Here is a 144,179-nt window from a genome sequence, read left to right on the forward strand (position 1 = left end):
AAATATCATAATTATTATTATTATTCATTCATTCATTCAATCGTATTCATTGAGCACTTACTGTGTGCAGAGCACTGTACTAAGCACTTGGGAAGTACAAGTTGGCAACATATAGAGACGGTCCCTACCCAACAGCAGGCTCACAGTCTAGAAGGGGGAGACAGACAACAAAACAAATTAACAAAATAAAATAAATAGAATAAATATGTGCAAATAAATAAATGGAGTAATAAATATGTACAAACATATATATACATATACATATTATTATCATTATTACAGGGGAGAGACTCGGGGAGTCCCAGGGGGAAGATGGAATGTTGGAAAGCATTAAAAAGAAGAGAGGAATGGAGCCCCAGGGGGAAGGGTAAAGATGGAAAACCCCAGGGGGAGAAGGGAAGGTGGTAAACCCTATAATAATAGCAATAATAATAATTGTAGCATTTTTTAAGCGCTTAGTGGGAGACAGGCACTGTACCAAGCGCTGCGGTGGATACAAGCAAATCGGGTTGTAACAGTCCCTGTTCCACGTGGACTCTCAGTCTCAATCCCCAAAGTCTAATCCTTTCAGCCTCTCCACACCCTGGAGGCCTAATGACACTTTAGAGGGGTGAAAAACCCCCCAAATTTGAGTCAGTTGTTTCCAGGAGGGCTCATCTCATGTCCCATGATCTCTCTCTCTGCTTCCAGACAGGGCTGCTTCAAGCTATGTCCCAACTACTTCCGGTAAAGTGATCCAATGTCTGGCAAACTTGGTCCTTTCCAGCTTCTTCCTGGTGTTTAATCAGACTGATAGTACTAATAATAGACTAACGGTGGTCTCGGCAGAGCGCTTATTACATTCCAACACTGCACCAAGCACTGGAGTAGAGAAAAGATCATCAGGTCTGACAGTCCCTGTCCCACATGGTCCTCAGATTCTGAGGGGGTGGGAGAATGGGTCATTCAATAATTTCTATTGAGCACTTACTGTGCACAGAGCACTGTACTAAGCGCTTGGGAGAGTACAATATAAGAATAAATGGATACATTCCCTGACCACTTAGTTTGCAGTCTAGAAGGGCTTGTAATTCCCATTTTGCAGATGGGGAGACTGAGGTGGAGAGGAGTAAAGTGACTTGTTCAAGGTCTTCCAGCATCTTAGGGTTACCTCTTGCTGTGGCCTCAGGGAACGTGATAGATGGCTCTTATCCAGCCCAGAGATTCATTGATTGTGAGTCCTTCTATTTTTTCTGTTTTTTAAAATGGTATTTGTTGAGTGCTTAACCATGTGCCAGCCCTTTGCTAAGCACTGGGTTAGATACAGGAAATCAGGGTGGTCGCAGTCCATGTCCCACATGGGGGCTCACGGTCTTAATGCCCGGTTTACAGATGAGGGAACTTGTGAGTTGTCCAAGGTCACACAGCAAGCAATTGGCAGAGATAGGATTAGAACCCAGGCCCTCTGACTCCCAAGTCTGTGCTCTATCCCCTAGGCCATGCGAGACACCTTGGCCTCAGGCGAAGAGATCCTAGTGGTTTCTTTCCAAGTCACCACCCTCTCCCAACATGTGTGGCCGGGTGTGGTGAGAGGAGTCGGAGATAGAAACAGCGAGTGTGTATCCGACCGGTCCAGGAGAAGCTCTGTGTGAGGGCGGAATCGGGGTCTGACGGACAGGTCGATGGACTGTGGCCGTTCTGTCTGGTTCGGCTGCCTGCACTATGGCAACGGGCTTTACAAAAACAACCTTGCGGAACAGGAGGAGATGCCCTGCCCAAGAGGTGGCTGCATTATCCTGTGGGCCAAGTGACTCAGGGCACGGAGGAGGAGCATAAACAGCCGATGATGCGATTTGCTAGGAAGAGCCATAATGTCCTATGGACTGTGTGTTTCCAGATAATCACTCCACTTCTTGGGTGACTTTTAATCCTCACCCCCTCCACCCCCCTCCCGCATCTCTTTCCCGTCCAGAGGCTGGTCTGGATTGGCAAGAAGCTGGTGAGCATTTATTCATTCAATTTAATCATTTTTCTTGAGTGCTTACTGTGTGCGGAGCACTGTACTAAGCACTTGGGAGATTCCAAAAGGACAATAAGCAGACATATTCCCTGACCACAATTAGTTTACAGTCTAGAGTAGGGTTGGTACTTCTTTCTCTTCCCCATCCCCTACATTTTGTGACCCTCTCCTCTCCACTGGTACCCTCAAGGACAGTTCCAGACCATTTGGGAGGGAGGGTGGGCTAAGCGTAGGCTTGCTTATTTATTTGGGTTATTTCACTTTTTTTTTTTTTTTTTTTTTTTTTTTTACAAGAGATGGGTAACATTTCACTCAGGCAGGTATTAAAATGCCAAAGAGTGGATGTGGTTGCTTGACAATGGGGTTTGGCCCTGATGTGGTTTTTACTGGATTATTGTGGAACAACCCAATGTGTGTGTGTGTGTGTGTGTGTGTGTGTGTGTGTGTGTGTGTGTGTGTCAAGGGCTAGGGGAAGGAGGTGCGCCCTTGTGGAATTTCATTTGATCATATATATTGAGCACCTACTGTGTGCAAAGTTCTGTACTAAGTGCTAGGGAGACTACAGTAGAACAATAAACAGACAAATTCCCTGTCCACAGTGAGCTTACAGTCTAGAGGGAAATACCACCTTACAACTCTGAAAGTTGGGTATGAGAAGGTAAGGGGATGGAGGCAGTGGAACAAGGGGAAAGGACCAGGAGTAGCAAGGCCTCTAGTGGAAAGAGCACTGGCCTGGGAATCAGAAGACCTGGTTTCTAATCCTGCCTCTTGCACAGAGCGGCTGTGAGATCCGAGCAAATCACTTCACTTCTCTATGCCTTAGTTTCCTCAGGTGCAAAATGATATTGAAATCCCTGTTCGCCCTCCTATTTAAACTGTGAGCCCCATGCGGGACAGGGATCATGTCCAACCTCTTTATCCTCTATCTGTCTCAGTGCTTAGAATAGTGTTTGACAGAGTAGGCACCTCACAAATACCATAAAAAAGCCAACAGGATTGATTGAAGGGGAAAAGACCCAGAAATTCACAGGCTCTGCATTCGGTTCATCCTGACTTCCATCCAGATCTCTCTCCTCAGTGGGCGACGGCTCGATGGAAACCAGTTGCTTAGAGGTGAAGCGACCAGGCCTCAGATTAACTCTTGCCTTGTTTCCCCACAGATTTCTGAAGCAGAGAAAGCAAGTGCTCATAGAGACAGTTGCTTCTTAGCTGCAGCCTGAGACCTGAAGCTGGAGGAGACCGCTTCTGGAGGTGGAACGGGATCCGTGGATGGCGATGGAGCCCAAGGGTGCAGTGCATTCTTGGTAGAATACCACTGGGGCCGACAGTGCATTGGCGAGAACTTATCATCCAGATCGGAGGGGCTGTGTCACTATACCATTCCCCGGCTGCTCTCTTTCCCGTACCGGGGTCCTCCGCTAAAGTCTCTTTCCCTTTGAAGACCAAAAGTCTGGCCACCCAAAGCCCAACCCCTCTGCCCCCTTCCTGGCTTCTGGCTGGGCCTACTGGACTGAGCCGCTCTCAGTTCACTCGGTTATCTACCAGCCGGATACAGGGGTGAATAGTTAACGAGTTTCGGGTCAAACGGGAGCTCAATTTCTTCCTGCTCTTTCTGGAGGGCCCGGTGTTTACTCATCGCCCTGGAAGCCCCTGTGGAATTTTATTTTCCTTCCCCTCCTGATGGGCTTGGATGAAGGGCCTCACCGGCACTAAGAGGACGGATTGGGGAACGGCATCAGCCAGACGTCTGGAGCCGGGGGATGTGGAGAGAGAAGAGGGAAGGAGATCCAGCTTTCTGGAGCCGGGGGTTATGGAGAAAGAGGAGGGAAAGAGAACCCTCGTGATCCTTGCATGATCCGGGATCACGGTTGGAGTGCGTGAGGCGTGTGGGAGCCGTGGAGAACTCTAGCCTTGCTGCTGGGACTATTGATGCCTCAGAGGATCGCGGATTCAGCCCTTGGATGGTTTAAGGAACCGTGTGTGTGTCTGTCTAGGTCATCCAAGTACACAGAGGTCTCTTTCACACCCGTCTGATCAGCAGGAATTTGCCTGGAATCGAACACTCCTAACGAGGGAGTGAAGGGCCAAGGTTTTTCCTCAGCCTCACCCCATCTCCAGATGTAACCCTGCCTAGGGGAAAGAGCCCAGGCTCGGGAGGCAGAGGACCTGGGTTCTAATTCCGGTGCCACCGCTTGCCTGCTGGGTAACTTTGGGCACTGAGAAACAGAGAAGTTGAGGGGCTTATCTGAGATCACCCAGCGTGTGAGTGACAGAGCTGGAATTAGCAGCCTAGTCTCCTGATTTCTGGTTCTGGGTTCTTCCCATAACCTTGAGGGGGTCTACAAGCTGTATTGTATCCTCTAAAGGGTATAGCACAAAGTGAGCACTCAATAAATACTATTGATCTATTGATTCCCACCCAGCTATCCTGTTTGTTGTGATGTTTCCTCTTTATTATCCTTGATGCATATGTCAGCATTTGGTAGAATCAGCCAGCTCATTGTAAGTGCGCCATGGGCAGGGAATATATCTACCCACTCTGTTGTATTGGACTCTCTCTAGCACTCAGTACAGTATGTTGCTCTCAGTAAATAAAACTGATTGATTTTTGTCCTTCCCCTGTTTCTTTTATGGTATTTGATATGTGCTTACTCTGTGTCAAATACTGTTTTAAGTGCTGGGGTAGGTATAAATTAATTAGGTCAGACACAGATCCTGCCCCGCATGGAGGCTCACCATATTAAGAGGAAGAACAGATATTGAATCCCCATTTTATAGATGAGATGACTGAGGCCCAGAGAAGTGAAGTGACTTGCCCAAGGTCACACAACAGGTATGTGGCAGAGCCAGGATTAGAACCCAGATCTTCCGAATCCCTGGCCAATGCTCTGTCCATTGGGCTATCCTGCCCCCGTTAGAAGAGACTGTCATGTAGGATCTCACGGGCACAGACCGAAAATGGCTAAGTTTCTGACCTTGGCCTGCTTTCTGACCATCGGCATTTGGGCATTGCTTCTCTTCGCCCCTTTAGATTCCAGAGAGTTTTATCAGGTGGATTTCTCCCCTGGGTTATGTTGCACAGCCAATACTCAGGCTGATGAGAGACAAAAGCTTTCCTAAGTCCTGTAACCCCTAAAATAGTGGCAGTAAAATTGGACATCCCCTAGTAGGATGTTTACTCTTCTCTTTATGTGCATATGGTTGTGTAGGAGTGTGATTGTGTGGTGCGGGTTGGTGGGCACTAAAAAGGGGAAGGACGGTGTTTACCAACTCTATTGTATTGTCATCTCCCAAGTGCTCAGTACAGTGCTCTGCACACAGTGAGGGCTCAATAAATACTTTTAATGAAGGATGGCAAAAAGGGTTGAAAGGCGGTGGGGTGTTCACAATCTTGTGGTGTTTTTTGTTGTTTTTTCCAGTGGTATTTGTTAAGCACTTATTATGAGCCAAGCACTGTAATAAGCACCGGGGCAGATACAAGATCATCAGGCCCCACATGGGGCCGATAGTCTAAGTAGGAAGGAGAACAGGTAGTAGAGTGAAAGAATAATTATAATAATAATTGTGGTATTTGTTAAGTGCTTTTTACAATGTACCAGGTGCTGTACTACGTGCTGGGATGGATACAAGCAAATTGGGTTGGACACAGTCCCTGTCCCTCATGGGGCTCACAGTCTTAATTCCCATTTTACAGCTGAGGGAACTGAGGCACAGAGAAGTTAAATGACTAGCTCAAGGTCACACAGCATACAAGTGTCAGAGCCGGGATTATAACCCAGGTCTTTCTGATTCCCAGGCCTGTGCTCTGTCCACTACGCCATGCTGCTTTGTCACTGGGGGTGTTATCTAAGTACCAAAAGCTTTCTGATAGCCTTTCTGGAGCCAGGAGATACAAACCAAACCACTTCTAGTTCTCTGAATCGAATCTGTCAAGAGCAAACACCTCTTTGGAGAGTTTTTCTTTTTTATTGTTTTTGTTAAGTGCTTACTATGTGTGAAACGCTGCTCTAAGCTCTGGGATAGGTACATGTTAATTAGGTTGGACACAGTCCTTGTCCCGCATGGGGCTCACAGTCTATGTAGGACAGAGGACAGGTATAGAGTCTACATTTTAGGGTTGAGGAAACTGAGCCATGGGAGAATAATGATATTAATAATAATTGTGGTGTTTGTTAAGCGCTTACTATGTGCCAGGCACCACACTAAGTGCTAGGGTGGATACTAGCAAACCGGGTTGGACAAGGTCTCTGCCCCACATGGGACTCACCATTAACCTGGCTCAGTGGAAAACAGCACGGGCTTTGGAGTCAGAGGTCATGAGTTCAAATCCCGGCTCCGCCAACTGTCAGCTGTGTGACTTTGGGCAAGTCACTTAACTTCTCTGGGCCTCCGTTACCTCATCTGTAAAATGGGGGTTAAGACTGTGAGCCCCCCCATGGGACAACCTGATCACCTTGTAACCTCCCCAGCACTTAGAACAGTGCTTGGCACATAGTAAGCACTTAATAAATGTTGTTATTATTATTACTATTAATCCCCATTTTATAGATGAGGTAACTGAAGGCCAGAGAAGTGAAGTGACTTGCCCATAGTCACACAGCAAGCAGTTGGTAGAGCAGGGATTAGAACCCAGGTATTCTGACTCCCAGTCCAGGGCTCTTTCCACTAGGCTGCATGACCTCAAGCCTTCTCCTCCCTGGTCCCTTGGCTGGCAGAGAAACGTGTGGATTTGCATCTTCATCGTGTGACTGCAGGTAACAGTTCCCAGGAGGGAGGATCCCTTGCCTACCTAATCCTCTGGCTTTCCCCACAAAGGCTGACCTTTAACCCTGGAGAAGCCTGGGTGATCTATGGATCTGAACGCACGACAGGTCGGAACACTCTGAAGGCAAATTATAGGTTCTTTGGCCGCTGAGTCAAAGCTGGATTTGGGGGATTGCTTTGAGTCTGTTGCTTTGTCGCTGCTAGAGGATTCAGGATAAATTATCCGGTGAAAAATATTGTCTCAACCATTTGCAGGGAGAGATGGCAACCCAATCTGGGAAACTAATCCTGCCATTTAACAGCATGGCTGTTGGGCAATAATTACACGCTTCAAGACAAATCTGCGTGGAAATACCTAAACCCAGCTGATCTTTCTTTATACCTGGAGCAGAGTCTAATAACCTTGAGGAATGGATACATGGATTGTCTTCTGTGGCTAACCTCCCTCTCTGTTGGTTCTTTCTCGATGATAATTCATGAATCCACCCTTCCGCCTCGGTAGATGACATTACCTGACCTCTCACTCTGTACAGAGCACCATATTGAGAGCTTGGAAGAGTACCATGGAAGCAGAATAGGAAAGAGCACGGACCTCGACGTCGGAGGACCTGGATTCTAATTCCAGCTCTGCCATTTGTCCACTCTGTGGCCTGGGGCAAGTCACTTCTTTTTGGCTCTGTTTCCTTAACTGTAAAATGGGGATTAAGTACCTGTTCTCCCTCTTATGAAGACTGCAAGCCCACTGTAGGCTTGGGGTGTGTCCAACCTGAATAACTTGTATCTACTTTAGTGCTTAGAGCAGTCCTTGACACATGTGCTTAACAAATACCATAATGATGATAATTTTACAGTACCCTTGATCCACCATTGAGGATCTTCCACTGTAGCAGGTGAGACATAAAAATCATTTCGGGGATATGGGGGAAGACACAGAATTTGAAGATTTGTATATGTTAACAGTGGGGAAGGGGCTGAGGGGAGGGGGGACCAAGTGCATTCAGGTGAGACAGTATTGGGGGGTGGCAGAACTAGGGTAGGGGATGAGAGGGTCTCAGATTCTGACAGGGGAATATCCATCAGTCGATGAAGAAGCAGTGTGGCCTACTGGATAGAGCATGTGTCTGGGAGACAGAAGGACTTGCATTGTATTTCTAACTCTGCCTCTTCTGGGTGACCTCGGGCAAGTCAGTTAACTTCACTGTGCAGCAGTTTCCTTATCTGAAAAACAGGGGTAAAGATTGTGAGCCTCATTAGGACACGGACTGGGTTCCAATCCACTTTGCTGTATCCACCCCAGAGTTTAACACAGTTCTGGGATCATAGTAAGTACTTAACAAATGCCATTAAAGAAAATCATATTTCTTAAGGGCTTATTGTGTGCGGAGAACTGTACTAAGTGCTTGGGAGGGGACAATATTATAGAGTCCCTTCACTTTCTAAGCCCTTTCTCTAGTTCTCTTATCCTCACCTGTCTTGTTCACTCCAAAGTAAGAAGGATCATAGCAGGTCCCTTTCTTAATACCACATTCAGGGTTATGATGTGTGATCCTGTAAGGTCACCGTGGGCAGGGAACGTGTCTATCAACTCTCCCAACCTCTTAGTACAGTGCTCTGCACACAGTAAGTGCTCAATAAATACCACTGATGGGTTGATCCAGAACATAGGTGGGTTGGAAAAAGAAAACAAACAGCCATACCTCTGAGCAATACAAATGTATGATTTTAAGTTAGCCTTATAAACAGTCCCTGATCATTGTGAATCTCTATTAAAGAAGGAAAGTACAAAATAATATTGATTATTTTATTCTCAGGTGCCTTTTCATGCAAGAGCCTAGCTAGCAAAAATACACGAATGAATTAGATGCCAGTGCCTCTTACGTTTGCCTACAAGTTTACTTAAAATTATGGCATTGAAATCAGTCAATCAATCAGTGGTATTTATTGAGTGCTTAATATTTGCAGAGCACTGTTCTAAGGACATGGGAGAGTATAATGCAAAAGAATTAAAAGACATGTTCCCTGCTCGTAATTAGCTTCCAGTCTAGAAGGGGAGACCCAGGTTGCTCTTTAACTAATGATAATAATAACAATAATAATAATGATAATAGTAGTATCTGTTAAGCACATGTGAAGCGCCAAGTATTGGGGTAGAGATGAGATAGGTTGGACATAGTTCCCCCAAACACATGAGGTTCACAGTCTAAATGAGAGGGAATTAATTGAATCCCCATTTTATGGATGAGGGAACTGAGGCTTAGAGAAGTTCAGTGAATTGCCTAATTTCAATCGGCAGGCAAGCGGCGGAGCAGGGATTAGAACCCAGATCTTCGGACTCCCAGCCTTGTGATACTTCCATTAGGCTACACTGTTTCTCATTTGTTTTTTTTATTAATGGTATTTGTTAAGCACTTACTTTGTGCCAGGCATTGTACCAAGCCCTGGGGTAGATCAATCAATCAATCAATCATATTGAGCGCTTACTGTGTGCAGAGCAGTGTACTAAGCGCTTGGGAAGTACAAGTTGGCAACATATAGAGACACTCCCTACCCAACAGTGGGCTCACAGTCTAGAAGGGGGAGACAGAGAACAAAACCAAACATATTAACAAAATAAAATAAATAGAATAGATATGTACAAGTAAAATAAATAAATAGAGTAATAAATATGTACAAACATATATACATATATACAGGTGCTGTATATTACATTAGATACAAGCTCATCAGTTTGGACACAGTCCTCATCCCATATGGGGCTCACTTTCTTAATCCCCATTTTTCAGGTGAGGTCACCGAGGCTCAGAGAAGTGAAGCGACTTGCCCAAGGTCACAAAGCAGACAAGTGGAAGAACTGGGATTAGAACCCAGGTCCTTCTAACTCCCAGGCCCTTTCTCCAGCCACTAACCCAATATTGCTTTTCTGCTCTTTTTCTCTTTGTTTCCCCTCTGCCTGGATGCTTTGAAGCACAGCGCTTTCCTTTCAAGAAATCCACCTTCAAAGGTGTTTGTTCTCCGTGATGGGGGGCGGGTGGAGAGAGCTGGTTTGTCGAGGGAGCGGGCAAATAGACAGATGGGAGGCTGACAGGAGGGTGTGGAATGAGGGTCCCGTTCTTTACCTCAGGGCCATCAGGAGCCAGACCGGCCTGCGCTTCTGGCCCATAAATAAAAGCTGGGAGTGCAGTGTGGACAAATCCTCATGGGGATTTATTGGTTTACTTAATGAAAAGGCAAATATTAAGTCTTGAGGTGACCAGTCCCCCGGTCGACGTTTTGACTTTTGTGTGCCGCCTGGCGCCTGGTGGAGTACCCTGAGACCGAGTCTCATTCAAGGGGTTGCTGTGAATGGTCTCCTCCCCCTCTTCCTCTCTCCCTCGCAGTTTCTTTATTTCTTTATGGTATTTGTTAAGTCCTTATAATGTGCCAGGCACTGTAGTAAGCATTGAGGTAGATACAAGGTTGGACACAGTCCCTGTCCCACATGGGGAACACAGTCTTATTCCCCACTTTAGAGATGAGGTAACTGAGGCCCAGAGAATAATAATAATAATTTTGGTATTTGTTAAGCGTTTACTAAGTGCAAAGCACTGTTCTAAGTGCTGGGGAGGTTACAAGGTGATCAGGTTGTCCCATGTGGGGCTCACAATCTTAATCCTCATTTTACAGATGAGGTAACTGAGGCCCAGAGAAGTTGTGACCTGCCCAAAGTCACACAGCTGACAAGCGGTGGAGCCGGGATTTGAACCCACGACCTCTGACTCCCAAGCCCGGGCTCTTTCCACTGAGCCACGCTGCTAGAGAAGTGAAGTGACTTGCCCAAGATCACACCGCAGTAAAGTGACAGAGCTGGGATTAGAACCCAGGTCCTCTGGTGTACTTGACCCTTGCTTTATCCACTAGGCCATGCTCCGCCACTTGTCTGTTGTGCGACCTTGGGGAAGTCACTTAACTTCTCTGGGCCTCAGTTCCTTCACCTCTAAAATGGGGATTAAGACTGTGAGCCCCACGTGGGACAACCTGATTACCTTGTATTTACCCCAGAGCTTAGAACAGTGCTTGGCACATCGTAAGTGCTTAACAAATACCATTATTATTATTATTGTTATTATTATCTTACCTTCCAGTCTAACTCCCGAAGCATAAATGGCCCCAGGATTTCAGACAGACAATTTGAACTGTGGATTATCTGACCTCCCAGTTCTCTCTTTAGCCATTCTCTTCTTGTGGGCCAAGACGCAGCAGGACAGCACACAAATCAGGGAGTCAGAAGGATCTGGGTTCTAATTCCAGCTCTTCTATTTGTCTATTGTGAGACCTCGAGCAAGTCACTTATCTTCCCTGGGCTTCAGTTACTTCATTTGTGAAATGTGAGCCCTATGACGGATATGGATGGAATCCAACCTGATTAGCTTGTATCTAAGTGCAGTGCCTGATACATAGTAAGGGCATAACAAATACCATTGAAAAAACAAAAATAAAAACAGCACCTACTGCCCAGGTAACGTAAAATCAAGAAACAGCAAGATTGACAACACAATTTCAAATGCTTTATTCCTGTTCCATTTTTATGTCTTTCCCCTTCCTTTCCATTCCATAGCCTTACTAGATCTGGGGAGTTTCCTTCAGCTTCCTCTGGGACTGATTTTCAATTTTCATGGAATGATTCTCCTCCCTTTTCAATTCTTCTGTTATTCATTTCTCCGCCTCTCCTAACCCCTCTCCAAACCTCCCGTTCTGAATTGGTACCCTCAGACATGTCCACAATACATTCACCAGTTTTCTCTTGATGTCAGTACTTGACAAAGTCATTACTATCACCACCTTTAGACATCATCCTTCAACTTCACCTATGACCTTCGTATTTTGGGAAACGGTGTTGGCTTCGTCTTGGATGGAAGCTGACGGCTAGAGCGGGAACAGCAGGGGAAATGGAGGCAGGCAGGTCAAGTTGGAGAATGTTTCAAATACAAGCTGGAGGAAGATGAGAAGGAAGACAGGGGAGGTGTGCGTATGTGTGTGTAAAAAGCCTTCTGATCTCACGTTTCCCTGACCCCAGCATGTAGCTTATTATAAAACAGTTCACCAGGAGGAAGAAAAACTACCCTCTTTCAGCATTTTTCATTTTGCTTTGAGCTGGATTCAACAGAGGGAAAAGAAAATAGGAGTTGTGACTTCTCTTTCAGTTCAGAAACACATGTACGTGGGGGGAAAAGTTTAAAGAGCCAGTCGATTAAAAATAAGGCTTTTTCTTTATTACTAAGTGCCGTACTTTTTATAAGGACCTCTTGCTGTCTTTTAAAAACCACCCTTGGCAGTGTTGGGTTAGTGGATAGAGAAAGGGCCTAGGAGTCAGAAGGACCTGGGTTCTAATCCCCAGTTCTTCCACTTGTCTGCTGTGTGACCTTGGGCAAGTTGCTTCACTTCTCTGTATCTTGTATCTACCTCAGATTTTAAAGGATTTCTTAACTGGCATTCCTTATCCTTTATCCCTTCACCATCCTCTGCTCTTTTCATTTAAGTAGGTTCCTCCTGAATTAGACCAAGGCCTGTATGTTCAGTTGCATTTTCAGTTGTGAACTAGTTGCTCTTTCTAAACCTCTACCTTTCTCCTTGTTGGGAATTTGTCAGGGTGTCAGTCTAAGTTAAAAGTCAAGGAAGCAGGGTGACTCAATGGAAAGAGCACGGGCCTGGGAGTAAGAGGACCTGAGTTCTAATTCTGGCTCTGCCCCTTTCCTGCTGTATGACTTGGCCAAGTTACTTAACTTCACTGTGTCTCACTTTCCTCAGCTTTAAAATGGGGATTCAGTATCTGTTCTCCCTCCTACTGAGGCTATGAGCACCATGTGGGACAGGGACTTTGACCAACCAGTTAAACGTATATCTGCCCCAGAGCTTAGAACGGTGCCTGGCACATAGCAAGCACTTAAATAGCATAGAAAAAGTAAATGTTTTCCTCCTATGTAGACTGTGAGCCCCATGTGGGACATGGACTGTATCCACCCTGATTAACTTGTCTGTACCCAGTGCTTAGCACAGCACTTAATACCATAAAAAATGCCTGTTCTTCTACCTTACACTGTGAGAACCATCTTGGAAATTGACTCTGACCAGCCTGGTAAACATGTATCTGTCCCAACACGTGGAACAGTGCTTAACACATAGTAGGCACTTAACAAATACATTTTTTTTTTTGAAAAAAAGAAAGTGTGAAAATATTTCAACTCATGGTAATGAAAATAAAATAAAAATCTTTCCTTCTGCATTTCCCAGATCCGCCTTTCATTCTCCATCCAAATGGACCAGGGAGACATGACTACATCAGCTTCGCCCTCTTGAAGTCCATAATTTGCTGCTCACATCACTTTCTGAAGCATTATTCTGCATGTGTCTCCCATGCCTTAAAAGAATCTCCTGTGATTCCCTGTTCCTTGTTACATCCAAGAAGCCACTGACTATTGGCTTCAAAGTACTCTGCCAATTCTCTCCCTTATCGATCGACTCTCTCCTCCCACTACACTCCAACTTGCACTCTTTGCTCCTTGCAAGCTAGCCTTTGTCTTAGTCTCATCTCTCCCCTCTCTGATGACACCTTCTTCACATCCTACCTCCTGCTTGGACCTCCATTGCCCTAGAAGTCTGCCAGACATGAGCTTGATGTGGGGCTAGGACTGCTTGCCATGTGACGTAATGTCTGTCTGCTAGTTCTGGATTAGCAAAGGGGTGACCAGTATCTGTGAGATGCATCAGTGTCCAGCAGGATCTTCCACATGATCTCCAAAGATCTCTTCCAGTTTTACATTTCTTTACTTCTACTTTCCAATAAACAATTACCCTCCCCTACTTCAAAGCCTTGTTGAAGGCACATCACCTCCAAGAGGCCTTCCATTCATTCATTTAATCATATTTATTGAGTGCTTACTGTGTGCAAAGCACTGTACTAAGTTCTTGAGAAAGTAAGTATAATAATAGACACATTTCATACCCTTAACAAGCTTCCCTGACTAAGCCCTCCTTTCCTCTTCTCCCACTCCCTTCTGTGTCACCCTGACTTGCTCCCTTTATTCATCCCCACTCCCAGCCCCTCAAACTAATATCCATAGCTGTAATTCATTCATTTATATTCCTGTCTGTTTCCCCCTCTAGACTGTAAGTTCCCTGTGGGAAAGGAACGTGTTTGTTTATTGTTAGATTATACTCTCCCAATTGCTTATTACAATTCTCAGCACACAGTAAGTGCTCATAAATATGATTGACTAATTGTCAATAAATTGTTGGTGTATATTGAATGATTACTATGTGCACTCTTCTCCCAACTTCTTAGTACTATCCTTTGGACAGAGTAAGTTCTCCAGAGATACCATTAATGATGATTGTTGATGAAGCAAAGCACTGAACAAAGTGTTTGGGAGAGTACAGTTCAGCTGAGTTGGAAGTATATGTTCCCTACCCACAAGGAATTTACAATCTAGGGAGTTAGATCCTCCAGCCTATTCTGCTAAACTGCGAACTCGTTGACTGTATCTACTGAACTCTTAGCACAGTGCTCTGCACACAAAAAGTACTCCATAAATACTACTGGTTGATTGTTTTTCTGTTGCCTAGTCAGCTGTGAATTTTGCATTGGACAGCTTTTTTTTAAATAGTACACGTTGAGCACTTAATATGATACAAGAGGCACAATCCCTGTCCCACATGGGGCTCACAGCCTAAGTAGGAGGGAGAAAAGATATCAAATCCCCATTTTGCAGATGAAGAAACTGAGGCACAGAGAAGTTGAGGGATTGGCCCAAGTTCCCACAGCAAGACAAGCGGCAGAAGTGCGATTAGAACTCAGATCGTCTGACACCCAGGGCCAAGCTCTTTCCACTAGGGAACCCTGCTTCTCTGAATTTCCTTCATTCATTCCCTCTAATTTACAAACGAATCTCAATAGTGATATTTTCTGAAGGCTTTCCAGATTTTTTAAAGGATTTCTTACCTGGCATTCCTTACGTAACATTCCCTTCCCCAAGGTTTGTATTCAATTGTCTCAGCTAACCTGATCCCAGAATTCCAAACTGATAGGACAGAGATTTCTAACTCTTGCTTCATGTCAAAAAAGAATGATCATAGAGTTGTTCTGATTTCATTATTTGGGACAATATCATCATTTTTATTATCAGCATTCGTTTGGAGCAAATCTCATTTTATTTACAATCTGTTATTCTTTTTAAACACATTTCTCCTTATCTAACCAGGAGTCCCTAACTGCAGCACTGTCATTTGCGGTGTTTAGTTTTGGCTTATGTGTTTATTTTTGAAATGTGCTTTTCTTTTCTCTCCTCCTCCCCTTATTACGCATGGGCCAGCCGAGCGGAGTTTCTAGGAATGTAATCTGGTCTCTCACCCTTCTTTGTTGTTTATAAACAGCCTGAGATCAGCCATACAGGGTTAGTCTTCAGAATGGGTTTCTCCAGTCACCGGGAGTGATTTAATGCTCTTTAAAACCTGTTATGACTAAAGCTCTGAAATTTCCACATCTGTTTTGTAAATCGCTCCTGTGGCAACGCTGACAGGGGAAGGACTTTAGAAAGAAGGCAGTGAATTACTTGAAGTTAGAGACCCTGTCTCAGAGTGGACAGAGCACGGGCCTGGATTCTGGATCTGGGTTCTAACCCCAGCTCTGTCGCTTGTCTGCTGTGTGACCTTGAGCAAGTCACTTCACTTCTCTGGACTTCGTTTCTCTCTGGGCCTCATTTCTCTGGTATAAAATGGGGATTCAATACCCATACTAGCTCCAACTTATACCATGAGCCCCATGTGTGGAACAGTGACTGTGTCCAACCTGCTTATGTTATACCTACTACAGTGCTTGACACAAAGTGCTTAAAAGATACCACCATTATTATTCCTATTTATGAATAATATTATTATAATAATATTTATGAGAGCCTCTCAGCTTCTAACATAGTGCTTCACCCCCAGGGGGAGATCAACAGAGGCTCCTCAATGATTGATTCATCTTTTTCCACAAACAATGTGGCCTAGTGGAAAGAACCCAGGCCTGAGAGTGAGAGGACCATGTATTGAACTAAACATTGGGTTAAGTCATGAGACAAAACAGTCCCTGTTCTGTAGGTTAAGAAGGAGAGAGAAGAGGTATTTAATCCCCAATTTACAGATGAGGGAACTAGGCAGAGAGAGGTTATGTGACTCGCTGACAAGTGGCAGGTGAGATTAGAACCCAGGCCCTCTGACTCTAAGGTCTGGGCTCTCCCCACAAGGCTACACCATCTTTCTGGATGCATGAGTGTGGGAACTCAAGTGCTTAAGTGAGGTGAAAGCAGTTCAGCAGAGGAGGAGGAGGTGAAGTAGGAATAGTGGGTCTATGGGAGACTGAGCGGAGAAGGCTTCCTGGAGGAAATGGGATTTCAGAAGTGTCTTGAAGATGGAGAGAGCAGCTCTCTGCCGGTTGGGAAGGGGGAGCAAGTTTCAGGAAGGAGGAGGCTGCGGACAAGGAATTGGTGGTGAGAGAGAAGAAAGCAAGGCACAGGTTGATTTGAGAGAAGTGAGATGGGCGAGCCGGGGTGCAGTGGGACAGGAGTGTGCTGATCAATTTTTCTAGGGTGGTAGCCATTTGGTGGAGAAGAAAGGGGATGGATCTTTTCTGAAGAGCCTCTTAGGAGAAGGTTGGGCTAGTAAGACTTTGTCTATCGGGTCTAGGTGGTCTAAGAGGTGGCCACCTTAATGCCAACTTTTTGGCATTAATTGCCAGAAATGTGTGAATGTGTTGTGTGTTTATTGGATGAGTGGGGTGTGTGTGTGTCAGGGGACTGTAGGAGTGTCAGAGCTCAAGAATGACAGGGAAACTTTTTAACCCTACCCAAAGAGAAGCAGCATGGCCTAATGGGTAGAACAAGGCCCAGAGTCAGAATGATCTGGGTTCTAATCCCAGATCTGCCATTTGTCTGCTAGTTCTTGGGCAAGTGACCGGACTTCTCTGGGCCTTAGTTATCTCATCTGTAAAATGGGGATTAAAATTGTGAGCCCCGTGTTGGACAGGGACTATGTCCAACATGTTTAGCTGGTTTCTACCCCAGCACTTAGTACAGTGCCTGGCATGTAGTAGCAATTTATAAACTCCATTAAAAACACGAAGAAAAGTCTAGGAGCTGAGCTGATCCATGGCCTCAGGCCTGCTAGATAACTGTTTCTCTGACTCAATAGCTGTACCTGGAAAATGGGATAATTGTATTGCTTGCTTGTTTAGTACTTCAGATGAACAGCCAGACAACATCAGAGCCATTACTCAAATTGTTGGAAAGAGTGATTTGAAATTAATCGTGCAATTGTCTTAATGAGACCATGACTAATTAGGAAACCTTGTAAATTATATGATAACCCCCAACACACTCAAGAGAAGCGATGACTTATTCAGATGTCAGTGACCATCCCGGGAGAGTTAGACTATGTCCAGTGAAATGAGTACTTTGCCGGGCTGGGCTGGACCGGTTCTGAGTTCAAATTCCTCCCCTACCTTAGGCTTGTCTGGGAAATTTTGGATCAGCGCCTCTAAAATGCTGCCGCCCTCTTGCAAAAAGTGCCTGTGGTGGTTGACTCAAAATTAATAGATGCTAATTTGCCTTTTAATAGACCTGTTATTTACCTAATGTCAAAAGGCCCTGAAATGTCTCCCCCACCCTCAATTCCCCGCCTGCTGAGGGAATCTCTGTCTCCCAGATTCCCAGTTTGTTCCACCCTCAGCCCTCAGAGTGTCCTCCTTTGCCAGTGGGTGGTTTCAGGGGTGCCGGGGAGCTTGACCTCTGACCTTGGCAGTATTTGTGGGGAGAAGGAAAGATTAGCTCTTCCAGACCCCCGAAGGGATGGCTAATGGAATTGAAGATGTTTAGCCCAAGAGAAGGGAAGACCAAAGGGAGATTTAATTACTGTTTTTAAGCGTAATAAAAGGCAGAACCAGCCAGAACTTGTTGTGGGCCAAGGGTGACTCCCCAAAGCCATGGAGAAGAGCAGGCACCCTGGAACTGGGTAATCACAATTGAGGTACTTGTTAAGCATCTACTATGTGCCAAATGCTGTACTAAATGCAAGATAATCAGGTGATATCCAACCCTTGCCCACATAGGGCTCACAGTCTGAGTGGGAGGGAGATCGGGAATTTAACACACATTTTAAAGATGAAGAAACTGAGGCTCAGAGAGGTTAAATGACTTGCCCAAGGTCCCATAGCAGGCTTGTGATAGAGGGAGCGTTGGAACCCATGCCTGGGGCTTTTTTTTAATTTGCTATTTGTTTAGCACTTACTATGTGACAAGCACTGTTCCAAGCACTGGAGTAGATACAAGCTAATCAGGTTGGACCCGCTTCCTGTCTCACCTGGGGCTCACAGTCTTAATCCCCATTCTAGATGAGGTCACTGAGGCCAAGAAAAGTGAAGTGACTTGCCCAAGTCCACACAGCAGGCAAGCAGAGGAGCTGGGATTAGAACCCAGGTCCTTCTGACTCCCAGGCCTACTAGGGCACTCTGCTTCTCCATATGCAGCTGGGGGAGGAGACACCAGCATCACTGGCTGCCCAGTATTTATTGAGTGCTTACTGTGTGCAGACTGTAGACTCCACATAGACTGTGTCCTATACGTTTGTATTATCCACAACCCAGTGCTTAGCACAGCACTTGGTACATAATAAAGGCTTAACCCAGCCTACTGGGTTATAATATTATCATTATTATCACAGTACAGAGCAGGCGGGAGGGCACACAGGCAGGCCCTTCCAGCTTTAATGCTTACCTGTGAGTTTTTGTTTCATTTTAATGGTATTTGTAACGTGCTTACTATGAGCCAGGCACTGTACTAAGCACTGGGGTTGGACACAGTCTCTGTCCCACATGGGACTCACAATATTCATCTCCATTTCACAGAGGCATAGAGAAGTGAGGTGACTCTGCTAAGGTCACACAGAAGACAAGTGGTGCAGCAGGAATTAGGACCCAGGTCCTCTGAATCCCAGGCCCAAGTTCTTTCCACTAGACCTCATTGCTTCAAACACAAGCATCAGGCAATTGCTCCAATGTCTTTTTTGCTGGGAGGAGAGTGAACAACTCTGGAGATCTGGCCCCTGGTTCGAGGTCACTGTTGCCAATGACTTGGTGTCTCTGAAATTAGCACTTTCTCCTCAGCACCTTTCACTGGGGATTTCGAAGCCCTCCACAGGCACTAATTTGCTAATCTCCACAAGGCCCCTGATAAGCCTGTGGCACCTGGAATCATCCCCACTTCACAGTTGGTGAAACTGAGGCAGAGGAGGATGGAGAGAGAGGCTGGAGGCATCTCCAGGTGCTCTGATCCTGACTTGGTGAATTTGCCCATGACCACCCTCTGTCCCCTCCTTCCTCCTGCTCTTCCAGAGCTGCGGAGAAAAGCAAGGGGGGCCTCTCCTTGGCTGTCAGTCAGACGTGTTCGGCTTTGCCAGAAACTTGTTGGGCGGAGACACAACATGAGAATTAGTGGGCTAATTATTGTTTTCTCTGTTTCAGGCAACACAGCTGGGCCAAGCTGGGATTCCCATTTATTAGAGTCCTAATCCTGTGCAGTTTACCTGGAGAGATCCCACATAAAATCTCACCCCTCTCTTCTTCCAAGGACCTAATTCCATACAGAACATCTCCTAATGGGAGCCTGACACTCCTCCACTCTCTCTTCCCCCGGCCTCATGTTTGTTCTGGTATTTGTTAAATGCTTACTTTGTGTGTCTTCTAGACTGTAAAGTCCTCCAGTCAGGGAAAGTATCTGCCAACACTGTTGTACTGTACTCTCCAAAGTGCTTAGTACAGTCCTCTGCACACAGTAAGCGTTCGATAAATACCATTCATCATGATGATGATGCCAAGCCCTGGGGTCAACACAAGACACAATCCCTGGCCCTAATGAGATGCACCATCTAAGTGGGAGGGAGAATAGGTATTGAATCCCTGTTTTACTGATGAGGAAGATGGAGCCCAGATAAGGAAAGTGACTTTCCCGAGGTCACATAGATGGCTAAGTGGTGGAGCTGGGATTAGAACCCAGGTAGCAATAATAATTGTTGAGTTTAAGTGCTGACTATATGCCAAGCGCTGTACGAAGCACTGGGGTAGATGCAAGATTAGCAGGTCCCACATTATTATTAGATTATTATTTAGATTATTACAGTCTAAATAGGAGGGCAGACAGGAATTGAATTCCTGTTTTACAGATGAGGGAACTGAGGCACAGAGAAGGTAAGTGATTTGCCCAAAGGTAACACAGCAGACAAGTGACGGAGACAGGATTAGAGCCCAGGTCTCCAGACTCCCAAGTCGATGCTCTTTCCACTAGGCCATGTCACTTCTCTCCTCCATCTCTCCCCCACCTTTCACCTGCAACACCTATGTTCTCTCCGTGTCAACTGGAGGAGAACTCATCTGGATCCTCCTCAGGGGAAAGGGGTGTATATCCTTGGGTGGGTTTTCTGCTTAGAAACTGGGCCCTGTTCACACCAGAGGCTGGCCAGAGGTGCTTCAGGATGGAAGAAGAAGCAGTGTGGCCTAGTGGATAAAGCCTGGGAGTCAGAAGCACCTGGGTTCTAATCTGGGCTCTGCCGTTTCCCTGCTGTGTGACCCTGGGCAAGTTGCCTAACTTCTCTATGCCTCAGTTCCCTCATCTGTAAAATGGGGATTAAGACTGTGAGCCCGGGACTGTGTCCAGCCCGATTTGCTTGTAATACCCTAGCACTCAGTTCAGTGCCTGGCACATAGTAAATGCTAAGCAAATACCATAATTATTGTTATTAGGAGAGTGAGAGAGGGGAGTGAGGACAGAAAGCACAAAATCCTCCCCCTTGCCTTTGCAAAGGCCCAACTTTTCCTTGCACTGCCCTCTTGCTCCCTTTGAAATAATCATAGGGTAGACCCGAGCTGGCTCTGTTGCCGTGGTGACCACTCTAATTTCTTTTAATCCCAGCGTTCCTTCCCAAGGAGACGTCTCCCCCTCCCTCACGGCTCCCCGTCCCCGTCGGCCTATAATGTGTTTTAATTGTAATAACTACTAGGTTTTAAAGAGGTAACGACCGAGCGCTGGGAACCGGGTTGGCTGGGCTCCAGGGTCGGAGCTGCCTCTCTCGGTGGCGCCAGGCCCGTCTCTGTGCCTCAGGGCCAGGCTGGGGGCTGTGGGGAGCTGAGGGGAGGCCGAGGGGCTGGGGGGTACTGAGGGGTGGCTGGGGGGCTGTAGGGAACTGGGGGGAGACTGGCGGGGTTTTAGGGTGCTGAGGGGAGGCTGGGAGGCTGTGGAGAGCGGAGGCTGGAGAGCCGGGGGGCTGTGGGGTGCTGAGGCTTTGGGAGTTGAGGTGACATCAGGGGGTTGCGGGGAACTGAAGGGAGGCTGGGGGGCTGTGGGGAGCTGAGGGGAGGCCAGGAGGCTGTGGAGAGCTGAGGGGAGGCTGGGGAGATTGGGGTTAAGGGGAGCTGAAGGGAGGCTCGAGAGCTTCTAGACTTCTTCTAGGCCATGAGCCCACTGTGAGCAATGGCCCACTGTGATTGTCTCCATTTGTTGCTGAATTGTACTTTCCAAGAGCTTACTATAGTGCTCTGCACATGGTAAGCACTCAATAATTAGGATTGAATGCATGAATGAGCCTGGAATCTGGGGGGGCATGAGGAGACTGGGGAGCCTGGAGAGCAATGAAGGAGAGGGTACTGGTGGCCAATGGCCACATTCAGAGGTGTTCCCACCGTGCTTTCCTCTCTTTGTGTCTCCCTTTCCCCTCAGGAAGGAAACCCCTAGGCCATTATCACTGGGCTACCCCAGTGCTGGATTCCCTCACTGATATTCTATGACCCTAGTGGAGAGGAACCAAGTCTGGGAATCAGAGGACCTGGGTGCTACTCAGCACTGCCACTGAGCCCACGTTTGACCTCGGCCCAATCACTCCCCCACGCAGGGCCTCGGTTTCCTCACCTGTAAATTGGGGTTAATGATACCGGCCTCTCCTTCCTCCCACAGGGTTGTGAGATAAGGAATGTGAAAGGGCTTTGGAAACTTTAAAGCTGGGTAGAAGTTCAAGGAGTTATTTAACCCCTTTCCTGCTGGATTGGAGCCAAGGGATCGCTTCTTTGTGGCCACAGAGGCTAGTTGGGGAGGAAAGCCAGGGCAATCAAATGGGTGAGGCTTAGACCCTGAAGCCATTTTGAAGATGAAACCTAGGGACTCGTTTTGGGGAGAACTTGCCAACAAGTTTAAGAGGTAGATGTGATGGCGAGCAGTCAGTATTTATTGAGTACTTACTGTGTGCAGAGCAATGTATTAAGCGCTTGGGAGAGTACAATAGAACAATCTAAGGTACACATTTCCTGCCCACAATGAGCTTACAGTCTTGAGGTATGTTCCTCTCTAGTCTGTAAGCTTTTTGATGGCAGGGATCATGTCTACCAGTTCTTTTGTACTTTCTCATGTGCTATAGTAAAGCAGCGCGGCTCAGTGGAAAGAGCACGGGCTTTGGAGTCAGAGGCCACCGATTCAAATCCCGGCCCCGCCACTTGTCAGCTGTGTGACTTTGGGCAAGTCACTTCACTTCTCTGGGCCTCAGTTCCCTCATCCGTAAAATGGGGATGAAGACTGTGAGCCCCTTGTGGGACAACCTGATTACCTTATAACTACCCCAGCACTTAGAACAGTGCTTTGCACATAGTAAGTGCTTAACAAATACCAACATTATTATTATTATTAATCACTCATATTTATTGAGCACTTATTGTATGCAGAGCACTGTACTAAATGCTTGGGAGAATATGCTATAACAATATAACAGACACATTCACTGATCACAGTGAGCTTACAGTTTAGGGGCATGAGCCTCTCTAGACTGTGAGCCCACTGCTGGGTAGGGACTGTCTCTATATGTTGCCAACTTGTACTTCCCAAGCGCTTAGTACAGTGCTCTGCACACAGGAAGCGCTCAATTAATATGATTGATTGATTGATTGACTGTAAGCTCCTCGAAGGCAGGGGTCACATCTACCAGTCCTGTTGTATTCATTCATTCACTCAATCATTTATTGAGCACTTACGGTGTGCAGAGCACTGTACTAGGTGCTTGGGAAAGCACAATACAACAATAAATGGTGACATTCCCTGCCCACAATGAGCTCACAGCTCCCCTAAAGTTGGGGAGACAAGCATCAACACAAGTAAATGAAATTAGAGATATGTACATAAGTGCTTTGGGGCTGGGAGTGGGGAAGAGCAAAGGGAGCAAGTCAGGGCGACACAAAAGTGAGTAGGAGGTGAGGATCTCCTCCTACTAAAAGTGGGGCTTAGTCTGGGAAAGGTCTCTTGGAGGAAATATGCCTTCAATAAGGCTTTGAAGCCAGGGAGAGAGGCCGTCTGTCAGATTAGAGGGGGAAGGGCATTCCAGGCCAGAGGCAGGACGAGGGCTAGGGGGTCAGTGGTGAGACAGGTGAGATGCTCAATAAATACCATTGATTGATTAACTGCTATGCCATCTGCCTCCTTTGGCTCTAGGCCCAGGTAAGCTCCCCGTGGCAGGTGTTCCTGATCCCACAGGATGCTGAAAGAAGGCAGTGTGGCCTAGTGGAAAAATCATGGACCTGAAAGACCGGGGATGTGGATTCTAATCCCACCTTCACCACTTGCTGGATGTGTGACCTGGGGCAAGTCTCTCCACTTTGTGCTTCGGTTTCCTCATGCGTAAAATGAGGGTTAAATCCTACTACCTCCTAGTTTGACCGAGATCCCATGTAGGACAGGGAAGGCGTCCAACCTTACTGTCTTGTATCTATCCCAGTGCTTAGAACAGTGCTTGGCACATAGCAAGTGCCAAAGAAAATTATTATTATTATTACATCACAAGGATCAGAATCATTCCCCCTGGAATGACTTGAGCCCTGACTGTAAAGTTATTTATGGCAGGGCGGTGGGGAATGGCTCAGCAGAATCAACTGCTTCAACACTAGGCCTCTGTGCCAGTCAGAACATTTATCCTACAAGTTGATCGAAATCTCTTTCGCTGCAATGTAAGCCCAGTGCTGTGTGACTTTGGGCAAGTAGCCTACCTTCTCTGGTCCTCTGTGGCCCCCAGACTCACCGACTGTATACATGGGCTCCATATTTAGGTCTCAGTGTGGTACCCTTCCCTCTTCAGCTTCAGCCATGGCTTCTGGTCCTTGGGTTTCCTGTTCCAACCAAGGAAGGAGATGTGGTCACTTGTGGATAGTGGAGCATGGGCTGGGAGTCAGAAGGACCTGGGTACTAGGTCATTTAATTTGGCAAGTCATTTAATTTCTCCTTGCCTCAGTTCTCTCATCTGTAAAATGAGGATTAAGACTATAAACCCCATGTAGGACAGGAACTGTGTCCAGCCCTATTACCTTGTATCGAACCCAGCACTTAGAACAGTGCTTCGCACATAGTAAGTGCTTAACAAATAGCATCATTATTATTATTATTATTACCATGGGGGAAGTCATTTAATTTCTCTGTGTCTCAGTTCCCTCTCCTGTAAAATGGGGATTGATACTGTGAACCCCATGTGGGACAGGGACTGCGTCCAACCTGATTAAGTTGTACCTACCCCAAGGTTTAGTACAGTGCCTGGCACACTGTAAGTGCTTAACAAATACAACAATTATTATTATTATTATTATTATTATTATTATTATTATTATTATTATTGATTGGGGGTAGGGGAGGCTGGGTATTGGAGGGCTATGTCAGAATGGGGTTTTCCTTCCTGGAAACTGACAGTTCTCTCTTCTCTGAAAAGACAAGGATGCCAGGTCAACAACGGAGAGTTACAGAGGCCTATAAAGCGGTAGTCTCAAGAGAACCACAATTAGACGCAAAACAATTTTGTGGGAAACTTTAATTGGTCTAGGCCAGTTTTCTGCCCCAAGACCATATTACTAAGGAACTCCATTCCAGCCTGTTCCCCCCGGAGTAGCTCAGATCCTCCCTCTCAGTCAGTCGCATTTACTGTCTGCAGAGCACTGTACTAAGCGCTTGGGAGAGTACACTATAACAATGTAACAGCACATCCCCTGCCCACAACGAGCTTACAGTCTAGACGGGGAGATAGACATTGATAGAAATCCAAAAATGATAGACATGTACATAAGTGCTGTGGGGCTGGGAGGAGGCATAAATAAAAGGAGCAAGTCAGTGTGATGCAGAAGGGAGGGGAGAAGAGGAAAGAAGGGCTTAGTCAGGGAAGGCCTCTTGGAGGAGATGGGCCTCTCATAACATGTTCTAGTCAACGGACACAAAACACGTCAGTTGGAAGCTTGTGACATTATGCTTGAAGTGGGCCTTTAGCTTCCAAGACCCTCCATCCCTGAATTTCAGTCCACCTAGGGTAATATTAGATGGCCCTTAGGATTTCAACAGCCAACGTTCTGAATTTTTTTTTCCCCCTAATTTAATGTGCCAGACAAGTCACGCTGTAATTAAAACCAGAGACGACAACTAGACTTAGAGATTTGAAGGCTATAAAATTCTAGGACAGGTTTATGTAAAGCAATTAAAAAGAGGGTAAAAAATTGTTAAAAAATTAAACACTAATTACTTTTTTTTTCCCTTTCCTGAGCTCTTCGGCCCTCAGAGTTCCAAGAAGATGTAAAAAGGGGAAGGTTTCGCTTTGTTGCTGGAAAGCAGGTCGAGCAAATACTTTTCTCCATTTTCTGGTAGAATCCATCTGCTGTCAATTAGTATAAATCATGCCTTTTCAATTAAATGGGCTTAGGAGTTCTACGGAGAAGTCTGGTAGCAAAATAGGGAGCGGGGCTGGAAGCAGGGGGTGGGAGAGAAAGGTGCAGTGAGTTGCAGGCCACGAAGTGGAAATATCTTTTAAAAGGTGTGATTCCATTTTAGTGTTTTCCATATAAAATGGGGTGGTTCTCCCCACACTACAGGGAGCAGTGAAGGGTGGAAACAAAGTCACGGCAGTGAAGTGTGAGTTGGAGCTAAATGAATTCCTGCCAGCTGTGGGGTGGAGAAGGACATCCAGTTATTGCTGCTGCACCGTGGATGGTGTTCGTGAGAAATGGGATCTAGCTGCAGCAGGAGGGATTTAGGTTAGATGTTGGGAAGAAGGACAGGTAGATTAAACTGTTAAATGTATTACTCTATTTATTATTACTCTATTCATTTATTATTACTCTATTTATTTATTATTACTCTATTATTACTCTATTTATTTACTTTACTTGTACATATCTATTCTATTTATTTTATTTTGTTAATATGTTTGGTTTTGTTCTCTGTCTCCCCCTTCTAGACTGTGAGCCACTGTTGGGTAGGGACTGTTTCTATATGTTGCCAACTTGTACTTCCCAAGCGCTTAATACAGTGCTCTGCACACAGTAAGCGCTCAATAAATACGATTGATTGATTGATTGATTGAAATGTGGGCTTGATGACTGGGGACAATTAGTGGAATCTCTCTCGTCAATCAGTCAGTGGTATTTACTGAGCACTTACTGTGTGCAGAGCACTATAGTAAGCACCTGGGAAGGTACAATGTAACAATAAACAGACATTCCCTGCCCACAATGAGCTTACAGTTAATGGGATTTATTGAGCGCTGGTTGTGTGCAGAGCACTGTACTACGTGTTTGGGGGGAGTACAATATGACAGAGTTCAATGACCCTATTCTTTTACCCACATGAGGAAAAGTGCCATTTAATATTAATATTATTAGTGGATTTATTCACTGCTTACTGAGCTCCAAATACTGTCTAAAGTGCTGAGGTAGGTAAACATGGGGTTCACTGTCTGTGGCTGAGGGAGAGAAAGAATTTCAACTCCATTTTACAGATGAGGAAATGGAGGCCCAGACCAGGTGAGTAACTTGCCCAAGATTATTTTATTCATATTAATGTCTGTTTATGCATATTAATATCTGCCTCCCCTACTAGACTGTATGTTTGTTATGGGACAGGAATGTGTTTTCTAATTTTGCTGTATTGTCCTCTCCCAAGCCCTTAGTACAGTGCTCTTCATTTAGTCAGTCAATCATATTTATCGAGGGCTTACTGTGAGCCGAGCACTGTACTAAGCACTGGGGAGAGTACAATACAACAATGAACAGACACCACTCCCTGTTCATGGTGAGCTTACAATCTACCAGTACATAATAAGTGGTCAATAAATACTAGTGATTGATTAATTTCAGGGTCATTCTTTTGGGAGGGAGTGTAGCCTTGTGGAAAGATTCCAGTCCTGGGAGTCAGTGACCTGGGTTCTAATCTCATTTTTTTGTATAAGGTTATTCGTTAAGCACTGATTCTGGGTCAAGCCCTGTTCTGAATCCTGGGGTAGATACAAGTCATTCAGGGCAGACATACATGGAGCTTACAGTCTGTCGGAGGGCAAACACTCTGCAGCACAGAGAAGCTAATTGACTACCCCAAGGTCACACAGCAGACAACTGATGGCGCTGGGATTGAAACTTGGGCCCTCTGACTCTCAGGCTTGTGCTTTTTTCACTAGGCTATGCTGCTTCCTGGTTCTTCCACTTGCCTGCAATGTGACAAGTCACTTTACTTTTGTGCCTCAGTTTCCTCACCTGTAAAAAGGGTGTTCAACCTGCTCTTCCTCTCCATTAGATTATGAGCACGCTGTGGGACACAGACTGGTTTGATCTGATGATCTTTATCTTCCCCCAGCTCTTTATTCAGGCCTTGCCAAATAGTAATCAATCACTGGTATTTATTGAGCTCTTATTGTGTGCAGAGCACTGTACTAAGTGCTTGGAAGGGCTCTGTAGACTTAGTAGACACATTTACAGAAGCAGCGTGGCTCAGTGGAAAGAGCCCAGGCTTTGGAGTCAGAGGTCATGGGTTCAAATCCCGGCTCCGCCAAATGTCAGCTGTGTGACTTTGGGCAAGTCACTTAACTTCTCTGTGCCTCAGTTACCTCATCTGTAAAATGGGGATGAAGACTGTACTTCCCAAGCGCTTAGTACAGTGCTCTGCACATAGTAAGCGCTCAATAAATACGATTGATTGATTGATTGATTGAAGACTGTGAGCCCCATGTGGGACAACCTGATCACCTTGTATCGCCCCCAGCGCTTAGAACAGTGCTTTGGACATAGTAAGTGCTTAACAAATACCATTATTATTATTATTATTATTTAGACTGTAAGCTCATCCTCTAGACTGTAAGCTCATTATGGGTAGAGTATGTGTCTGTTATACTGTTCAGCTCGAGGCTCTGAAGAAGAGGTCTGGATAATAATAATGGCATTTATTAAGCGCTTACTATGTGCAAAGCACTGTTCTAAGCGCTGGGGAGGTTACAAGGTGATCAAGTTGTCCCACAGGGGGCTCACAGTCTTCATCCCCATTTTGCAGATGAGAGAACTGAGGCCCAGAGAAGTGAAGTGATTCACCCAAAGTCACACAGCTGACAAGTGGCAGAGCCAGGATTCGAACCCATGACCTCTGACTCCAAAGCCCGGGCTCTTTCCACTGAGCCACGCTGCTTCCCTTTTGGATACTTTCTCAATGGCTTTTGGAGCCTTCATTGGATTCCCTACTGAATCCTCCCCCCGAGAAAGGAAAATCTCCCTTAGCTCCCACTCAAACCCGGGGTTGGATTTGAGGAGAAGCTTGGTGCGTTTCCCCACCCCTTTTTCTAAAGAAGGGGAGAGAAATTAGGTGTTTGGTCCGATAATGAGTGTTTATTTTATTTCAAAATGAAATGTCTCTATTTCTTCTTGTTGGCAATTAGCAGGTTGCTTGGGAGTTCTGACTTCAGGGAGAGCTAATGGGGGTCTTTGTGGGAGAGAAGGGGTCTGTGCTGGAATGGCTGATCATTGAAATGTGCCAGTTGTCAGGTTCTTTCAATCAGTCACTCAATCGCTGGTCTTTATCAAGTGCTTACCCTGTGCAGAGCACTTATTTTAAAGATTTAGCAGTCATGAGCTCTGCTGTTAAGGAGTTTTTAATCTAAATGGGATGAGCTTTGGTGACTGGGATTGTGTTTAATTTAGGGTGCTCTGCCCCATAAATCCTCAGTAAAGAGCATTGATTGATTTTATTAGACCTGATTCCCACCTGCATACTCTTTCTCAGACCTTAGTACAGTACTGTGCACATAATAAGGGACATTTAAAAAATTTTTTTATGGTATTTAAGTACTTATTATGAGCCAGGCACTAGAGTAAGCACTGAGGTAGATACAAACTAATCCAGTTGACACAGAACCTGTTCCTCATAGGCCTTGCAATCTTTATCCCCATTTTACAGATGAGGTAACCGAAGCCCAGAGGTGTTAAGTTACTTGCCGAAGGTCACACAGCAGAGATGTGGCAGAGCCCGGGATTAGAACCCAGGTCTTCTAACTCCCAGACCTGTGTTCTATCCAGTAGGTCATACTGCTTCTCCCTTCCAATTGCTCAGGCCCTGGGTTTCTCAAAATAGTTTTGCCTCTGGAAGAAAATAAAAGGCGTTTAAGGTGCGTGGAAAACAACCTGAGCCCCAGGATATTGGGGTTCAAATCCTTAGGTCTGCCGTTGGCCTGCTGGGTGACCCTGGGCAAGCCACTGAACCCTCTCTGGTCCTCTGGCCATCTGTAAAGTGGGGCTAAGATAGCCGGCTTCCCTACAACTTAGGTGGTAAGCCCCTTGTGGGCCAGGGACTAAATACCATCAGCCTGTACTGTAGCTCCACAGTGTTTGATATCTTGTCCTGTCTTACCTTATGTTGTCGAGTTGCCTCCGATCCAAATTGATTCATTCATTCATTCAATCGTATTTATTGAGTGCTTACTGTGTGCAGAGCACTGTACTAAGCCCTTGGGAAGTACAAGTCGGCAACGTATAGAGACGGTCCCTACCCAACAATGGGCTCACCAGGGACACATCTCTTCCAGAGTGCCCCGCCTTCATCTGTAATCATTTTGGTAGTGTATCCATAGAGTTTTCTCGGGAAAAGTATGGAAGTGGTTTACCATCGCCTTCTTCTGCACAGTAAACTTCAGTCACAACCCTTGACTCCTTTATGCAGCTGCTGCTGCCCAGCAGGGGTGAATTTTGACTTGGGGGCATACTGTCTTCTAGTTGCTAGCCACTGCCCAAGCTAGAAATGGAATAGATATGCCTCTGCTTGACTCTTCCTCCCATAGCCGAGACTGGTGGTGTACTGGAAGCCAGGTGCGATCCTGAGAGGAGTGTTTGCTATCTAGTAAGGACCTTAATAAAACCCCTAATTCTAGAATCCAGAGCCCTCTAGGCTGTAAGCTCAATGTAGGCAGGGAACGTTTCTACCGACTCTGCTACACTGAGCTTTCCCAAGCGCTTAGTACAGTGCTCTGGTACAGTAACATGTCTGCTAATTGTGTTTCACTGTTCTCTCCCAAGTTCCGCACATAGTAAGTTCTCAATAAATACCATTGATTGACTGAGCACTTAATGTGTGCACATCTTGTGTTCTCTCGTTCATTCATTCAATGATATTTATTGAGCACTTGCTGTGTGCAAAGTACTGTACTTGGCGCTTGGGAGACTTCTCAGCTACAAGGCAAGGGTCTGCAGGAATAGAGTCTGTTCATTTAGTTGTGTCTATTGAGTGCTTATTATTGCAGAGAACTGTAAGAAGTGCTTGGGATAGTACAATACAACAATAAACATAAAAATTCCCTGCCCACAATGAGCATGCAGTCTGTAGACTTTAAGCTTCTTGAGTAATGGTGCCCCACAGCTCTTATAAACATATCCATAATTTATTTATTTATATCACTGTCCATCTCCCCCTCTAGACTATAAGCTCCTTCAGGGATTGTACCCCACAGCACTTACGTCCCTATCCGAAATTTATTTATGTCAATGTCCTTCTCCTCCTCTAGGCTGTGAGCTCCTTATAGAGAGTCATTCATTCAATCGTATTTATTGAGCGCTTACTGTGTGCAGAGCACTGTACTAAGTGCTTATATCTACCAACTCTGTTGTGCTGAACTTTCCCAAGCTCTTGGTACAGTGCACTGCACATAATAAATGCTGAATAAATACCACTGATTGATTGAAGAAGGGAAATGCTAGCTAACTGGAAAAAGGGAAATTTTTTAAAAAGTGAGAAAAGCAAGCGCAGGAATTTTAGACCACCTAGACTGACTCCAATCCCTGGGAAAGAGGCTGGGATTCTAGGTAAGGATTCCCTCTGAGGCATTTGCAGCTATGTGAAATGACTCACAAGGAAACCTATTTCACCACCCTACCTCCTGAGTAAGAAATGTTTCCTAATACAGTATTCCTTTGGTTTTGGGGACCTTCCCTCAGCTGTGTGACTCTTTAGTGTTCCTCATTGTCCAATATGTTGCTATTGGAACAGGTCCAATCCAATAGGATCTTGATTTTTAATAATAATAATGGTCTTTATTAAGTGCTTACTATGTGCTAAGCACTGTTCGAAGTGCTGGGGTAGATACAAGTTAATCAGGTTGGACACAGTCCCTGTCCCACATGGGCTCATAATCTTAACCCCCACTTTACAGATGAGATAAATGAGGCCCAGAGAAGTGAAGCAACTTGCCCAAATTCACACAGCAGATATGTGGAAGAGCAGGGATTAGAACCCGGGTCCTTCTGAATCCCAGGCCCTGAGCTCTATCCGCTAAATCATGCTTCTTCTCTAAACCATGCTGCTTCTTTCTCGCTCTCTATCCCCAAATTCCTTCCTTAGGGTCAGATCTCAATTCACAGAACCGAAAAGTCATCAGTGCAACTGATGGAGGAGATTAAAAACAACAACACAAAGATACACAAAGGAGTCATTTTATCACTAGAACTGCAGATGTTTTATAGGACAAAAAGGGTTTTTGTGTCTTCCTGGTGTCAGATGAGTTCACAGCTTTTTTAAGACCCATGTTCACTCCCAGCCCCCTAATTGATCTCACTTGTGGAGACTGTCTCCTGGGTACAGAACACCGTACCAAGGGCTTAGTATGGAACTCTGCACACAGTAAGCGTTCAATAAATACAGTGGATTTATTGACTGGGTGTCCCCAAGTTCACACAAGTCGGGCCAGAAGCGGAGAGAAGTGGCAGGCTTTGTTGTCCAGGGAGAGCTCAAGGAATTACACGCATCAGGGTTTCTCAGAAAGAGACAAGTGTGTTAAGTCTTGGGCTGAGGTTTCCTCAAACATGTGGGTGCGAGTTCTTTGTGGGTAACTGGGATTGTTTGCTTGTTGAATGGTATCTGTTGAGCGTTTACTATGTGTCAAGCACTGTTCTTACTGACGGGATAGATACAGGTCCCTGTTCCACATGGGGTTTACAGTCTAAGAAGAGAAGCAGCATGGCCCAGTGGAAAGAGCCCGGGCTTGGGAGTCAGAGGTCATGGGTTCTAATCCCAACTCTGCCATTAGTCAGCTGTGTGACTTTGGGCAAGTCACTTAACTTCTCTCTGCTTCAGTTACCTCATCTGTAAAATAGGGATTAAGACTGTGAGCCCCACGTGGGGCAACCTGATCACCTTGTATCCCCCCAGTGCTTAGGACAGTGCTTGACACATAGTAAGCACTTAACAAATACCTTCATTATTATTACAAGGGAGGGAGTAGGATTTAATCCCCATTTTACAGTTGAGGAAATGGAGGCTCAGAGAAGTCATATGACTTGCCCAAGGTCACACAGCAAGCAATTGGAAGAGCTGGAATTAGAACACAGGTCTTTTGACTCCCAGGACCATGATTTATCTGCTAAGCCTCGCTGCTTCAAGGAAAAAGGCGCCAAACCTTAAATTATGAACCCCATGCTATCAGCTACTCTCCTGAATAACCTTGGAGTGAAAAAAAAAAAAAACAAATGAGTAGCAAAGGATTTTAATTTTGCTCAATTCACTCCTTTTGCGGCTTCCCTTGGGAGGTCAAGCTAATAGTTTATTGGTACAATCAGTCCTGCCAGGACATGTATTTTCGCTACGTGTTTGGGATAGAATGCACGGGGGGAATTAGGGAGCGTTTATTTCCGACCACGGACATCTGTCCGGATCCAGTCCATTGTGTTGGGAGAGAAGGCTGTGCAGTGTGGTGGAGTGTGAATCCTCCTTAGAGAAGCAGTGTGGCCTAGTGGATAGAGCCCAGGCCTGGGAGTCAGAAGGTCATGGGTTCTAATCCCGCCTCTCCACTTATCTGCTGTGTGATCTTGGGGAAGTCACCTCACTTGGTGTAGTGGATAGAGCACAGACATGGGAGTTAGAAAGTCATGGGTTCTAATCCTAGCTCCACCACTTGTCTGTTGTATGGTCTTGAGCAAGTCACTTAACTTCTCTGTGCCTCAATTTACCTTATCTATAAAATGGGGATGAAGACTGTGAGCCCCACACAGGACAGGGACTGTGTTCAACCCAATTTGCTTGTATACATCCCGGTACTTAGTATAGTGCCTGGCACATAGTAAGCACTTAACAAATACCACAGTTGCTAACATTATTATTCTCTGGGCCTCAGTTACCTCACTTGTAAAAATGGGGATTAAGACTGGGGGCCCCATATCAATCAATCAATCATATTTATTGAGCACTTACTGTGTGCAGAGCACTGTACTAAGCGCTTGGGAAGTACAAGTTGGCAACATATAGAGACAGTCCCTACCCAACAGTGGGTTCACAGTCTAAAAGGGGGAGACAGAGAACAAAACCAAACATACTAACAAAATAAAATAAATAGAATAGATATGTACAAGTAAAATAGAGTAATAAATATGTACAAACATATATACATATATACATATATATATATATGAAACAGGGACTGTGTCCAACTTGATTAGCTAGTATCTACTCCAATCAATCAATCAATCATATTTATTGAGCACTTACTGTGTGCGGAGCACTGTACTAAGTGCTTGGGAAGTACAAGTTGGCAACATACTCCAGTGCTTAGTACAGTGTCTGGTACATAGTAAGCGCTTAAGAAATACCACTGAAAAAAGTTTGGTGTTCTTCAAGAAGTCGATGCCCAGGAGAAGTGGGTGAATGGACAGGCAAGTTGATTGAACTGCTTCACAGGCCACACCAAGATGACTGCCTAATTCAGTTCACACCAGCCGGCTCAGGGCTGCTCTTCTGGTTCCCAACCCTCACCTTGGGTTTGGTGTTTTGAATATGTGAGTTGAATGGGAGAGGTGAATTGAGGAGAATGCCAAGGTCACAGATTTATCGAGAGGGGGAGGAAAGCAGTGGTGTCCATAGTGATGGGAAAGACAAGCAGGAGGACAGGGTTTGGGTGGGAAGATGAGGAGTTCCCATTTTGAACCTGTGAAGTTTGAGGTTTACATGACGGTGTATACATATATAATAATGATGTTATTCGTCAAGCACTTACTACGTGCCAATATTTGTAATTTATTTATATTATTGTCTGTCTCCCCTTCTAGAGTGTAAGCTTGGTATGGTCAGGGAATGTGTCTATTTATTGTTATATTGTACTCCCCCAAGTGCTTAGTACAGTACTCTGCACACAGTAAGCGCTCAATAAATACAGTTGAATGAAAGGTATCAGCAGAATACCCAGTATGTCCCGAGGCAAGAGGAAACATGAGACTGCAGGAAATAAAGAGGTCAGGGCTGGAGAGATAGATTTGGGAATCATTCGAGGAGAGAAGTGAAGTGCCATTAAAAAAAATGATCCCTTTAGCTCTACAGGCTATTAATTTATATTAATGTTTGTCTTCCCTTCTAGTCCGTAAGCTCACTATGGGTGGGGATTGTGTCTGTTCATTGTTGTACTGTACTCTCTCCCAAGCGGTTAGCACAGTGCTCTGCACACAGTAAGTGCTCATTAAAGATGATTGACTGACTGACTGGCTGTTTTAACACCAGCCTGTCCCCTTGTGTGACTTCTTCATGAAGGGAAACTCTTTGGAGAGAGATCTCACCTCACCAATTCCAGCACGGCAACTCCAATTGACGTAATCTTAGGCCTTGCCTTCCCTCTCTTAATTTCAGGCATTGATACAGGAAGTTTCTAGATTGTATACTCATTATGATCAGGGAACGTGGCTGCTAATTCTGTACTGTTCTCTCCCAAGTGCATAGTACAGTGCTCTGCGCATAGTAAGTTCTCAAAAAATGCCACTGATTGATTGAAAGCAAGGTCTGGGATTGAAGAATAGATTGGACTTTTCGAGGCAGGTAGTGGTGAATTGGGAACTAATAGCAAAGTTGATTCGGTTCCCATGCCTCAAAGCATGAGCTTGGGAGTCAGAGGACATGGGTTCTAATCCCAGCTTCTCCTCATGTCTGCTGTGGGACCTTGGGCAAGTCGCTTCACTTCTCAAGGCCTCATGCTTTGTAAAATGGAGATCAAGACTGGGAGACCCATGTAGGCCAGTACTGTGTCCAACCTGATTATCTTGCATCTACCCCAGTGCTTAGTACAGTGCTTGACATATAGTATTATTATTATTAAGTGCCATTGACTCATTTCCAATTCATAGCAACTCCATGGACATACTTTCTCCAGAACATCCTGTCCTCTGCCATAATCCACAATCTTTCTAACGGTTCTTCCGTTATCATTGTTGTGGTTTCTATCCATCTACCTGCCCGTCTGCCTCTTCCATGTTTTCCCTGGACTTTTCCTAGCATTAGTGTCTTCTCCAGAGAATTAGTCCTCCTAGTTATGTGTCCAAAATATGCTAATCTAAGTCAAGTCACTTGGCCTTCCAAAGACCACTTTGGGTAAATTTGCTCTAAGATCCATTTGTCTTTCAGGCAGTTGATGGTATTCACAAAAGCCTACTCCAACACCACATTTCAAAAGAATAGATATCCTTTCTATCCTGTTATTTCACTGTGCAGCTTTCGGATCCATACACTGTCACTGAAAACACCATAGAGTTGACCATTTGTATATCTGTGGCAATAATTACATCAGCACATTTCATGACTTTTTCCAGTCTCTTCATAGCAAGTCTTCCTAACATTAATCTTTGGCATATTTCTTGGCATCAATTTCCTTCATTATTGATTATCAGAGATATATAGTAAGCACTTGACAAATACCACAAAAATAATAGCTCCCAGAGACCTGTTGACCCATTTCCTATGGCACTCCCTAGCTTAGCACAAGATTGGGTTGGATCCATTGGCATGTCTGGATCTCACTGATGCCAAATCCAGGATTTTTATTTAGCCTCATATCCCATAGAAAGCACAGTGTCTGGTGAGCTCATCTCCAGTATGGATGTCTTTTCCCAGCTTGGGATCATGGGAACAAGACTCTGAATTCTTTTCAATCAATTGTATTTATTGAGCACTTTCTATGTGCAAGGCACTGTACTAAGCTCTTGGAAGAATGCAATATAACAGATGGTAGACACATTCCTTGCGCACAACGAGCTTACAGTCTAGAAGGGAAGACAGACTTTAATATAAATGAATAAAGTAAGGATATGTTCATAAGTTCTCTGAGGGGGTGGTGAATAAAGGGAACAAATCAGGGCAACACAGAAAGGAGTGGGAGAAGGGAAATAATAATTGTGGCATTTGTTAAGTGCTTACTTTGTGCCAGGCACTGTACTAAGCACTGGGGTGGATGAAAACAAATTTGGTTGGACACAGTCCCTGTCCCATCTGGGACTTAGAGTCACAATCCCCATTTTACGGATGAGGTAACTGAGGCTCAGAGAAGTAAAGTGACTTGCCAAGACCACACAGCAGACAAGTGGTGGAGTCAGGATTAGAACCCATGACCTTCTGACTCCGAGGCCAGTGCTCTATCTTCTATACCATGCTTCTCCCTCAGTGCTGCATTAAGTGCCCTTGATGACATAGGGTAAAAAATACTGACAATTGCATTATTTGTTAAGTGCTTACTATGTGGCAGACACTGTACTAAGCGCTGGGGTTTATACAAGCTCATCAATTTGGACACAGTCCCTGCCCCATATGGGTTCACAGCCTAAATAGGAGGGAGAACAGGTGTTGATCCCCCCATTTTTCAGAGGAGGAAATAGAGGCCTAGAGAAGTGAAGTGAGTTATCCAAGGTCACATAGCAGGCAAGTGGAAAGGCCAGGATCTGAGCCAAGCCGGGTTGATAGCCTGCCATCTTTTACCACCTTCTTCCCTCCCAAGTCTACAGCCGCCCCAAGATTCTTCCGAGTTTCTTGGATCAGCCAACTGCATTCCTCTTTGGTGACACTTGCACTGTGTCATTTATTCTCCCGAGCACTTGCGTAACGAGCAGTTGAGTAAACTGAGACCAGGGTGGTGCCACTTGTGGGAAGAGGCGGTGACCCATCCCTTCTCACTCACCTGATGGAGAGTCCTTGAGGCAAATAAATCTCAATATAATAATCATACTATTAATCATGCTATTTGTTAAGTCCTGATTCTAGCACTGTGCTAAACACTTGGGTAGAGGAAAGCTAATCAGGTTGGACACAGTCCCTGTTCCACTTGGGGCTCACAGCTAAGTAGGGAGGAGAACAGGTACTGAATCCCCATTATGCAGAGGAGGAGACTGAGGCACAGAAAAGTGAAGTGTGGCTTCAATGTGGCCCAGTTCTAAGCGCTGTTCTAAGCGCTGGGTAGTGTGTGTGTGTATGTGTTTGTACATATTTATTACTCTATTTATTTTACTTGTACCGATCTATTTATTTTATTTTGTTAGTATGTTTGGCTTTGTTCCCTGTCTCCCCCTTTTAGACTGTGAGCCCACTGTTGGGTAGGGACTGTCTCTATATGTTGCCAACTTGCACTGCCCAAGCGCTTAGTACAGTGCTCTGCACACAGTAAGCATTCAATAAATACGATTGATGATGATGATGATGATGATTACGGTTCTGGGAGTCAGAAGAACCTAGATTCTAATCCCGGCTCTTCCACTTGTCTGCTGTGTGACCTTGGGCAAGTCACTTCACTTCTCTATGCCTCAGTTACTTCATCTGTAAAATGGAGATTAAAAGTGTGAGCCTCACATGGGGCAGGGGACTGTGTCCAACCTGATGAACTTTATCCACTCAAGCACTTAGAACAGTGCTTGGCAAATAGTAAGTCCTTAATGGGTACCAAAGTTATTATTGTTATTAAGTGACTCGCTCGAGGTCACACAACAGGCCAGTGGTGGAGTGGGATTAGAACCCACGTCCTGTGCTATTTCCACTAGACCAGGCTGCTTACTCAGAACCATTGGAAGGGTCCCAGAGACCACCAGAAGACCCCCAGGGTTGCCCCTCTCAGTTGGGCCACTTGTCTCTGAGTCTCAGAGCAGATTGTTCTGAAACCATCCTGGAGTTTGGAGCATCACTCTCCCAAGCGCTTAGTACAGTGCTCTGCACACAGTAAGCGCTCAATAAATACGATTGAATGAATGAATGAATGTTACCTGGTCCTCGCTAGATTGTAAGATACTCAAGGCCAGTCAATCAATCGTGTTTTTTGAGCATTTACTGTGTGCAGACCACTGTTCTAAGTGCTTGGGAGAGTACAGTGCAATAGTGTAACAGACACATTCCCTGCCCACGATGAGCTTATAGTCTAGTGGTGTTTTCACTCACTTAATCAGCCATGTGTATTGAGCACTTACTCTGTGCAGAACACTGTTCTAAGTGCTTGGGAAAGTACTGGACAGCAAAATTAGCAGACATGCTCCTTGCCCATAATGAGCTTACACTCTGTGAGAAGCAGAGGGACCTAGTAGAAAGAGCATGGGCCTAGGTGTCCGAAAACCTGGATTCTAACCCTAGCTCCACCAATTGCCTGTGCCTCAGTTACCTCATCTGTAAAATGGAGATTTTACTCCTGTTTACTTGGATTCCTCCTGCTTAGACTGTGAGCCCCATGTGGGACAAGGACTGTGTCCCATCTGATTAGCTTGTATCTACCCTAGTGCTCAGAACGGTGCTTGGCACAGAGTAACTGCTTAACAAGTACCATAATTATCATTACTGGGCCCTCCCAGCACCTTAGTAAAGTACTCTGAACACAGTAAGGACTAAATAAATACCTCATCATCATCATCAATCATATTTATTGAGCGCTTACTGTCTGCAGAGCACTGTACTAAGCGCTTGGGAAGTACAAGTTGGCAACATATAGAGACAGTCCCTACCCAACAGTGGGCTCACAGTCTAAAATACCTCATCTATAAAATAGGGATTAAGATTGTGAGCCCCATGTGGCACAAGTACTATATCCAACCTGATTACCTTGTACCTACCCCAGTGCTTAGTACAGTGCCCAGCGCTTAGAACAGTGCTTTGCACATAGTAAGCGCTTAATAAATGCCATCATTATTATTATTACAATGCCTGGCACGTAGTGAACGTTTAACAAATACCATAAACAATTAATACTATTGATTAATTGGTTCTCTGGATGATGAGAAGCAGCGTGGCTCAGTGGAAAGAGCACAGGCTTTGGAGTCAGAGGTCATGGGTTCAAATCCCAGCTCCGCCAATTGTCAGCTGTGTGACTTTGGGGGCAAGTCACTTAACTTCTCTGTGCCTCAGTTACCTCATCTGTAAAATGGGGATTAAGACTGTGAGCCCCCCATGGGACAACCTGATCACCTTGGAACTTCCCCATTGCTTAGAACAGTGCTTTGCACACAGTAAGCGCTTACTAAATACTATCATTATTATTATTATTATGACTTCTTGTCAGAGAGCCATCGGTAATCTTTTCTTTTTCTTTAAGTGGTTTTTGTTAAGTGCTTACTATATGCCAGGCACTGTACTAAACCGTCAGGTAGATACGAGTTAGGTTGAAGACAGTCCATGTCTGGACTCAGAGTCATAATCCCCATTTTACAGATCAGGTAACTGAGGGACAGAGAAGCTAAGTGATTTACCCAAGGTCAAGCATCAGACAAGTGGCGGAACCGTGATTAGGACCCAGGTCTTCTGATTCCCAGGCCTGTGCTCTTTCCACTAGGCCACACTTTTTCTCGTACCCTGCATGCTGAAAGAAGCCCCAGATACAAGCCGCTTTGGGCTAGTTGTCATTTTGCTCATTTAAATGTCCCAAAGCAACAAGCAGATGAAAATTACTGAGCGGAAAAGTGCTCCTTAAAGATAGGGCCTCAAGCCATTGGTCTAACAAGTCATGCTGGGGTTTGAAGTGGGAAAACCCCCGACGAGGACTTGTTCGTAATACTTCCTGCCTTCATCTAAATGGGAAATATCAAATCGCCAGATTCTAGGGGTGTCACAAACCACAATTATCGCTGCTTTTACCAAGCGGAAAGCCTGATTTTGTTTCTGTTCTCTTGGTGCAGTGTTCAGCTGTGTGGGTTTGATTGACCTACCGGCCTTTCCCAACAATTACATTTTCAAATGTAAACTCCAGAAGCGTAGGGCCTGACAGCTTCCAGGCCAGGATGCTGCCGTTGGCACAGAGGAGCTTAGAAGGTACGCTCAATCATATTTATTGAACTTTTACTGTGTGCAGAGCACTGTACTAAGCGTTTGGGAGAATACAGTACAATAAACAAATGTGTTGTCTGTTCACAATGAGCTTACAGTCTAATACTAATAATAAGTATGGTCCTTGTGAAGTGCTTACTATGTGCCAAGCGCTGTTCTAAGTGCTGGGGTAGACACAATGTAATCAGTTTGGACAGTGTCCCTGTCCCACATGGGGCTCACACTCTTAATCTTCATTTTACAGATGAAATAACTGAAGCACAGAGAAGTGAAATGATTTGCCCTTGGTCACATAGTAGACATGTGGCAGAGCTGGGATTAGAACCCAGGTCCTTCTGACTCTCAGGCCTGTGCTCTAGCCACTAAGCCACACTGCTATTTCTGTGGAAAGCAATTCCTTGAGGGCAGGGAACAAGTCTACCAACCCTGTTATACTGTACTCTCCAAAGCGCTTGGAACAGTGTCCAGCACACAATAAGGGTTCAATAAATACAACTGATTGATTATGGGGGGGATCTTTATTTCACCTCCAAACAAAAACCATACAAGAATCAGAGAAGGTTTGGTCACCCCCACATCAGCATGGCTCAGTGGAAAGAGCACGGGCTTTGGAGTCAGAAGTCATGGGTTCAAATCCCGGCTCCGCCACTTGTCAGCTGTGTGACTTTGGGCAAGTCACTCAACTTCTGTGTGCCTCAGTTACCTCATATGTAAAATGGGTATTAAGACTGTGAGCCCCCTGTGGGACAATCTGATCACTTTGTAACCTCCCCAGTGCTTAGAACAGTGCTTTGCACATAGTAAGTGCTTAATAAATGCCATCATTATTACTATTATTATTATCAGTCAATTGATCAGTTTATTGAGCACTTACTGTGTGCAGAGCACTGTACTAAGTGCTTGCGAGGGTTTGATATGACATTGGTACACATATTCCCTGCCCAAAGTGAGTTTACAGTCTTGGGGCTCTTAAGTCTAAAATAGAGTACTCCGTCTATCACCAGGTGGAAGAAACAGGAGTAGGGGTGGGTGGGGAGGAGAGAGGGAACTAACAGCATTTGAGAATTCTGATAGAGACACACATGATATTGTGAGTTAAGCTGCAAGTCAGTAGTAGTAGTATGATTAATTGTAAGCTCATTTTATTTGTGGTATTTGTTAAGCGCTTATTAGGTGCCAGGCACTGCACTAAGCAATGGGATAGATCCAAGCTAATCAGGTTGGACATAGTCCCTGTCTCATGTGCAGTTACAGTCTTAATCCCCATTTTACAGTAGGGCAAATAATAATGGTATCTGTTAAGCTCTTACTATGTGCAAAGCACTGTTCAAAGCGCTGGAGAGGTTACAGGGTGATCAGGTTGTGCCACGTGGGGCTCACAGTTTTTAATCCCCATTTTACAGATGAGGTAACTGAGGCACAGAGAAGTGAAGTGACTTGCCCAAAGTCACACAGCTGACAGCTGGCGGAGCCGGGATTTGAACCCATGACCTCTGACTCCAGAGCCCATGCTCTTTCCACTGAGCCACACTGCTTCACTTCTCTATTGAGAAGTGAGGTGGCTTGAACAAGTTCCCACAGCAGACAAGAGAAGGAGGTGGGATTAGAACCCAGATCCTTCTGACTCCCATGCTTGTGCTCTATCCATTAGGCAACTCTGCTTCTCATTAGCGGACAGGGAATTATCTACCAACTCTGTTGTACTCCCCCAAACACTGGGCGATGCTCTGCACACAGTAAGTAATCAATAATTATCATTGATTGATAGAAAGTAGTAGTAGCAAGTCTTATCTTGTCTTATGGCATTGAATCATTTCCACTCCATAGTGACACCACAGACACATCTCCCCCAGAACGCCCCGCTCTCCATCTGTAGTCATTCTGGTAGTGAATCCATAGAGTTTTCTTGGTAAAAATACAGAGATGGTTTACTTCTGCCTTCTTCTATGCAGTAAACTTTGAGTCTCCGCCTTGGACTCTCTCCCATGCTGCTGCTGCCCAGCATAGGTGAGTTTTGACTTGTAGCAGATTACCTTCCACTCGCTAGCCACTGGCCAAGCTAGGAATAGAATGGGTGTGACTCTACTTGACTGTCCCTCCCATAGCCGAGACTGGTAGAGTACTGGAAACTCTCCAAGTGTGACCCTGAGAGGGAAAGTAATTGAAAGTAGCCATCCTAAAATCCCATCTCCTCCTAAGGAGGCCTTTCCTCAAGTCTCAGTTCTCCTCTCCATTGACTATGTCCTTGCCTGTGTAACCCTTAAGCACTTGGATACTTACCCTAGCCCAACATTACTTACATACATATTCTTATACACTGCAATACTACTACACATCTTTAAATTATATATTATAAATTATTTATTCATTCACATCAATGTCTGTCTCCCCTTCTGGACTGTAAATTCATTATGGGCAGGGAATGTGTCTGCTAATTCTATTGTATTTTCTCCCAAGCGCTTAGTACAGTGCTCTCCACATTGTAAGTGCTCAATAAATACCATTGATTGATTGATTGATTTTACCCCTCCTTGCCTGTAATTTATTTTAAAGTCTGTCTCCCTTCATAGCTTGTAAACACTTTGTGGGTAGGATCGCACTTAACAACTCTATTAATAATGGTATTTGTTAATCACTTATTGTAAGCACTGTTCTAACTCTATGTATAATGAATGTTCCCAAGCACTTAATAGAGTGTCCCACACACAGTAAGTGCTCAATAAATACCTTTGATTGATCACTAAACGCTTGGGGGAGGAAACACAGACTGTCATTCTCCCCACCTTCGAAGTCTAATTGAAGGCACATCTCCTCCAAGAGGCCTTCCCTGATTAAGCCCTCAGTTTCTCTTCTCCCACTCCCTTCTGCATCACCCTTGCCCTGGGATTTGCTCCCTTTATTCACTCCCTCAGCACTTACGTCCATATTGTAGTTTATTTATGTTAATATCTCTCTCCCCTTCTAGATTGCAAGCTTGTTGTGGGCAAGGAATGTGTTTGCCACCTCTGTGATAGTGTACTTTCCCATGTGCTTAGTACAGTGCTCTGCACACATTAAGTGCTTAATAAATATGACTGATTGATTGACTCTTCCAAGTGCTTAGTGCAGTGCTCTGAACACAGTAACTACTCAATAAATGTCACTGATTGAGTGATTGAGAAACCAAATGAATAGGAAATCTAGGTGATTGTGTCAAGAGGGTATTTGACTTCAACCAAAAGGGAAGAGTAGAAAAAGCCTGGTACCTGGGAGTCGGGACTTGTCTGCTCTATTTATTTATTTATTTTATTTGTACATATTTATTCTATTTATTTTATTTTGTTAATATGTTTTGTTTTGTTCTCTGTCTCCCCCTTCAAGACTGTGAGCCCACTGTTGGGTAGGGACTGTCTCTATATGTTGCCAACTTGTACTTCCCAAGTGCTTGGTACAGTGCTCTGCACACAGTAAGCGCTCAATAAATACAGTTGAATGAATGAATGATCTTGGACAAGTCACTTCACTTCTCTGTGCCTCAGTTACCTCAACTTTAAAATGGGGACTCAATCTCTGCCTCTGCCCCAACTACTTAGAGAGGTAGCGTGGCTCAGTGGAAAGAGCATGGGCTTTGGAGTCAGAGGTTATGGGTTCAAATCCCGGCTCTGCCAATTGTCAGCTGTGTGACTTTGGGCAAGTAACTTAACTTCTCTGTGCCTCAGTTACCTCATCTGTAAAATGGGGATTAAAACTGTGAGCCCCCCATGGGACAACCTGATCACCTTGCAATCTCCCCAGAGCTTAGAACAGTGCTTTGCACATAGTAAGTGCTTAATAAATGCCATTATTATTATTATTGTTATTATTATTGCTTAGACTTGAGCCATACCTGGGACAAGGACAGTGTCTGACCTAAATGAACATGTACCCACCCTAGTGCTTGGAACACTGTTTGACACATAATCAGCTCTTAACAAATACCATTAAAAAAATATGCAGTCATCTGGCCGATCCTTCTCCATTAGCCTAAATTCATCAGCCCAAGCCCTGCCAAAAGTGGACGAGCACTGAAGTGCTTAGTACAGTGTTAATTCATTCAATCGCATTTATTGAATGCTTACTGTGTGCAGAGCACTGTACTAAGTGCTTAGGAAGTACAAGTTGGACTGTACAAGTACAGTGTTCTGCGTAGAGGAAGTGTTCAACAGTTACCATGGACTGATTGACCAAGCCCTAGAAAGGATTTTAATCGCAGCAGAAAATAAAGAACCCTAGCTTGTCTGTACTTCTCTCATGACTGTGGCTCGTGGCTCAGTGTGAATCACAGCAGAGGTTTTGCTCTTCCCCCCAGATGGATTTAATAGAGTGGGAGTCAGACGGTAGCTCTCAAGTACCTTGCGCTAAGCACTCCAAGGGGGTAGGATCTTGCATTTGCTGACAGTCAGGAGATCACCAAAGAGTCATTAATAATGTTTCAGGGGTGGGACAGAGGAAGCTAATTTCAATTTGCAGGCAGCAGCCCTACAAGAGAGGATCAGGGGAGACCTGAGAGAATGTTTGCCATGTCAAGAAAATGCCACTCCAGTCCCCAATTATTCAACTACGTGATTGAGAACATGTGAAGGCCCAACGATTTGAACTACTGGTGACCCCAGCCCTGCACCAGAGCTAATTAAAGCTTCTCTTCCCCACACTTCAGTCACAAAACCCTCCTGCCCTTCCTCCTGATGGTGCGGGCGATAAGGAGGGATTGAATTTATGAAAAGCGATGAAGATGTTTGGATAAGCTACAGTACCAAGGTGAGCCTGCCTGACAAGTTACAGCCTGAAGGAAGTCGGTGGAGTCGGAAAAGCTTAGTCGGGGGAAGGAGAGGCATGGGAAAAAAGAGGGGGTGAACGTGACACTTTGCAGGTGTAGCCTGAGGGCAGCACACTTCCTAGGTAACCACCGAGGTTCTGCTTATCCACCGGGAAGCCATCAGCTGGAGGCCTGTGAGCGCTCAGTATATACCCCTGATTGATGGATCAATTGCCTCCCCATGGTGGGAGGGAAGTCACCCGGTAAGGGGACAGCCCCGGCTAAGAGCAGCACCCTCAGTGTGGTTAGGGTGAGGCCTACGCGTTATTACGAGCCACCACCGTGAGTCACGGTTCCTCTCAGAGGTGGAGATGTGAGGGGAGAGTCCCTTCCTGGGACGGTCAGGGGCTGGGGGTGAGGGGTGATGTCTTCACCGAGGTGGGTGGCCCTTTTCTAGCGCTGACTGTGCAGAGCGCTGTACTGAGTGCTTGGGAGAGGACAAACAGGGTCGAGTTGAGAGACGCAACGTCTCAACTCTCGAAGCAGCCTGATTCTCTGAGCTTAAGTGGACCCCTGCACCCCCCACCATTTAATAATAATAATGGTGGCATTTGCTAAGCACTTACTTTGTGCTGTGCACTGTTCTAAGTGCTGGGGTAGATACAAGGTAATCAGGTTGTCCCAAGTGGGGCTCACAGTCTTAATCCCCATTTTACAGATGAGGGAATCCACCTCCAGCTCAGAGAAGGCCTACTGGATAGAGTTTGGGCCTGGAAGTTGGAAAGACCCAAGTGCTAATTCCCGGTCTGTTATGTGTCTGCTGTGTAACCTTGGGCAGGTCATTTCATTTCCTCTGTGCCTCATTTACTTCATCCGGAAAATGGGGAATAAGACCGTGAGCCTCATGTTGGTCAGGGACTATGTCTGACCTAATTCGCTCTGGATCTACCCCAATACCTGGCACACAGTAAGTGCTTAGCCAATGCCTTTTAAAAAAAATAACAAACAAGAAAGAACAATATTTTCACTTAAGGAATTTACAGGCTAGTGGGCAGTGTGGTGTAATAGGAAAAGCCCAGAAATGGAAGTTGGAAGGTCTGGAAGAGGAGAGTAATAATAATTATGGTACTTGTTAAGTGTTTACTATGTGCCAAACACTGTTCTAAGCCCTGGGTTAGGTAAAAGTTAATGAGGTCAGACAGTCCCTGCCCCACATGGACTGTCACACTCTTAATCCCCATTTTACAGATGAGGAAACTGAGGCCATGGGACATGAAGTAACTTGCCCAAGGTCACACAGCAGACACGTGGCAGAGCCAGAATTGGAACCCAGGTCCTTCTGACTCCCAGGACTGTGCTCTGTCGACCAAGCCACACCCTGGAGAAATGAACACAGCCTTCACTTTTCAGTAATGGAAGGGACCATTTCCCATCCCCTAGGAATGCAGAGGGAGCAGAGAAAGCTGCTAGAGGAAAAAGGAGTGCCAACTATTCTATCAGAGGGGGTCCCCTCCACCTGCCTGACTTGCTTCATAGGCCTGAAGACCTATTTCAAAAGGTGCCTTATCATCTGAAAGATAAAAGAATTGCACCATGGGGTACCTTTTCCCATACCCATTTTCATGTAAATGTTCAGAGTCACTTCCCAAACCAGCCCTGATATGATAAAGAAGCAGCATGACCTAGTGGATAAAGCACCAGCCTGGGAGTCAGAATGACCCGGGTTCTAATTCCCTCAGTAGCTCATCAGGAAAATGGGGATTAAAACTGTGAGCCTCACGTGGAACAAGGACTGGGTCCAACCTGATTTGCTCTTATTCACCCCAGCACATAGTACAGTGCCTTGCACACAGTAAGCGCTTAACAAATACCATCATTATTATTATTACTATTATCTCTGCATCTGGCAGAATGGAGACCATTAGAGTCATTGGGGGCGGTTGGCAGACCCTCTCCACAGGGCTGGTGGATGAGGGTAAGGGAAGGGTAGGTCTACCCCAACATTGGGGTCCCCATCAGACTCAGGAGGGAGATGGGGTGGGATTGGCTGATGAGAGGACAACGTTCACAGGACCGGAGGTCGGAGCTGAACGGAGAACGTGACAAAGAGGAAGCCGGGGCCATCCAAACCGGCTTCCCACCTCTTGTGACACCGGGGTGGGAGGGCAAGATTGGGACCAAGTGCCAAGCCAATGGGACTGTCCTAACCAGGATCCTGATAACATCACCTGCCCCTGTCCTGCTCGAACAGAGATGGTTTCCAAAAATAAATATGGGGGAACGTGCCTGGAGACAGAGGAGGGGAAGGCCAAGTTTGAGGTCTGGAGTAGGAAGTTTAATTGCTTTGAACAGGGGAGAAAGTTAGGGAGCAGGGAGAGAGTCAATTTACTGGTAGCAATCTTTACTGGTAATTTCTTTCCCCCAAGAACTTGATGAGGATTTCTTTCTCTTCACCGTTTCTCCCTCCACCTCAGGGAAATCTCCCTCCATTTTCCTCTTTAGCGAGAGAAGGCTGCCTGGAAGAGGTGAACTTTTAGTTCTGCTTTGAAGGATGGGAGGAGACAAGATTTGGTGCTGTGTGCGAGCTTAATATAGTAGTGCCGCCTTAAAAAAGTACTTACCTGCCACCCACCCCTATCGCTCACCTGCAGACCAATGATAGACCCAGAAATTGGTGTTGCTGGGCAACAGCACCTCCGCCGAACCTCCAAAAGCCAAGATGGTTGCAAGGGAGTTGAGAACTCAGGAAAGCCCCTTTATTCTTGGCTTCAGTCCTGCCCCATGTCAGACTAGTGAGGTGGAAAAAAGAAATCCGGGGGAAAAGCCTGGAATGCCTTGGAGGAATGTTGGGAGGGGGTGGTCCCTTGAAGCCCCTTTCCCTCCCAAAGGAGGGCACCTCACAGTCTGATCGCTCCACCGCTGGCTGTGGCGGTTTCTTCTCTGCGTTTTGCCAAGAGGGAAATGCCCACTGCTGATTTATCTTGACGTTTATAGAAAGCATAAGGAGTTCGCTCATTCATAAAATGTAGGAACAGTGTGTTTTCTTTTTTTTTTTAATACATTCACTGGGCTTCTAAAGTTAGTGTAACTGATTGCAATCATTTCCGGACATGCCCCAATCTGCCCAAGGGGGAGGGCGTGCATGGGAACGGTAACAAAATGCAAACCTGTCTTACGCGACTGGAACCGAAGTGACTCTGCTCTCACAGCAATAATGAAGGCCACCCCCACTTTCTCCCCTCTCCCCCAAGGGAAGACCCCCCCTCCTCCTTTCCTTCGCTGCATGCTCCTCCCCTCCCACCCCTTCACCCCAGAATCCCTCACCCTCCTAGATTTCTGAATGGCACCCTGAGGAAGTAGCCAAAAGGGCGGGACTTTTGGATTTCTGCCCAGAGTTTGTGCTGATGGGCTTCTCTCTGGAATCTGTAACCAGTCATAGGGAAATGCACTTTTCTTTGTTCTTGCACTAAGAAAAGGCTTGGAAGCTGAGGCACTGGGGAGGGGGCAGCTGGTCTCTGTGTGGGGGGGATCTTTCAGACCCCAGCCATCTCCCTTGTCACCACTCCCCTGCTCTCCTCTCAGCCCAGCAGGCCGGTTTACCACCCCCATTCCCTTGACTCACTCGCTTCTCTGCCGCTAAACCTATGCGTGGCCTGGTGGAAAGAGCACAGGATGGGAGTCAGAAAGCCTGGGTAATAATCCTGGCTCCTCCACATGCCTGCTGGGTGTCCTTGGACAAACAACTTCTCTGGGCTGCAGTGTCTTCATCTTGAAGATGGGGATTAAATACTACTTCTTCCTCTCCTTATGATGATGAGCCCCATGTGGGACAGAGACTCTCTGTTCTGATTGCAAGGCATCCAGCTAAAGGTTTGGCACATCATGGAGAAGCAGCATGGTGTAACAGATAGAGCATCGCTTTGGGAGTCAGAACGTCATGGGTTCTATTCCTGGCTCCACCCCTTGTCTGTTGTGTGACTTTGGGCAAGTCGTGTCACTTCTGTGGGCCTCAGTTACCTCATCTGGAAAATGGGGATTGAGGTTGTGAGCCCCATGTGGGACAGGGAATTTGTCCAACCTGATTTGCTTGGATCCACCCCAGGGCTTTGTACAGTGTCTGGCATATAACAAGCGCTTAACAAATACCACAATTATTATCATTGTTGTTATGAAAATTGATCAAATACCACTCATTATTTTGATGATGATGATGACATTTCCTCTTCTTAGACTCTCTTAAAAAAACCTATCATCTTGGGCCTTTCTTCCCAGATCAATTTCCCTTAGTTCTGGAAATCCAGTCACCTATCCATGTCTTTATAAACTGTGTGAATAGAAACATGTTCCCCCTCTTTGCCTTTTTTTGCAGAAGGAGGCCATTAGCAATCCTGCTATCTACTGAAGGAGGAGAAACTTTTCACTCTCCGAAGTTGTATGCTTGGACGCAAGGCATTATACGAGGTAGTCATGGGAGCCATTTTCCAAGAGGATCCCTGATCAGTCAACCAGAGAAAACAGCGTGGGCTAGTGGACAAAGCCTGGACTTGGGTCTTTATCCCAGCTCTGCCACTTGTCTGCTGCGTGACCTTGAACAAGCCACTTTACTTCTCTGTGCTTCAGTTCCCTCATCGGTAAAATGGGGATGAAGACTGTGAGCCCCATGTGGGACAGGGACTGTGTCCAAACTGATTAGCTTATATGTATCCAGTGCTGAGAACCGTGTCTGGCACATAATAATGTCTTTCTCCCCCAACTCCCAGACTGTAAGCTCATTGTGGGCAGAAAAAGTGTCTGCTAATTCTGTTGTACTGTGCTCTCCCAAGTGCTTAGTACAGTGCTCTGCATATAGTAAGCACTCAATAAATACCATTGATTGATTGATTGATCGCTACTCCCTGTGTTCTCATTTTTTCCGCCTCTTCTCCACTGTCTTTTCTCCCACCTGGAGCTCCCACCTCTCTCACAGCTGAGGGGCAGCTATTCTCCCAATCTTCAGAGCCTTTCTGAGATCATATCTTCACCCCCCTGGAGGATTTCCAATGTGATCGCTCATCTCCCCAATTTATACCCCTCAGTAGCCACTTCAGCACTTCCCTCCAACTTAGATTGTGAGCCCCATTTGGGACAGGGATTGGGTCCAACATGATTAAGTTGGATCTACCTCAGAGCTTAGGATGGTGCTTTACACATAGTTAGTGCTTAACAAATACCATTAAAAAAATTCAAGGAAGTGTCATAGAAAGGAAGACAAATAGGGGAAGTGAACCGAAAGAAGGACAAATGGAGGAAGTCATGCAGAAGGGAAGCAGCGTGGTCTAGTGGAAAGAGCCTGGGCCTGGGAATTCGAGGATCTGGCTTCTAATCCTGCTTCACCATTTGTCTACTGTGTGACCTTGGGCAGCGTGGCTTAGTGGAAAGAGCACAGTCTTGGGAGTCAGATGTCATGGGTTCTAATCCACGCTCCACCTCTTGTCAGCTGTGTGACTTTGGGCAAGTCACTTAACTTCTCTGTTTCTCAGTTATTTCATCTGTAAAATGAGGATTAAGACTATGATCCCCATGGGGGACAAACTGATTACCTTGTATCTATCCCAGCACTTAGAACAGTGCTTGGCACATAGTACGCACTTAACAAATACCATTATTAGGTGGGACAGGGACCTTTTCTGACCCAATTGGCTTGTACCCACCCCAGCATTTAGAACAGTGCCTGGAACATAGTAAGCACTTACCATATATCCCCATTATTATTATCATCATCTTGTATCTACACCAGTGCCTAATAGAGTGTCTGACACATAGTAAATGCTTAACAAATACCATTAAAAAATGGGGCAAATAGAGGAAATGATGCAGAAAGGAGGGCAAATAGAAGAAAGAAGAAAGAAGAACTAAGAAAGAAGAATAAACAGAGGAAGTGAAGGTTTAGTCGGTAACCCCCTATGGTGGCTTGTAATTCCAGGCTACTTGATGGGCTGACTCTAAGCTAAATTTCTAGATGGCTTAGGTCCTGGCCCAGGTCTGCCTTGGTTTCCCCCTCACTGTTCTCCCCCTTCTAGACTGTGAGCCCATTGTTGGGTAGGGACCATCTCTATATGTTGCCGACTTGTACTTCCCAAGTGCTTAGTACAGTGCTCTGCACACAGTAAGCGCTCAATAAATATGATTGAATGAATGAATGAATGATGTCATAACTTCTCAATTGACTAATGTATATGTTCCCCTCTAGACTGTAAGCTCACTGTGGGTAGGGAACATGCCTACCAACTCTGTTATATTGTACTTTCTCAAGTGCCTAGTATGGTGCTCTGCACACAGTAAGCATTCAATAAATACGATTGATTGATACAAAAATAAATGCCATTGATAGGGGAAAGAGCCAGGGTCTGAGATTGGAGGACCCGAGTTCTAAAAATGGCTCAACCACCTGCCTGCTGGGGGATCTTGAACAAGTCACATAGCTTCTCTGGACTGCCCATTTCCTCATCTGGCCTGGAATGCCCTCCCTCCTCATATCTGATGGATAATTACTCTCCCCACCCTTTCAAAGCCTTAGTGGAGGCACATCTCCTCCAAGAGGCCTTCCCCAACTAAACCCTCCTTTCCTCTTCTCCCACTCACTTCTGCATCGCCCCAAGTTGCTCCCTTTATTCATTCCCCTTCCAGCCCCACAGCACTTACGTACATATCCGTCATTTATTTATTTATATTAATGTCTGTCTCACCCTCTAGACTGTAAGCTCATTGTGGGCAGGGAATGTGTCTGTTTAGGGCTGTATTGTACTCTCCCAACAGCTTAGTACAGTGCTCTTCACACAGTAAGCTCTCAATAAATACAACTGACTGACTGACTGGCTGATGATCCTGAAGAGAGGATAGCCATTGAAGACCTTGTAGTGAAAGCAAGTTAATCAGCCGTCACAACTAGAGATTCAACATTCTGTACACTGAAATCAATGGATAGCGAAGTTGTCTTGGGAGAAGCAGTGTGGCCTAATGGAAAGAGCCCAGTCTTGGGAGTCAGAGGGCCTTGGTTCATTGATTCATTCATTCGTTCAATCGTATTTATTGAGCGCTTACTGTGTGCAGAGCACTGGACTAAGCGCTTGGGAGGTACAAGTTGGAAACATATAGAGACAGTCCCTACCCAACAATGAGCTCACAGTCTGGAAGCGGGACTTGATTGTCATCCTGATCCACCATTTTTCTGCTGGACAAGTCACTTCACTTCTCTGTGCCTCAGTAACCTCATCTGTAAAATGGAGATTAATAATAATAATAATAATAATGAAGGCATTTATTAAGTGCTTACTATGTGCAGAGCACTGTTCTAAGCACTGAATTAAAGCCAAGAGCCCCATATGGGGTCACAGACTGTGTCTAACCTGATTAGCTTGTATCTATCCAAATGCTTAGCAATCAATCAATCAATCAATCGTATTTATTGAGCGCTTACTATGTGCAGAGCACTGTACTAAGCACTTGGGAAGTACAAATTGGCAACACATAGAGACAGTCCCTACCCAACAGTGGGCTCACAGTCTAAAAGGGGGAGACAGAGAACAAAACCAAACATACCAACAAAATAAAATAAATAGGATAGAAATGTACAAGTAAAATAAATAAATAAATAAATAAATAGAGTAATAAATATGTACAACTATATATACATATATACAGGTGCTGTGGGGAAGGGAAGGAGGTAAGATGGGGGGATGGAGAGGGGGACGAGGGGGAGAGGAAGGAAGGGGCTCAGTCTGGGAAGGCCTCCTGGAGGAGGTGAGCTCTCAGCAGGGCCTTGAAGGGAGGAAGAGAGCTAGCTTGACGGAGGGGCAGAGGGAGGGCATTCCAGGCCCGGGGGATGACGTGGGCCGGGGGTCGATGGCGGGACAGGCGAGAACGAGAACCTAGCAGAGAACCTAGCAAAAAAGCGAGTGCTAAACAAGTACTATTTTTAAAAAGTGCTGTATTCAGGCTCAACCCAAGATGAAACACTTGGGTTTCCAACCTTCTTTATGGCTGCTAGACCTGAGCTTACTCCAGATGTCAAATTTGACTTTCGGAGTTCTGCCAGTGCCACTGAGGTATTGCATTTAATAAGAAATGACAATACAGGATGTCAAGAATAGAGCAATAATAGTAATTATGATATTTAGTAAGCAGTTACTATGTGCCAAGCACTGTACTAAGCACTGGATTCAGGCAAATCGGGTTGGCACAGTCCCTGTCCAGGTGGGACTCACAGTCTCAATCCCCATTTTCCAGATGAGGTCACTGAGACACAGAGAGGTGAAATGACTTGGCCAAGGTCACAGAGCAGACAAGTGAAGGAATCAGGATTAGAACCCATGACCTTCTGGCTACCAGGTCTGGGCTCTAAACTCCTCACTCTCGGCTTCAAGGCTGTCCATCACCTCGCCCCCTCCTACCTCTCCTCCCTTCTTTCCTTCTACAGCCCAGCCCGCACCCTCCGATCCTCTGCCGCTCACCTCCTCACTGTGCCTCGTTCTCGCCTGTCCCACCATCGAGCCCCGGCCCATGTCAATCAATCAATCAATCAATCGTATTTATTGAGCGCTTACTGTGTGCAGAGCACTGTACTAAGCGCTTGGGAAGTACAAGGTGGCAACATATAGAGACAGTCCCCACCCAACAGTGGGCTCACAGTCTAAAAGGGGGAGACAGAGAACAAAACCAAACATATTAACAAAATAAAATAAATAGAATAGATATGTACAAGTAAAATAAATAAATAGAGTAATAAATATGTACAAACATATATACAGGTGCTGTGGAGAAGGGAAGGAGGTAAGATGGGGGAATGGAGAGGGGGACGAGGGGGAGAGGAAGGAAGGGACTCAGTCTGGGAAGGCCTCCTGGAGGAGGTGAGCTCTCAGTAGGGCCACGTCCTTCCCCTAGCCTGGAATGCCCTCCCTCTGCACACCCGCCAAGCTAGCTCTCTTCCTCCCTTCAAAGCCCTACTGAGAGCTCACCTCCTCCAGGAGGCCTTCCCAGACTGAGCCCCATTTTTCCTTTCCTCCTCCCCATCCCCCCCCGCCCTACCTCCTTCCCCTCCCCACAGCACCTGTATATATGTGTGTACAGATTTATTATTCTATTAATTTTACTTGTACATATTTACTATTCTATTTATTTTGTTAATGATGTGCATTTCGCTTTAATTCTATTTGTTCTGACGACTTGACACCTGTCCACATGGTTTGTTTTGTTGCCAGTCTCCCCCTTCTAGACTGTGAGCCTGTTGTTGGGTAGGGACCATCTCTATATGTTGCCAACTTGTACTTCCCAAGCGCTTAGTACAGTGCTCTGCACACAGTAAGCACTCAATAAATACGATTGAATGAATGAATGAATGAATGTTTCTGTTATACCATGATGCTTCTCAGTATAGAGTAGATTCAGTCTGTCTTCTTCAGAGTGATGATGCGCTAGGTGGGGCACACGAGGAAAATGACATTTGTCAAAGAGAAGGAGGGAGCACATAGAAGCACAGCGACCCTCTTTAATTCATTCAATCGTGTTTATGGAGTGCTTACTGTGTGCAAAGCACTGTAATGGTGATGGCATTTGTTAAGTGCTTACTATGTGCGAAGTACTGTTCTAAGCGCTGAGGGGGATACAAGGTGATCAGGTTGTCCTACGTGGGGCTCACAGTCTTCATCCCCATTTTACAGATGAGGTCACTGAGGCTCAGAGAAGTGAAGTGCTTGGCCAAAGTCACACAGCTGACCGGTGGCAGAGCCGGGATTAGAATCCATGACCTCAGACTCCCAAGCCCGGGCTCTTTTCACTGAGCCACGCTGCCGTCCTCCACTGTACTAAGCACTTGGGAGAGTACAATATAACAATCGAGAGACACTTTCCGTTCCCACAAGGAGCTTACAGTCCCACCTTTGTAGTTTGTCACAGGGCTAGTTGCCTCCTATGCCTCAGTTCCCTCAGGTGTAAAATGGGGATTAAGATTATGAGCCCCTTGTAGGACATGGACTGCATCCAATCTGCGTGGCTTAGTGGAAAGAGCACGGGCTTGGGAGTCGGAGGTTGTGGGTTCTAATCCCGGCTCTGCCACTGATCAGCTGTGTGACGTTGGGCAAGTCACTTAACTTCTCTATGCCTGTTACCTCATCTGTAAAATGGGAATTAAGACTGTGAGCCCCACATGGGACAACCTGATAACCCTGTATGTTCCCCCAGGGTTTACAACAGTGCTTGGCACACAGTAAGTGCTTAACAAATACCATTATTATTATTATTATTATTATTATTATTATTATTATTATTATCTTGTATCTACCCCAGCAGTTAGTACAGTGCCTGGCACATAATGATAATAATGATTATGGTATTTGTTAACTACTTACTACGTGTCAAGCACTGAACTAATCACTGTGGTAGACACAAGTTGCTCAGACTGGACATAGTCCATCTCCTACATGGGGCTCACGATCTTGATTCCCTCCTTACAGGTGAGGTGAATGGGGCTCACCGTCTTGATTCCATCTTTACAGATGAGGTGAATGAGGCACAGAGAAGTTATGCAACTTGCCCAAGGTCAGACAGCAGACAAGCCCAGCTCTTAGCACAGTGCCTGGCACATAGTAAGCACTTAACAAATATCATAAATAAACAAGTGGAGGAGTAGGGATTAGAACCCAGGTCCTTTTGACTTTCAGGGCTGTGCTCTATCCACTAGACCGTGCTGTCCTCTGATTATGTAGCTTTATCCAGATGGACACTATCTGTCTAGCAAATTTGAAAGGACAGCTATATGTGCATTATGGAAATTAAATGCAAATCCTTATGCAGTTGACCACCAATTAAATGCAAAAATCATATACAAAGGAGCACCTGCTGTTTTTTACACTCCTCCCAAGCAAACCTAACTGTCTCTCCCAACCTCAGCTTCACCAAACCATATTTCTTCAGCTTCAAATGACATCTTCTCCAGAAAGCATTCCATGATTTATCTCCCCACCTAATGATTGTAACTGTGGCAATTGCTAACTGCTTATTGTGTGCCAAGTAGTAAGTGCCTGGATGAAGACATTATAAAAAGAGAGGACATGATCCCTATCCAGCTTGGAGCTCATGGTCTAAAAGGGTGGGAGAAACTATATTTTATTTTCATTTCTGTGGGAGGAGAAAAGGTTAAGTAACTTGCCAAGGTCACACAGCAGTCAAGTGGCAGAGTTAGGATTAGAACTCAGGTGAGCAGACTCTTAAGTCTGTGCTCTTGTCACTGGGCAATGCTGCTCCCTAGTTATACCATTCTCTCAGTTACTCATATTTTCGCATATTTATTAGGCATTTCCGTACATCTATTTTAACTATATTTATATTCTTAAATTTGGCATGTTCATCAATCCGTGACTCTCCTTTCCACTACTCCATTACAAGTTTTGTGAGGTCAGGGAATCCCAAATTTTGCTTAATAGTATATTCCCCAAGCCATTTTTCATACACATTTGTTAAGCTCTTACTATTGGCCAGGAACTGTTTTAAGTTCCGGGTTAGATACAAGATAATCACGTTGAGCACAGACCCTGTCCCACAATAGGGCTCACAGTCTTAATCCTCATTTTACAGATGAGATAACTGAGGAACAGAGAAGTGAATTAACTTTCCCAAGATCATTTAGCGGACAAGCAGTGGGGCCGGGATTAGATCCCAGGTCCTTTTGCTTCCCAGACCCGTGCTCTATCCATTAGGTTACACTGCTCAGTACTATGCTCTGCACACAGGATTCCCTAACTACTGTTGAATGATCAGAAATTCAGGCCCTTTTGAAACAGGAGTTCTTGAGAGTATAGGGGAAGTTGCCTTCTAGACTGAGAGCCCGCTGTTGGGTAGGGACAGTCTCTATATGTTGCCAACTTGTACTTCCCAAGTGCTTAGTACAATACTCTGCACACAGTAAGCGCTCAATAAATATGATTAAATTGAATTGAATTTCATTGACTCTCATTAAGCGCTTAGTACAGTGATCTGCGTATGGTAATCACTCAAGGAATAAGATTAATGGATTGACCAACTTTTCAATCAATCAATCAATCAACCCAACTTTTCCTGGGTCGTGTGCTTCAGATGCATTTGGTGACTTGGATCAGTCAATCACTCAATTAGCGGTTTTTATTGAGTGCTTACTATGTACCCAGCACTGTACTAAGTTATTGGGAGAATACAGTATAACATAGGTGGTCGACCCATTCCCTGCCCACAGTGAGTTTACAATGTAGAGGGGGAAACAGGCAAAAATATAAATACATTCATTATTAATATGTTTATAAGTGCTAAGGGGGGTAAAGAGAGGTGAATAAAGGGAGCAAATTCATTTGTTTATTCATTCATTGTATTTATTGGGCACTTACTCTGTGCAGAACACTGTACTAAGTGTTTGAGAGAGTACAATAACGCAATAAACAGTCACATTCTCTGCCTACAATGGGCTTAAAATCTTGAGTGGGGGAGATAGACAACATTACAAACAAATAAAATTATAGTTATGTACATAAGAGCCTTGGGGCTGGGAGAGGGAGCAAGTCAGGGTGACGCAGGAGGGAGTGGGAGACAAGGAAAAGCAGGGCTTAGTCTGGGAAGGCCTCTTGGAAGAGATGTCCCTTCAGTAAGGAAGGGGGAAGAGCGAATCCAAGTGCTAGGGTCATGCAGAAGGAAGTGAGAGAGGAGAAAATAAAGGCGTAGTTGGGGAAGGCCTTCTGGAGGAGATGCTTTTAATAAGGCTTTGAAGGTGAGGAGAGGGAACCTATGTAGTATATGAAGAAAGAGGACGCCCAAAGCCAGAGGCAGGACGTGGCCGAGGGGTTGGCGGAGAGATAGAAGACATTGAGGTATCGGGTGTAGGTTTGAATTAGAGAAGTGAAGTTTGTAAGCTGGCTTGTAGTAGGACAGTAGGTAGGCGAGGTAGGAAGGGGCATGGTGACTGAGTGCATTATAGTCGATGTTGAGGAGTTTCTCTAGATGTGGAGCTCAGTGGGCAACCTTGAGCAGTATTGTGTCTACCTTTTTAAGAATCCTAAAACTTGAGCTTGATTCAGTGTAGTAGCAGTATGTCAGATTCGTTCATGACATTTTATTTTACGTTCTTGGGTGTAAGAGAGTCATGAATATAACACACGATGGTAGGCAAATCAAAACTCATAGAATGCAAAGTAATGGAATAATAGCAGTAAAGACCCTAATCACTCAAGGTGCCTGTTTCCATTAGGGGCAATCAGGTACAACACCTGCTTCTGTTCCTAACTTGGTTTTATACTGACTCATCAGGTGATCTGAGGCTCAGAGGAAGGAAACTGCCTTTTGCTCACAAACTACCCATGGAGCTTTATTCTTTTGTCTCCTCAAGATGCAGTCCTTAGTTGCCTGTTTTTAGGCAGCTTAAGTCAGTTTAGGTTTTAGGGGCTTAGAGTTAAAGTTGGGGTAAGTAGGAAGAAAGTTAGTACTGAAGTAGGGCTCTGAATTTACAATGGTAGGAAATGGAGGTAATATTGTGGGGACTCTCCGATTGTTCTGAGTCCAAAGAGGTTTTGAGCCTGCGGGAGAGAGTTGTGTATCTTATGGCTTTTCCAGAAGGAGGAATGGTATACTGGTCACCCTGATGTCATGGAACTCAGTCGGTGAATTTGGAACCTTCGGTGAGATTTTTTTTTTCTTTTAATGGTCTTTTTTAACTGTTTAAGCTAGCTGTTATACTAAGTTTTGGGGTAGATATAAGATATTCAAGTTGGATAGAATCTCTTCCCTGTATAGGGCTCACTGTCTTAATTGTTGCTTTACAAATGAAACACATGGAAGTGAAGTGACTTGCCCAGTGTCACACAGCAGACAAGCAGTGGTGTTGGGATTAAAATCCAGGGCCTTTGATTCCCAGGCCTCGGCTCTTGCCACTGGGCCCTGCTACTTCCCTACTTTTCGTCTGAGTGTTACTCCATCCTCTGCAACCCCACTAACTCTAGCCAACCCAGGTTTGTTTGTTAGTCTGGGGGAAAGCTTCACCCATTATTAACTCTGGAGAGTGGTGACAAGGAGCTAAACTGTCCTAGTTTGGCAAAAACTCTCTGGTGATGAGTTAGTCCATACCCTTTAAAAACATCTCTTTGTGGTTAGAAATCACATAGACCAATTGTTCTATTGTTCTTTCCCAAGTGCTTCGTATAATATTCTGCATCCAGGAAGTGTTTAAATACCACAGATTTCCAGTGCACAGGACTACTTCAGTTAGATTACTGGGACTGCCTCTTTTGGATTCTTAAAACCTGAGCTTGATTGAGAGTAGTAGCAGTAGGTCCAACTTGTTCATGACATTTAATATCACATTCTTGGGAGTTAGAGAGTTATGAATACAACACAGGGCCGTAGGCAAATCCAACTTCAGAGTATGCAAAGTAAGGGAATAATGGAGGAAACATCTGATGGCAATAAGGGCCTTAATTACTCAAGATGTCCTTCTCTATTACAGCAATCAGGTACAACACCTGCTTCTGTTTGTAACTCCGTCCCTCTGTCCTATCCTGCCTCATCAGGTGATCTGAGGCTGGGAAGAAGAAAACTGCCTCGTGCTCATTTAACGAGCTACCCATAAAGCTTTGCTCCCTGATCTCTTCATCATTCATTCCTTATCATTCTCTCTGTAGGGGGCTTAAGTCAACCCATGTTACAGGGGTTTGTAGTTGAAGTCAGGTGGGATAGGATGACAAATAGAACTCAAGTAAGACTCTTTATTTACAGTGTAAGTGAGAGGAGGTGGTAATTTGGGGTCTCTCTGAATGTTCCCAGAGTCCATAGTGTGTTTCATCTTGTGGGAGAGAGCTGTGTGTATACTAAGGCATTTCTGGAAGGAAAAATGGTCTACTGATCAACCTGATACCACGGAACTCGGTGAGTTTGGAACCCTAATTGGTGTTTTTCTTTTTTCTTTTTAGTGGTACCAGCTGCAGCCAACCCAGGCTTGCTTAAATTAGTTTGGGGAAAAATTTCAACCAAGATAGATTGTGTAAAGTGGAGACAAGGAGCTGACACAGTCCTAGGTCGGGGAAAAGCTCTCTAGAGAGGAGTTAATCCATACTCTCTAAAAACATCGCTCTGGGAGCAGAGATCACTTCTACCAGCTGTTCTATTGTACTTTCCCAAGTGCTTAGTACAATGCCAAGCACACCGAAAATGCTCAATAAATATCACTGATATCCAGTGTATAGGACTACCTCACAGTTAGATTATAATTGCTTCAAGAGTAAGCTTGTATTTCCTTATTGCTGAGAATTAATTCGGTCTCCCTCTCCTCTCTTCTAATGGAGCTTTACATGAATGAAGGTTTTTTTTATGGTATTAAATGGTTCCTATGTGTGAAGCATTGTTCTAAGTGCTGGGCTAGATACCAATCAGATACAGTCCCTGTTCTACATGGGGCTCATAGTCAAAGTAGGAGGAAAAACAGACATCAAATCCCCTTTTTGCGGTGGAGGAAAGTGAGGCTCAGAGAAGTGAAGTGACTTGTCCAAGGTTACTCAGCAGGCAAATGGTGGAGCTGGTTAAAAGCCAGGTCTTCATGCTCCTAGGCCCATGATTTATCTACTTGGCCATGCTGCTTGCCTAAAATGGAGCCTTACAATAGGTTTTCACCAAATTGTTGTGATCTCAAAGCTCTTCATTCTATGATCTTCCTTTCAGTGTGGCTGGGGAGCTTCTTCCTAACATCTACTTTAGATCCCTCTTGTTGCATTTTAAGCCTAATCCTATTTAAGGTCACATTTCCTTCAAGAGGGCTTCCCCAATTCAGTCCTCTTTTTTTTTTTTTCCTTTTGCTTCATCCCCTGTCTGTCATATATATGCACTTGGATCTCTGTTTCAGCATTTATTTGCCCCATGGCACTTATGTACATATCTATAAATTATATAAGCAATTATTAATTTTTTATGATACTTAAACCCTTAGTATGTGCCTGGCACTGTTCTAAGTGCTGAGGTAGATACAAGCTAATCAGGTAGGGCACAGTCCCTAACTCACTTGGGGATCACAGATTTAATCCCCATTTTACAGATGAGGTAAGTGAGTCACCGTGAAGTGACTTAAGATCACAGAGCAGACAAGTGGCAGATCTAGGTTTAGAACCCATATCCTCTGATTGCCAGGCCCACGTTGTACAGTAAGCATGTAATGAATGCCATTATTGTTGTTATTTAGGTCTTTCTGACTCCCAGGCCTGCCTTCTAGCCATTAGACTGTGTTGCTTCTGTTGTTTACATCACTGCCCCTACTGCTTCAGGTCTTCGGTTCCTTTAGAGGAAGGGATTGTTACTGTCTAGATTGTGCCCTGGGTTAAGATGGTCTCAGGCCTTCCCCCTGCCTCTGCCCACTCTGCCATCTGCCCTTCGTTGGTGGGATTTGTGGCTCCCTCAGGCTCCTCCGGCCACCTGGTGCCACAGTCCTCAAGAAACTTCTCCCATCTAGCCGTCTCTTCCGTTTTCTTTCACGGAATTACTTTGACGGGGCCTGAGGACAGAAGGCAATCTCTATTATTTGCTCATGGATTTAGCAACGGTGTATTACCTCACCCCCTGGGCCTGGTGATTTCCCAAGGAAACCCCCTGTACTATCAGCTCTCGGGAGGTGCCCAAGACCTTCAGGACTAACATGCAAGCATCAGCAGGAGGCAATGTCAACTCAGGATCCAGTCGACACAGTTTGGAAACAGAAGATTCAGGCAGATCTTTTGCTCTACCCATTTTTGTCTTGCAAGGCTCCACTTTGGAGCCGGCAGAGAGCATGCTGGAAGAGAGTTTGGGAGACACGGTTTCGAGAGGTGGACCCACTGGGCTCCTTGAATCCTCTGGGTCTTGGACTAAAGTGTCACAGAAGTACCAGTCTTTGTAGGAAGAAATGGGTTGAGAGAGGATGAGCTTATAGGGAAAATCACTATCATCTTTCAAGAGTTCCATTCATAGTTATCTTCATGTGAAGAAAATTCTCCCAGGATGCATGAACAGTTGTGAAGAGGCTAGACTGGGAGCAGAGAGACTTTTCAGGGAACAGAGGCCTCATCGTGGGTGGGGTTGGCATATAAGATCTGGGTTCAGTTTGCCCCATGACCCAGATTTGGGGCAGTAGGGGTTTCTAGCATGAAAGTCCCAAAATTGTGATGCTTGGTTGATTGAACTCACCCAGGTGCCTACTTAATACAGTTCTCTGCTCAAAGTGTTCAATAAATAGTCCATTAATGGGAAAGAGGAGAGCCTTACATCTGCCTATGCTGTCATCTGTTGGCTCCTGTCAGCATCTTGTACCATGAAGCAGCATTGCCTATTGGATAGAGTTTGCATCTTTCTGCATCAGAAAGACCTGGGTTTTAATCCTGACTCTGCCACATCTCTGCTGTGTGACCTTGGGCATGTCTCTTTGCATTTCTGTGTCTGTTACCTCACCTGTAAAATGGGGAGTAAGACTGTGAGCTCCATGTGGGACAGGGACTGTGTCCAACCTGATTACCTTGTAATAATAATATAATGGTGGCATTTGTTAGGTGCTTACTATGTGCAAAGCGCTGTTCTAAATGCTGGGGTGGGGGATACAAGGTGATCAGGTTGTCCCCCGTGGGGCTCACAGTCTTAATCTCCATTTTACAGATGAGGTAACTGAGGCTCAGAGAAGTTAAGTATCAATCCCAGTGCTTACAACAGTGCCTGGCATATAGTAAGTGCTTAACAAGTAACAAGGTTTTTTATTATTATTAAGACACAATGCCCCTTGATACCTAGAACAGTGCTTTGCACATAGTAAGCGCTTAACAAATGCCATTAGTATTATCTCCCAGGGGGTTTTGGTTCAGTTCTGCCTTCTTTCAAGGCCTTGATAGCACTCCTAAATCTTCCAGGGGTACCAGCTAAAGAGCTAAAGCTTTATGGCAAAACCCCCTGTTCTTCAAGTTGCTCAAATCCAGGTAACCCAGACCCAAAGGGTGGATGAAATCCAAGCGTTAATACCTTTAGGGGCACAGCCCACTATGAGGAAGTGTATCTCTTCCTTTTCTGAGCAAGAAGGATGCTGCTTAATCCCGAGAAGCTTTTGCAGTTTGCCTCGAGGAATGGTTTTGAATGGGGAAGACTGATTTAGCATTTTCAATCAAGACATCTCTTTGGAGTCTCTTAAACACTAGCTACAGATTTGTGTTAATCCTGACTCTCAAGACCTCATTGACTGTAGATTAGGTTTTCCCAGAGGGTAGGAGGAAAATAGATTTCCCCTCCTTATGTTGCTCCAGTTTTTCTGTGGGCATGGAATGTGCCTACCGACTCTGTTAAAGCTTCCTCTCCCAAGTGCTTAGTTACAGGGCTTTGCACACAGTAAGCACTCAAATGCTATGAATGACCGTGAGCAAGTCACATGGCCCTTGAGAACAGGTATAGAGTCTGCTGCATTTTACAGATGAGAAATTGGACACAGAGAACTGAAGTGACATGCCTAAGGTCACACAGCAGACAAGTGGTAGAGCAGGGTTTGAAACTCAGGTCTTCTGCCCCTCTCCCCTCCACCCATGCAGAGGTTTTTTTTTATGGTATTTGTCAAGTGCTTTCTATGTGCCAGCTACTATACTAAGGGCTGGAGTAGATAAAAGACAATTGGGTTGGACACGATCCCTGCCCTATTTGCAGCTCACCATCTTAATCCCTATTGTACAGATGAAGTAACTGAGGCAGGGACAAGTGAAGTGATTTGCTCAAGGTCTACCAGCAGAAAAGTAGCAGAGCCAGGATTAGAACCATGGTTATCTGACTCCGAAGCCCGTGCACTTTCCACTAGCCCACATGGCTTCTCTTGGCATTTTCAATGGAGCTGACTAAACAAATGGTGGTGGGGAGGGTGGAGGGATGACTTAATGTCTTTGACATCTGATTGGCTGCCTCTTTCCACCGTCTCTGCCTCTCCTCCCCTTCCCACTAATGCTCCTCTCTCAGGACACTCAGTTGCCTGGACAACAACAAGTTTTCAAACTTGTTGTCCAGAGAAATAGCTGTTCATTATCTATCTGACAGGGGGAGAAGGGTGAGGGAGGTGGATTGGGATGGTGAATTCAGGGAAGATTATGGACAGAGTAAAAATGCAAGAAAAAAAATGGAAAAATGCCCTGAAATGCAAGTGGAAGAGATCGACGGGCTGTGTTTATGGAATTTGAATCTGAAGGTAGAAGGAAATTCATTTGAGTCCAGCATGGCTCTAAACTTTTCTAAAATGTGAATCCAGGAGTCAGTTCCTGAGAGATGTGGATTGTGAACCCCAACTAGGTTTTGGTTTGTCTCTTTATGGTATTGTTAAGCACTTACTATGTGCCAGGCTATACATAGTAAGTGTCCAATCAGGTTGGACACAGTCCATTTTGCAGTCAGGGTAATTGAGACAGAAGTGAATGGACTTGCCCAAGGTCACATACAGCACACAAGTGTTGTAGCTGGGATTAGAACCCTGGTACTGTGACTTTATTTGACTCTGGATTGAGTGAAGTGGCTTTTTGTCTAGATGTTTTCAGTCAAATCTGCTTAGAGTTCCTCCCCTTCTGAACCTTCCTGTAAGAAAACATAGTCTCTTGGAGCAGTGGGGCATACAGGAAAGAGCACGGACCTGGGAATAAGAGGCATTGGGTTCTAATCCTGACTCCACCACTTGTCTGCTGTGTGACCTTTGACAAATCACTTAACTTTTCTGCAGCTCTGGTTCCTCATCTATAAAATAGGGATTAAACACACATTCTCCATCCCCCTTTAACTGAGCCCCATGTAAGGCATGGACCTGATTGTTTTGTCTCTACACCAGCACTTATTAAAGTTCTTGGCCCAGAGTAAGCACGTAACAAATATTATTATTATTCTGGTGCTAGTATCCCCAGCACTTCAACTGCTAAGTCTACACAGTAGCACAGTGGGGAAATAGATGTAATTATCTGGAAAATTCCCACCTAAAAACCTGTATGTGAGAGAAAAGCTCTCTGATCCTCATATTTAGAATAGGAGTTATGGCAATAGTAGTAAGGTATACTAGAGAGCATTTTTGCATTCACTGCTTTTATCCAGTCCTTTTTTAGATTACCTCCTTGTATATAATAATAGTAGCATTTAAGTGCTCAACTTTGTACTAAGCACTGAGGTAGACACGAGATAATCAGGCCTTAGCTGGGGTTGGAACTGAAGCACAGAGAAGTGAAATGATTAGCCCAAGCTCATACAGCAGTTAAGTGAAGGAGGCAGGATTAGAACCTAGGTCCTTTGACTCTCAGGCCCTTGCTCTTTCCAGTAGGCCATGCTTCTTGGAAAATGATGTTATCAGCCTCCCCTACTTGATTGTGAGCTCCAAATGGGCAGTCGTCATACTTTCTTCTTCAATTGTGCTCCAAGTGTTTAGTGCAGTGCTCTGTACACTAAGTGCTCAATAAATGATTGAGTCCTCTGTACAATATAGGTGTCTAATAAGTATGATTGATCTGGAGGATGGGGAGAATTTAGCCAGGTTGTCCCATGATGAAACTGAGCCAATAGTCTAAGCCTTGGGTGGAGAGAGGAGAAATAAGGTGTGTTGGATGGGTTATCCATCTTGTCAGTCGGGTTATTTATGTGACTCCACTTCTATTGGCTTGGGGCAGAAAGGTTGAAGGGTCTCCTGGGCCTTGGGAAGGGGATGATCTCAATGGGACTGTGGCCTCCGGAGATGGAAGGAGATGCCATAATAATAAATATGATATTTGTTAAGCACTTACTATATGCCAGGTATTGTACCAAGTGCTGGGGTGGATACAAGCAAATCAGGTTAGACACAGTCCCTGTTCCATATGGGGCTCACAGTCTCAATGCCCATTTTACAGAAGTAGCTGAGGAACATAGAAGTGAAGTGATTTGCCCAAGGTCACCCAGCAGACGTGGAGCCGGGATTATGACCTTCCGAATCCCAGGCCTGTGTTCCATCCACTATGGCATTTTTGCTTCTAGCTCACAAACTTTTCCTGTCCAGAAATTAAGAAAAAAAAAAAAAGAAATTTGAAATGGTTGCAAACCGGAGGCTGTTATGATGGGATTTTCCACAGGCAAAAGGGAGGCTGTTTCCAGTTGGTTGGCATCTATTGGTTTAGGGGAAAGATTGGACCAAAGTGGGTATGCACTGGTTTTTTGGATACAGAGGTAAATTAATCAGTGGTCCTGCCCCAGCTCCTAAAAGCAAGTATTAATAGAGGCTCCAGGTGCAGTGCATTATGCTAAGCACTAGGAAAGTATAAAACAGAGAAGTGTTAAATTCCCTGCCCCCAAGGGCCTTCCATGCTGAAGAGACAACTAGGGAAAGGCTACAGAGAAGCAGTAAGGCCTAGTTGAAAGAACTCAGGGTTGGGGACCAGAGGACCTGCATTCTAATCCTGGCTGTGCTACTTGTCTGCTGTATGACCTTGGGTAAGTTGCTTAACCTCTCTTTTCCTGTTTCCTCATTTTTAAAATGCAAATCTTTTCTGAGCCCCATGTGAGACATGGACTCTGACCAAGCTGATGGTCACGTAGCAATCCCAGTGCTTAGTACAGTGCCTGGCACATAGAAGGCATTTAAATATCATTAAAAAAAAAGCCAAGTACTTATTGCAGTGCTCTGCACACAAAGGGTTCAATAAATGCCATTGATTGACTTCTCAATTCTAGCCTTTCAAAGCACCTAACACTCTTCTCTGTACCAAGACAGTGCTCAATAAATGCTTCCTGATAAGCCTTAGGTGAAACTGAGATGAGCAGTAGTAAAGAAAAACGGTCACCGAGGTTTCGAGCCACCAGGACTCTTGAGGTCAGACCTGCAACTGAAACGGAACCCTAAATCTGGTGACTTCCTGGATTCAGGGGATTTCTCCTCACACCCTCAGCCACAGTTCCCCAGAGTTGTAGGCTGACACTTCACCATTCTCAACATTTTTCACCCATGACATAACGAGCAAGCATGACTAAATGGCCATTAGGCGGAATGCTTGTGTGAACCTCGGTAGAAGAGTTCCTTCAAGCTTCCTGAAAAGGAAGATAATGTATCTAAATAACTTCCTGTCTTTGTGACTGCCAAGCTGCTGCAGAGTGGGTTATTCGGTGCAGAAATATTTAGCGCTTTGGGTGAGTGTGGTCGTGTAGGGGTGTTATCAGGAATGGCACACAGAGTATCTGCCTTAGAACCTGTGTTGAATTTTTTGTCGTTTTTTTTTGTTTTTTTTTTTTTTTTACAAACCTGAGTTTCTACTTGGCACTTAGAGCCAAATTGGTGAGAGGCAGAAAAAGATGTTGTGATATATATTTTTTTCTTTTTAGACCATCTTACTCCTAGAAAGTTTTTGGTTTTTTTGTGGTGGTGTTTTTTATAGAAGCAGTATGGCCTAGAGAAAATATTCCAGATCTGGATTCTGATCTTGGCTCTGCCACTTGGCTACTGTGTAACCCTGGGAAAGTCACTACTTAATTATTGTGCTTCTCTAATAGAGAAGCAGTATGGTCTAGTGGATAGAGCCAGGCCTGGAAGTAAGAAGGATGTGGGTTCTAATCCCTGCTCTGCCAGTTGTTGGCTGTGTGACCTTGGACAAGTCGTTTCATTTCCCTGGGCCTGTTATCTGTAAGTGGGGATTGATTGGGAGTCCTATGTGGGACAGGGACTGCATCCACCCTTATGAGCTTATATCTACCCCAGTGCTTAGTATAGTGCCTGGCACAAAGTGAGCACTAAACAAATACCCAAACCCCCCCCCCCCCCCCAAAAAAAAAACAAAATTTGTTTCCTCATCCTCTTAGTCCCTTTCCCACACAGGCCTCTCAATCTGTATGCAGAGCATATACTGTGTCTACCCCAGTGCTCAGCATTGTAACAAATACCACGATTATCATCATCCTGTTGGGTCAGCCTGGGTGGTGGGAATGTTGAGCAGACTGATAGGTGAGACCCTTCAAAAATAGAATCCCACTTTTGAGAAAACATAAGTGTCATTTCAGGGGGTCTCTGTATCAGATGCTCACCTCATCTGCTTATAATTTCATCTGATCTCTGATCCCCCAGACCAGGCTTAGCAGGAGGAGGCAAGGCCATTTTGAAAGGTCGTATTAGTCTATTGACCAAATGTACTTACTGAATGCTTAATATATGCAGAGCACTGTACTAAGGGCTAAAGAGAGAAAGCTGTAACAGAGTTGGTAGATGTGTTCACTGCCCACAATTACCTTACAGTCTAGTCATACTGAGAGGGACAATTTGGGATTTGGAGGAATTTGTTACACCCCAAGGCTGAGAAGGGTAGGGTAAACAACCTTGAAACTGGCTTAAGGTGAGATTATGGTAATAGTGATCATTTTATTAATAAAAATTGTTTCAAATGCTTATTAAAATAATGATGCTATTTGTTAAGCACTTACTATGTGTCAAGCACTGGGATAGATACAAGATAATCAGGGTGGACACAATTCCTGACCCACATGGGTTCACAGGTTAAGTGGGAGGGAGAAAGGTATTGAACCCCCGTTTTCCAGATGAGAAAATGGAGGCACTATAAAGTGACTTGCCCAAGATCTCTCAAGCAGGTAAGTTGAAGATGCAAGATTAGAATTAAGGTTTTCTGACACTCAAGCCCATGCTCTTAGTACTAGATGACCCTGCTGTTCTCTGTCTTAAGCTGCTGAGACATTTCTGACCCATAGCAACTCCATGGACACATCTCTCCCTGAACACCCCACCTCCATCTGTAATCGTTCTCGTAGTGTATCCGTATAGATTTCTTGGTAAAAATAGGGAAGTGGTTTAGCATTGACTTCTTCTACGTGGTAAACTTGAGATTCCACCCTTGACTCTCTCCTATGTTGCTGCTGACCAGCACAGGTGAATTTTGACTTGTAGCATACTGCCTTCCACTCAGTAGCCACTGACCAAGCTAGAAATAGAATGGGTAGGCCTCTACTTGACTTTCCTCCCATTGCCAAGACTGGTAGAGTACTGGAAACTCTCCAGGTGCGATCCTGAGAGGGCCCCTGCTTTTCTACTAAGATAATATCTTCTTCATTTACCCTGAGTGCTGTACTAAAGCCCTCCAGTAGAGTAAATGCAGTTTGGACAAGGTTCTTGTCCTACATGGGGCTCATTTTTAAGTAGCCAGGAGAAGAGGTGTTTTATGACCATTTTACAGATGAGGAAATGAAGCCCAGAGAAGTTGTGATTTCCCCAAAGTCACACAAGTTTAGTGGCAGAGCCAGGTTTAGAACCAGGTCATCTGACTCCCAGTTCTGTGCTCCTTCCCCTAAACCACACTGCTTTTCTACTAAAATCATATCTCCTCCAGGAAGCCTTCCCTGACTAATCTCTCATTTCCCACCCTATCTGCTCTCCCCTCTGTGTTGCCTATGCACTTGTGTGTACCTCTAAAGCACTTTGATAATCTCCCCACAACAGTTTTGAACATATCCTCATATGCTAACATATCTCCTATCTGTAATTCATAGTCTTTCTTTCTACCTGTAAGCTCCTTGTGGACAGAGATCATGTCTACCAAATCTATTGTGTTGTACTCTCCCAAGCGCTTAGTACAGTTCTCTCTAGACTGTAATCATGTTGTGGGCAGAGAAATGTGTCTAATAATGATGGCATTTATTAAGCACTATGTGCCAAGCACTGTTCTAAGCTCTGACTTGATTGATTTGTACTTTCACAAGCACACAATAAGCACTCAGTAAATGTGATGAAATGAATGAAAGATGCCAGGAATCACTTAATCCTTGGGACTTGTCTAACAACTCTGTATTGGACTCACCCAGGCTCTTACTACAGGGGTTGGCACATTGTAAGCTCTGAAAAAAAAATTCCACTGATTGAATGCAGATGGAAAAGGAAGTCTGCCAATTATTTCCAGTCCTGGCTTTTAAGAAATTTAGGAGACTCACAAGTAGTAAGTCTAGTGCCCATCTAGGTGGTAACCTTAAGAGCAGGGAAATGTCCATTAATTGGTGTTCTCTCCCAAGTGCTTAGCACAGTGCTCTATACAGAGTAAGTACTGAATGAAAACAACAAACTGATGGAGAGGGAAAGATTGAAGACAGTCATTTCGGTCTGAGGGAGTAAATCATTAGTAACGGGAGTAAGTCTTTTTGGAAACCGGATCTTTCATCTGAACTCTGACACTTTAAAAATGAATAATTATGGTATTAAGCACATAATGTGTTGTGCTATTCTAAGCACTAGGGTAGATAGAAGGTTATCAGGTTGGACCCAGTCCCTGTCTCATTTGTGACTCATAATCAAAGTAAAACTCACTTGCCTATTATGTGACCTTGGGCAATTGATTTCACATCTCTGTGCCATGGCTTGCTCATCTGTAAAATGGGGATTCAGTCCCCATACTTTCCCTACTTAGACTGGAGCAGCCACTGTATGTGACCTGCTTACCCTGTATCTAGATTGTAAGCTCGTTGTGGGCAGGGAATGTCACTATTGTTGTGCTTTGTACACCCAGTGAGTGCTCACTAAATTGAACTGAATGAATGAATCTACCCCAGCACATAGTAAATGCTTCACAAATACCATTATTATTATTACTATTATTTGAACAGAGTTCAGAGCTGTGTGACTTTGGGATGCTTGTTTCCCCATCTGTTTAATGGGGATTACAGGGAATCAGTTGTGTTTATTGAGCACTTACTGTGGGCAAAGCACTGTAGTAAGCACTTGGACAAGGACAACGTATCAGAGTTGGTAGACACATTCCCTGCCCACAAATTCACAGACGAAAGTTTATATTTCACAATCCACATCCCTGTTCTCCCCTTAAATTAGTCCTGTCCTACATGAATGTCCTAATCTGTCTGATCTGCATATTCTGTTTTTACCCCAGTGTTAGAGTGCATAGCTCATAGTAAGCACTTAGCAAATCCTGGCATTTTCTTGGTTTGAATACTGGGAATCTCCCACAAACTATTCTCCTTGTGGGCCCCATGTCCTCTTACTATAAGGGTCTGAGCTGGCTAAACGAGCAGAGCGTTCATTTGTATGCTGTTTGAATATAATCTGCATCATTTGCATCCATTTTGCATACTGTTTATTGAATGTCAAGACCCTCTGACATCCAGCCAGGTCCCGGCTCCTCTCTTCTCAATGGTTCCCACTCTTTGAGACCCAGCTAGGGGGGAAAAATATCTTTTTGGATCTGGCCTTGGATTTACCCATCCTACCCTTGACTTGCCTGGCACCTAGCAGGACAAAGGAAAGGTAAACAGAGGGCAGTGAGAGCCCAGCTTGCCTGGATGGGCAAAAAGTGAAGTGAGAACAGGGGAAAAAGGGACTGGAATAAAAATCTCGTGTTTTTCCCTGGGATTACCAAGCAACCGGGGTCTGAAATCCTCAGACCTAAAGCGACCAAACATTGTTTACCAGGAAGCAAACGCTTGAAAAGGAGAATATTTGGCGGAAACAGTCCTTGGATTAACTTGCTTTTTTTTTTTTTTTCTTTTTCAATTGTTTTGTTTTTCTTCTGGGTTCCTCAAGGTACTGACCTAGCTCTCCGTCCCCTTTGCCAAGAAGCTCTCTGCCTGCCTAATTAGACTGCTGTATTATGTGGTGCATTGAGTGGGGGGCTGGGGGAGGGAGCTGGGCTGAAAAATGAGAGACCAAAAAGAGGTGGTAGAAGATGGCGGGAGCTAGCCATTAGGCCCTGAGGTCTCGAAAATCCCCCTGTAATTAATTTTCTCCTGAATTAATTAGAGGAATCTTGGAGGGGGGCGGGGAAGGCAGGGAGAAAAGGATTTGTTGTTCCTGGGATACTTTTCAAAGTGGCTTATGCAATGATGGTAACCTGACAGAGGGGTTGCAATTAAAACTCAGCTCAGGTTCTCTGAGATACTCCGCTGCTTATCAGCTGAGGCTCAATGTTTGGAGTGGGCGTGAGGGATTCATTTTTTTTTTTTCTTCCTCCTTAGTCTGGTTTATTAAGCAAACTCCTCCAGAAGCCTGTGTCGGCAGGGGGGCAGAGTTTGTGCAGAACTGTGTGTGCCAATGCATCAGTGTGTCTCAAATGCATTTTCCTAGGACTCAGAAGGCCAAAAAATTCATAGGGGGGCGGGGGGAGCACTCCAGAGATAAAAGTTATTTTATATTAGCTTATTTTTAAAAATAAATCCAAAACAATGCCCTCACTTCCTCTTCTCCCACTCCCTTCTGCATCACCCTTGTACTTAGATTTGCACATTTCATTCACCCCCTCCCTCAGCCCCAGAGCACTTATGGCAGAGGAGCAGCATGGCTCACTGGAAAGAGCACTGGCTTTGAAGTCAGAGGCCATGGGCTCAAATCCCAGCTCCGCCAACTGTCAGCTGTGTGACTTTGGGCAAGTCACTTCACTTCTCTGTGCCTGTTACCTCATCTGTAAAATGGGGATTAAGACTGTGAGTCCCCCATGGGACAACCTGATCACATTGTAACCTTCCCAGCGCTTAGAACAGTGCTTTGTACATAGTAAGCACTTAATAAATGCCATTATTATATTATGGATATATCTGTCACTTATTCCTACTAATGTCTATCTCCCCATCTAGGCTGTAAGCTCCTTGTGGTCAGAGGAGTCTAACAGCTCTGTTATATTGTCCTCTCCCAAGCACTTAAAATGGTACTCTGCACACAGTAAGTGCTCAATAAATATGATGGATTGAAGAGTGACAATCTCTTTACTTTCCATGACGAAATCCTTTCTGTCTGCCCCTTCCAAACTCACCTCCCTTCTCTCCTTCTCCAGCCCAGCCCGCACCCTCCACCCCTCTGCTGCTAACCTCCTCACTGTACCTCGCTCTCACCTGTCCTCCTGTTGACCCCCGGCCCATGTCCTCCCCCTGGCCTGGAATGCCCTCCCTCCGCACATCTGCTAAGCTAGCTCTCTCCCTCCCTTCAAAGCCCTACTGAGAGCTCACCTCCTCCAGGAGGCCTTCCCAGAATTAGCCCCTTTTTTCCTCTCCTCCTCCCCATCCCCCCTGCCCTACCTCCTTCCCCTCCCCACAGCACTGGCATATGTATATTTGTACAGATTTATTACTCTATTTTACTTGTACATAATTACTATTCTATTTATTTTGTTAATGATGCACATATAGCTTTAATTCTATTTGTTCTGATGGTTTTGACAACTGTCTACATGTTTTGTTGTCTGTCTCCCCCTTCTAGACTGTGAGCCCATTGTTGGGTAGGGACCATCTCTATATGTTGCCGACTTGTACTTCCCAAGCACTTAGTACAGTGCTCTGCACACTTTAAGTGCTCAATAAATATGATTTTATGAATGAATGAAAATGACCCCTAGGAAATGTTGTCCCCAATACCATGACTACAAAGTCCTAGGAAGACATTTGGGTGAATTCCCTGACACTCTTCACCACTTCATTCATTCATTCAATCGTATTTATTGAGTGCTTACTGTGTGCAGAACACTGTACTAAGCGCTTGGGAAGTACAAGTTGGCAACATATAGAGACAGTCCTTACCCAACAGTGGGCTCAGTTTAGAAGGGGGAGACAAACAACAAAACAAAACATATTAACAAAATAAAATAAATAGAATAAATATGTACAAGTAAAATAGAGTAATATGTACAAACATATATGTGTGCATGTATATATATATATATATATGTGTGTATATATATATATATATACAGGTGCTGTGGGGAGGGGAAGGAGGTAAGGCAGGGGGATGGGGGGGAGAGAAAGAGGGGGGATCCCATCCTACCCAAACCTCCACCACCTTCAGAGCAGCAACAATAATGGCAATATTTGTGAGGGTACTTAAAATGAGAAGCATGAACCTAGTGGATACAGCACAGCCCTGGGAGTGAGAAGGACCTCGGGTCTAATCCTGCTCTGCCACGTGTCTGCTGAGTGACCTTTGGCAAGTCACTTAACTTCCCTGTGCCTCAGTTACCTCAGCTGTAAAATGGGAGTCAAGCCTGGGCATCCCATGTGCGACAGGGACTGTGTCCAACCTGATTAGCTTGTATCTACTCCAGCGTTTGGAACAGTGACAGACACATAGTAAGTGCTTAACAAATACTGCTATTATTGTTTTCACCTCTCCCAGTGCTCAGTTGAGTGCCTGGATCACAGAAAGTGCTTAACAAATACCACTATTATCTATCCCAGTGTTTAGTACAGTACCTAGCACATAGGAAGCACTTAAACAACTTAACCTGACAAGGTCCTCAGTGCTGGGGTAGACCATCTTCACTGGTGCTTACTGTGTACAGAGCACTGTTTTAGGCACTTAGTACAAGACGCTCTCTGCCTTTTAGACTGTGAGCCCACTGTTGGGTAGGAACTGTCTCTATATGTTGCCAACTTGTACTTCCCAAGTGCTTAGTACAGTGCTCTGCACACAGTAAGTGCTCAATAAATACAATTGATGATGATGATACATGGGGCTCACAGCCTTACGTGGGACAGGGCCAGAGTCAAACCTAGTTCTCTTGTATCTACCCCACCGCATAGAACATGATTTGACATACATGTGCTTAACAAATACCATTAAAAAAATGGAAAAGCCATATCTATGCTTTTCAGCATGGACCATTTTATAGGCTTTGGGAGCAACAGTGATAAATCACTTGTTTTATTGAGCACTTTCTGTGTGCAGCGCACTGTGCTAAAGGGCTTGGGAGAGTACAATCAAACAGAGTTGGTTGATATCTTTTCTGCCCACAAGGAGCTTACAGTCTGGGAGGGGGTGGATATTATTAATACTCATTAATGGTACTTATTGAGCACTTACTGTGCACACAGACCGCTGTACTGAACACTTGGGAGAGTCCAATAGAATTAGTAGACCTAATCCTCATCCTCAAGGAGCTTCCAATAGAGTGGACAAAAAGATCAACTCTTGAGGAGAAGTCACCTTCAGTGGGACTTGGGAAAGGAAGAATTTTTCAGTTATGGCCTGCTCCCTGAATTTCAGACCTCTTCACGCTGGAGATCCCAAAACATCTTAATCTCTTTTTAAAAAAATAGCCCTTAAGTGCTTACTATGTGCCAGGTCCTCTACTAAACACTGGGGTAGATGCAAGTTATTCAGGTTGGACACATTCCCTGTCCCACCTGGGGCTCACATTCTTAATCCCCATTTTACAGAATGAAGTAACTGAGGCACAGAGAAGTGCAGTGACTTATCCAAAGTCACCCAGCAGATAAGGGGTAGAGATGGGAGTAGAACCCAGGTCCTCTGCCCCCCCCCGGCCCTGTTCTACTAGGCCATGCTGCTTCTTTACCTGATATTTTTTTCTGGGTGGGAGGGACCAGTGGAAATATGGGCTGGTCATTGAGTCTTCCTAGCCCCTGTTTGCGATGGGAGAATGGTTAGCAGGTGGAGCTTGTCTGTGTGCCTGTTTGCCTGCATTTCCTGTCTTGGGAAAACGGCCTGGCTTGGAACCTCTTCCCCTCCCTGAACACAGCTTTTCCCCTCAGGGCGCTCAGCAGATAATTGGCTTTTGAGTCACTATCTCTCAAGTGAGCAGTTTATACAGCGTGTAATTAACTTGAAGCCAACAGCCCTGGCTGTGTCTTTGGGCAAGGAAGGTTGTGGGGGGAATAGGGTGGGGCAGATAGGACCTCAGAGGGTGGGATGGGGAGGGAGAAAGAGTCGGGAGGGAAGGAAAGGGTGTTTGAAATCTGGTTCCCGGAGGTGCTTTTTTTCCCCCCCTTTTTTCTTTTATTATGGTGTTTGGTAAGCATTTACTACGAGCCAAGCACTGTCCTAAGCCTGGAGTAGATACAAGCTAATCAGGCTGGACACATTCCCTGTCCCACATAGGGCTCACAGTCTTAATCCCCATTTGACAGAGGAGGGAACTGAGGAACTAGTGAAGTGACTTGCTCAAAGTCACAAGCAATAATAATAATAATTATGGTATTTCAGTGTTTACTATGTGCTAAGCAGGTTACTAAGTGCTGGGGTAATACAAGCTAACTTGGTAGAAAAAAGTTCTGGGGCCCTTGGGGCTCACCATCTTAATCCCCATTTTACAGATGAGGTAATTGAGGCCCAGAAAAATGAAGTGATTCGTTCAAGATCACAAAGAAAAAGTAATAATTGTGGTATCTAAGCACTTTGTGCCAGGCAGTGTATTGGGGAACATACAAGCTAACTGCGTTTGACATAGTCCTGGTCCCACATGGGGCTCACAGTCTTAATGCCAATTTTACAGATGAGGCAACTGAGGTCCAGAGAAGTGAGGTGACTTAACCAAGGTCTCACATAACAATAATAATAATTGTGGTATTTAAGAGCTTACTATGTACCAGGCAGAGAAGCAGTGTGGCTCAGTGGAAACAGCACGAGCTTTGGAGCCAGAGGTCATGGGTTCAAATACTGGTTCCGCCACTTGTCAGCTGTGTGACTTTGGGCAAGTCAATTCTCTGTGCCTGTTACCTCATCTGTAAAATGGGGATTAAGACTGTGAGCCCACCGTGGGACAACCTGATCACCTTGTAACATCCCCAGCGCTTAGAACAGTGCTTTGCACCTAGTAATCGCTTAATAAATTTCATTATTATTATTATTATTACTAAGCACTGGGGTAGATAGAAGCCGACTCCATCACAGTCCCGATCTTCGATGGGGCTCAGTCTTAATTTCCATTTTACCGATGAGGAAACTGAGGCCCAGAGAAGTGTAATGGCTTGCCCACTGTCACACAGCACCCAAGTAGCCTGCCACGGAACAAGACGGTGCTGCCATTCCTCTGTCTGTGTGAATGGTAACATCAACCTACTCAGTTCGAGGAAATGGGTGGGTACTCTGTTGTCACTCAGAAAGAGACTTTTTCCTGTTGCTTGAATAAACATTCCTCCTCCTCCTCCCCCTCTCTGCGTTCACCCATATTTCCACTTTATCTCCTTAGCTGGAGTTTCTCTCCCAGGCTTTCAACTCAGACTCCAGCAATTAGAGCCGTAAGAGGAAATCCCTGCTTCTTATATTCCCACACCTTAGCGATATCCAGAGGACTTGCCCGCTTCTTAAGTGATCCACTTCTGAGTTTGAGCGCTCCTTAGAGTTTGGACTCTACTTCACAGAGTCTGACCTACATCCTGCCTGATGCAGGGTGAATTAGTATCCAGTTGGCTTGTGCTCTGTAGCAGTATTCCAAGAGTGACACCCCCAGAACTACCATATAGAGAGAGGCTTCAGGCTCCGCCCCCCCCAACTCCTGCCCCTGGACCATCAGATTGAAGAGGCGTCAGCTTTTGCCCCTCCCTTCCCTCTGGATCCAGTAAAGGTTGGGACCCTGTTTGGGAAGAGCTAAAGTTTCTTACTGAATAAACTCCCCTTGGCTGATGAGAAATCAAATTTAATGCTTTTGAGGAGGCTGGGGAACAGCAGAGAAAACTACTAGATGACATTTTTGGACTTAGACCACCTAACACGAACCCATCCTCTTCTGTGTCTTCCTTCCACCTCCTCCTTTTCTCCCTCCCTCTCCCTCCCTCCTCCTTCCCCACCCTCAGCTATGGCCTTAGGGTCTGCTCTGCAACAGTAAGCGCTCAATAAATATGATTGGTTTCTACCTCTCTCTGTCTCTGACCCTCTCTGTCACCCACCACCTCTGTCCCCCTACTTCCCCCTACTTCCCCCTACTTCCCCCTACTTCCCCCTACTTCCCCCTACTTCCCCCTACTTCCCCTTACTTCTCCCTTCACACACCCCTGCCTCCTCTCCTGCAGAGATATAAACACCAGGAGCTTGGCTTGTTCAAAGCTGTCATCTTCAGCATCATCCAGGTCCAATTTTTCCTTTTCCGGTGGGGATGATGATTAGGTTAATGAAAACTCTGCAATCTCTCCCTCCTACCCAGCTCTCCTCTTCATCCCCACACCACCCCACCCCCTCCACCCGGTCGTCAATGGAAGCTTTGTCCTCGCAAAGAACAACTTGAAACCTATCCGGGATTGGCCATTGTAGTCTGCCGACTCCTGCCCCGTTTCGATTCTAACTCTGTTAGGGATCTTGTAATTTTAAACCCCAACGTGCCTATTAGAAATTGGAGATAATAGTTTAATAATATTCAAGGGAGAAAGAAAAGAGGCGTAAGGCTAGCTTTTTGTTCCCCAGTCCTTTCCTCTTCCTTTCAGGTGTTCAGGCCCCATCCTGGATTCTGAAACAATTTGGGACTGATTTTTTGCTTTTAAAATGGCTAGTTGAAATAGATCTATTTCCTCACGAGGCCTGCCCGATCGTTGTCTTGAAACAAATGAATTTTTTTTGGTATTAATTGCTTAATATGTACCAGGCTCTGTACTAAGTGCCAGGTTAGAAGATAATAAGGTTGGACACAGTCTATGTTCCACATGGGTTATGCAGTCTGAATTCCTATTTTACAGATGAGGAAACAGACACAGAGAAGTAAAGTGACTTGCCCGAGACTGCACAGCATGGTGAGTCAGAGGGGCCTCTGCTATATCTCCTAGGCCACGCTAATTCTCAAGCCCAATCCCTGGATGCTATGACTAGACTTCTTGTCCTCTAAATTGTAAGCTCATTGTGGGCAGGGAATCTGTTATATTGTACTCCCAAGCGCTCCAAGAGCACACTGCTCTGCACACAGTAAGCACTCAGTAAATGTGATTGACTGAGGAAGCCAGAGGGGCCTATAAGGAGTGCATGAAAAGCTTTCCAAACTGCTCTGGAGTCAGTACCTAGCTTTCAAAAGGGCCAAGCTGAGAAAGACTTTCACATGCCCTGCCGTAATAAACCAGACAGTCCTTTGGGAAGGATTAAACTGGCAGTGATGGGTCCTTTTGCTCTTTTATTGGGTTTTGCACACACCTCAGGAGAGAGACATCAGCAAGGTAAATCCTAGGGAACTGTTGAATGTTTTTCTCAGCCCAATCTTGGAGAGTCATTTCAGCTTTCGTTATTAAGATGGAAAACATTCGGAACATACTATTCCCTCGGAACCTGGAGAACTCCCTTGGGGTGTGAGTTAGGGATTGTAGGAAACTTTTAATGTCTCACTAAATGCCTAGGTAGAATGCTAAGGTGTTATTGGTGAGAAAACTGTAAAACAAGGCTGAATCATTTCTCAATTGTCAGAGAGAGCTCCCACCCACTATGATTGCTATCTATTCTTCGTGGCCTGCTTTTTTTCTTCCTTTCTCTTTTTTTTGTTGTTTTTAAATTCAGGGTTGGTAATACTCCCTTTAATTTCAGGCTGTTTGAAAGCCCTGTTAGGTCTGACTTGTCCTGATGAGGAAAATGGAGGTGGATTTTATCGTGGGCAAAACTCGGCTCTTCGTTAACTAAACAGAACTCACTTCTCACAACATTCCCTGGGTCTGGAAAACTGACATGCATAGGTACATTTGCTCTGAGTAAAACATTCTGGAGTGGCCAGCTAGCTGAAGGGACATTTTACAACAATTATAGTGGTACAATAGTAATACTGTTCATTGACTGTCTACTGGGTATATTACACTGCACTAAACAGTTGGTGGTGGTAGTAGTAATAATAATTGTGACATTTAAATGCTTACTGTGTGTCAGACGCTGTATTAAGCACTGGGGTGGATACAAGCAAATCATATTAGACACAGTCCCTGTCCCAGATGGAGCTCACAATCTCAGTACCCATTTAACAGATAATGTAATTGAGGCCCAGGGAAGTGAAGTAACATGCCCAGGGTCACACAAGCAGATAAGTGGTTGAGCTGGGATTAGAACCCGTGACCTTCTGACACCCTGGCCCGGGTTCTGTCCACTACACCATGTTGCTTCTCCAAGTAGTAGTATGTGATTGGTCATCGTGGTAGTAGAAGTAATAATAATAATAATGATAATAAAAGTTATGGTACCTGTTAAGCGCTTACCATGTGCCAAGCACTGTTGTAAGTGCTGGGATAGATACAAGTTTAGTAGGTTGGACACAGCCCCTTTCTCACATAGGACTCTCACATTCTTTATCATCATTTTACAGATGAAGTAACTGAGGCCCAGAGAAGTTAAGTGACTTGCCCCAGCCCATGCAGCAGTCATGTGGCAGAGCTGTTATTAGAACCCAGGAGATGGTAGTACTAATGACAGCATTTATTAAGCACTTACTATGTGCAAAGCACTGTTCTAAGCACTGGGGAAGTTACAAGGTGATCAGATTGTCCCACGTGGGGCTCACAGTGTTCATCCCCATTTTACAGATGAGGTAACTGAGGCACAGAGAAGTTAAGTGACTTGCCCAAAGTCACACAGCTGACAATTGGCGGAGTTGGGATTTGAACCCATGACCTCTGACTCCAAAGCCCGTGCTTTTTGCACTGAGTCATGCTGCTTCTCTAGACGTAGTAGTAGATGTAGTGGTGGTAGTTATTATTAAACATCTACTAGGGACAATGCACTGTACTGAACACTTTAGTGGTGGTGGTAGTACTAGTAATAGGTTTTTATTGAACACCTGCCTTCAAAGCCATATTGAAAGCGCATCTCCTCCAAGGTGCCTTTCCCGACTAAGCCTTCACTTCCTCTTTTCACACTCCCTTTTGTGTTTTCATCACCCTAGGATTTGCACCCTTTATCTACCCCCCCTCAGCCCCATGGCACTTAAGTACATTACTCTAATTTCTTCATTTGTATTAATATTTGTCTTCCCCTCTAAACTGTAAACTCATGGTGATCAGAGAAAGTATCTACTGATGCTGTTACATTGGAAGAAGCAGTGTGACTTAATGGAAAGAGCACGGGCTTGGGAGTCAGGGATTGTGGATTCTAATTCTCTGCTGTGTGACTTCAGGCAAGTCACTTAACTTCTCTGAGCCTGTTACCTCATCTGTAAAATGGGGATTAAGACTGAGCCCCACGTGAGACAACCTGATTACCTTGTATCTAGCCCAGCCTAATGCTTGGCACATAGTAAGCGCTTAACAAATACCATCATCCTTAGTATTATTAATATTATATTGCACCCTGCCAAGCACTTAGTACTGTGCTCTGCACACAGTGAGCACTCAATAAATACAATTAATTGGAATCAATGCACTGTACTAATACTGGTACACTGATTACCTTGTATCCTCCCCAGCACTTAGAACAGTGCAGTGCTTTCTAGTAAGCGCTTAACAAATGCCATTATTATTATTATTGTTATTATTACACTGTAACTGGTAGTAATAGTTTTTATCTAGCACACTGGATGCAAAGCACTGTTCTAAACACTTGGTAGTAATGATAGGAGTAATAGTTTGTATTGGGCACTCACTGGACATAATGCACTGTACTAAACACTGGGGGAAATGGAGTGATCTAAGTGCTTGGGAAGTAAAAATCAGAGAAATGACAACTTCCTTGATTCCAAAGAGCTTATACTCCAACAGGGAGATAGGTATAAAAATATTTCAAGGTAGAGTAATTCAAAGAAGCAATTGACTATGCAGTTGCAAATTGCTTAGTTTCTAGAGCACGGGCCTGGGAGTTGGAAGATGCTGGTTTCTAATCCAGGCTCTACCTATTTTCTACTGTATGACCTTGGGTAAGTCACTTAACTTCTCTGGACCTCTGTGACCTCAATGGAAAAATTGGTACTAGGACTTTGAGTCCCACGAGGGACATGGACTGTAACCAACCTGATTAGCTTGTACCCACCCCAGTGCTTAGTATAGTGCCTGGCAGATTGTAAGCACTTAACTAATACCATAAAAAAGTCAGGTTGGGAATAAATAAATGCATAAATCCTGAAGGTTTTCCTCAGAGAGTTGATATGTTATTTTTCTAATGGGAAAAAACGATCTGTGATTGAGATCTAGAACTCTTGAACATGCCTCAGTCTTTAGTTTCCCTGAAGCCAACTCAATCCCCAGACGACGCTTTCTGTGAAGAAATGAAACTCAACCCGGGAAGCCGTTCGAAGACTGTTGAACTTCAGAGAAATCAGTTGGGTGGGTGACAGCCCACGGATCTATAGAGGAGTTTTGTTTCAGAAGGATTTGAATTCATTTCCTTGAAATACTCCCGGATTAACAGGGCATGGAAATGGTTCTGCCTTTAGGAGGGTGTTAGGAAAATTACATTTGTTTAGTTGCTTCAAACCTTGGAGGTTTTTTTTTTCATTTTTATAAATCACCTGCATCCTTATCGCTTCGTGTCTCAGATGCCCTTTGTCTGACATCATTTGGTTTCTGCTGTGCTTTCTCCTATTATCTCGTGCAAATAGTCCAGGGTAAATAAACTCCGTGGCAAATGTTGGCACCTAAGTCACTTCCTTGGCAGTTTTTTTGCACCCCGTCTATCCAGGTAATTAATCTGCTGATTAAAAAAAAAAGAAACTTTGTCAGACAACAGGATAGCAACGTTTAGTGCCGTGTTAGTCCCAAAATAATAGCTCAGTAGCTAATATTGAGTGATAAAGATGCAGCTTGGCCTGTGGACAGAGCATGGTTCTGGGAATCAGAGGGACCAGGGTTCTAATCCTGGCTCTGCCACTTGTTTGCCACGTGACCTTGGGCAAATCACTTCTGTGTGCCTCAGTTACCTCATGTAAAATGGGGGTTAAGGCTGTGAACCTCTTGTGGGACATAGACTGTGTCCAACCTGAGTGGTTTGTACCTAACCCAGTGTTTAGACACATGGTATGTGCTGTACTGGGCATCTGAATTGTCTTCCAGGGCTTTCCAAACCATTTTGAAATCAACTTGCATCAGAATGGCAATAATGCAGTTCCAGTGGATACTGCAGTGTGATTGATTGATAGGTGGTGGAGTGAATTCAATTACAGCCAAACACTGTAGGCTACTTGCTGGGTGGAATGTAGACACTCTTTGAGCTCCTTCCATCTTCCTTCTGGGTTTATACTCTCCCTCTAACTGGTCCCCTATTTCTTCTCTCCAAGCCTCCCATGCTCACAGAGAATTATACTTTTGTTCCTGCTGTTTTTCTGGTCAGGAACTCTCTTGGTCAACAAGTCCACCAGACCTCAGCCAACCCATCTACAAAGCCCTCCTAAAATTCTACCTCAAAATAATAATGCTAAAATAATAATAATAAAAAACTGTGGTAATGAGGTCTTGCTGTGTGCTGAGCACTATGTCAATAATAAAAGTAATGGTATTTGCTATTTGACAGGCACTGTATTAAGCACTTGGGAAAGTACAACAGAGTTGGTAGACACATTCTCTTGCCCACAATGGGCTCACAGTCTTATTAACACTTACTGTGTGCCATGCACTGGGGTGATTAGGACCTGATCAGATGCAGTCCATGTTCTATATGGGGCTTACTGCCCAAATAGGAGGGAGAACATGTACTGTATCCCTAGTTAACAGCTAAGGAAACTGAGTCCCAGTAAAGTTACTTGTCCAAAGTCACACAGCAGGCAAATAGTGGAGGTGGATTTAGAACCTAGGTCCTCTGACTTCTAAGCTCGTGCTCTTTTAATTAGGTTATGCTGTTCGACAACAAATCTTCCCCTTCCCGTTAACTGCACCCCAAGTTGAATCAACCCTATAGTTATCTTTCTGTATTTATACTGATCCTTAGCTTTTATGTGTATGTATTTATAGCAGTAATGAAAGCATTAATAGTACTAGGTGCAAAGCACTGCACTAAGTCCTGGGGACAAGGACAAAGATGGAAATTAAAGATGCCTGGCCCTTGAAGGACTCTGAGTCAAGATTAAATTGTGGATAGTGCAGTGGAAATATTGATGGAACATTCATCTAATTTATTTTGAGTTACCGCTACTCTTTCAATTTGTGGTATTGATTATGCACATTCTATGTGCCAGGCACTGTTCTACACGCTGAGGATAGAGATGAGGTAATTGGGTTGGACACAGTCCCTGTCCCACATAAGGCTTACAGTCTTAATCTTCATTTTACAGATGAGGTAACAGAAATAGAAACAAAGTGACTTGTCCAAGGTCACACAGCAGACACTTGGCAGAGCTGTGACTAGAACCCAGATCCTTCTGACTCCCAAGTCCATTCTCTATTCACTTAGTACAGTGCTCTGCAAATGGTTAAGTGTTCAATCAATACCACTGATTGATGGACTGTAAATATTTTTGAATATCTTCCCCAGCAGCATGTAAACTCCTTGTGGGCAGGGAATAGTCTTCATATTTTAGTTGCACCTTTAGTGGCATTTATCAAGTGCTTAATGCAGGCAGAGCACTGTACTAAGTGCTTGGGAGAGTAAAATGCAATAGTATTGGTACACAGGTTCTCTGCACACAAGAAACTTACAATCTAGAGAGGGGGACAGACATTAAATTAGAGATATAGGAAGTTGTGGAGTGTAAGGATATGAACGTAAATAATAATAATAATAATTTAGGTATTTGTTAAGCGCTTACTTTGTGCCAAGCACTGTTCTAAGCACTGGGGGAGATACAAGGTAATCAGGTTGTCCTACATGGGGCTCACAGTCTTAATCCCCATTTTCCAGATGAGGTAACTGAGGTACAGAGAAATTAAATGATTTGCCCAAAGTCACACAGTGGCTAAGTGGCGGGGCTGGGATTAGAACCCATGACCTCTGATTCCTAAGCCTGCACTCTTTCTACTGAGCCAAGCCGCTTCTCTAAATGTCGTGGAACCCGGGGTGGGTTGAGATGTCAGAGTCTAAGCAATTCAGATCCAAATGCATAGGCAGTGAATAGGGGAGACTGACTAGTGGAATTGAGGATTTAGTCGGGGAAGGACTCTTGGAGAAGATATGATTTAAGCAAGATTTTAAGGCAGGCGAAAGTAGTAGCTTGTTGGATATGAGAGTTCCAGGCCACTGGAAGAATGTGGGTAGGCAAGGGGTCAGTGGCGAACCTTAAGCGCTGGGGAAGATAAAAGGCAATCAGATCCCATTTGGGGCTCACAATCTAAGTAGGAGGGAGAACAGGTATTGAATCTCCAATTTGCAGATAAGTAAACTAAGGCACAGAGAGTGAAGTGATTTGACCAATGTCACACAGACGGTTCATGGTGGAGTCACGATTAGTATCCAGGTCTTCTAACTGCCAGGCCCTTGCTCTTTCCACTAGGCCACAGTGCTTCCCAAGAGTAATTATGGACTCCTTGTCTATTTATTCTTTTGCAGTCTTCCAAGCTCTTAGTACAGTCCTCTGCAGACAGGTGTTCAATAAATACTGCTGATCAATTGACTGGAATCACTATCACTGTCATCATTTTGACAACATAGTCAACCATTCAATTGTATTGTATGATTACTTTGTGTAGAACACTGTACTAAGTGATTGGTAGGGAGCAATACCACAGAGTTGGTGGACACATTGTCCACAATAATTCAGTGTAGACAAATCAAGTGACTACAGGGTGCAAAATAATGTTTCAGGTGGCTGGTGTCTATAAATGATTACAGGGCCTCAGGAGATGTGCACCTGCTTGAGGAATCCTCTAATTATAAAAATAATAATTGTGGTATTAAGTGCTTCAAATATTCAGATTGGACTTAGTCCCTGTCCCACAAGGGTTTCCCAATCTGAGAATGAATGAATATTATGAATGAATATCATTAATTACAACAGTCATGCTAAGGAGGATATTGTATGTGAGGATTTGACCAACTTTTTACTGACTTCAAGAATGTCTGGCAGTTGACTCCCATACTTGAAGTAGCGTACTAAAACGTTTGAGGAATGAAGAGCCGTCTTGACTCTCTCTCTTTCTCTCTCTGTCTCTCTCTCTCTCTCAACAGAGGTGATTTTATGTCCTCAAGGCAGGGAATCACCAGTGGGGTAGATTCAAACTCTCCAGCTGTGGGATCTGGATTTGTCATATAACTAAGAATCAAAGGATTGAGGTCTTTCAATTGTATTCCTAGGGGCATTTAGGCAAAAGCTGAGAGAGATTTGAGGACCTCAGGCTATAAGTGGAGTCGGGGAGAGGATTCTGGTCTGGGTTTCCTTTCCATGAAATCCCAAGAGAACCCCAAGATTGAGAGGATAAATCATTTTCAGGTACTAGCAAGTCTCCAGCATGGTGCAGTGGATAAAGCACATGCCTCAGAGTCAGAAGGTCATGAGTTCTGCCACTTGTCTGTTGTGTGACCTTGGGCAAGTCACTTTTCTTCTCTGGGCCGTAGTGACCTCATCTGTAAAATGAGGATTGAGACTGTGAGTCCCATGTGGGACAGGAACTGTGTCCAATCTGAATAACTTGTATTTACCCCAGCGTTTAGAACAGTGCTTGGCACATAATAAACATTTAAATAAATAATAATAATGATGGCATTTATTAAGTGCTTACTATGTGCCAAGCACTGTTCTAAGCGCTGGGGAAGTTGCAAGGTGATCAGGTTGTCCCACGGGGTGCTCACAGTCTTTATCCCCATTTTGCAGATGAGATAACTGAGGCACAGAGAAGTTAAGTGACTTGCCCAAAGTCCCACAGCTGACAATTGGCAGAGCTGGGATTTGAACCCATGACCTCTGACTCCACAGCCCGTGCTCTTTGCACTGAGCTGCTTCTCTAACATTATTTAACATTATTTATTAGTATTATTGTATCTCCCTTGACCCAATAATGCTTTCAGAAGTCTGGCTTTTTTTTTAATGGTATTTGTTAAGCTCTTACTATGTGTCTACACTAAATATTGGGGTAGATTAAATATATTGAGGTTGGAATATCCTGCCCCGTCCCACATAGGGCTCACAGCCTGAATCCTCCTTCTACAGATGATAACTGAGGCACACAGAAGTTAAGGTACTGGCCCAAGGTTATCTATTAAGCACATGTTGGAAACAAGTTTAGAACCCAGGTCTTAGGACGTGGTCCTTTTTCCATAGTTTATGTTATTTCACTCCCTCCTTTGAGACCCGCAGGGATTTCAGAGTTAAAGGAAGGAAAGTTTGGGAACAAAACATGCGCTTAGGTTTTACCCAATCCTAAATATTGGAAGGCAAGGGGAAAGACTAAGCTGGGGACAGCTTGTCAATTCTAATCCATGCCCAAGTTCTCCACAACCTTATCAGGAGTCCAGAAGGCAAAAAGCCAGCTTCCTGCCTCACTGACAAAAGCTACCTCCTTTCCCTCTCCTCTCCCAGCCAGTGGGTTGAAAGCCTTGGATTTGGCTAACAGAGGATTGATTTTGTCCTCTGCTTTTGCCCTGTTTCCACACAGACCCTTGCTTTACTGTCCCTCAGTTTGGGGTCTGTTCAGTAGGCCAGGACCACCTCAGCCGATGAGAGCAGTCAAGGCCACAGCTCTTCAATCGATCATATTTATGAGATGCTTATTATGTGTGGAGCACCGTACTAAGCGATTGGTAGAGTATAATGCAACAGAACTAAGACACGTTCCCTGCCCATAATGAGTTTACAGTCTAGAGAGCTTAAGTGCATATCTTTAAATTGTATACTATAAATTACTGATTTGTATTAGTGTCTGCCGCCTCCTCTAGTCTGTAAGCTTGTTGTGAGCAGGGACTGGACCCACTAATTCTGAATCATATAAGCTGGAAGCGGTGAGGCTTAGTGGAAAGAGCAGGGGCTTGGGAGTCAGAGGACATGTGTTCTAATCCTTGCTCTGCCACTTGATTGCTGTGTGACTTTTGGCAAGTCACTTAACTTCTCTGTGCCTGTTACCTCATCTGTAAAATGGGGATTAAGACTGTGTGCCCCAGGTGGGACAACTTGATTACTTTGTATTTACCCTAGTGCTTAGACCAGTGCTTGGCACATAGTAAGGACTTAATAAACATCATTATTGTTATAAGGGCACAGTCCAATGCTCTACACCTAGTAAGCACTCAGGAAATGCCATTGGTCGATTGATTTGGAGGAGGAGAAAGAGATGAGGGTGTCAGGCTCTGCCACACTAGTGTCAGCTGCTGCCTTCACTACTGCGCTATTTGTTATGTGCTTACTATATGCCAGGCACTGCACTAAAGCACTGGGATAAATACAAGCTAATCAGGCTGGACACAGACCTTGTCCTATGTGGGGTTCAGAGGCTAAATCCTCATTTTGCAGATGAGGGAACTGAGGCCTAGGAAGTGAAGTTATTTGTCCAAGGTCACACAGCAGGTTCTTCTGATTCTCAGGCTCATGCTCTAACCACTAGGCAATGGTGCTTCTCAGTTGATGAGTTGAGGGGATAGAGCACAGGCTTGGGAGTCAGAAGGTCGTGGGTTCATTCCTTCATTTAATCATATTTATTGAACGTTTAATGTGTGTGGAGCTCTGTGTTAGGCACTTGGGAGGGTATATTATAAGCATCAACAGGCACATTCTTTGCCCACAACAAGCTTACAGTCTAGAGGGGGATACAGACATTAATATGAATAAATTACAGATATGGACACAAGTACTTTGGGGCTGGGAGGAAGGATGAATAAAGGGAGTAAGTCAGGGAGATGCAGAAGGGAAGGGGAACTGAGGATTTAGGGATGCCCTCTTGGAGGAGGTGTGTCTTCAGTTAGGATTTAAAGGTGGGGAGAGTAACTGTTTGTCATATTTGAGGAGGGAGGGCCTCATGGGCCAGAGGCGGGATGTGAGCCAGAGGTAGGCTGCGAGGTAGATGAGCGAGAGGTACAGTGAGAAGGTTGTTGTTAGAAGGGTGAAGTGTGCAGACTGGGTTGTAGTGAGGTAGGAGGGGGCAAGGTGATTGAGGGCTTTGAAGCCAATGATGGGGAGTTTTTGTTTGAGGTGGAGGTGGATGGGCAACCACTGGAGGTTCTTGAGGAGTGGGGAAACGTGTCCTGAATGGTTTTTATAGAAAAATGATCCAGGCAGCAGAGTGAAGTATGGACTTGGGTGGGGAAAGACAGGGGGCTGGGAGGTCAGAAAGGAAGCTGTTAGAGTAATCAAGGCAGAATAGGATAAGTATTTGGATTAAAGTGGTAGCAGTTGGATTGGAGAAGACAGGACAGAGTTTAGCGATGTTTTGAAGGTACAACTGACAGAATTTAATGATGGATTGAATATGTGGGTAGAATGAGGGAGATAACACCAAGGTTACAGGCTTGTGAGACAGGAAGGATGTGGTGCCATGTGGTGGGAAGAGAAGTTCTGTTTTAGATGTGTTAATTTTGAGGTGATGGGAGGATATCCAAGCAGAGATGTCTTGAAAGTAGGAGAAAATCCAAGGCTGCAGAAAGGGAGAGAAAGCAGGGTTGGAGATGAAAATTCGGGTATCATCTCTATAGAGGTGGTAGTTGAAGCCATGCGAGTGAATGAGTTCTCCAAGAGAGTGGGTATAGATGGAAAATAGCAGGGGACCAGAACTGAGCCTTAAGGAACACCCACAGTTAGGGGATGGGAGGCAGAGGAGGGGCCTGTGAATGAGCCTGAGAATGAACAGCCAGAGAAATAAGAGAACCAGGAGAGGACAGTGTCTGTGCAGCTGAGGTGGGATAACATTTCCAGGAGAATAATAATAATAATGGCATTTGTTAAGCGCTTACTATGTGCAGACCACTGTTCTCTGCACATAGTAAGGAGAAGGGATGCTTGACAGTGTTGAAGGCAGCTGAGAGGTGGAGGAGGATTAAGATGGAGTTGAGGTGGTTGGATTTGGCAAGAAGATCACTGTGACCTTTGAGAGGGTGGTTTCTGTGGAGCCAAGGGGACCGAAGCCAGATAGGAGGGGGTCAAGGAGAGAATCAGAGGAGAGGAACTTGAGACAGCAGGTGTAGATGACTCGCTCAAGGGGTTTGCAGAGGAATGGTAGGAGGAAGGTGGGATGATAACTGGAGGGAACTGTGGAGTTAAGGAAAACTTTTTTAGGATAGGAGGTCCTTCTAACTCCCAGGCCCATGCTCTATTGATTCATTTGATCAAATCTACTGAGCACTTACTGTGTGCAGAGAACTTTACTAAGCACTTGGAAGAGTACAGTATAATAATAGACACATTCCCTGCCCAGAACGAGATTACAGTCTAGACCACTAGGCCATGCTGCTTTTCTATTTTACAGATGAGGAAACTGAAGCCCAGAGCAACAAAGTGCTTTGCCCAAGGTCACACAGCATGCAAGTGGCAGAGCAGGGATTAAAATCCAGGCCCTTTTCAGCAGGCCCCACTGCTTCAGTCTGGTTTCAGCTTGGTTTTCTGGAAAGTCCTTGGAAGGGGACTTGGGGAGGTGTTAGTTTAGGGGTCATCCCCAAGCAAAAGCAGGTTTGAGCCAGAGACTCTACCCAGCAACCCTTTTCCTCTTGATCCAAACCCAAACAAGCCGTTGACTTACCGGGTTCTCTACCCCACAGCCAGTTTCTCCTCCCTCCTCCCTCTGACTCATGCCTTTCATCACATCTCATGAAAGCATCTGTTACTCCGCGCTCTCAGCTGCCAAGTCTGTGTGAATGGGAGAGATGGCCCAAGCGATACCCAGGAGTCCTGGCTTCCTCTCACTGACAAACCCTGGGCGATTCCTTGAGCAATCTCACCGCACTCCCAACTCTGCCTCCAAGCCCAGCCCTGGTTTTTTGGGTCCCTGGCTCTGCACTTCCTTCTCCTTCTCCCTGCTGCTTCTCCTTCCCCCAACTTTTTTCTGATGCTCTTCATTGTACCTTTATCTCCTCTTCTTAGGCAGCCTGGACATACAGTTGGATTGTAAAGATTGAAGAACCCCCTAAAAATAATGACTGTATTAAGTACTTACTAAGAGGGCAAGAACTGGGGTAGAGACAAGATATTCACGTCGAAGTTTCGGGCCCACATGGGGCTCCTGGTCTGAGGGAGGAACACCAGAGATCTTGTTGCCATTTTATAGATGAAGAAACTGAGGGGCAGATAATCGCAAGTGACTTGCCCAAGGTCACCCAGAATATAGAGAAGCAGGATGAGGAAACCGCATCTCCTGAGTCCCAGGCCCCTGCTCTTTCCACCATTCATTAATTCATTCTATCATATTTGAGTGCTTACTGTGTAAAGAGCACTGTACTAAGTAGTTGGGAGAGTACAATATAACAGTTAACAGACACATTCCCTGCCCACAGTGAACTTAGTCACCACTCCAGAGCACTTAAGGGGATAAGAGCAAACTTTCAGTGTGGTCTTTGATGACCCTTCATTTTCCCCTTGGGTCTTTAAAATAGAACCAAACATCCATTCTTTAGTCCCAGGGGCTCCACACATAACACGCTCGACTTGGATTCTCGTCTGTGTGTTCTAAGAAGAATAGAAATCACGGCACACTCTCTTCAGTTAAACCATATAATTACAGCTTGTTGCGAAGGGGCTTAATGGCTATCATTATTGCAGTGATGAAATAGCCAAGGCATTAGGCAAAGCATCAATATCCCACAATAATCCGAGGTTTAGGAAAACAAAGTGTTCTTGCTTGATACCCGGTTTAGACTCAGGAAGACAGGGGATCTAGAACTGTGTATCCAAGGACAGATATGTCTTCCCTGCCTTGGAAAGAAGAGGAACTGCACACAAAGATGCAAATACACCCCCCCCCCCCCCCCGCACACACGCCCTTTCTTTCTCTTCTCCTCTCGCTCTTTTCCTCTCTTTAGTTCTCTCCCTCTCTCCCTTCCTCTTGCTCTCTCCCTCTTCTCCCCCTTTAACTCCCTCCCTCCCTTGTGCTCTCCCTCCTTTCTTTTTCTCTCCCCTCTTCTCTGGTGCTCTTCCCTGTTCCCCCTCCAACTCCAGCCCCCTGACACTTTCTCTCCAAACTACCTCCCCCGCCACCAGCCTGTAGACCCGTAACAGAAGAAAGAGAAAAATCTCATGTGGAGGAATTAGCCCCCAGAGATTGAGGCAGACAGCCTCAATGATGATGGTCAAGATTTACATTTTAATATGTTTTCCTTGCACTTCCTCCGAGGAGAAAGTCGGATTTCACGGACTTCACCAATTAAGGGAATTTCGGGGACTTCCCTCTACAGAACTATAGAGCTTTTCAAAGTCTTCCTCATAGGTCCTGGGTCTTATCTCCATTGGCACGTTCACCTCTATTCAGAGACCCTGGAATAACATCCCCCTCTCCTGCTCCTGAAATGCAGTAACCTTGTCCACACCTGCTCCAGTATTTGGTGCAAAAGAAGGCCGTGGGGGATTTGGGGGCAGATACTGAAAAGGCAGCCAGATCAGTTGAAGCTATTTTTCCAGAGATTACCCACCTAATCAAGAGCAGAGATCTGTGCAAACCAGAAAGGAGAGATCTGCCAAGCTTCTGATTGAGTACTCCTCCCCCTTACCTCATTAGATACAAGTTCATCTCAGGGCTTTGAGGAGGCACGGATGAGATCATGGTCTTGGGAACTCTGGGTAGGTGGGAGCCATCTTCTTCGACTGGCCTTTTGAGGCACTGGACTGCCATGAATGGTTGACTGGCATCCGGGTTTGCATTTCCTGAAGAGGGAAAGTGTAAGCAGGAGCCAGGGGCACTGAGGGACCCCATTAAAGACATCTTTCTCGTGACTAGTGATGCTGATGGTGATTGGAGTAATGCCAACACTAGGCCAAGAATCCTTCCAGAAGTCTTTGGGATGGATTTCTCAACTGGGAGGAAAGATTTGTGGCCAGCGTCTTTTCCCAAAAGTGTTGATTTAAGAGAGCCTCTTGAATACTTTCTAAACCCCTTCAGGCCTGGAAAAAATCTTCCCCACTTCCTCCCTTACATAAAGGCGAGGACAGCCTAAGGTCGGGAATTCTAATTCACTGTAAAAGGGCAGTCTAGATAGGAGGTCTTAAACGTCATTTATTAAGCATTTTTTACATGCTAAGCCTCAAGGTAAATACAAGGTAATGAGGCTGGACACAGTCTCTGGCCCACCCCAGGCTGATTATCTAACATCTCCTCTGACAGATGAGGAAACTCAGAGACATTAAATGACTTCCCTGTGAGTGAGTACCATGTAAGTGGTAGAGCTGATATTTGAACTTGGACTTCCTGATTCCCAGGTCTAACTCTATCCACAAGGCCACACTGCCTTCAGCTTTCATTGAAATCCACATTATCATCAAGACTGCTTGCATTAAGATCCTTTTGGTTTCTAATGTCTGTCTCTCAGGAGACTACAAGCTCCTCGTAGGCTAGACAGGTCAACCAGCCCTGTTGTACTCTGTCCAACATTTAGTACAGTGCTCTGCATGCAGAAGGTGCTCAATAAATCCAATTGGTTGATTGCAGCGTTGGCAAGACAACCACCCAGTCCATCATCCAGTGATGAGTTGAATATGTTCTGAGTGGTCCATTCCCTACCTCATGCTACAGTAGAGCTCTTTAAAATGAGTGAGTTGATTTTAGAACCACTTGCAGTGTCCATTTTCAGTGAACTAGAATTTCTGTGTATTTACAGGCTGTCCTTGCCGCTATGTAAGGGAGGAAGTAGGGAAGATTTTTTTTCCAGGACTGAAGAGATTTAGGAAGTATGCAAGAGACTCTCCTAAATTAACCCTTCTGGGGAAGACACTGGCCACAAATCTTTACTCTGTTGAGATTTGTGATTGATGCCTATTTTATAGTTTAGGTTATTTGGGTTATCCTTTCTTAACATTAGACACTACAATTCTCAAGGGTAGAAACTGTGACTTGGTCTTGTTACTCCACTCAGCACCAAGTCCTTTATACTTGCCAATCAATCAGTACTATTTATCGAGTGCAGAGATCTGTACTGAGCACCTAGAAGAGTATAATAGAATAGGTAGACAAGATCCCTGCCCACAAGGAACTTAATCTATGCCTAATACAACCACCTGAGTCCAGAGAATGTGTTTATGTGTGTTTGTGTTGTACTATCCTAAGGCTTAGTACAGTGCTTAGGACTCAGGCATTCAATAAATACTGCCCTCGGCTTATTGGATTGGTTGAAATGTCCTGACGACTTCTTGTCTTGAGTAGCAACTCCTGTTCAGACAGTTCACTGTTCAAAGAAGTGGCCTAGTGGAAAGAGCATGAGCCTGGAAATCAGATTTTTTTTTTTATGGTATTGGTTGAAAGCTTACTATGTGTGAAACACTTTTCTAAGCACTGGGACGGGTATGAGCTAATTGTCAGACATACTTCCTGTCCCATATGGGGCTGATGGTCTAAGTAGGGTGTAGAACATTGTACAGTTAGTGAAAGAGAAGCACAGAGAAGTTAAGTGACTTGCCCAAGGTCACTAACCTAGTAATTGGCAGAGCTGTGATTAGCATCCACATCCTTCTGACTCCCAAGCCCATGATCTAGCCACTATGGCACACTGCCTCTTTGAATTTAGATAACCTGTGTTCTAATCCCAGCTGCACCAACTGTGAGCTTGGGCAAATAACTTGACTCCTTTGTGCCTCACTTTCCTCATCTGTGAAGTGGGGATTAAATCCTACTCCCTCCTGCTTACATCTGTGAGCCCTGTGTGAACAAGTACTGTGTCCAACCAGATTACCTTTACCTACCAGTGTTTAATACAGCGTGTGGTATACAGTAATTACTTAACAAGCATCATAATAGTAGTAGCTATATTAACAATTATAACAATAATAAAATATCTGTAAGCCTCATGGGATTGGCACAAACCTCCCCTTTTCTCTGACCCCCCTCCCACACCCAGGACCTTTACTGAAAAGGTGAAGGAAGGTGGAATCTAATGGGGAGAGTGGTCAGTCTTTTAGCCTTATTGTTGCAGGTGATGGAATTAATGCAAATAGGTTTCAAGCTCATAGGGAACTGGGACAAAATGAAGCTGTTCTCTAAAGCAGTGTCCATGCTTCAGCCTTGCAAATAGTTATAGGCTGCAAACAGTCTGTCCAGCCTGCAACATTTTCACTGGTCCATTCAGTCACATGAATGTGACTTCACCAGCCTGTGTCCACCCGATCCAGTCTCACTTTATATCTATTATTTTAGGGATAATATCTATCTTTTATTAGGGAAGCAGCGTGGCTTAGTAGAAAGAGCATGGGCTTGGGTGTCAGAGGTCATAGGTTCTAATCCTGGCTCCGCCACTTGTCTGCTGTGTGACTGTGGGCAAGTCACTTAACTTCTCTGGGCCTCAGTTCCCTCATCTGCAAAATGGGGATTAAGACCGTGAGCCCCACATGGGACAACCTGATTACCTTGTCTCTACCCCAGTGCTTAGAACAGTGCTTGACACAGAGTAAGAGCTTAACAAACAAATACCATCATTATTTTCAGCATCCTCTGAGTCTAAGAATCTTGCTGCAGTCCTCTAGACTGTAAAATCACCGTGGGCAGGGAATGTGCCAGTTTATTGTTATATTGTACTCTCCTAATTGCTTCATACAGTGATCTGCACACAGTAAGCACTTGGTAAATACAATTGAATAAAAGAAAACCCACTGAACATTTTCCTATAAACACAGCCTGAAAAAAAACAAACAAGAGTATCTCAATGGAGAACTGGGAGTATATTTGCTTTTTTTTGAGACCCCCATCATCTGATGGCTTTTTTTGTTTTCATTAGGCTTGCTACCTGACTGACTTTTAAGCCCACTTTAAATATGAGTTCATGGTCAATGTAAGTTGATGTATATTTTCATTGATGAGCTACTCAACTCTTCTCCCTAGCCTGGATGGCCTAGTGGATAGAGCACAGTCCTGGGAGTCAAAAGGACCTGGGTTCTCATCCTGGCTCTGCCACTTGTCTGCTATGTGACCTCAGGCAAGTTACTTCACTTATCTGGGCCTCAGTTACCTCATTTGTGAAATGGGGATTAAGAGTGTGAGCCCCACGTATTGTGTCCAACCTGAATAGCTTGTCTCCAACTCCAGCGCATAGACATATAGTAAGCACTTAACAAATGCCATAGTCATTATGAGAGGAAACTGTCATACTTCCCATTTCACGGATAGGAGAACTGAGGCCTTGAGCATTAAGTGCTCAGCCCCAAAGAGAAACCAAGATGCCCAATGGCTCTCCTTTGCATCTTCCCTGTCTGCTGCTTTCCCACTTAAACTGCTGCAGCAGCTCTGAGCCAACCCGTGCTCCTAATTGAACTACTTTTTCAAATTTGGCAGTTGTGCTAGAAATGGGGGATGTGTTGTCAGGGAATTTTCCCACTTGGCAAACCAGTGTGAAAAGCAGGAGGGAGTGTTTCTCCGGCAAAGCTACAAGAAGTATCAAATCATTATTTCTCCTTTGGCCGTCCCATGTGAAATAACATTAAGCCCCACAAACCCCGTTGCTATTTGTGTGGATTTAATCTGATGCCATAATAATATCTTCAACTGGGGAAGAAGCTTCCTTCCCCCACAGTCCCAAGAGAATCTCAGAGATTTAACCAAAATAAACAAGGAAACTCAGGCAGTGGGGTCATTCAGACCATCACACAAATGCAGCCATCTCTGGGGATGAGCAGCCCTGTTATTAAGTAACGCACGGCGGTGGTCCGCGATGTATTCTGGGAGTAGATTCTTGAAATTGCAGAGGGAATTGAGGCAGGATGGAGGAAGGCAGATGGGTGGAAAAGCACAGAGTTGGGAGTTGATCCAGTCCCACTTCTGCTACTGGTTTGCTGTGTGACCTTGGGCAAGTTACTTTAACCTCTGTGAGCCTCTGTTTCCTCATCTGTAAAATGGGGATGAGACTGGGAGCTGGTCCATGGGACAGGTAGGGGTGGATCCTGATTTAATTAACCGTGGCACTTAGTAAGTGCTTAATAAGTGTCACAACAACAATACTCCTTTAGAGCCTGGCTTTACTGTTACTTCAGAGCTGTGATTTTTTTTTTGAAGGACTTGGTTGGTGGAAGAAACCTCGGCTTGTCTCAATCTCAGTCCTTGACACACAGTTAGTATTTGACAATTACCATTTAAAAAACTAAATAAAACCAATGGGCTGGCTTGGAGCAGTGGGAATAAAGGCAACAGCTCAGGCCTGGGAGGCCAGAGACCTGTGTTCTAATCCTTCCTCCACCACTTGCCTGCTGTGTGACCTTGAGCAAGTCGCTTTTCTGGGCTTCAGTTACCTCCCAAGGAAAATGGAGATTAAGACTTTGAGCCCCATGAGGGACTGCATCTAACCTGATTTGATTGTATCTTCCCCAGTGCTTGGAACTTAATAAGCGCTTAACAAATACCTCACATTACAAATACCATTTTTTAAAAAAGAAACAAATACTAAGAATAGCCAATAGCCGGAAAGCAGCAGGGCAAAATGGGAGAAATGAGAGCTATATATTAGAGTACAAATATTAGAGCATGCTAGTAGCTTACCAAATTCTGATTTGAAATCTGAGATCATAGAATGATATGGGTTGTATGGGGCATTATTCAAGCGATCAATGGCATTTAGTATTTACTGGGTACTGCACAGAGAACTAGCGTAAGTACAGTGCAATTAAGTAGATATGATTCCTACCTACAAGGAACTTATAGACTTACAGTCTACTGAGACAGACTTTAAAATAAATTATAGATAGGGGAATCTTAATCTGTGGTATTTGATCACTTATTGTGTGTGGAACACTGTACTGAGTTTGGGGTAGACACAAGACAATCAGATCAGAGATAGTAATTATTCCACAGAAGGGGCCAAATCCCTCACCCACGCTAAGACCTAAGCAATGAAAACAGCAGGGCGCAAGAGGTTGAAGTCTGATTTTTACCCGAAAAGGTGAGCATAGGAGCCGAAAAAAGGCAAAGGTGGCAGGAAAGGAAGCTGCCATTTGGCGCTTTGATTTGTCCTAGGGCCACGTCACATGCTGTCTCTCGGATAACACCTTAACCTTCCAAATTACCATGAGGCCGCATGGGATTCGAGACTGGAGTGTTTTCTGCATTCCTCCCCTCCAGGAAGAAATCTGTCAAGGAAGAGCTAAGCAGAAACATGTGGCCATTTCTTCTCTCTGTTTCTTCTGATCATCATAATGATCTCCACTGATGGAGTTGCATATGGTGGCCCAAAAAGCCAGGTGATCCCTTTGATTAGAATAGCTCAGGCTTGGTTTTTAGGAAATTTAATGTTCTTTATGTGTGTGAGGGATTTTTGTCCCCACTCTCCATTTGTTTGGAATCACTGGTCAGGCCCCTGGTTGATAAATATCTTGTTAGCTAAGTGGTATTCCCCAAAGGTTTGAAGGTTTCTTTGTTTCATCCTGAAACTTCCCTCTTTTAGATCCCCTTTACGTAGAGACATTCCTATACCTGGGCCATGGAGTGAATCACTTCTGGAAGCCCCTTCTCCAACTAGAATTCTGTAGAAATTTAAGAAGAGATCTTTGTGTTTGCTCCAAATGGAATTCCAGATAACATGTGAGTCAGTCAGTGGTATTTACTGAGCGTTTACCATGTGCAGAGCACTGTACTAAGTGCTTGAGAGGGTACGTTATAACAGATACATTCCATGCCAAGAACAAGCTTACAATCTAGGGGACATATCTTTAGTTGTTATGGTCAAACTGTTGCTTTACATAGAATTGTTAACTCAATTTTCCATGGAACCAGGAGACAAGGTCAGGTAATAGAAATTCAAGGATGATTCCCCAACACTATTTTTTTCCCCAGTTTTCACCAGTTCCCCTATAAATCTTTGACTAGTGAGTTTCTTATTTTTAGGGAAGCAGTGTGGCCTAGTGACAAGAGTGTGAACCTGGAAGTCAGAGGACCTGGGTTCTAATCCTGCTTCTGCCACTTGCCTGCTGTTTGACCTTGAACAAGTAACTCAACTTCTCTGTGCTTCAGTTCCCTCACCTTCATAATGGAGATTGAATACCTGTTTTGCCTTCTGCTTAGATTATGAGCCCCTTGTGGGATAGGAACTGTGCCTGACCTGATTACCTTGCAGCTACCCTAAGCTTAGTATAGTGTTTGGAACACCGCAAAGGCTTAGCAAATGCCACATTATTATCATGATTACTACTATTATTGTTACTGAAAATTTCTTCCATTATGCCCATACAAATGCTGGTAAGGCATCTTTTGAGTTCCCCATGCCAATTGGGTGAATGTTGTTTAGACGTCAGTAGATAGCAAGATAGCGGGAACTTCCCTAGCATTGTTGCTGCATTAGTGGTGAAGGTTTCTGCTGCACCATCCACAGTCTCTCTCCCAGGGTCCTGTGTATCATAAGTCAGAAGCTCCAGTGCTTAGTACAGTGCCTGGCTCATAGTAAGCATTTAACAAATTACCACCATTATTACGAGGGATGACAGGCGCAGATTGGACATTTTAGGAGAGAATATCTGTGAGGTTTCAAAAGGAGCAGAAACCACCATAGACTCACCCACTGGGCTATTAGCCATTGTTGATATGATACTCAGGGTGGCTTAGTAAGGGGGAGGAGGGGATTTTTTCCAATGTTTTTGCAAAAAGCAAGGAAAAAAAAGGAGGAAAACTTTTAAAATAACCATAGTGAAAAATAGAAGTGGCATGGCATGGTAGGAAAAGCATGGGCCTAAGAGGCATAAGGGCATGGGTTCTAATTCTGACTCTGCCACTTGTCTGCTGTGTGACCTTCTCCATGCCTCAGTTACCTCACCTAAAATGGGGATTAAGACTGAGTGCCCTTGTGGGACATGAACTATGTCTAACCTGATTACTTTATATCTACCCCAGCACTTAGTGTAGTGCCTGGCACATAGCACTTAAATACCATTAAAAAAATTACCAAAAGGATAAAAAAATACAACTGCCCTCCACACATGATTCTCTTAGAGTAATAATCATAGGTTAGTATTTGGTAAGGACTTAAAATACGTCAAACACTGTGCCAAGATCTGGGGTAGAAGCAGTATAATCCAGTCAGACACAGTCCCTGTCCACATGGAGTTCACACTCTAAGGGGGAGAGAGAATAGATTTCTAAACCCCAATTTACAAAAGAGGCCCAGAGAAATGAAGCACAGGTCACACAGCATGCAAGTGGCAGAGCCGGAACTGGAACTGGTCTCTCCTGATTTGCAGGCCCTTGTTCTTTCCACTTGGCCACATTGCCTCACTAGCAGAAGTATCGGAGGAAGACATGTGCAGGAAAAAGTGGCAGCAGAATGGCTTAAGGTAGGTAGAGAAAGGAGGAGGAGATGGGGAAGCAGAAGAACTGGGTAATCCCCAAACCTGACAATTGGCTTTTGGGGCCTCATGCTGGCATTCTGGATGTGTGTCAGAGGAAAGTGAAGCAGCACTGCATAGTGGAAAGAGCACAGGCCTAGGAATCAGAGGACCTGCTTTCTAATCCCGGCTCTGCCCCTTGTCTGCTGTGTGACCTTGAGTAAATCACTGAATTTCTCTGTGGCTCAAATTTCTTCCTCTTTTAAAAGGGGGATTCAATGTCTGTTCTCCCTCCTCCTTTGACTGTGAGCCACGTGGAACAGGGACTGTATCTGAACTTGTATCTACCTCAGCGCTTGGTACAGTGTTTGGCCCATAGTAAGTACTTAACAGATGCCACAGTTATTGTTAGAGCTGAGTGATAATCGCCTGGAATCTGCTCCTCAGGGGTCAGGGATTGACTCACTCTCTGGGTAATATGCAGCAGTTTCTGGCCCGAGGCTAGGACAGCTAAGCCCGCTGCTGTGCCCCTACTGAGAGTGAAGCTGCAGAGTGAATCAAAACCAGGTCACTCACTGGACAGACTCAGCCTGAGAGTAATCAGCAGCTTAAAGCTGGAACAGAGCTAACATTTCTCTCTCCCTGTTTCTGTGACTCTCTGTCTCTCTTCCTCTCCCTTTTCTCTCCTTCTCTGCATCTCTCTCTCTCCTCTTATCCTTTTTCTCTTCCTCTCTCTCCATCTTCCTTTCTCTGTTTCTTCCTCTCCCTTTTTTCTCTGCCTCTCTCATCCTCTCATTTTATCTCCATCTCCCTTTTCTGTCTCCCTCTTTCACTCTCTTCATTATTCTTTCTCTTCTCTCCCTCTCCATTTATCTCTCCTTATTTCTCTCTGTCTCTTCCTCTCTCTCCCTTTCTTCTAATTTCTCCCTATTTCTGTCTCTCCGTTCCCCTCTTTCTTTCTCTTTCTCTCCCTATTTATCTCTCTGACCCTTTCTTTCTCTTTCTCTCCTTTTCTCTTTATCTCTCCCTAGTTCTCTCTGCCCATGCCTCTTTTCTTTCTATTCCTCACTTTTTCTTTTTTAAATGGCATTTATTAAGCACACACAATTTGGCGGGCACTGGGATAGATACAAGCTAATCATGGTATTTGTTAAGCACTTAGAACAGTGCTCAGCACATAGTAAGTGCTTAACAAATACCATCATTATTATCACTATTATGTTGGACTCGGTTCATGTCCCAGTTTGGGCTTACAGTCTTAATCCCCATTTTATGGTTGAGGTGACTAAAATATAGAGCAGACAAGTGGTGGAGCCGGGAGTAAAACCCAGATCCTGGGGCCCCCGAACTTGTGCTCTTTCCACTAGGTTACAGTGTTTCTCATTCTCTTCCCCTCTGTCTTTTCCTTTTCCTCTCTTTCCCTCTCTCTCTGTCTCTGTCTCTCTGCTTATGACTTGCTTCCTTTATCTCTCTCTTCCTCCCTCCCCCACCTCCCTCCACAATTCTCCTTTTTTTAAGGTCTTGGTTAAGCAATTACTATGTGTCAAACACTGTTCTAAGTGCTGGGGGTAGGTACAAGTTAATCAGGTCAGACCTAGTCCTTGTCCCACAAGGGGATCACTTCTGAGTCTGAGGGAACTCTTCAAATCCCTCTTTCTCTCCCCAGATAACGCACTATGAGAATCCTTCCCCAGAGAACACTGTGGTGTGGTCATTACTTGTTAAATACTATAATTAAAATATTTCGTTTATTAACTTAGTGATAAGTTTTTTTTCTTTCTTAAATTACATGTTAGCATTTTGCTAATTAAATTTAGTTAGAACAAAGCTTCCCCCATGCCCCCCAATCTGGGTGTACAGAAGCTGGCACCCTGTGTCAGGGGAAGCAGATGGGGATTGTATGTGAGCCTGGGCTGAGCTACTGTGGATGTTTTCAGTCATGAAACTTTTAGAGGGCAGAAGGGAGTTGGCAGTGTCTCTTTTGAAAGGCAATTAAATTGTTCTCTTAACCAGAATGATGGACTCATGAGAGGGGATAGCAAGATCATACAGCAAAGCCTTCAGATGGAAGACTAAAATTCCTCCACTTCCCAGGTCCACCCTCAGCCGTGTGGCCTCCATGGACCTGCCATCAGCCCACAGCCTTCACAGGCCCACTCTGAGTTCTCAGCCTCCACAGGCCCACACTCAGCCCTCAGCCTTCCCATGCCCATGCTCAGCCCATGGCCTCCCTGGGCTCCAAGGGCCCACCCTCAGCCCAAAACCTCTACAGGCCCACCATCGGCACAAAGCCTACACAGGCTCTTCTCTTAGCCCACTGCCTCCAAGCAGCCTACCCTCAGACCTGGGTCTTCATGGGCCCACCTTCAACCATCATGGGTTTTCCCTCACCTCCAAGCCTTCAGCCCTCAGCCTCCACATGCCCACACTCAACCTCTATAGGCCCACCTTCAGTCCTTGGCCACCACAGGCTCACGGCCTCCACAAGCTCGCCCTAAGCCCATGGCCTCCACAGGCCCACCATTCACCCATGGCCTCACTAGTCATATCTCTGTTGATCTAGATATGCAGGGTTAGAGTGAACAGGGGGAAATTTGAGGGATCAGAAGATTTGTTATCTGGCATTGGCTTTATTCTTTATGTGTGGTATAGTCAGATGCACATCCATTTCTTCCTAGGTTTTCCCCCCCCTTTCACCTCTCTGTGCCTCAGTTTCCCCACCCATAAAATGTTAGGAGTGACTTGGCCAACGGTTGACCCCCAGGGTGATACATCAAAGACACAGTTCTCACAAGGCAGCGTGGATATTAGCCTGCCCCTAGTCTGTGCTTAATATAGTGCTGTACACACAGAAGGTGCTCAACAAATACCTCCACTTGATTGGGAAACATGAATTGCTGCTGTTAAATGTGTCCAGTCAGTAGGTCTGGCTCATGGGACAGAGCACTGTACTAAGAGATTGGGATAATGCCATGTGATGGAGATGGTAGACAATCCTTGTCCTCAAGGAGCTTACATTCTGTGTGGGGAGACAGGCATTAAAATAAATTGCAGCGAGGAAATATCTGTTTAAGGATATGTACATAAGCGCTGCAAGACTGGGGTGAGGATCAAAGCAATTGAGGGATTTGTGGCCTAGTGGATAGATCATAGTCCTGGGGACCAGAAGGACCTGGATTCTAATCCCAACTTCATCACTTGTTTATTGGATGATCTTGGGCAAATCACTTCACTTCTCTGTGACTCAGTTATCTCATCTGTAAAATGGGGATTAATCCTGTGAACCCCATGTGGGACAGGAACTATATCCAACCTGATAAGCTTGTATCTACCCCAGTGCTTAGTTCAATGCCTGGCACACAAATGCTTAATATCAAATGCTATAAAGGAAATATACTTCCAAGGGCCTAGTTTGTTCCCCCCGCCCACCCCAACCGCCACACACACACTGATTTTTGTTAAACATTTACTATGTGTCATACACTGTTTTAACTTCTGGGGTAGATACCAGGGTACTCTCCCAGTCTCCCCCTTAAGACAGTGCTTTGCGCAAAGTGAGTACTGAATAAATATCATTGATTGATTCCAATAGGGAGGGAGGGTATGATAAAGGGGTTCATGAGACAGATGATAGCAAGACATGGTGAGTAGGCTGGTGTCAAAGGAGTGAAGTGTGTGAGCTAGGGTGAAATGGGAGAAAAGCCTGAGATTAAGTAGGAGGGAGAATAGATATATGTGGGTTTTAATTTTTTATAGTATCTGTTAAGCGCTTACTCTGTGCTAGGCACTGTATTGAGCACTGGAGTAGATATAAATTAATCAGGTAACATTGGGCTTACAGTCTTAATCCCCATTTTACAGATGAGATAACCGAAGCACAGAGAAGTCAAGCAACTTGCCCAAGGTCACACAGCAGACAAGTGGCGGAGCCAGGATAGGAACCTAGGTCCTTATGACTTCCAGGCCTGTGTTCTGTCCACTAGGCCATGCTGATTTTTTGACACTAAGAGCAAGTCAGCAGGATGTGAAGGGGAGTTTGAAGAGATACTTTCCAAAACTCTTTGGCTTCTCTCCTCAGTGCATATTTCCTCCATCAATTTCTTACCTCTTTCACCTGGGTAACATAGATGAAACTGTGCCCATTCTCTAGGACCTGCATTTTAGCTCAGGAAAATGCCCATTTATTCTGCTTCTAATTCGATCGATCCCAACCCATGGTTTTACTTCTACTCTTGGGAAGCAGCATGGTCTAGTGGATAGAGCTCAAACCTGGGACTCAAAAAGACTTGGATTCTAATCCACTTGTCAGCTGTGTCTAATCCACTTGTCAGCCCAGTGACCCTGGGCGAGTCACTTCACTTCTCTGTTCCTCAGTTACCTCATCTGTACAATGGCGATTAAAATTGTGAGCTCTGTGTTGGACAGTGACTGTGGCCAACCTGATTACCTTGTACCTTCCCCAGCACTTGGAATAGTGCTTGACAAATTGTAAACAACTAATATATACCATTATCATCATTCCTCTTGCCTCTCCTCCCTTCAGTGTCAAGAAAGGATAAATGACCAGACCTGCAGTGTCAACTCCATTTACCCCTCAAGGAGCTTTTGCTCCTCTCTCCTTGGTTTTAGTTTCCCCCTTCTCTCCCCCTGCCAGATTTCTTTCCTCTAGGAGGGGAGGGGGAATGGGGAGGAAGAAGAGGGATTGGTGGAGAAAAACCCTCAAGACTTCCTGTGGCGAGGTTTACCAGGTTTCAACCTGAACAAAAAACACGCTGTTGTGCTCTTTCCATGATTATCTGTCCTTGGATCCAAAATGGGTGTTCTCCCTCAAGTCAAAGATTGCGGTTCAGCGTGAGGACAGACTTATGTATACATTGCCATGGCAACGTTTAGGTAAAACTGCTGAAAGGCACTAGGATGGTTATTATGGGATATTTACTTTTTTTTCTCTTCCCTTTCTTTCTTCCCCAACATTAGCCTAGGGTTATAAGCGTAACTGAGCTGCATTAATTGACTCTCTTTGGTGTGGGTGTTATCTCTCACTGAACTGTAGGTTGATTTCCAGCATTATGTAGCAACTCAGTCAGCCAGTCAGCAGTATTTATTGTACATCCAATATGTGCTAGGCACTGCGCTGGGCATTGTAAAGGCAGATGAGAGTCTCGGTTCCATCCTCATAAGACCAAATGAGCAGGCAGGTCAACCCAAAGATATCAATCAATCTTATTTGCTGAGCTTTTACCGTGTGCAGAGAACTTAACTAAGCACTTAGGAGAGTAAAGTGTAGCAGAGTTGGTAGATATGTTCCCTGCCAAACATGAACAGCAGTGCAGCCTAGAGAATCAGGGCCCCTGAGTTCTGATCCCGGCTCCACCACTTGCCTATAGTGCGATCTTGGGCGAGTCACCTAAGTCCTCTGTGCTTCAGTTTCCTCTTCTGTAAAATGGGGATTCAGTCCCTGTTCTCTATTCTACTTAGACTGTGAGCCCTATGTGGGATGGAGACTGCGTCATACCTCATTATCTTGGATTTATCCCAGCATTTAAAACAGTGCTTAGATACACAATATGTGCTTAAATACAGCAACTACAATGATAAATTTACAAATCCAGTATTCAGATGGCAGTCACCTAGCATTCTAAAGAGACACCAAGAGCATAGCAACATAGAATCATAAAAGATGGAGACAAGATAAATGCTCAGGAGGCCCTGAAGTGATTGGCACCAGGAGAAATTAGTCTGGGAAGGCTTTCTGGAGGTGGTGGATTTACAGGTATGACTTTAAGAAAGATCCAGACTATGTTTGGTAGCAAGAAGGGGGTCAGAGGATTCCGGGGGAAGGACTGATAATGTGCAATGACTTGAAAAAAGGAGAGTCATAGGTGGGGGGATGTTAAGGAGATTACCTTGGCAGGAGCAGAGAATATCAGGAGAGGAGGGAGTGGTGGATGCCTAATGTCAAGAGCTTTAGTGTGATGCAAGTGGAAACCGGTAGTCATCAAATTTCCAGAGTCACTTCGGGGATGTCTTTTGGCAGTTCCGTTCGACTGGGATCTGGAAGTCGTGGAACTATTGTGATAGAAAAAGAAGTCTGTTGCGATCTTTCCCCATACGAGACGGCAGAACCAGTTTGCAGTTGCCCCCTGAGGCTGGTTTCCTGGATTAGGTCTCTTAACGTTGTGACATCAGTTATCAGAAATGAAGTGGGAAGAGGGCGGGGAGGAGGAGGAGGAGACCGCCACTCAAAATCCTCTCGGACCTGCAGTCCGGGCCCTCACCTTGCAAGCTATGTCGGAGGGCCCAGTGCGAGAGAGAATGCCACGTGACAAAATACAGGGTGTGACACAGGGGAGAGAGCATGGGGCTGGGAGGTAAGAGACCTGGGTTTGAATTTCGGCTCTGCCGCTTAGCTGCTCGGGTAACCTGGCTTTGTGAGCAGGGAACTGCTTGCCTGCTGGGTAACCTTGCTTTGTGGTGTTGTAGTGGACTCTCCCGAGCACTTTGAACAGTTCTCTACACACCGTAAGCATTCAATAAATACAGCTGACTCACTTGATGATAATAATAGTAATTATGGTATTTGTTAAGCATTTACTATGTGCTAAGCACTGGGGTAGATACAAGGTAATCAGGTTTGACACAGTCCCTGTCCCACAGGAGGCTCGCAGTCTTAATCCCCATTTTACAGGTGAGGGAACTGAGTCACAGAGAAGTGAAGTGACTGGCCCACGGTCACACAGCAGGCAAGTGGTGGAGCTGGGATTAGAACCCACGTCCTCTGACTCCCAAGCCCGTGCTCCTCGTTTCCTCATCTATAAAATGGGGATAAAGATAGATTGTGAGCCCCATGTGGAATAAGAACTGTGTCCCGTAGGATGAACTTGTGTCATCATCATCTGCGGTATTTATTGAGCGCTTACTATGTGCAGAGCACTGTATTTAGTGTTTCCGAGAGTAAAATTCTCTCTTGGCGCTTAGCATATAGTAAATGCTTAATAAGAGTCATTGTTGTTATTATTACAGTGGGGCTTTTGAATTTTGCTGGCATTATCAGAGGGACACACATCTCCTCAGCATTGCAAACTCCCTAAGACACTCAACTAATTCAAATTCCTCAGTGGAACTCTGGTCCTGCTATCAGGCTAGTTCCAGGTGTGTATGTGTTGTGTTTTGGGGACCCTAGTTAGGGATCAGAGAGAGACCCAGATACTCCAACTCAGGTCTTAATATGGTGCCACACAGTAAGCACTTAAATACCATTTCCAAAAAAATAAACAGCAGCCCGCTTGGGTAATGGATGAGTCATTGTTCTCTGAGTTTCTCTTGGCCCATGATGTCACCCGTCTCCTCTATGTTGCTGTTTTTCCACTCCAGAGTTTAGACTGATGTGTTCAGAGCATGAAAAGCTTCCTCCTCCCCATCCCGTGCCCTCCAACAGCGACAAACACTAACAAAGACAGGGGATCACGCATTCTGTAGCCTCTGGGTCCCTGCTACCAGAAGAGCAGTGTTTCTTGGTGGAACGAATAAGGCCTTGAGAGTCAGAGGACCTGGGTTCTAATTTCAGCTCTGTCACTCATCTGCTGTGGGTCCTTGGGTGAGTCACTTTGCTTCCCTGGGCCTCATTTACTTCATCTGTAAAATGGGGATTGACTCCTTCTCCCTCTGACTGTGAGCCCATGTGGGAGAAGGGCTATATAGCTATCCCAGCACTTAGAATGGTGCTTGACAAATAGTAAGTGCTTAACAAATAGCATAAAAAAATGGCCCATCAAACTGGAGCAATGATTGAAGCCCTCATTCGTCAAGCTTTGGGTGCCAAATGCTTAGTACAGTGCTCTGCACACAAGTGCTCAATAAATGTGATTGAATGAATGAATGAGTGAATGCAGCGCTCTGTACTTAAGTGGTTGGGAAAGCATGATACAGTAGAGTTGATAAGGCATGATCCTTGCCCACTACAAGCTATTCTGTAGGTGAAAACTGACATTAAAATAGATTACAGACAGGGGAAATCCTAGTGACATGAAGATGTGAGAAGCACCATGGCCTTGTGGAAAGAGCCCAGGCCTGAGAATCAAAGGACCAGTGTTCTGGTCCTTGACTTTGTCTACTGTGTGACTTTGGGCAAGTCACTTAAATTCTCTTTGCCTCAGTTACCTCATCTGTAAATAAGGACAAAATACCTGTTCTCCCTTCTACTTAGACTAAGAGCCCCATGTGGGACAGAGACTTGTATCTAACCCAGTGCTTAAAATAGAGCTTGCCACATAAGTGCTTAACAAATACCATTAGAATTACTATTATTGTTATAATGGCTATTCTGCATATAGATGCTGTGGGCCTGGGGTGTCTATCAAAGTACTTAAAGGATATACAGTATTGCAACTATTTTGTAGTCTCCTTTGTGGGCCCATTGAATCCTTCTAAAGGACATATGGGCAGGGAATGCATCTTATATTATACTGTACTCTCTCAAGTGTTTAGTACAGTGCTCAGCACACGGCAAGCGCTCAATAAATACGACTGACTGAATAGCATCTAACATGGAACTGGGTCAGTTGTGGTTTATGTCCATAATGACTAAATGAAAATTTCTAAACCCCTTCCATAATAATTCTAGCTCAGTGCCCTGACCCTCAAGCTGCTTAGTATAGACGCAGGGAAGTTACCACTCAGTAGACATTGGTGAAGGGAAATCTTTCATTTTCAGAACTTATTTTTCACTTGCCAAGTAAATGTAGTGTTAAAATGGACAGTTTTCAGGGGAGAAAACTAAGGAATAACTGTGGTATTTGTTAAGCACTTAATATATCCAACACTATACTAAGCGCTGGGGTAGAGTCAAGATAATGAGGTCCCACGTGGGCTTAGAGTTATATTAGGAGGGAGAACAGGTATGGAATCTCCATTTTAAATCCCCCCTAGACTGTAAGCTCTTTGTGGGCAGGGAATGTGTCTATTATATTGTTATGCTGTACTCTCCGAAGCGCTTAGTACAGGGTTCTGTGCATAGTAAATGGGATAAATATGACTGATTTTGCAGATGTGGGAACTGAGGCACAGAGAGGTGAAATGGCTTTGCCAAAGTCACACAGCAGGCAGTTGGTGGTGCTGGGATTAGAATCCAAGTCCTCTGCCTCCCAGCTCCTTACTTTTTCCACAGAAACACGCTGCTTCTAATAAGACAAAGATTCAATTGGTTTTCCTTGAACATGAAAAGATCTATCAAAACAGGAAAAAAAAGTTGTCCCAAACCAAATTAAAGGAGAAAAGCAAAGCAAATAACTTAAATGACTGCATCCCAAATAGGAGGCAGCTGACAATACTATACAAAGTGATCAGTAGGTGATTGTGATATCTGTTGGTATATTTGCACAGTAGGTGGGATGCGTGTGTATCTTAATTGCGTAATTTAACTGCTTACTATGTGCTCAGCACTGTAGTAAGTGGAGGGGAGAGTCAAGGTAATCAGGGCAGATTCAGTCCTTATCATCATCATCATCATCAATCGTATTTATTGAGCGCTTACTATATGCAGAGCACTGTACTAAGCGCTTGGGAAGTACAAATTGGCAACATATACAGTCCCTACCCAACAGTGGGCTCACAGTCTAAAAGGGGGGGTCATACATGTCTACATTATATAGTACTCTCCCATGTGCTTAGTACAGCATTCTGCACACAGTAAGCACTCAATAAATACCACCGATTGATTGGGTTTAGTGTCAGTGTGTACGTAGCTGAGATTAGAGTAGAGTTATGTTCTGTGTCAGAACTAGAATACTGGTGAAGGGAAGTGTTTCTTTTTCAGAAGTTATTTTTCACTTGTCAAATAATTGCAGTGTCAAAATGGACAGTAGGCAGGGAAAAAAACCAAGGAATCGTGGTGGTGGTGAAGTGCTAAGTATGAGCCAAGTATTGTACTAAGCATACTATGTAGAGAAGCAGCGTGGCTCAGTGGAAAGAACCCATGCTTGGGAGTCAGAAGTCATGGGTTCGAATCCCTGACCTGCCACATGTCTGCTGTGTGAACTTGGACAAGTCACTTAACTTCTCTGAGCCTCGGTTACCTCATCTGTAAAATGGGGATTGATTGTGAGCCCCACGTGGGACAACCTGATCACCTCGTATCCCTCAGCGCTTAGAACAGTACTTTGCACATAGTGCTTAACAAATGCCATCATTATTTTTACTATACATATTACTATACTATATATTATTACTATAATGTACAAGGTAATCAGGCAGGTTACAGTCCTTGTCCCACATGGGGCTCACAGTCTGAGGGAGAAAGATTTAGTCCTCATTTTCCAGATGAGGTAACCGAATCCCAGAGAAATGAAGTGACTTGCCCAAGGTCACAGGGCAGAGAGGCAGCAGAGCGGGGACTAAAACCTAAGTCCTTCCAACTCCCAGGCCTGTGTTCTATACACCAGGCCACTGCTTTTAGACTGTGAGCCCACTGTTGGGTAGGGACTGTCTCTATATGTTGCCAACTTGTACTTCCCAAGCGCTTAGTACAGTGCTCTGCACACAGTAAGCGCTCAATAAATATGATTGATTGATTGCTTTGTTTGCATTGGCTGGTTGCTTTAAGAACGCAGTGGTTCAGGTGGAAGCTATTTTCATTGCTGCTGGAGACTTGCAAACCTTGGGGCTGCAGCTGTAGTACTACTCATAATTGTGTTTGTTAAGCCTTCCCTGCATGCCGAGCACTATACTGAGTGTTGGGGAAGAGATAAGGTCATCAGGTCCCAGAGGGGGTTTGTAATCTTAATCGGAGGAAGAAAGAGTGTCGAATTCCCCTTTTGGAGATATATGAGCTGAATCATGGAGAAGTTCTGATTTGGCCAAGATCACATAGCAGGTAAAGGGGGGAGTTTGGAGATTTGGTGAACACGTTCCCTGCCCACCACCAACTTACTGTCTAGACTGTAAACTCATTATGTGCAAGGAATGTGTCTGCTAATTACATTGTAATAAGAATAATAATAATTATGATATCTGTTAAGTACTTACTAGGTGCCAAGCACTGTTCTAAGCACTGGGGTAGTTACAAGGTAATCAGGTTGTCCCACTTAGGGCTCTTAGTCTTCATCCCCATTTTACAGATGAGGTAACTGAGGCACAGAGAAGTTAAGTGGCTTGCCCAAAGCCACACAGCAGACAAGTGGCAGAGTTGGGATTAGAACCCACATCCTCTCACTCCCAGGCCTGGGCTTTTTCCATTAAGCCACACTGCTTCTCAATGCTTCTCATTGTACTATCCCAAGTGCTTAGTACAGTGCTGTGCACATAGTAACCACTCAATAATTACCACTGATTAATTGGTAGAGGAGGAAAAATAATTGAGGAAACTGAGGCACAGAGAAGTGAAGTGACTTGCTCAAGGTCACACAGCAGACAAGTGGTGGAGCAGGGATTAGAACCCATGACTTTCTGAATCCCAGGCCTGTGCTTTATCCATTAAGACATACTGCTTCCCCATGTGTTTATAGCTCCCCATGAGAAGGAATGGAATTAGTTTTGGTATGTTCTACTTCATTTTTAAATACAAAGCGCTGACAGTGGTTCCTACTTGAGAAGAAAGTAAGAGTGGGTCCCTAGGAGACGCCCTTATTTTCTTGAGACCTCACTGATGCTTGCAAGAATAACAGTTCTTCCATCAACCAAAATCTTTCCACTCAGGTTGGGGAGAAGCTGAGGAAACATTGAAATGATGAGGCTAGTTCAGGAAATGGAGAGATGATTTTCAAGCAAGAGGGAACTAAGTTGGAAGCTTAAAAAGGTATTTGTGTGAATACGTGCATCTTCTTGAATTGTGTCTGCAGAAACAAAATAGCTTTCAAACCATGGGGCAGAGGAAGATGAACTTAGACCGTAATGTTTTTTATGCTTTTGTTAACTTTATTATGTGCCACGTACGGTTTGAAGCGCTGGGGTAGATAAAAGGTAATCAGGTTGGACATAGTCCATGTCCCACATGGGGTTCACAGTCCTAATGCTCACATTATGGATGAAGGAACTGAGACACAGAGAAGTGAAGTGACTTGCCCAAGGTCACACAGCAGACATGTGACAGAGCTGGTATTAGAACCCAAGTCTTTCTGAGCCCCAGACCACGCTCAAAGCACTAGTTTTATACTGATTCTCAGTAGGCCATGCTGTTCTCTATTCCCTTGTAGGCAGTGAACGTGGCTACCAACTCTTATATTGTACCTTCCCGAGTGTTTAGTACAGAGCTTGGCACTCGGTAAGCACTCAATAAATCTGCTTGCTCGATTGAAATGTAAAATGAACTCTCTGAAATGCTCTGTGGATGTAGCAAGGGTTGGAAGCCGAAGGCAAAGTTGCTAACTAGTTGGTTGCTGCATATGTGAGTTTTGCAATAATTTCAGTATGATCCCTAATGAAGTAGGTGCTGGAAGATAAGATGGAGAATTGTGGTTTCAGGGTCCTGCTTAGGCCTCTTCTAATTGGTAATCAAGTCCTAATTGGTAATCACCTTCAGCCCAGGTGTCATGTAGATCCAGGTATAGGCAACTTAATGGGTAATTTGGACAGAACCCACCATGGGCTTTGCAGAGCCAACAATTTTTTTTTTCTTCAGCCAGTTGATATTTCCTTCCTAGCATGCAAAGGATGTTCTGCTTTAGAGCCAGGTGCAGAGCAGTTTATATAACGTCAGTGTCAATGTGAGCCAAGAGCATAGAAAGTCGTTCACAACAACTAGCCTTCACAAAGATCCTGTCTTCTTTCCTGTTTAGACTGTGGGTCCCATAAGGGACAGAGGCTGTGTCCAATCGTTTTACCTTTTATCCACCCCAGTGCTTAATTTAGTGCTTGGGAACATGTCTGCTGATTCTGTTTTATTCTTTCAAGCACTTAGTACAGTGCTCTGCACATCATCATCAATTGTATTGAGCGCTTACTATGTGCAGAGCACTGTACGCTGCCCATAAGTATCCATTAAATGCCATTGCTGCTGATGATATGAGCAGTAACCATAGTTTTATATCCTCTTCAAATTTTAGAACAATTAAAGGCCAAGGCCAAATCAACTCCTAATAATAATAACGGTATTTGTTAAGCGCTTACTATGTGCAAAGTGCTGTTCTAAGTGCTGGGGGAATACAAGGTGTTCAGGTTGTCTCACGTGGGGCTCACAAACTTAATCCCCATTTTACAGATGAGGTAACTGAGGCACAGAGAAGTTAAGTGACTTGCCCAAAGTGACACAGCTGATAAGTGGCAGAACTGGGATTTGAACCCACGACCTCTGACTCCCAAGCCCGGGCTCTTGCCACTGAGCCATGCTGCTTCTCCTAGGGGAATTAATCCTAAATACTCAACTCTTAAGTGGAAAATACTTTGTCAATTGTTATTATTATGATGGTATTTGTTAAGCACTTCTGTGCATAAAGGACTGTCCTAAGTGCTGGGCTAGATACCTGTTAATTAGGTTGGTCACAGCTCCTGTCCCACATGGGGCTCACAGCCTAAGTAAGAGGGGAACAGGTATTGAATCCTCATTTTACAATTGAGGAAACTGAGGTACAGGGGAAGTTAAGTGACTTGCCCTAGGGCATACGGCAGGCAAGTGGCAGAGCAGGGGATTAGAACCCAAATCTTCTGACGCCCACGTTTTTTCCACTAGGCCATGCTGCTTCCCAATTGTCAATCAATCCCTTTGCACTGAGCCTTTAACTGCACTGAGCCTAAGAGTCTAATCGTCTCTGATTGTTCTGCTAATTCGTGTCCCTCCCCCTGTCCCCAGCCTCATGCTTTACCACTCTGGGACTTTCTTTCTCCACTTGCTAGACTTTTGAGCATTTCCTCCCTTCCCAGTTTCCTCTTCTCCTCCTTGTGAAACCATTTCCTTTCTGTTGCTGCCTGTCCCAGCCCTTAGGCGGGAAGTGCTTGAATGTATTCATTAGGCTTTGCCCTGACCTGTGAGGATAGACTCTGACTCTTGGCTTTATTAATCATTTCAATTTGACATTGTACATGTTTTATACTCTTTATTCCTGCTAGCCCCCTCCAATTTCCCCTTTTGGATTAGCTAAAAAACAAAAAAAACCTAACAGCAACAAATGGGAGTATCTATTTCTAGCAACTGGAGAGGGGAAGATCTTTTTCTCTCCTTGTGATATTTTATTTTCTTTTTCTCTGTGTGTTTTTGCATTCCCTTTTCTACACACTGTTGCTTCCATTTCTTTTCTGTTACCAACAGGGGCAAACATTTGGAGTCAGAGATCTTTGTCTTTTAACATTTAAATGAATAAAATAGGAAGCAGTGTGTTCCAGTGGTTAGAGCACAGGCCCCGGAGTTAGAGGACCTGGGTTCTAATCTCATCTCTGCTATGTACCTTCTGTGCAACCTTGGGTGAGTTACTAAACTTACTGTGCCTCAGTTCCCTCAATGGCAAAATGGGGATTCAATATTTGTTTTCCCTATTTTTTTAGTGGTATTTAAGCACTTACTATATGCCAGGCTCCATTCTAAGTGCTGTGGTAGATACAGAGTAATTAGGTTGGACACAGTCCATGTCCCACATGGGGCTCACAGTCTTAATCCCTATTCGATGAATGAGGTACAGAGACATTAAGTGACCTACCCAAGGTCACACAGCAGACAAGTGGCGGAGCCAGGTCTTTCTGATTCCCAGGCACGAGCTCTATCCACTAGGCCATGCTGCTTCTCACCTAGACTTTGAGTCCCACGTAGAACCTTATTATCTTCTATCTACCCCAGCAGTAAGTACAGTTCTTGGCACTTAGTAAGCATTTAACAAATGCCTCATTATTATTATTAATAATAATAATATTACTCAAAACGTAAGTGGTGTTCTCAAGAGTAAAAATCCGATTCCCCTCTTGTCCCTGCTTCCCAGCCATCTCTCTCCATTTGGAAAATTTTGTCTTTTGTCAAGAAGTTCTCCTGCCTTGAGAACCCAGAAGGCCATGAAGGATGAAGGGCTTGCATTGTCCATTGGCATCTCTCTGTAGGAATTAAGTCACATGTTCCTTCCTTAAGCTCCACTATGATAACAGTTAGCTGTCATTGGCTGGGAGACAAAAGAAAGGCATTTTATGGAGACGGGAGGGACTAATGGTAGCTTTATCTCCGTGTAATTAACGCTCTGACTGATGACTGCGTAATTATCCGTAAGCCCATCTAAAATGTTGGCATTAGTCTTTCATTTCTTAGGAAACTTCGTTCAGAGATGTAACTGTCGCTGTGTTGGTGAAACAGCTGCTTCTGACTGACGTGATAGCAGGCCCTTGGGGTGACCTTGAAGAGTGTTTCAGTAAGACCAAGAACTTGGGAGTCCCTGTAACTTCCTGGGCTTGGGACTTTGCTTTTGTGGAAGTGAGGGAGTAAAAACTTGTAGTATTTGCTAAGTGCTTTCTATAGACCAAGAAGTGCAACAAATACAAAATAATCAGGTCCCATTTGGGGATCATAGTCAAGTAGGAGGAAGAATAGGTATTTGTTAAGCACTTATTACGCGGCTGGCACTGTATTAAGCACTGGGGTAGATAAAAATTAATCAAGTTGGACCCACTCCATGTCCCGCATGGGGGTCCCAGTTCTAATCCTGGCTCTGCCATTGTCTGCTGTATGACCTTGGGCAAGTCACTTCATTTCTCTGTGCCTCAGTGGTCTGTAAACTGGGGTTGTGACTTTGAGCCCCATGTGGGACAGGGACTGTGTCCAGTCAGATTTGCTTGTATTCTCCCCAAATCTTAGTACAGTGCCTGGCGCACAGTAAGGGCATAACAAATGCAATAATTAATATTATTAATTATTATTACTTAACATATGAGGAAACTGAGGCCCAGAAAAGTTGTGACATGCCCAAAATCTCACAGAAGACAAGTGGCAGATGCAAAATTAGAACTCGGGTCCTTCTGACTCCGGGCCTGTGCTCTATTCACTAGGCCATGCTATTGAATGCCTATTTTGCAGATGAGTGAACTGAGATACAGAAAAGGTGAGTGACTTGCCCAAGGTCACACAGCAAGACATACCCTCCCCATAGAAGTTATTTTAATTTTAGGAAGCTACAGAACTCCATGGGATGGGCTTGGGATGGACTCACTTGCACATTCACGTTTGCCTCACAGTCATCATCATCATCATCATCATCAATCATATTTATTGAGCGCTTACTGTGTGCAGAGCACTGTACTAAGAGCTTGGGAAGTACAAGTTGGAAACATATAGAGATGGTCCCTACCCAACAGTAGGCTCACAGTCTAAAAGGGGGAGACAGAGAACAAAACCAAACATACTAACAAAATAAAATAAATAGAATAGATATGTACAAGTAAAATAAATAAATACAGTAATAAATATGTACAAACATATATACATATATACAAGTGCTGTGGGGAAGGGAAGGAGGTAAGATGAGGGAGATGGAGAGGGGGACCGGGGAGGGGGAGTCGCCATCAGATTTGGGGTTCCAGCTGTGTAATCGACTGTAGGCATAACATCCTCTGAGACAGCCACCTCTTCTGTTCTCTTGTTTAATAATACTCATGATCGTATTTAAGTGCTTACTATGTGCTGGGCACTGTACTAAGTACTGAGGTGGATATGAGCAAATGGATTTGGACAGATTCCCCGTCCCATGTGGAGTTCACAGTCTCAATCCCCAGTTTCACAGATGAGGACACTGAGGCCCAGAAAAGTGAAGTGACTTACCCAAGGTCACACAGCAGACAAGTGGTGGAGCTGGGATTAGAACGGATGACTTTTTGACTCCCAGGAGTGTGCTCTATCCATTACATCCATCACATTGCTTCTTTATCTCTGTCTGTCTGTCTCTCTCCTTGTGGCATTCATTCCACCTATTTTCTAGTCAGTAATAGCCAGGTAGACCTATGACACATATCCATAATAAACCCTGAACAGATAAAGAGTATTATTATGCCTCGTCGAGATCACCCCGCAGCGTGCCGGCTCCTACAAAGTCTCTCAGCCGAAAGATGGCAGAGAATGTTTTCTTTTGTCTCCCTTTCCTCTCTTCTACCGCCCAACCCGTCCTCCCTTTTTTCGACTCTTAGGTGTTCCACACCGGGACTGCAGAGTGTCAGATCACTCAACGGGTTTAATCTTTTCAACACTCCGGCATGCAAGTTATTAAGAGGAGATTGCCAGGGCTGTGCTCTGGAATGGATGGAGACTCTCACTGGATCAAAAGGTCCTTGTCCGGGATTATTTTCACTTCATTTGAAGTAATCCATCCACCTCTAGTGCTCTGAGAGGAGTAAGGCAGGTGTGGAGTTCAGCAAATGCTACTGAAATGTAGAAGGGGCTGAAGAGACGGGGCAGCCGCCCCTGGTAGCCATTTTGAAAGGTTCGGGAGGCAAAATGGAGACGGATAACGTCTCTAGTTTCAGCAAACCGTTGGCTGAGGTGTTGTGAGCACCACTGTCAATCTCCAGGGCTTCTCCTTTCCAGAACCAAGACTTCTGCTGTTCTGTTCCAGTTCTTGCTCCGTCTTCCAAGCCTGGCTGAAACCCCCCTTCCTCCAGGAAGCACTCTTTGATTAAATTTATACTCCTCCGGTGGCATCCTCCCAACTCCCTCTGGACATTTGCTCTCACTGCTGAGCCCCAGTGCATTGCTGGGCTAGTTGGCCATTTATTTATTCTCCGATTTGTTTTCCCATTTACTTTTTCCACCCCTCTGTTACTCGGTGACTATGTACCCTGTTGAATTTCCAGTTTCTTGGGGGCAGGGGGTTTGTACTCTGTCTTTCTCTTCCAAGTGCTTAGTGTAGTGCCCTAAACAGAGAAGACACTCAATGAGTAGTGTCCGGTTAATTGATTCTGCTTTGCTGAATGAAAATGCTGATTTGCTCACCGGTTTTGCTACCTTTCCTGTCATTTCCACAAGGATGTATGTCTTTTGGGACAGAGATCCTGCTCTTTGGCACATTCCTCCAAGGGAGTCTAATAAGGTCACATCTTCTCCAAGAGGCCTTCTCTGATTAAACCCTCATTTCTCCAGCTCCCTGCCCCTTCTGCATAGTCTGTGCACTTGCATCTGTGCTCTCTGGACATTTGACACTCACTCCACCCTCAACCCCCCCCAAGCACTTGTATAGATATCTTTAAATTTTATATTATAAATTGCTTATTCAAATTAATATCTGTCTCTCCCTCTAGGCTGTGAACTCACTGTGGGCAGGAAACGTTTCTGCCAACTGTGTGGTACTTTCCCAAGTTCTTAGTACAGTGCTGTGCACACAGTAAACACTCAATACATTGATTTATTGACTAAGATGTCTCAGAACATTGTTGACTCAAGGACTGGCTAAGTCCTTTAAGCTAAACAGAAAACCCTGTGGAAAGGCAGGACATTGATGGGTTATCCTGAGATCAAAGTGAGTCCATTATCCCCTGACTCTGGATGTAACCCTGCAGGTCTTAGGAAGAAGGATCTAAGATATATGCCTTTTGTTGGTGACAAAATAATAATAATAATAATAACAATAATTATAATGCTGAGAAACAGTGTGGCCTAATGGAGAGAACATGGGCCTGGGAGTCAGAAGGACCTGGGTTCTAATCCTGCTGCCAAACAAGACAGTGCCTCAGTTTCCTTAACTGTAACATGGGGATACCTGTTCTCCATCTTATTTAGAATGTGAGCCCCATGTGGGATGGAGACTGCCTGACCTAATTAATTTGTACCTACTCCAGTGATTAGAACAGTGTTTAACACACAATAGATGTTTCACAAATACAACAAAAAATAATGTGGTATTTAAGTGTTTATTAGGTTCCATGCATTGTAGTAAATGCCCAGATAGATACAGTGCAATCAGGTTGGACACAGACCTGTTCCATATAGGGTTCAGAGTCTAAAGGGGTGGGAGAAAATGCACTGAATCACCATTTTACAGATGAGGAAACTGAGAACCTGAGTGACTTGCCCAAGGAGACACAGCAGATAATTGATGGAGGTGGAATTGGAACCCCGGTTGTCTGACTCCAGGCCTCTGGTCTTTCCACTGAGTTAAACAGACTTGTGGGGCTTTTTTTCTTTTGCAGGCAAATTGTTGGGAATATAACTTTTTTAATCTAAGTGAGAAATATATCTAAGCCCACCAGATATTTTGCCCCCCATGTGAGAATTTCTGTCACCTTTCCCCCCTGAACTCTATGGAAAATCTTCAAATCCTAGCCATGGATTCTAGGTTCGCGGTATTTCGTTTCCAGTTAAAATGGTGTCTGCCCTGGATTTTATACTTCCAGCAAATAGGTCTTAGAATGAGAATGCAGGCACACCTTACAAGCTATGAAATTACTCATGGGAACCTCGATGTCAATTACAAGAGCAAAATGACAGGGTGTTTTTTTTTTCATATTGTTTCAAAGATCACCTCCCCGTAAAACGTCCGGGGACCGGATGTGCTGTTTCCCATAAGCCTCGGCTAGCACGCCAGGACCAGCCCGCCAGTGGCTACGTGAGGCCGATGACAGCAAACTGCAGGGATCAGTTGGTCCGTGGGACCGTTTTTGATTTGCCTTTCCCAGCCGTTGGCTGCTCTGGGACCTCTCAGCCCCCTGCTCTCCCTAAAAATCCCAACTCGTCTGGTGGCCTGCCCAGATTCACGCCTAATACCCCAAGTTACATCAACCCAATAGCTACTCGGCATTCACGAAAGCAGTATGACTCCCAGCAGGGGCCTGGGAATCGGAAGGATCCGGGTTCTAATCCCAGCCCCGCCACTTCTCTACTAGGTGACCTTGGGCAAGTCACTTAACTTCTAGTTGAATACAGTACAGTGCTCTGCACACAGTAAGCTCTCAATAATAATAATAATAATAATGATGGCATTTATTAAGCACTTACTATGTGCAAAGCACTGTTCTAAGTGCTGGGGTAGATACAAGGTGATCAGGTTGTCCCACGGGGGGCTCACAGTCTTAATCCCCATTTTACAGATGAGGTAACTGAGGCACAGAGAAGTTAAGTGACTTGCCCAAAGTCACACAGCTAACAACTGGCAGAGCTGGGATTTGAACCCACGACCTCTGACTCCAAAGCCCCTGCTCTTACCACTGAGCCACGCTGCTTCTCAATAAATACCGCTGGTTGTGATAACCTCCATCCTGCCATCAGGCATGATTGCCTCTGCTACATCCCAACCGGTAATAATAAAAATCTTTGGGGTATTTATGAAGTGATTACAATGTGCCAACCACTGGGTTAAGAGCTGGGGTAGAAACAGTTCAGTCAGCTCAGAAATAGCCCCTAATCCACCTAGGGCCGACAGTCTGAGGGGATTTATCAAGCACCTTCTGTGTGCAGAGCACTGTACCAGATGCTTGGGAGAATCCCATATAACAGAGTTGGTAGACATGTTCTCTGCCCACAAGCAGTTTACAGTCTAGAAGGGGAAACAGACATTAGTATAAATACATTATAGATATGGAGGTAAGTGCTGTGTGGCTGAGGGTGGGGTGAATCTTTACAAATCCAAGTGCCAGGGCAACGCAGAATGCAGTGAGAGAAGAGGAAATGAGGACTTAGTTGGTAAAGGCCTCCTGAGGAGATGTGCTTTTAATAAGGTTTTGAAGGTGGGGAGAGTAACGTTCTGTTGGATATAAGAGGAAGGGAGTTCCAGGCCAGAGGCAGGATGTGGGTGAGGTGTCGGTGGCCAGATAGGCGAGATTGAGGTTCAGTGAGTAGGCAGCTGTCAGAGGAGTGAAGTATGTGTGCTGGAAGAAAGGGGCAAAGTGATTGAGTGCTTTAGAGAGACAGTAAGGAGTTTCATTTTGATGTGGGTGTGAAAGGGCAACCACTGGGGGTTCTTGAGGAGTGCAGAAAAATGGACTGAATAGTTCTGTGGAAAAATGATTCAGGCAGCAGAATGAGTATGGGCTGAAGTGAGGGGGCAGAGAGGTCAACAAGATGGCTGATGCAGAAATCAAGGCGGGAGAGGATAATTGCTTGGATTAACGTGGTAGCAGTTTGAATAGAGAGGAAAGGGCAGAAGGAGAAGAAAGAAATGTTATTTTATCCCCAATTTACAGACCAGAAAACTGAGGAGCAAAGAAAAGAAGTGACTTACCCAAGGTCATGGAGCAGGCAGATGGAGGTATAATTAGAGCCCAGGCCTCCTGACTACAAATTCTGTTCCCTTTCCACTAGGCTACACAGCTTTTAGGCCATGGTTCCTGTTCTGCTGCAATGAACTCGAAGAAAAGGAATCCAAACTCACTGGGCCACCACGTTCTAATAATAATGGTATTTGTTTAGCGCTTACTATGTGCCGAGCACTGTTCTAAGTGCTGGGGGAGATACAAAGTGATCAGGTTGTCCCACGTGGGGCTCACAGTCTTAATCCCCATTTTACAGATGAGGTAACTGAGGCCCAGAGAAGTGACTTGCCCAAAGTCTTGGTTCACAGTTGTCATTGTTGAGGTTTTTTTTAAATAGCATTGTTAAGCACCTACAGTGTGTCAGGCGCTGTTGGGTAGATACAAGATAATCGGGTTGAATACAGTCCCTGTCCCACATGGGGTTCAAAATCTGTTTTACAGATGAGGAAACTGAGGCACAGCAGGCTGTGAGGTTGGGGATGGGGTGACTATCCAATGGCCCAAGGTCACAGATTCAAGCCCATAGATGACGCAGAAGGAAGGCTGCTGGGGAAAAGAGAGCTTAATTGGGGAGAGCCTCGTGGAGAAGATGTGACCCTAATAATGCTTTGATGGTGGAGAGAGTGGTGGTCTGGCATATATGGAGGGGGAGAAAGTTTTGGGCCAAGGGGAGGACGTTGGAACAAGGTCGACGTCGAGATAGATAAGATTGGGGTACGTGAGTAAGCTGGCACTGGAGGAGCAGAGTGTGTGGGCTGGGCTGGAGTAGAAGATTAGTGAGGTGGGATGGGGTGAGCTGAATGAGGGCTCACTGGTGTGAAGCACTCCAACTATAAGGAGTTTCTGTTTGATGTGGAGGCGGATGGGCAACCCCTGGAGGTTCTTGAGGAGTGAAAGGCATGGACGGAATGTTTTTGTTGATTAATGTCTTCTCCATGAATGCAAGCGCTTTCTCTAATAACAAATACTATTATCATTATGATGGTTATTATTATAATCATCATTATTTTTGGTTTATTATGTTCCAAAGACTGTACAAGTGCTAGGGTACATACAAAACATTCAGGTCAAACACAATCCCTTCCCACATGGGGATCATAGTTTAAGGGGAGGGAAAACAGGTGTTTAATTCCCATTTTACTGATGCTGTAAATGAGGCTCAGAGAAGTGAATTGGCTTGCCCAAGATCACACAGCAGGCAAGTGGCAATGCCAGGATTAGAACACAAGTCCTCTGACTTGACAGCCCATGCTCTTTCCAATAGACCATGATACCTCTAGTCTTGGGAGTAGGGGAAAAAGCACTGTGGAATCAGCACAGTTCAGCATAATATATCAGTTTCAAGGCCAGCACTCTGTCAAGTTTTGCATTTTCAATGTGTGACAGTTGAAGGAATCGCTTTCATTCGGTCTGGTTGGATTGAGTTACCTCTGCCCTTTCGACGTCTTAATTCTTCACTTCCTTCCCCCTGAAACACCTCACGTCTGCTCCCAGTTCTTAGCACGGGGCGTGGTACGTAGTAAACAGCACTTCCATCATCATCCTCATCCTCATTCTATTATTATTGTTATTATTATTATCATCATCATAAGTCATTACATAGCATTTTCTCTTTCCCTCTCCCTCCACCCAACGTTTCTCAAAGAATTTAACCTTCCACTTTGCTCTGATCGCTTTCCTGGACTTGGTTTTGATGTCAGTGCTCAGACCTGCATGCCAAGAAGAAAAGCAAAAAAGTTTGAAAGTCTGTAATCTGATGCTCGGCTAACCTGTTTTATCCTGTTCTTGGGTACAGTAGGAGCTGAAATACCTGTATGGTAGAATAATAACCACAGGAGATGAAAAGAGAAAAGGGGTATCCTCTCTCTTTCATTTGCTCTGACAAATACCTGTCAACAAGATCAAGGTAATGAGGCCTCAGAGTAGCAACTGATGATTTTGTTTCTTAAAGCAGATAGGGCAGCCACTGGGATGGGAAGCAGAAAGAGTTGGTTCTCACTAAAAGTTGCTCTTTTGGGGAGGGGAAAAATGTCATTTTTCTCCCAGAATAGCCCATCAGGGTGACCTTCCCTTGTTAGAATATAGATATTTGCAGAAAATCATTTCATTTCCATAGGCTTTTTCTGTACCGAATTCTCCTGTGGTTGTTTGGAAAAGGACTAACTCCTCACATTTCCCATGGTGGAGAAAATGATTTTTGAAGGACTCTGTTTTTTCTGCCTGGTGTGTGATACAAACAAATGTGGGAGGTTACTGGGGCTGCTGATTTGCTCATTATTTATTTCTAAGGTTGCTACTGTGCATTTTAATGATGGTAATAAGAATGCTAATAATTGTGGTATTTGTTAAGGGCTAATACTGGGAAGATGAAATTCAATCAGATGAGATACTGTCTCCGTCCCATATGAGGCTCACTCTCTAAAGGGGAGAATGGGTATCGAATCATCATTTTACAGAGGAGAAAACCGAGGCACTGAGAAGTGAAGTGAGTTTTCCCTAAGCTCACATAGGCAAAGGGTGCAGGCTGGATTAGAACCCAGGCCTCCTGACTCCCATTCCAATCAATGAATCATGGTATTTACTACTACTAATAATAATTATGGTATTTAAGCATTTACTATGTGCTGAGCACTGTTCTAAGTGCTGGGGGAGATACAAGATAATCAGGTTGTCCCACGTGGGGTTCACAGTCTAAATCCCCATTTTACAGATGAGGCAACTGAAGCACAGAGAAGTTAAGTGACTTGCCCAAAGTTACAGAGCTGAGCACTTACTATGTGCAGAGCTCTGTACTAAGCACTTGGGAGAGTATAGTACAACAGAATTAGAAGGTACACTCTCTAAAGCCTTGAGGCTTTTTCCTGAAAATTTCCAGGGATTTGCTTAGAAGAGGAGACCAATCCATCCATCATTTTCTGAGCACTCACTGTGTGCAGAGGACTGTACTGAGAAATTTTGTGTCTCCACATGCACAAATCACTCCTCTTTCAAGTAGGAGAATATTGGGTTGCCATTCTGCTGAAGAGGACCCTGGTGGGAATCCTTTTGTTGGAGAGATTTGGACATTCCCTCGATTGCAAGTTTCTTTATGTCAGGAATCGTGTCTACCACTTTTTTGTATTTTATTCCCCCAAGTGCTCAGTATAGTTTGCTAACCACAGTAAGTGCTCAACAAATGTCATTAATTGATTGATAATGCCCTATCCTCCCTCATTTCCATCTTCAGAGGGGATCCAGTAGGAAGCATCTTCTCTTTAAGCAAAGAGCATCAGGTTAGGAGTCAGAGGACCTGGGTTCTAAACCCCGTTCCCCTGCCTCTCTTCTGTTGACCTTGGGCATGTCCCTTAACTTTCTTGTGTCTCTACTCCCACATCCATAAAATGGAAGATTCAATCCTACTTAAACTTGGACTGTTATCCCCACATATGATGGGGGCCACGTCTTACCTAAGTCAGTGAGAACCAGCGTGGCTCAGTGGAAACAGCACAGGCTTGGGAGTCGGAGGACATGGGTTCTAATCTTGACTCTGCCACTTGTCTGCTGTGTGACCTTGGGCAAGCCACTTCACTTCTCTGGGCCTCAGTTACCTCATCTGTAAAATGGGTGTTAAAACTGTGAGCCCCATGTGGGACAACCTAATTACCCTGTATCTACCCCAGCGCTTAGAACGGTGCTTGGCACATAGTAAGCATTTAACAAATGCCATAATAATACTGATAATGAGTCGTATCGACCCCAGCACTTAGTACAGTTAGTAACACCTAGCAAGCGCTTAGATGATCTGGTACTGATAATGACGGTATCATCGCCCTTCAGCCTTTTTGTCCCAAAGCACCCGGGGACTCTTGGCTTTCCCTTGAGCCAGCCGGGGGTTTCAGACAGGCAAGCTGAGCCGGTCTGGGAGGTTGGAGGGAGAGCACATTCACTTTACCCTGGAAGGTGGGGATGGGAGATGTGTCCATGTGGGAGTTCGCGCTCTGCCTCATTTTCTTGACTAATTAGAGTCGGCAGATAATGGGTTACTAATTGGTTGGTTCCTTTTATTGTGTCACTACCCTTTGTGAGTTAGTTCTCAGGGCCCTGGGCATCCGGGAGGGGGTGACGGTTTGGGGAGCAGAGGGAAGGAGGGGGCCAAATTGGGTTGTAGTAGAGTTCACCACATGATGAAAGGCCACAGTTGCCGTCAGAATAATAAGAATTTTGGCTGTTGGTAAGTGCTGGCTACACATCTAGCACTGTTCTAAGCTCTGGGGGTGGATGAGACTCCATTAGCCCGGACACAGTCCCTGTCCCGTGTGGGGCTTGAGGTCTAAGCAGGAGGGAGAACAGGTATTTCATCCCCTTTTATGGTTGAGAAAACAGAGTTCTGGGAAAGCCACTTGGCCGAGGTCACCGGCAGGCAAGGTGTGGAAGTGGGGTTAGAACTCAGGTCCTGGGGGTCCCAGGCCTGTGCTCTTTTTCCTAAGCCATGCCTCTTCCCTTAGTCCCTGGATCCTCTAGCAGAGTAGCTTTGCACACAGTAACTGTTCAATAAAAATGATTGAATGAATAACTCTAAAATCTTTGAGATGTAGGGATGCCAAAAGTTCAGCAAATCCAATCCCCTGTCCTCTGGAGGGAGAGACCTGAAATGACTCAGAATAACATGTTTTTAAACACATCTCAAAGCTGCACAACCTTCTTTGGTCCTGGGGTCAGATTCCTCTTAGCGGCATGAGTTTGGTCCTGGTGGTGACCCAGTTTTTCACACAATTGAATGATTTAAGAGTGGTAGAGTTGGGAAGACTTAGAAAACTCCACTCCAACCAGCCCCATTTCTTTTATGGTCGATCATGAGGAGGGCTGATATGCTTTGTCTAGAAGGCTTTTTTATGGTATTTAAGTGCCTACTATGTGCCAGAACTGTTCTAAATGCTGGTTGGACACATTTCCCTGTCCCACATGGGATTCACAGTATTAGTCTAAATTTTACAAATAAGGCAACTGAGGCCCAGAGAAGTGAAACAACTTGCCCAAGGTCACACTGCAGACAAGTGCTGAAGCTGAGATTAGAACCCTGATCCTTTTAACTCCCAGACCTGTGCTGTATCCATTAGGCAGCACTGCTTCCCCAGAAAAGTTAGTTCTTGGTATTTTGTTAAGGCCTCTAGGTGTTTGTAGTCCCAGCCATCATGCTCAGAGGTAGATCACAACATGATTGAGGTTGGACTCAGTCCCTGTCCACTGTGGGGCTTGCAGTCTTAGTAAGAGGGAGAACACCAACTGAGTCTCCGTTTTACAGATGAAACTCAGAGGAAGCAAAGTGACTTGTCCAAGGTCAAACAGCAGATAGTGGGAGAGCGAGGATCTGAACCCAGGTCCTCTGACTCCAAGGCCCAAGTTCTCTCCATTATGCCGCGCCTCTTCTCTTGTTGAAGTAGGGGAGAGTCGAGGTTCTCCCAACAGGACTTCCTTTGCCCAAGACCGTCGGTGACTCATTGTCCGCTTTGCAGGATGTGGAGGACAAAACCGATGGGAGGGAAAGAAGTCTGGGCTTTGACATTGTCTGGCTCTTTAGGTCTTTCTGAGCACAGAGCTGGTCTGCTGTTTTTCTTTCTGTGGTCAAATCCATGACCACTGAGGTCTCCTCTGGTGGGATAGGGGTCCATTTGGCTTGCAAAATTGGAAGTCGACCCAACCAAACCATCACCACCAGCCACAGAGCAGCAAGCCACAGGCTTCTGAGACGGCCTCCTCTGTAGAAATGTTTGGCTGTGGGATGTCGCTACGTCAACAGGTGGTGTCGATGGAGCGCTTGTCGGGGGTAGAGTGCTGTACTGAGAACTTGGGAGAGTCCCGTGCTTGGCTTCAGTTTGCTTCCTGAGGCTTCCCAGCAGGAGCCTTTTCTCCCAACCCCATGGCCTGGGCTCCAGGATGCCAGGGGTTGCTCCTGGTGCCAGTTTCCCAGAAGCAGCATGCCCCGGAGGAGGCAGCTGTGGGAAGGGAGGCAGATCACAACAGGTTAGCAGCAGCGGCAGCTCAGATGAGCAGAGCAGCCAGGACTCCAAACTGGGCCAAGTTTCACTCAGGAGCACATTTCTCCCCGAGTTTATAACCCCTGCAAAGAGGGAGTCAGTAATGAAAAAAACACACCACACCCATATTGCCATAACATTACTCATGAACACCTTAGCGTTAATTAACAGGGGTAAATACCGCAGTTATTTCAATTTTGATTGCAACCTCTGGACCGGATTGGGGCCAGGTGTGGAGGGTTTTCTTTCTGGAGCTAGAAAGGGAATGTCCGGCAGGGACGGAGATGGTGGGGGGCAGCGGGTTGCAGGTTGAGCTTCCGTCACTGGCAACTTTGATTGGCGGGTTACCCGGGAATCTGTCCGATGGACCCCGGGGATTGAGCGTCTGGCTGTGGCTTTCCCGGCAAGTGTTCATGTTGGCGCTTGCCGGTCTTTGGGTGAGGTCCAGCAAATGGGAATTTCTTCAGAACAAACAAGTCTCCGATCGCCCTTTGACTGTTTTTCTCCCCAAGGTGGGTGGGGGGAGATGGAGGGCCTCTTGGGCTCTGGGGTGTTTATGAGCCAGGAAAATCATCTAACCTTGGGGCATCTTACCGACGATCGATCGATGGTAACGATTGAGGGCTTACTCTCTGAAGAACACGGTTCTGACTGCTTGGAAAAGGACAAGTTGGTAGACTTGATTCCTGCTTTCCTAACCTCGTGGCCTTTTACCATCAATTGATAAATAATAATAATAATGATGGCATTTGTTTAGCACTTACTATGTGCAAAGCACTGTTCTGAGTGCTGGAGGGGGATACAAGGTGATCAGGTTGCCCCCCGTGGGGATCACAGTCTTAATTCCCATTTTATGGATGAGGGAACTGAGGCGCAGAGAAGTTGTGACTTGCCCAAGGTCACACAGCTGAAAACTGATGGAGCTGGGATTTGAACCCATGACCTCTGATTCCCAAGCCCGTGCTCTTTCCATTGAGCCACGCTGCTATCCAATGGTATTGATCGAGTGCTTACTCTCTGCAGAACACTGGACCAAGCTCTTGGGAAAGTACAAATTGGTAGACACGATCCTTGCATTCCTAAACACCTGACATTTGACTGCCAATCGATCAGTCCATCAGTAGTATTGATCAAGTGCTTACTTTGTGCAGAACACTGTACTAAGCACATGGGAGAGTACAATAGAGTCACAACATGATGCCTGCCCCTCCTCTCCCCTTGGCATCTTACAATCAGTGGTATTGATTGAGTGCTTATATTGTGCAGAACACTGAACTAAGCATTTGGAAGAGTACAATAGAGTTGGTAGACAAAATTGCTGCCCTTAAGGAGTTTACGATATAACTGGGAGACAAACATAAAAACAAATAAATTAAATTGTGGTGCTTATTAAGCGCATACTACATGCCAGACACTGTTGTAGTGCTGGGGTAGATATGGGATAAGCAGGTTGGACACATTCCATGTCCTATATAGGGCTCACAGTCTTTATCCACATTTTCCAGATGAGGGAACTGAGGCACGGAGAAGTGAGGTGACTTGTCTGAGGTCGCACAGAAGACAAGTGGCAGAGCCAACGTTAGAACCCAGTTCCTTTTGACTCTCAGGCCTGTGCTCTATCCTCTAGGTGATGCTGCTTTTCTACAGGTGGGGGAAGCAACAGAGTGCAAGGAGATAGTTTTAAGTGCTTTGGAGATTGGTAGCGGCGCTAAGTGCTTGGATATTGGGGCTAAGTGCATGGGTGGGACAGTGAAGAGGGAAGATGGGATGAGGGGTATCCCTTAGTCTCCCCAGGAGAGTAAGAAAACCATCAAAGAGGATCTTTCTGGCTTCAGAGAGCTCCAAGTTTCTTCATTGATATGAGATAGATTGTAAACTCCTTGAAGGCAGGGATCATGTCAACCAACTCTCGTACTCTCCCGAGCTATGTGCTCTGCTCCCATTAAGTTCTCAATCAGTATTTCTGCTTGCTTGATGGATTGACCAATCGTGTTTTTTTGGGAATTTGTGTTTGGGAAGCAGCATGGCCTAGTGGAAAGAGGGCAGGCATGGGAGTCAGAGGACCTGAGTTCTAATCCTACCTCCTCCCTGCTTTGAGATCTTGGGCAAGTTAAAGAACCTCTCTGTGCCACAGTTCCCTCATCTGTAAAATGGGGATTCAATACCCATTCCTCCCCTGCCCCCCTTCTTAGATTGTGGGACCCAATTATCACTCTGGACTGTAAGCTCGTTGTGGACAGGGAATGTGTCTGTTTATTGTTATATTGTACTCTCCCAAGCACATAGTACAGTGTTCTGTACACAATAAATGCTTGGTAAATATGATTAACTATATTTACCCAAGTGCTTAGTACAGTTCTTGACGTATGTGCTTAAAAAAATGCCACAGTTATTATATGTTGGGAGAGAAATGAATGACTCCTAGAGAACTGTAATTTTGACAGCAGAACGCAGAAATCATAATAATATTAATAGTAATAATTGTAGCATTTATTAAGTGCTTACTATGTGCCAAGCATTTCACTGAACACTGGGATAGATACAGTATAAGTGGATAGGGTAAGGTCCCAGTCCCATGGGCTCAGAGGCTCATGGTTTGAGGAGTTTCTCTAATAACAACCACCATGGGATATCGTACAATTTACTCATTCTATCGTATTTAGTGCTTACTGTGTGCAGAGCACTGAACTGAGTGCTTGGGAAAGTACAATACATCAATAAACAGTGACATTCCCTACCCAAAATAAGCTTGCATTCTAGGGTAACTGACCCAAATCTTTCCTCAAGGAATTCAAAGTTGGTTTCATGTGCCTTGTGCACTGGCATAAACATATAGGTGAGAGAAGGCTCAGGGAGCACTTTGTGGTATTTATGGAGCACTTACTGTGCAGAGCACTGTACTCAATACATACCATTAATAGATTGTTTGGGAGAGCACCACACCTACTAGACACAATCTCTACCATCAGGGAGTTTAGAATCTTGCCTGAGCCGGAAGAGGGGATCAGAAAGTGAATATTACCATTTTTCCGCATTCATTCATTCAATCATTCAATTTAATCGTAGTTATTTAATGCTTACAATGTGCAGATCACTATACTAAGTGCTTGGAAGGGTACAAAATAGCGTGGCCTGATGGTTAGAGCATGGGCCTGAGAATTCAAGGACCTGGGTTCTTGTAGGCAAGCAATGTCATGTGTTGAATTTTTCAGGCACATTCACATACATGAATAGGATCTCACTGTTGACAAACTTATCTTTGAAAGGGAAGGCAGAAATATGTAGCGAGAGTTGGTCCTTAATTTATCAAGAAAACATCACAAATGGGGGAATTCACCTATAAATGCATGTCACTGAAAAGCCCAGTGTGGGGGGACACAGTCCTGACCATATTGTGTATGCAAAAATGTTGACTGTTCTTTTTTTTTTGTGTGTGTGTGGTTTTTAAATGCTTTCTCTGTGCCAGGCACTATACTAAGCACTGAGTAGATACAAGTTAAGCAGGTTGGATGCAGATCACATCCCACATGAGGCTGACAGTTTTAATCCCCATTTTCCAGATGAGGGAACCGAGGCCCAGAGAAGTTAACTGACTTGCCCAAGGTCCATAGTAGACAAGTGGCAGAGTTGGGATTAGAACCTAGGTATTTCTCTATGCTCTATCCACTAGGCAACACCTCTTCTTGTGTTGTCTTTACTGTGTTTTTGTATTTTGATGCAGCAACTAAAGCTGTTTTGTCTTTTGTCTTTTTGCTAAACTTTTGCTTGAAAAGAGCCACCCTGGTAACATTTCACGATATTGATCTAACTTCAGCAATTGACTACCAGTTTTCAGCATAAAACCTTTCCTCCACCTTCCTTGACTTCGGTTTCCCAGTTTCAACTCTCCAGACAGCGGAATCTCCCGTTGTCATACAATCTCCTCATGTGTCTGATGCAGGATAACTGTGGAGAGATAAACTAGCTTCAGTGGTAGGAGGCTGATGTCCTCAGTCCAACAGGCCTTCATCAACTAAGCCCTCTTTTCCTCTTCTCCCACTCCCTTCTGTGGCATCCTGATTTGCTCGCTTCATTCACCCCCGACTAATCTGTAATTTATTTCTATTAATGTTTCTCTCCCCTTCTAGACAGTAAGCTTGCTGTGTGCAGAGAGTATGTTTGTTCTCATATTGTATTCTCCCAAGAGCTTAGGTCAGTGCTCTGCACATAGTAAACACTCAATAAATACGATTGACTGACTGACTTGATTCAGATTTGGTTTTTTACTTATTGTGGTGTCAGTCAGCATACTGTCTAGGAAAACACTACTCTGTAGTTGGATTTTGCAAATATAAATTGGTTGACAGTGGTTTCCTTGGTATAAGCTAATACAACATGTGGGTTTCCTTTTAGCTTACTGTCAGCCCAACGTGATGCCTGGCTGATTTGGAGAAGTGGTTTACCATCATTACATAGATTCCATCCCACTCCCCCCAACACACACACAAACAAACACCCAATCAAGAAAGAAGTGATCTGTGAAGTGGATGGTGGAATTTTCTCAGTGGAGGTTTCCGGTTCCAATTTAAGAAAGTGGTCAAGGGTATGTTTTGGTTTTGTCTTGATTAGGAAGATTCCCCTCTCAACCCTTAAGCTAATTTCCACCTCACCCTTCCCACTGGGGGCTTTTAGGCAGTGATTGTCTTACTAGTGCTAGAAACAGTGAATACAGAATTAGAAAGTATTTTACAGAGCAACTTACACATGGGGAAAATCCAAGTCAGTGTGGCCAGGAGGGATGCGATGAGAACCAGTTTTCTTCTAATGTAGAGGCTCTTCATTACAATGATAATGGTCTTAATTATTATTATTGTTTTTGTGGAATTGTTCAAGTGCTTACTATGTGCCAAGAACTGTCCTGAGCACAGGGATAGATACAAAATAATCAGGTCCCACATGGAGTTCACAATCTAAGTAATGGGGAGAATAGGTATTGGATTTTGCAAATGAGGGAACCGAGGCACACAGATGTTAAGTGACTTGCTCAAGGTCATAAGGAAGGCTAGTGGTGGAGTCTGGATTAGAATCCAGGTAATGATGATAGTATTTGTCAAGTTCTTACTATGTATCAAGTACAGTTGTAAGCAGTGGGGTAGATAAAAGTTAATCAGGTTAGTCACAGACCCTCTACCACGTGGGGCTCACAGTATAAATAGGAAGCTGAAAGGGCATTAAATTTCCATTTTATAACAGAGGTCACTGAGGCAGAGAGAAGTTCAGTGACTTGCCCAAGGTTACATAGGCAAATGATGGCACGGGATTAGAACTTAGGTCCGCTGACTCCCATTCCTGTGCTCTTTCCAGTAGGCCAAACTGCTTCTCTGTTACAGCTGAGCTCTACCTCTCGAGTGAGGATTTTCCAAAATGTCCCTTATTAAGCTGATAATGTCAGGAGAAGCCTTGGTGTTATTCTTTCAGTTTTTTTCAGCTTCTTCAGGCCTGTAAAAACATACATGTTGCTGTGAATTCTACTTCATGACCTTTGTTCTTTGAGGCACAAAGAAGCAGTGTGGGCTGATAGAGAAAGTGCAGGAAAGACACAGGAGACCTGGGTCCTAATCCTGACCCTGCCACAGGCCCTCCCTGTGCCTCTGTTTGCTCCTCTGTAAAATGGGGATTAAATAGCTGTTTTCCTGTCCTTTTAGAATTTGAGCTTCACGTGGGAAAGGGACTGTATCTACCCAGTCCTTAGCACAACGTGTGATGCATAGAAAGTGCTTAACGAGTAGCACAATTATTATTATGACTAAGGCACACATCATACTGACAGATGTGCCTAGTCTGTTCTTGCGGATTAAGGGAATACAAGAATAGCACATTGGTGTTTTCATTTGGAAAACATTAATTTCTCGACTGTAAGCCTGTTGAGGGCAGGGGATGAGTCTACTGACTCCGGCATGTTGTACCCCTCCAAATGCTAGTACAGTGCACTGCAAGTGGTAAGTGCTCAATAAATGAGATTGATTGGAACAGGGAGCTTCCAGGATTCAGTGGGGCTTAAAGAACCGATAGCTACGTCTGGTCTGAAGAATTGAGGTGAGGAACGAAGCCTTCACTTGGTCTTTTATTTTGGCTGTGAGGTAATAATTGTCCCAGACCCCAGTGTCTTCCAGAGTAATGGGACCTACTCAGATGCCCCAGGGGGTGATGGGAAGGCCAATTAGAGCATTGTAGGCATTCTGCTAGGCTTCCCATGAAAAGCACCATGTAGCCATGGAGGACTGTTAATAAAGGGCGATTAAAACAAAGCTTGGAAAACAAAGTTATTTCAAAAATGAGCGTTATTCTGACAAAGCTCCTTTAAAACCCACCACCAGTAAGAACCTGCAAGATTAATTACATAATCCATGGAAATAATTAAGTGTTACCCTCGTCTCTCTCGGTGTGGGAAAGGGAGAGTTGAACAGCAAGAATCTTAAGTCACACCATACAGGCTGACCCTCCTTCTCCTCCACCTCCCCCTCTCTACCTCGGACCCTATAAAGCTCCTAACTGTGCTTGGTTCTGCTGATGGAAACATTGGAGCTACACAGAAACAAAACAAACTAACTATCGAACCTTTTCAACCTCAATTAATATCTATTGAGCATTTACAATGCGCTAAACAGACCATGAAAAAGACAACAGTTAACTGCCTTAGGTTCTCAAGAAACAGATGCAGACACCTCTCTTTTTTTTTTTTCCTATAATGCCACTGGGGCTGTGTGTCGGTTGGTGGGGATGCCTATGTGAAAGCTTGAGGGTGTAGTAGAGGTTGTGGGGGTGGTCGGGTGAAGCTCAAAGCCAGGGTGTTTGGGATGAAACCCTGATGTCAACTGAGGAAAGGAGCAATAGCGTCAAAGATCAAGGCAATCACAGGTAATCTTCTCGGCCTCTGCTGTCCTGAAACCAGCTGTCTGTAGGGTCAGGAGAAAGTTGTTTTCAGAATTCATGATAACCTGATTTTCCCTAACACTGGAAGTGCTGGCTTAATGTTGGCAGTGTCTTTTTTCTTTCTTTTTTTTTTTTTACGATATTTAAGTGCTTACTTTATGCCAGACACTGTACTAAGCGCTGGGATAGGGAGAGGCTAGTCAGGTTGGAAATAGTCCATGTCCCAAAGACTTGGGATTTTCACTTTAAATGAGCTGAGCCTTAATGTCACGAGACACACCCACTGGTTGAGCTCACCACTGCAGAAAGAGAAGAAGAGTGGCCCACTAGAAAGAGCTCTAGGTTGAAAGACTTGAGTTCAAATCCTAGCTCTGCCACTTGCCTGCTGTGGGACCTTAGACATGTCACTTAACTTCTCTGTGCCTCAGTTTCCTCATCTGCAAAATGGGTCAGAAATACCCCTGTCCCTCCTGTTTAGATGCAGACCGTGTCCCATCACCTCAACTGTATTGACCCCAGTGCCTTTCTGATTATTTAATGGGTGAGCCCTGGACCTCTCTAGGAGGAGGTTATGTATCCCAGGTTGTGAGCATTACTTTCACAGTGCAGTTCTTAATTCAATGAGAACTGTGACTACCTTTCAGCCTTGGTCACAGAGGAAGAAAATAACTGGAGGGAAATCATGAATGTGAGTGAAAGAGAGAGAGAGAATGAATTTAGAAGGGAGATTCAGCCACCTTTTCTACTGCAGTGTGGGTCAGTGGAAAGAGCACGGGCTTTGGAGTCAGAGGTCATGGGTTCAAATCCCGGCTCTGCCAACTGTCAGCTGTGTGACTTTGGGCAAGTCACTTAATTTCCCTGTGCCTCAGTTACCTCATCTGTAAAATGGGGATTAAGATTGTGAGCCCCCCGTGGGACAACCGGATCACCTTGTAACCTCCCCAGCGCTTAGAACAGTGCTTTGCCCATAGTAAGCACTTAATAAATGCCATAAAAAAAACATTTCTTCTGATGGGTGATTTGCCAAGTCCTCCTGGACCCTGAGATGGCTCGCTAGCTCGCAGGCAAACTTGCCAAGAGATGCACAGAGAACCTCCCCGCTATTTTTGTGAGATCCCTCTGTCTTGTGCTAGCCTGCAGAAGAGGCTTGTAGTTGCTGGAACGCTCTGTGAAACAGGCGGCCTGTGGGAGGTTTTATCTGAAAGATTAAAGGACAGTTTGAGCCTCCCTTCCTATCTGTAAACCAGAAACTGGCTGGTCCCACACTATGATTTAATATTTACGTAATCCTTCTTGCACGTGGAGAGATAGGATGAGGGCGGTCAGCTAGTCAACAGAATCACTGGGGCTTTCTCTCTCAGTGAACCAAACTCGGGGACACCAGGAAAACCATAAATTGTGATCTTTCTCCTCAAATAGATGACAGTTTCTGGTGCTGTACAGTTGCTGTTAGCCAGTCTTGGGTGCTCATGGGACCCCAGCGCACTCATCCCCATTTTACAGCTGGGAAAACTGAGGCCCCAAGAGGTATCGTCGTTACCTAGGTTACGAGGCAACTATGCGTCTGCTGGGCTTTTGGTGGGGCCCGTCAGCAGGGAAACGATATGAAATTCCAGATTAAAGAGGAAGCTTATTGCAAATGGGGAAGGAATTCATTCAACTGAGCTCTAAAGCAGCAGGACTGCTCTGTAGGTATTCCATCCACGTTAATAAATGTCTCACCTACCAGACAGCTTCAATAAGGTGAACCTTGGAGGAAAGGTCATGCTTGTCAGATCGGTTTTTTCAGGATGTGGAGAATTGGTTTGGACCCAGCTCTGGAATTCAGCTGCTATCCCTGTGAAGGGAGAGGCCAATGGTATCTTCCACAGATCCGTTCCTGTCCTTCCTCTCTTGTAGCTTTAGTTTCTGAAGTTTCCATCTCCCCTGCTTTGTTTCTGAGACCTAAAGCTGCCTGTGGGGAAATTAGCATCAGCACACCTACCCCTCTGTTGTGGCACTCTTCCTCAGGCTGTCTCTGAGGTTCCCACAATCAATCACTCCTATTGATCTGCTCTGTGCAGAGTGTGGTACTAAATGCTTCAGTGAGCCTAATAAGAGTTAATAGACACCATCCCTGCCCCCAAGAGCTTACAGTCTATTGGGGAAGTCATGAAAATAAATTACAGGTAGCAGGAAACAAGAGTTTAAAGATGTTTATTGTTCTGTTGTACTCTCCCAAATGTTTACTACAGTGCTTTGTGCACAGTAAGAGCTCAATAGATAGGATTGATTGAATGAATGTGTACATAATTGCTCCAGGGAAATACAGGAAAATATATGGTAATCAGGTCCTGTACAGTCCTCTTGTTTCGCATGGGGTTCATAGGTGGGAGAACAGACATTGAATATCCCCATTTTTTAGAGGGGGAAATGTGAGACACCCAGAAGTTAAGTGACTGGCCTAAAGTCACACAGCAGGCAGTTAGGGGGCCCAAAATTGCTGAAGAACAGGAAAGAGGAAAACAGGGTGGGGAGATGGGAGACTTTGAATCCTTCTTTGGATCTCTGCTGAAACTTTCCTTGCCCCATTCAGCCCACCTATTAGAGTGAAGTTGCTAACTCTCCAGCCATGTGTTCACCTCCGTACTTTTGATGTGGGCTTTTGATGATGATGATAAAATATGGTATTTAAGTGCTAACGATAAGCTTAGTATTATACTAAGTGGCACTGGGGGAGATAGAGGACAATCAGATCCCACATGGACTCCCAGTCTAAGTAGGAGGGAGAACAGTGATTGAGTCGCTCTTTTGTGCATGGGGAACTGAGGCACAACAAAGTCAGGTGACTTGCTCGAGGCCACCCAGCAGATAAGCGGAGGTGTCGGAATTAGAACCCAGGTCCTCCGACTCCCAGGCCTCCGTACAGTGTTCTGTACCCAATAAGTGCTCAGTAAATACTCCTGATTGATTGAGTGAAGGGTTTCCTATGGGGTAGTGCTTCCTGAGGGTTGGGACTTCCTGTAGGAAGGTCCTTGTGGGCAGGGAATGGGTCTCCCAACTCCGTTATATGATTATATTGTACTCTCCCAAGTGCTTAGTACAGTGCCCTGCACACAGTAAATCCTCAGTCAGTGCTACTGATTGATTGAGGGACTTCCTGTTGAGCAGGACTTCCTGAGGGGTGGGGCTTCCTCTTGGGTGGGACTTTTTGTAGGACTTCCTGAAGGATTGGCTTCCTGGGGGTGGGAATTTTTTGGGCGAAAGGGGCCAACTCCCATCAACCCGGTACCCCATACCCTAATATATTTCATATCCTCTGGGGAGCATCCACTGTGAGGGGCAATTGAAGGGAGCTTGCTGGGTGTCAGGTCTGAGATTATCTATCAAGGCCCCAACAGGATAGGGGCTTTGGCAGCTGCGGTCTTGACCAGATACTTTCCAGGGACCTGGATGGACCAGTCCACTTTCTAGAAAGCTCCGGAGGGTTATTTTTGGTTTTTTCTTGGGCTATCTGCTAAGTGCTCACTGTATGCCAGGCACTCTCCTAAGCACTTGAGGAGATACAAAGTAACCAGGTTGGACACAATCCATGTCTCACATGGGACTCACTGTCTTCATCCCCATTTTACAGATGAGAGAACTAAGGCACAAATAAGTGAAGTCGCTGGCCCTAGGTCACACAGCAGAGAAGTGGCAGAGCAGGGATTAGAACCCAGGTCCTTCTGTCTTCCAGGCCCGCACTCTATCTACTAGAAGCAGCATGGTTCAGTAGAGAAGCAGCGTGGCTCAGTGGAAAGAGCACAGGCTTTGGAGTCAGAGGTCATGGGTTAAAATCCTGGCTCTGCCAATTGTCAGCTGTGTGACTTTGGGCAAGTCACTTAACTTCGCTGTGCCTGTTACCTCATCTGTAAAATGGGGATTAAGAAAGTCAGCCCCCTCTGGGACAACCTGATCACCTTGTAACCTCCCCAGCTTTGCACATAGTAAGTGCTTAATATATGCCATTATTATTATTATTACTAGACCATGCTGCTTCCCTGATCAGGAGTTTGTCTACTGAGAAGCCTTTGCTCTTACCTGGTGTCTTAGGTCCTCGAGGGAATTGGTTTCTTCATCTTTTTTTTTTTTCACTTCCGCCGTTGTTGCTGTTCCCCAGATGTTTCACCTGCCGGGTTGGGTGACTTTTTCCCCGCTTTCTGTCAGGCTGTGAAAAATGGCTCGTCTCCTTCAAAGAAGAAAGAAGATTGATGGCTATTCAGAGAGCTAAGAAACATTTCCCTTTCCCTCCCTCTTACCTCTAGCCCCCAGCAGAAAGCATTCTTGTTGGCTGGGGATTTATGAAGTGATCAAGCTTCCTTTTCACCAGATAAAGCGTGGTGGTAAATCGCAAAATCGCATGCCTGGAGCCGTTTTGCCCCAGAACACAAGGCTAAAAGGGTCTACAGAAAGTAAGACCTTAAAATAGTAAAGAAAACCACAGCAGCGGTGAGGATGGCTGCTATTTGATTATGCCGGCTGCTATTTGATTATGGTCCAGGGAGAAAGTCCGTGGATATTATTACCATAGTTCAGTGTGTCTTTGGGTCTCCCATCTAAGCTGGAGGCAGGGAGGGCCTCAAGGGCTGATGGCCAATGATGTTGTGCTTCTGATCTTGTTGATACTTGGGAGAGTCTTTCAAAGAGGTCAGAAATAATTCCCCGATCTGTAAAGCAAGCCCCTTTCCTGAATGCCATTATCGGAGAAGCTCCATGGCCTGGTAGAAAGGGCAAGTCATAAGGGAATGCAATGTGGCCTAGCGAGAGCGCTGTGGTCCTGAAAGCCAGAGGTCCTGGGTTCTAGTCCTGGCTCTGCCCCCTGCCCCCTGTGTGGCCTTGGGCAAGCCACTTAACATCCCCTTGCCTCAGTGTCCCCAGCTGTAAATTGGGGATAATAATACCTGAACCCTAGCTTACAGGGGTGTTGTGGAGAGTAAATAAAAGTAATATAAGGCTCTTTGGTAATAAAAGCAACAAATAGAAACAAAGAAAAGTATCATGGCCCACTGGATATAGTGTGGGCCTGGGAATCAGAAGGACCTGAGTTCTAATTCCTACTCTGCCTCTTGTCTGCTGTGGGACCTTGGGCAAGTCACTTCACTTCCCTGGACCTTGGTTCCCTCATCTATAAAGGGGATTAAAATTGTAAATGCAGTGCTAAGAATAGTGCTTGGCACATAGTAAGCACTTCATAAATGCCATTATTATTATTATGTGGGATAGGGACTGAGCCCAACCAGGTTTGCTTGTATCCCCCCGCAGCGCTTAGTATAGTGCCTGGCATGCAGTAAGAGCTTAACAAATACCGTATTACTAATACTAAAAATAATAAATGAATGGGCACATGATAACCGGGCAAATCCAGTTTGGAAAGAACACAGGACCAGGACTCAGGAAACCTGGAGTGTCAGAGGAAGTGGGTTCTAATCCCCACTCTGCCACTTGTCTACTGTGTGACCTTGGGCAAGCCACTTCACTTTTCTGTACCTGTTACCTCATCTGTAAGCTGGGGATTGAGACTGTGAGCCCCATGTGGGACAGGGGCTGTGTCCAACCTGGTTACTTTGTATCTACCCCAGTGCTTAGAACAGTGCTTGGCACATAGTAAGCACTTAACAAATATCATTATTATTATTATTACTACCCCTGCTCTGCCACTTGCAGCATTATTGTAATTATTATTACAGTATTTAAGTGCTTACTTTTTGTCAGGCACTGTTCCAAGTGCTTGGGTAGTTACAATGTAATCCAGTCAGACCCAGACCTTTTTTTCCCACATGGGGTGCTCAGGTCAGATAACAGACATTGAATCCCCATTTTGCAGATGAAGAAACTGAGATACAAAGAAGTTAAGTGACTAGCCTAAGGTCACACAGCAGGCAACTGGCAGAGCCGGGTTTAGAGCCCCAGTTTTTTGACTCTCGGGCCTGGGCTCTTTCCACTAGGCCACATTGTTCTGCAGTGTGACCTTGGACAAGTCATTTAACTTCTCTGCACCTCAGTTTCTTGGTCTGTAAAAATGGGGATGAAACACCAGTTCTCTTCCCATCTAAGACCGTGGGTCCTGTGTGGGACAGAGATTGTGTCTGATACGATTATACTGTGTTTACCTCAGTGCTTATTACAGTATTTGACACATAATAAGACACATAATTAGAGAAGCAGCGTGGCTCAGTGGAAAGAGCCCGGGCTTTGGAGTCAGAGGTCATGGGTTTGAATCCCAGCTCCACCAATTGTCAGCTGTGTGACTTTGGGCAAGTCACTTCACTTCTCTGGGCCTCAGTTCCCTCATCTGTAAAATGGGGATTCAGACTGTGAGCCCCGCATGGGACAACCTGATCACCTTGTAACCTCCCCAGCGCTTAGAACAGTGCTTTGCACATAGTAAGGGCTTAATAAATGCCATTATTATTATTATTACATAATAAGCACTTAACAAAACCAGAGTTCAGAATATGAGATGGAGAGTATGTATAGAATCCCCATTTGACAGATGAGAAAACTGAAGCATAGTGAAATGACTCACTCAAGGCCTCAAGGAAGGCCACTGGGGAAGCCCGGGCTAGGAGTCAAATTGCTTCTAACCAAGAAAAAGAAGTCTGTGGCTTGTTTGGATGCTGTGTGAATGGGTGTGATACGGGTGTGTAATAAAACCTATCAATCAGGGTCAGATAACCTGACCGACAGGTTATATTCTGTCTGACCCACCCTATGATATGGGACTGAAATTGCTCTTTATCCGTAGGGAATGTGCTTCTTAAATTGAAGGAAAAAAAAAAAGAAAGGGAAACAGCTAAGCAGACATTCTCGTTGCTCTCAGCAGCTTACTCTATCTTAGAATCAAATGTCCTTTGGTAGTGGAAGTTAAGTGGAAGAGAAGCAGCATGGCTCAGTGGAAAGAGCATGGGCTTTGGAGTCAGAGGTCATGGGTTCAAGTCCCGGCTCCACCACTTGTCAGCTGTGTGACTTTGGACTAGGCACTTAACTTCTTGGTGCCTCAGTTACCTCATCTGTAAAATGGGGATTGACTGTGTGCCCCCCGTGGGACAATCTGATCACCTTGTAGCCTCCCCAGTGCTTAGAACAGTGCTTGGCACATAGTAAGTGCTTAATAAATGCCATTATTATTTTTATTATGTAAACCCCTTTCCTTCCTGGTAATGCATTCTAGAGGGAGCCGAAAGAATTTTGCCTACCCTTTTAAAAAAAACATTTCTGGTAAATGTGATCTTACAACCTCCCTCCGGTCCTCATCCCGAGTCTATACCAAAGACTCACTGTGCCTTGCTGTGTCAAGCAATCGATGACATCTCTTGGGCCCTTACTATGTGCTGAGTGCTTGGGAGAGTGCCCTGCCATGGAGTTGGGAGACACATCAGTTGTGTTGCCAACTTGTACTTCCCAAGCGCTTAGTACAGTGCTCTGCACACAGTAAGCGCTCAATAAATACGATTGATTCATTGGTATTTGTTGAGTGCTCACTGTGCAGAGCACTGTAATAAGCACTTGGGATGGTGTAATGCAAAAGTCGGTAGACATTAATCAGTGGCATTTACTGAGTGCTTACTTTGTGCAGAATGCTACACTAAGGACTTTGGAGAGTGGGCCACAGCAGAGTTGATAGCCATGTTCCCTGCCCACAAGGAGCTTACAGTCTAGAGGGGGAGGCTGATATTGAAATCGATTTATGGATGTGTACATCATAAGATGCAGAAGGGAGGAGGGTAAATGAGAGTTTAGTATGGGAAGGCCTCCTGGAGGAGATGGGATTCTATGAGAGCCCCAATTCTCACCCCCACCCCATTCAGTGTTTTAAAGATTTCAGCCTGATGGATGGGCTTCTTCCCTTCCTTCCTTTCCTCACAGTCCTTCCCCCAGCTCCCTCTTCCAAAGGCAGAGCAAATAGTTCATCTTAAACGGCTTATTTTTATTCCTCCACTAAGTAATGGGGACAGGCCACTTGAATCCCTAGTAAAACTCCAGGTTCCTCCTCTCCCCGCCGTCCCCCTCCCTCTCCTGACCCTCTTTTCTGTCTCTCCCAGGCTTTCCCTCTCCCTTGCCCTTTTGCAGATTTATAGAGGCAGGGCCTGAGAACAAATGGACAGACATTAGGTTGATGTGTTCTGCATACTAATGACAAGATACTGCTTCTCTACATAGGGGCAGTGGTAGGTCAAACCAGTTTACCCATAAACTTTATTTATGGGCTTATTACATTGCAGCTGCAGTAGCCGGGCCCAATCTCAGGATTTAGAAATCTGTCCGGCAATAAATATTTTTTTTTTTAAAGAAGGGGTTGGGGGGTGATATCCTTTCTTTATGGAGCTGGGAGCGATGTAAGGATAGTGTGGGGGTATGCAAATTAGAAAGGGTTACCAAAAAAAGTTTTCCCCCTACAATAACTAGTTGGCTTTTCCAGGAGGTCACTGGGCTGGGATCTTAACCTCCAAATCAGCCCGGCTCAGCTCAATTCTCAAAGCCTGCATTGGAGGGAGGGCTGAGGAGAAATGGCGCTGAAGGAAAGGAGAACTTAGTTACTTAAATTACGTTCAGCTCACTGGAGCCACAGACATTATTCACCCTTTGAGAAAAGTCCCTGTAGATTGCAGACGTTTCTGAAGCAGACAGGACGGGGATCTCCACATCATGACCACTGGAAAAACTCTTAACTCTTCACCTCTTCATCAGCCTCCTTCTTCTTACACGTGGATGAATTGGGTTGTCTCTCCACAGGACCTGTGTGGGGATAGGTGGGATTCTGTGTGATCCATGACCCAGGGACACAAACTGAACTCTTTGAAACTTAACAGGGAGCGATTGACTGACTGACTGACTCGGCTGTTGCAAAAAGCTGTAAAGGTGGAAAGGACCTCAAACAATCGATCGGTCGTTGGTGCTCGAGCATTTTTTTCTGTGGGGGACACTGTACTAAGCACTTGGGAGACTTCACCAGAGTAGGTAGACACAGTCCTTGACCTGGTTTACTCAGTAGGGAACTTAAAAGATCTTGCTACAGCAGAAGTATCTTAGAGAACACTGTGGAATTTGTCAAACACCTACTAGCAACCAATCACTGGTACTTTTTGAGAGCCTACTGTGTGCCAAGCACAGTACTAAGCGATTGGGAGAGTACATACAGCAGAGTTGGTAGACAATTTCCCTTCCCATAAGGAGTCAGAGGACCTAGGTTTTAATACCATCTCTGCCAATTGTTTGTGTGCTTAGTACAGTGGCTTTGCCCAGGATAAGTGCTTAATAAACAGGATTGAATTGAATTTACTGCGTGACCTTGGGCAAGTCACTTAAGTTCCCTGGGTCTCAGTTTCCTCAACTGTCAAAAGGGGATTAAATTCCAGTTCTCTCTCCTACTTAGGCTCTGAGCCCCATGCAGGTCAGGGACTGTGTCTGACCTAGTTAACTTGACCTTACCCCAGCACTTAGAACACTTAGAGAGACACTTAGTTTGACACATAAGTGTTTAATAAATACCATTAAAAATAATAAAATAAGGAGCTTACAATCTAGAGGGGTTTTATTATGAACCAGGCATTGTACTAAGAAGAAGCACGGCATGGTGGATAGACCACCGGCTTGGGAGTCAGAATGTCAAGGGTTCAACTCCAGGCTCCACCATTTGTCGGCTGTGTGACCATGGGCAAGTCACTTCACTTCTCTGGGCCTGAGTTACTTCATCTGGAAAATGGGGATTGAGCCCCTGAGCACCATGTGGGACAGGTACTATGTCCTACCTGATTCGCTTGTATCCACTAAAATGCTTGGCACATAGTAAGTGCTTAACTAATACCATAATTATTATTAGTACTAAGGCCTGGGATAGATACCAGATAATCAGGTCAGGCATAATCCTGTCCCACATGGGGCTCACAGTCTAAATAATAGGGACAATGGGTATGGAGTAGCATAGAAAGTGTGAGGATTTCAATTTTTATCCTGACAGTGAAAAGCTTGGTCAGAGAAGATTGTGGCTCCTGCACTGGGGGTAGGGTTATGACTGGTTAAATGTCAGATGATGTGCAGAACCCAAGTCTGTCCAAAGTGCCGGTGCTTTAGGGAATCAGTGCACAGCCTTTCATCCACGTATGTGCTTCCACATCTCTAGAATTCTCCCCTTGCTCCAGCCTAATCTGACCCAATCCATTCGACGAGGCGTTGAATGGAATTATCTGTTTGGGTTAATGTCCATCTCCCTCTCTAGGCTGTAGGCTGGTTGTGAGCAGGGATTGTATCTGTTATACTGCTTTATTGCACTCT

The 144,179-nt window shown here is 44.9% G+C and overlaps 2 long non-coding RNA genes and 2 other non-coding genes across 4 annotated transcripts in view; 1 reads left to right on the plus strand and 3 right to left on the minus strand.

Annotated features, from left to right (window-relative positions):
* Window positions 1–4,602, plus strand: part of LOC119937867 — a 20,581-nt gene extending 15,979 nt beyond the window's left edge. The window contains exon 2 of the long non-coding RNA XR_005454244.1: window positions 3,160–4,602. This is a non-coding gene — a long non-coding RNA (uncharacterized LOC119937867). The remainder of the gene's footprint in view (window positions 1–3,159) is intronic.
* A 6,683-nt stretch (window positions 4,603–11,285) lies between these two features.
* Window positions 11,286–77,792, minus strand: LOC119937868. The gene is made up of 3 exons (XR_005454245.1): window positions 77,664–77,792; window positions 23,844–23,963; window positions 11,286–11,731 (listed from the first exon to the last, which is right to left on the minus strand). It is a non-coding gene; the product is annotated as an uncharacterized LOC119937868 (long non-coding RNA).
* Window positions 42,179–42,316, minus strand: LOC119937889. The gene has a single exon (XR_005454261.1). It is a non-coding gene; the product is annotated as a small nucleolar RNA SNORA7 (small nucleolar RNA).
* On the minus strand, window positions 68,836–68,972 carry LOC119937913. The gene has a single exon (XR_005454284.1). It is a non-coding gene; the product is annotated as a small nucleolar RNA SNORA7 (small nucleolar RNA).
* Window positions 77,793–144,179: the final 66,387 nt, after the last annotated feature.

Source organism: Tachyglossus aculeatus, chromosome 15 (genome assembly GCF_015852505.1).
Source record: "Tachyglossus aculeatus isolate mTacAcu1 chromosome 15, mTacAcu1.pri, whole genome shotgun sequence".
NCBI lineage: Eukaryota > Metazoa > Chordata > Mammalia > Monotremata > Tachyglossidae > Tachyglossus > Tachyglossus aculeatus.